Here is a 144,179-nt window from a genome sequence, read left to right on the forward strand (position 1 = left end):
TCCGCACCGCGCCACCAAACCGCATTGTAGGCGTCGTTCACACACCTGCAACTGAGTAGGACCAAGAGGCCAAGACTTGTCGCCCGTACGCACCGCCTCTCCGCTTGTATGGGCGTACCAACCGGGGGGGGGGGGGGGGGGAGGAGAAGGGGGGCAAGGGGCGCTTGACCCCCCCCCCCCCCCCCCCCCGTTCTTCGAGTGGAGGGACAAGGCATTTGTTCTGCCCCCCCCCCCCCCCCCCCCCTGAAACTGCCGCCACTGGGAAGGGTAAACGCATGGCCTCCGAGATCCCGAAGCGTGCGAACGCTTCTCCGGCCGTTCCATCGTGCGGAGAGGTCGTAATCGGAAAAAGAGAACGAGGCGGCGTCTCCCCGTGGGGATTGGAGGGTCATCCCATTCATAAACAGCACGGCGCAAGGCAGAACGGTCCAAGAAAAAGTCTCCTTGTGTCGAGTTACTGCAACTTCTACTTACATATTTTTGTGTATTGTGGTAAAGCGGTGAACAATTGCTCCGGGGTAGTTGATAGACAAATGTTTATGCTTATTTAATTTGGGATAATCCTCTGAGCATGTGGCGGCTATCGCTACAAGCGCGCCTTTTGATATATGTGACTGCAATATGTAGCGCCTATAAAATAAAAAAAAAAGAATTAGCTCCGTACACACACAAAAAAAAAAAAATCGGATTTCCCTAAATAAAAAATTTGTACCGCAGTTTTTTTTTTTTTCATCTATCACGTTGTTTCAGATAGCTCTTTGAGCTTGAGCACGAGGTTTGATATATAATGCAGTCCGTGTTGTCCTTCTTTCTATATTTTAAGTATTTATTACGCAATTTTTGCAGCTCACATTGCGGTGTTTTCTTCAACTAAAAGTACCTTTAAGCGCGAGGCCACACTGCTCATAGATTATACAAGGGCGGATCGGTGGTCGAGTAGGCTAGCGCACACCAGCTCGCAGCACGTGGAGCGAAAGCTCGCGCTGCATAACGGAGGATCCTGGGTTCAATCCCCATCCCTGCCCGTTTCGATCTGGATGAGCATCGTATCGGCGTGCGGTCGTGTATCACTACTGCGTGGTGCGCGTTAAAGAGCCAGGCTAGCGGTTGTACTGCACGTGCTAAATTTCTCATCTACAGCTGGGAGTCTCGTCGCCAGTTGAGGCAGACCAAGTTCTAGGCTGTATAAACATGCACACACAACCCAAATATACATTATACACAAGACAGTCCACAGATATCAGTCACCACGATATGCGTGGTTCAAATGACGCGTGCCAAGTGTCTCCTTGAATTGGTTGCTGTGCGGCATTCCAAGCTCAGATCTCGTGGTGACTCAAGTTTGAATCTGTTTGCAGATTGTCGTTTGTATGATGTATAAGCAGTGTGACCCCGGCTTTAGGGAAAAAACATTATGGGGGTGAAATACGACCACCTCGCAATGATTTCGCCAATTTCTTTTTATAAACTTCGTGATGATTGTCGGTACTGATTGAAAAGGTGGGGCATTATCTTGTAAACGCCTACTTTTTGGCACATGTAGCACAGACCACAGTATCCCCTTATGCATGTTGTGATGTAACATGATATGCAAAAAGACGATGGGATCTCAAGAAAAAGAACTTTGGTTTATTTATAAATTCCAACCTTGTTCCAACCTGGTTTATTTGGTATTCCAACCTGCTATATTTAGATGCCAAGTCTTGAATTTTTATATATCAGACGGGAAGTACTTTGCGATGCAGTGGCTTCAAGTTCAAGCAGTTTATTTCGATACGCTACCCTGTCTGTCATAGTCATTCCTATGTTGACCAGGAATTGCCGTACAAACTTCTCTATTAAAATCCTAGAATTTTTTGTTTCATGGGCATCTCTTGGAGGGCAAATAAAACTCTAGAGAAAAGTTAGCTTCGTACAGAAAAAAAGAAAGCTATACATATACATTTCCCTGAGTAGAAACAACCATGCTGTACATTTTTCTTTTTTCTTCCCTTATCTCCGAAGGGTTTTTGACGTAGCTTTTCGATCCTAAGCACAAGGTTCGATGCTACAAAAGTGCAATCCTCGTGTCATCATTTTTTTATGCAGTTATTATTTATTACGTAAGTTATGCAAATGATATTGTTGATTGCTTGTACGATAAGCACGTTTAGGGCAAACATTATGGCGGTAAGAAACGACCGCCTCGCAATAATGTTACCCTTTTTTTTATAAACTTGGTGATAGTAGGTATACTGATTCTACAGGTAGGTAGTTTTCTGGTAACCGTCTAGTTTTTGGCGCCCATATAGCACAAACCATCACATCCCGTTATGCAGCTGCCACTTTGTGATGGAACTTGCTATGCAGAGACAATGAGATCTAAAAACGATAATTCTCGTGTATTTAGAAACTCTAACCTTATCCCAACAACGTTTCTTGGTTATTCCAAGTTAGTCAACCTGGTTTCCATACAGATACCAAACATTAAATGCCGTAAGCATCTTTTTTCTTTTTGCTGACATTATTAGTTGGACCAATCTGTAGGCCTAGGCAGCTTGTTAAGAAATATCCCCCCGTCGTCCTTTTCTGCGACCAAACCCGCGCGGAAAGAACGGAAAAACAAAAATGACAAACATTCAAACCATGTGTCACAGTTAAAAAGGAAGGGAAGCGTCGCGACGAACTTGGACAGAACACGGACGAAGTTTTAATTTGCCCATTCTCCTCTTCGTACAACCTAAAGAAAAGTATTGCCGTCTTTTGCGCCGATCTGCGAGAAATCGTTCAGGAAAATCACCCCTCAAGAGAACCTCTTCACCCATACACCCATACTGACGATGCAAACACTCGTACATACAGATGGTTAACACCGGCGAGGGTGCGCATTGTGTAGGCGCGTATGTGTGCGTGTTCATGGGCGAAAAGAAACGCCGCGCCGCTAGTCCTCTGGAAGAGCATTCGCTACACACTCACCGAAACGTACAAAACCTACACGCAGACACAATGCTTCAGCATCTGTTCCTCCCCCACTGTAGTTTCTCTCCCAACCCGCCACGGAGACGCTTCCAAAGAACATGTTGCTAAAAAAACAGTAATGGCCGGCTTTGCCCGCTTTGCCCCACCTTGTAGACTTGAATGCAAGGCCCGTACCCGGCCCGGGCCCTTCATGAATGTAGACGTGAAGCCCGAACCCGGCTCGTGGCCCAAGGTCTGGCCCGTACCAGTGCAGATCTCTACCTGCCCCTCAGCCTCGGCACCCCTCAAGGCGCCGTACCTTCCCCGACCATTTTTAACCTCGGTATGAATCCACTCGCGCAAACCTTGTCCACGATCCCAGACCTTCACGCCCTCTTCTACGCGGAAGGCATCACCCTCTGGTGACCCACGGGTCGCCGGGGCAGGTGGAGTCCACCCTCCAAACCGGCCTTGATCTTATTGCACAGTTCCTCTCCCGCTCAGGCCTCCAAGCTGCTCCCGAGAAATCAGAGCTGCTGCTCCTCTGCCACTCACAGTACCAGCGGTCAGTTAACTCGCTTACCTCCCTACACCTAGACGACCACCCTATCCCTTGCACACCCTCTTGTCGGGTCCTGGGCTTTCCTCTTCAAAACTGTACCTATACCAAGGCAATACAGACAACCATAAACACTTGCCATCAGGTAACGCACTTCGTCGGCCGAGTGGTTCAGAGACACGGTGGGGTCGATGAACGCAGAGCCGGCTAATTAGTTACACCTTTTGCCTCGAACCAAGATCCTCTACACTCTCCCTTACTGTGTGCTTACGCAAACGCAGACGAAACGTATACAGTCCGCCATTAATACACTCTATAAAGCAGCTCTGCGCCTCCCTATACACGCATCTTCAGAGAAACTCTACGATACAGGCATTTTTCAACCTCTTCCTACTCTCCTCAGACTTCACAGGGACCGTCAACAGGGTCGCCTGTCTGGCTCTACGCAGGGCCACTGGCTCTTGCAACAAGCTGGCATACGATCTATTGATTTCCCCTTAAACACCCCCCAAAAGCCTCTTCCCGACAAACTTCGATGCGCTCCGCTCCCTGCCCACATGACCCCGGGCCTGCATGATGGACGCCGTCAGGCCCGGGCCTTGCACCACGACCCTTTCCCATCTGATACTACCACATGTTACGTGGACTCTTCACATTTTCCTCCTTTCGGCGCCACAGCATGTGTCACCTTGACGAGCTCCGCCACCCCTCCCATTACGTCCACCGCTAGCCCCTACTCCAACCCAACTTCCACGCTCGTTCTTGAGGTTGCAGCCATAGTGCATGCTACTCAAGAACTTACCTCCGTTTCGCCTGCTCCCCGGTGCCGCATTTGCACTGATTCCATGGAAGCGATTCGGGCGATTCGCGCGTGCCGCCTTCCCGAGGATTTGCGCGACGACCTCTCCTCCGACAACCACTCCGTCTCCTTATTATTATTATCTTACGATACTTTTGGACAGATCAATTCAAAAGAAAAAACGTTGTTCTTCGTACGCTTCGTTTTCAAGAGACTTTCGAGATACCTTTCGCCCGAACAAGATATGGACGTTGTACACGCGAATTTTACGTGCCTGAACTCTTTAATAATCTGCCTTCTGAAATTCTACAAGCGAATTCACTGCGTCAACTAAAGATAATGCTGAGACTTCACCTACTGGGATGAGATGTCGCCTAGCGTGTGCATATTATGTTAGTATCAGTGTGTATGTGCCTAATTACTGATTCAGTTTTGTACATCCTAAAGTTTTTCAGTTTGTTTTACTGATGTGTGTGTGACGAACTTTACACTGCTTTTTCGTGGACATATCATTTTTTTTGTAATTTTTTGGGCGGCATCACACAAGCCATTTGTCGGCTTTGATTGCCCCCGCACTCTTGTATGCTTTCATGAATGTGTCCTGAATACAAGTTTATTATTATTATTATTATTATTATTATTATTATTATTATATAATTTGTATAATATAATAATATTGTGGTACCACCAATCTTCTAGAAACCTTTTCAGACTTCCTTCACTCTTCTTTCGAACACAACATGGATGTGTGTGCACTCTTTATCGATGTCGCTGAAGCGTTTCATACAGTAGACCATGACATCCTCCTAGACAAGCTGTATAGATTGGGCTTTCGTGGCCCATTTCACGCACTGCTAAAATGTTTTCGCACACAGGTTGTAGCGGTAGGCAATGTCCATAGTGCAAAGGCACTCCTAACATATGGAGTCCCTCAGGGTTCGATTTTGTCACCACTGTTATTTAACATATTTGTGAACGACATTTCATCATCCATTACCAATTCAATAATGTTTCAGTACGCTGATGACACTGTTTTGCTTTCTCGCCATCTAGTGTACCAGCGTGCAGTGGAAATGCTCCAACTGGATGTAATTAGAGTCATGGACTGGTTTTCGGTAAACAAGCTTCGAGTAAATGCCTCTAAAACAAAGCTTATATGTTTCTGCAATCCCTTAAAGAATATAAGGTTGACCTATCCGCTATTTCTCCACAACTCCGGTTGCTTGTGTACTCAGTGTGATCCTATAGAATATGTTAGTTCGATCAAATACTTAGGCATTTACTTTGATTGCAATCTTTTTTGGACTTCTCATATGACGCATCTTTGTCAACGGCTGAGGTCAGTGTTTTGTATGCTATACAACATAAAAAAGATTCCTACCTTTCCCCATCAGGAAAAGGGTTGTGCACGCTCTGGCCTACGGTATACTAAGGTACGGGATCACATTTTTTTTAATTGTCCACTCTTCTGGCATTCCAGAATTGACCGAATTCTAAACGCAATCCTCAAGAACGTCACGTATAACACACCATTTTCGTCAAGCGCTAACTTCTTTGGTTCGCTTGAACTGCCCTCATTCCACTCCCTCTTTCTCCAAACGGTGATCTGGCGCCACTTCTGGGAGAGCGAATTTAAGGTCACATCAGATTCGTCGCGGGAACTTAGGGCTATTTCTCGTTTCGACATACAACGAGTGAGAACGCGATATGGTGAAAGTACGCGCGCTTCTTATGTGCCGAAAGTGTTCAATGATTTACCAGACTCAATATTTTCCATTACCTCAAACAAAAAATTAAAGAAAACTCTAAAAACAACATTTTCTGACGTAGCGCGACAGTGACTGCGAGCTTCATATGATATCGGTGAAACGTTGACTATTCTGTTTGCGATATTATTTTCCTTTTCATTTCTCAATTTTGTCCTGAAGTAGATTGTTGTTTTATCTGCATCATCGTGAGGCCCTAAGACCTCTGCGAGTTTGCCCAGTGATTTTTTTTTTTCGTTGGTGCTCTTTTTCTTTTTAGTCCCCTACACTATTTGTAACTATAGCCTTGGTCTGTTCGTCCCGACGTTCTGCTTTGCCTTTCTTCAATACGGACGTACAAGTGTACGTGTGTGTGTGTGTGTGTGTGTGTGTGTGCGCGCGCCGATGAGTGCCGTTCCTTTTATTTAGTGCTCCGACCGATCTGGGGGGATCGGTGGCCGAGTGGGCTGAAGCGCACACCCAGCTCGACGCGCGTGGAGCGAAAGCTCGCGCTGCAGAACCCAGGGATCCTGGGTTCGAGCCCCACCCCTGCCCGTTTCGATCTGGATGAGCATCGTACCGGCGTGCGGTCGTGTATCACTACTGCGTGAGCACGTTAAAGACCCCAGGTTAGCAGTCGTACTACACTGGCCAGATTGCTCATCTACAGTGTAAACCAGTGTCGCCTCATCCTGGCAGACCAACCTTACACTGTATAAACACTAAACGTCCAATTTGATTTGATTTGATTCCGACCGATCTGCTGGCCCAGCGGCTAACTGCGTTCGTCCTGCGGGAGCAATGACAATTTTTTGTGTAATTTTCTTCTCTTCTTTTATTTTTACATACTGTGTGACAATTTGCGAGGTCGCCCTTTGATTCTTCTCTTGCTGGATCTGGTCCCACAAGCCCTTCCCGGCTTTGACCAGGTCCGAAGCTGAACTTGGTAATTCTTCTCTCATGAATAAATATATATATATATATAGATAAAGGAGAAGAAGTTCCCGAAAGCGGCCGTTGCATCTTAACTGCTCTGCAAATTTCAACTGGCAATCACTACATCTCGAGACATATGAACCCAGTGAACGTTCACGGACTCAAGTGAAACGCCAACCTGATCACAAGCAGAAGCCTTGCTCGAAATTCGTTCACTACACCTTGATCGGACGCCGGCTCCATCGGTAAGCCTACTACCCTCAATGAATTCTCTCGGTGACTGTTCGGTGTGTTTGAAACCTGTCCCATCTGACGGTAAATTCATGACGTGCGGTGCCTGCAAGAGTCTTTACCACTTGGGGTCTTGTGCCGGAATAAAAGAATCAACCTTCGGCGCGATGGGCCAAGAAAAAAGAGAGAAGTGGCGCTGCCGGTCTTGCCGTTCTGCCGACTCTGGTTCGACGCAGGGAAGTGTGTCTGAGGAACCTCAAGGCATCTGTGCATCCGAGGAACTTCTCAGCGCGGTCAATATCAAGTTAGACTTATTGGTCTCCCTCGAGGCGAATGTCGACACTCTCCTCACACTCCCTTCTAAGGTCGATGAGCTGCTAACTTTGAAGCCGGCAGTTCAATGCCTGCAAGAAACAGTCAAGACACTTCAACAATCTATTGAGGACCTTTCATTGAAGTATGACTCGGTGCTTGCTAAGGGAACCGAAAACGAAAAGGACACCGAAGCACTGCAGGTCCGGTTGGCTGAGGTGTGCAGTGTTGTGGACGCACAATCGCGTACTATCCAGCGACTGCAGGGAGACTGAACCACTTGGAGCAGCGGAGTCGGTCGACAAACCTGGAAATCCACGGACTGCCATGCGACCAGGATGAAAACTTGGAGCGAGTCATCGCCGATCTTGGAGACAAATTAGATTTGCCTCCACTCCAAGCAGGAGACGTCCTTGCCATCCACCGTCTTGCAACGAAGCCCGGCCCTGTGCCCCCAGTTTTGATAAGGTTTGCGTCCGTGAAGGTGTACGAGGAATGGATGAGCCGTCGCGTACGATTGAGCTCACTTCATAATTCAGGTAAACTGCCGAAGGTTTACTTTAACGAAAACCTGGCTCGAGCATACAGAGATTTATTCTGGATGGCCAGGTCAAAAGCCAAGGAAGTGCTATTTAAATATGTCTGGGTAAAGAGAAGGAAAATTTTTGCGAAAAAAAAAAAAAAAACAAGGTTCAGCGATAGTCAAGGTAAACACAATCAACGACCTTCAGAATATAAGCTAAAGTAATGTCGACAAATTTTCAAGAATGTGGAGATTTCAAGGTTTTCAAACAGAGGCTCAATATAAAGAGCCAACTTTTCTTGGTGTTACACGTGAACATTAGGGGCACAAGGAAATATTGGAGCCTCTTCAACCTTCTTGTTAAAGACGTGACAGCAAACACGGACATTTTCGTATTACCGAGACTAATGTGTGTGAGGATTGGTGGGATCTGTTTAAATTAGCTGGCTATAATTCCTTCTGGTTTTCGCGGTCAAATTGGGGGGGGGGGGGGGGGGGGGGGATTGCGGTTTTCATTAAGGACAAATGGCTGGTTTCTAAACTCGACATCTCTTTTTCTCATGCAGAAACGATTGCGCTTAAAATTGAGAATTTCAGTTTTATTATTTTTATGTTAGCATGTTATAGGCCTCCTTTACAAAGCGTTAGAAGTTTTCTAGAAGAATTGAAAAAAACACTGAATGAAGTGCATAACAGGGGTTTATTTTGCTCGGTTGGTGATATTAACATCGATGTAGCGAAACAGGATCGATCTGATGTGTGTGATTATTTGAACATTCTTGCAAACGAGGGTATTGAAAGCACTATTAAAGCTACAACAAGAGAAGAGGTATTATCAGGTAAACTAGTCACGTCCTGCATCGATCATATCTGCGTTCGAGCTGAGAATACCATTACAATGTCATCGGTTATCACGGAAAAACTGGCCGATCATTATTTTGTAGGATGTCAGTTTGTAAATCCTGGGGAAACAAAGCCTGAAGCCGAGACAAAGCAAATAGAAATTATCGATAATGTAAAACTAGATCGCCTCATTTCGGCATTTGATTGGATCTCGTTTCGTGAGTCCACATCCCAATCTGACCTGTACACGAAGTTCACACAGATCATTAATTCTTTCACAGAGAAATGTAAACGAACAGTTAGAATAAAAAAACGAAGACCGGATCACGCATGCTTGAACACGGAGGTACTTACCGCCATAAAAGCAAAAGAACTCGCTTGGGCACGGAGTTGGCGAGCTCCAGAGAATAATAAACTTCGTTCTGAACTTAGGATCGCGAGGAACAGAGCTAATGCTACGCTTCGATTGGCGAAAAGAAAGCACTTCAAGAACAAGTTTGAAAAGGCGCGCTTTAGCTCTTCAGAGACATGGTCACCTGTTAATACTGTTCGTGGTCATCAGCGAAAGCCATCCGTGGATGACGTTGTAAAAAAACATTTCGGTAACAAATTGAGAGATATTGTTGAACGATTCAATTCCTACTTTTTTAGATCCACTTCTGCTCCAGAAAGAGTTGGTATTTCGAAAGCAGTAATGGAGATGAACGCAACCTCCGCTTTCCTTTATCCCATGAGCTTGGACGATTTACGTTCGATTCTCTTCAGCATTAGGCCTACTAGGTCTCCAGGCGTGGATGGTATAACTTTTGATTGTCTTCAAAGAAACTTCAGATATCTGCAAGATACACTTCTTTTCATGTTAAACGGAGTTATCGAATTGGGCGTGATCCCAAATGGGCTTAAGACTGCTATAGTGCGACCGATTTTCAAAGGCGGGGATCCTAAAAAGGTAAAAAAACTACCGCCCGATTTCGGTTTTGCCCGTGCTGGAACATGTTTTTGAGAAACACATTTTCCATATAATGACCAGTTTCATTGATCAGCGTTCGCTGTTTTCTTCTAGGCAATATGGGTTTATTTCTGGGAGTGGTACGCAGTTACTTTTAGAGGATGTAACTGACGAAATTTACTCTGGTTTTGAGGGCAACATGTTTTCATGTGCCGTTTTTCTAGACGTCAGCAAGGCTTTTGACACGGTAAATCATGAGATATTAGGGAGTTTTAGAATAGCGCACGCTAAAGCTTTAGGCACACAAAGAATAGCGTCGTCAACACTGCGCATGCTCCGAACGCAAACCAGGTTTTGCGCTTTCCGCGCGCAATTTTAGCGTGCGCTATTTCTCGGAAATAGCGTGCGTACGCAAAGAGGCTTTGCGCTTCTCCAAGGAGGATTCGTGATGAGAAGTTGGCTAAAGCCAAGACAAGCAGAGTTGAAAAAAAAAAAAAAAATGGCGGCTTCCTGGAGTATGTTGGCGGCTGCTTTGGCGGCGTCATGAGTGCGACCTCGGCGGCATCCTCGCGACTGCGATTTTCAATACGGGACGACATTGTACTCGGTTTGACAACGATCACCGACAGCTTGATGCTTGTGACGCGTGAACATTTCTCGGCGAGGGTACGATGTGCGAAGGTCAGTACACGAGACCTCTCTTGCCGAGGCGACGCAAGCGGACATGACCGGTCAACCGCTCACGTCGCATTCTCACGTTTAAACAAATCTAAAATAATACTCTGGACCACAAAACTTGTTTTTCCTTAAGTTACAACATTTCGTGTGTGAAATAAGATTGTGACTGTATCTTGGTGGCGTCGCAAGCGCGAGATGCTTGGGCTTTTGCGTCGCGACGGAGAAACGCTATTCTAAAACTCTCTCGCGTTGCGTGCGCTAATACAAGCGCTAAATTTAGCGCTAGCGTGCGCTAAAATTGCGTACGTTATTCTAAAACTCCCTATTAGAGAGTATGAGCTTACCGCCTACCGGGCGACCGGGGGGTTACCGCGACCGTCACTGCAGAACTGCGCATGCGCCAATTATGCCACGCTACTCGGTTTACCGCGTTTACCGTCAATGGCGACTGCCGGGCATCGGCTCCGACGGCCGGCGTAGACTAATCACTTACTGTTTTGGAATGGCGGGGGAGGCGTCTAGAAACAATCGTCGCACCACATAACATGGGAAAGGGCAAGTGAAGCGGCTCTGGTTGGCCTATAAAGGCTTTCGCCTACCCGAGGTCCATAGCAAAAATCCGGGCTTCCATGGCCGCCGGACAGGCCGGTTGAATAGATGGATGGTAACTGCTATGCCCCTTGTTTCGGGCGGCAACCTGAGCCACCTAGCCGACATTAGAGACTGGTGCTGATGGCAATGGAGCTGCGAATGCAAACAAGCAGCGTACAGGATGATGCTGTTTGCTTGCATTCGTGGGAGAACGGTGGCCGAGTGGGCTAACGCACCACAGCTCGGAGCACGTGTAGCGAAAGCTCGCGCTGCAGAACTCAGAGCACTGGGTTCAAATCCCCGTCCCTGCCCGGTTCGATCTGGACGAGCATGAAACATGAAGACGAAATGCGTGAAAAGGAATGCAAAAGACTAGCCAAGGAAGAGGAGAAACCAGTATCCAACAGCTTAGCTGACAAATTAAGTTACTTGGTCGTATACCAAGGAAGTACCACTATAACTACTCGTAATGAGGAAAATATTTTTTAAAAGTGGCTTTTTATGCGGCATTTGTCCAAATAAATGTACCGCTTTAAAAACGAACCACGCCGGTATTCACTATCATCATCATGACTTTTTCCAGCCGTTGGAGAAAGAAGGAACTTCCATAGGCGCGGTCAGGCGCGGTTACGGTATGCTAAAACGTTCTTTACCCGCTACGCTCTCGGTCCGGTACCGGCTCGATGGTCGCGGTCGCGGTAACCCCGGCGGTCGCCCGGTACGCGGTAAGCTAAAACTCTCTATTATTAGAGAAGCTTTGGAGGTTCGGTTTCCGTGGACCTTTTCACTCGCTCTTGACAAATCTGTTAGAAGGTAGGGCCCAGGTGGTTTCTATAGATAAAGTTAATAGCTCAACCCAGTTTCTTGAAACCGGCGTCTCTCAGGGGTCGGTGCTATCCCCATTACTTTTTAATGTTTATGTAACTGACCAAGAAACTGTTATTTCTGGATGTGATATTTTTCAGTATGCCGACGACACCTTGCTTGTTTCACGACACATCAATTTCGAAAAGGCGGTTCACGCTCTGCAGTTAAATGTGCTTAAGGTTATGGACTGGTATCCGGCCAACCGTATAAGAGTTCACCCATTAACAACTAAACTCGTCTGTTTCCGTAATTCCTGAAACCCGGATTCCCTAATGCCCCTTTTCTTCTACACAGTTCTGGTTGCAAACCTTGTTGTTGTAAGCCTGTTCCCTGGGTGGACTATACAAGATATATGCGTCTGATTTTTGAATATGATATGTCGTGTAACAAACAAAGGGCACATGTGTGTTGTGTGCTAAGGAGAGTTGCATGTATGTTGTATACTATGAGATTGTTTGTTCCTTTTAAAGTTATAAAAACGATTGTCCATGCGCTTGCGTACAGTGTCCTGCGATATGGGGTGACGCTACATGCCTATTGCACAACATCTTGGCACTCTAAAATTGACAGCATTTTGAAAGGAATTTTGCGAAGTGTAGCGTATAACTCATGTTTTTCATCCAGTGAGGATTTTTTTAGAGATTTGCAGATGCCAAGATTACGTAGTTTTTATACTGAAACTGTTGTGCTACGCCATTTTTGGAGTGAAAGTTTTAAAACACTTCATACACCATCGCGCCTCCTCAGAACGTCTCCTCGGTATGAAGTACAAAGATGTGTCACCAGATATGGAAAACGAATGCGGTCGTTTTACGTGTCAGACATTTTTAATACCCTTCCTGAAGGCATTTTCAGTGTTACTGGCAAAGGAGAGTTGAAGAAGTGGCTTCGTCATTATGCTTGTGAAAGCTAATTATTGTGCTGTTGTCGTTTTGACTTGAATTGGGATGCTGGTTAGTTGAAGCTCATGATCGGGTGTTTGCTTCTATGTTTGCTTATGTATATTTGTCTTGTGTTTTTTTTTTATTTGACTTGGGAATCTGGTTAGCCGAAGCCTTGTATACGTGTTTGTTTATTCATGTGTTCTTTTTTTCGCATATGCGAATTTGCTGGGTCCAGTCCTACAAGCCATTGTCGGCTTAGACGGACCCGTCATTTGACATACCGAAAGCGTTGTGGGAATAAAAGATTATTATTATTATTATTATTATTATTATTATTATTATTATTATTATTATTATTATTATTATTATTATTATTATTATTATTATTATTATTATTGGTAACTGTGTATTATTTGGTAACTGTGCAGAAATATGGCAATCTAAAATTGACCGCATTCTTGGGAATTCGTTAAGAAGTGTCGGTTATAATTCTGAACTTTTATTAAAAGCTGACTTCTTTCAGGCTCTAAAACTTCTTAACTTCCAATCACTTTTTTTTCAGTGTGTTCTGTTACTTCTGGTGCAGTGAATTTAAACATCCCTTTGTGTTCCGCAGAGATTTACGTACCTCTGATCGTTTTATAATCCCTCGGTGTTTTACAAGGTATGTTAAGCGAGAGCGGTCTTTCTACGGTGCCTTAAATTTTTAACAGACTTCCCCACCACTTCTTTGAAACTACAACTAGGAGAAAACTGAAAAAAACGAACAGTTTTACGTTTTATTTATTGTACAATTTCATTAATGCACTGCTGTGTGAAATTTTGTATCTAATATGTTTGCTGTGATATTGTGAGGTGATCATTTTCTTTTTCTCGTACAGTGCGATACGTGTTCTAATCTGTGCTCTACCATAGCCTCCTCTATACACCAACTCAACTCTCCTACGTCACGCCGCGGTGGTGGCGCGTCGGACGCGCTTCCGGTCTGGGGCGGTGAGCAGAAGTCGCCGTGCGAGACATGCATTCTCGTGTTCTTTTCAAAGTAACCAGACAAAAAACCTGCGTTCTCGTCAAAATGCTGCGACAGGGGCTGTGTCAAAAGAGTCTGGAAAGGTTTGAGATCAGTTTTCATGTGTTTTTGCCCCCTCCGTTTGTCCGAGAACGTGGATAGTAGCCGTGAAAAGGGCAAACCAGACGCCGTCGAACTACGATTGCGTGTGCGGGAAACACTTTGTGGTCGCCAGATGTATTTGCTTTGTTCCAACATGAACGAGAAAGAACCGCCAAGTTGTCCGGACCACCCACGGGTTCACTGCGTCTTCAAATTCATACGGCCGCCTGATCGTTCGAACTTTCGTCTGCTCTTTCAAACTTGTCTGCTTTTTGTCGTCTGCTCGTTCAAACAAAAGCGGCCCGTAGACCAAACTTTGACCCGGCGATTGCAATAAGAAGTAATTGCAGGCCTCAAAAGAGTTAGGTAGGCTCGGTGTAAACAGTACATACAAGATGTTGATCATTGGTACCAGTTGCCATCACCGACTTGTTACGCTTGGTCTGTTTCCGCTTCCGAATTTCAGTATCGACGTCGATCATCGCCGCTACCTTCTACACTTTTGCAGCAGGAGCGACGTCGCGACCGAAAATATCTAGAAGATTCTCATCGTGGTTTTTGCGTCCATTCTGTGGCGTTCACGCGAATGAATCGCCGCACGTCAAATTATTTACGCAAAATTTAGCGGTGTAACGAGCCTTGATAGTTTCGCTCAGGCGATTAAAGTGGTAAGACATTGCTATGGGGACGTAGATTGGACCATTCCAACGCGAAAAAAAGTATGCAGACTCACACAGACGCCGACAACGTGACATTCCAAAGGTTTGTGGACGCGGGACGCGGTGCTTCTTGCCCGCACTCCATTTCGCGTGCGTTCGAACTGTCGTCTGCTCTTTCACACTTGTCTGCTTTTTGTCGTCAGCGCGTTCAAACAACAGCGGCCCGTAAACCAAACGTTGACCCGGTAATTGCGATAAGAACTAAGTGCAGGCCTCAAAACACTTTTGAAGGTTGGCTTGGGTAAGTCAGCTAAGTGTAAACAGTAAATACAAGATGTTGATCATTGTTACCAGTGGCCATTACCGATTTGTAATGCCCGATTCTACTTGCGGTTTTCAGTATTGACGTCCACCATCTCAGCTAGGGTCCACGCTTTTGCAGCCCGAGCGACGTCGCGACTGAAAATAGCGAGCAGAATCTCATCGTGGGAGTCAGGCTTTAGCGCCCATTCTGCGGCGTCCACGTGAAATGAATCGCCGCAAGTCACATTATTCACGCAAAGTTTTGCCTCGTAAATTTTGCTGAAGCCGCTCAAGTAGTCAGACATTGTTAGGAGGACGTAAAATCAACAAATCCAACGCGAAAAAGAGCACGGGGACTCCCACCGACACCGAAAACAACGTAATGCAATGGTTTGTTTATGGGCGACGGCGGGCTTCTTGCCCACCGTCCACCGCGCATGCGCGGCGCCGGTGGCGTCCGCTAGGGGCGCTGCATCGACGGCGGAGCAATAGGGCGCACGGCCGCAGAAAAAGGGAGAGGAGGAACGCACGAAGCGGTGACCAATATGGTAGCGCAAAGCGGTAAGGGCAGAGATAGTCCGCGAGCGCTTGGGTCATGAGCGGCCGCTCCCCGAACCACGTTTGTTTTCGTGTTTTCGTCACCGTCGTTTTCGTGCTCCGGAAGAAACGGCTGCGGCGCAGGGACGGCGAAGGGAAAGGGTTGACGTCGAATTTCTCTTCTCCGCGAGTTCGAAAAAAAAAAAAAAGAAGGAAAAAAAAAAAAGACTGTTTCTGCGTTTGTCCGCTCGCTCTTGTGTGGCGCTGGCAGACAAGCTTCCTTCCGCTCCTGGTTCCCCGCCCTTCCTCTCCTACCTTCGGCGGCCTCTTTTTTTCGCGACGTGCCAGGCTTTCTCCGTATTAGCGGCGAGATGTTTTGGTGGCCCCCTCCTATGGTTCCCCTTTGTGACGCCATTACCTTGCGAACAACAAGTTCGATGGTGTTTGTAATGGGCACGGTGGAAGCCTGAAATCATTGCGCTCTCAAAGGAACACTGCAAACATCGTCGAAATTAAAGTTCTTTCATTCTTCTTATTTCTGTCGATGGTATACCCTTTCCGACGTCATAGTCAGCTTTTGGGCCAATCGTGGAAGGCCGACCACAGCGACGCTTTCGGTCGCGCACGTCGCCAATAGAGGAGGCTATGGCTCTACGGACTTCTTCTGTGCTATCTGTGACATTCCATTTGCTGCGTTCTGTCCTTCAAGCATCTACTGGCTTTCACAGACCTTTTAACTTATAGCATCTTAAATAAATGAAAATGTATTATTATTATTAATTACTTCTACTTGAAACATAGCTTATATTTTATTGTATCCTTTTTTCTTGAGTTCGACAACAACTTTGTGACTGACATTTTTGTGTAGTTTTCACAACTGAAGAGTCCATGTGATGTTTTTCTGATTTTTTTTTCTAAAACTCACTTATTTACCATGTTGGCTTCGACGAACCTGTCTAAAGTCGTTTTGAGTAGATCCTGTGTAAATAAAATTTCTCATTATTATTATTTTTCCTGGGTTTGTAAAAATCTCCGAAATGCTGTTTTCTGCGTGTGTATTTTAGTCTTTAATATTGTTCATATACCTATAGCTCACTTTTGCGAGTTGCCGGGTCCACGTCCCACAACCCATTGTAGGTTTTGACGCACCCGTTAGAACTTTTGTACCATGGGATGGCAATAAAGATAATAATAACAATAATAGTTTATTTGCCGTATACATGTATATATGGTGGGAGCTCGGGAAAAAAGCTTACAAGGAGCTTGACTGGTCCCCAGCCCCCTCACAGGAACACAGCGGGGTCAGAAATTGTACAAAGCAAAAAAGTCCACTAATGCAAAGCAGGAATAAAAAAATAAAATGAAGAAAAGCAAACACTGGGCCGAAAAAGTCAACTAGATATCAGCCATAAACAACAATGAAGAAAATGGACTTGCAAAATACAAAAAGTGAACACGATATTATTTCAAAGAAAATATTCACGAATCTTACGTGAGGTTAAAGATACTATATCAACATTGGAATGCGAGAAAGTGTTGAGAAATGTAGGCAGGGTTCTTCTAATCATCTGAAGGCCGTAGTCAGTACGCGATGTATCTATTATCCAAGGGTCAGGGTGACGAAGGGTACGTGTTTGCGGTTTTTTTCTGAGCGAAGCCAAGTCAAATAAGAAACTTTTACTCTCGGTATATTCTTGTTTATATTTCATGGCAAGTCTATATTTGTAATATTCATGTATTTTCATTATCCCCAGATTAGCAAAAATTAGGTCCGTGTGAAAGTCATGGGGTACACTGCACACAAGTCTTATCGCCCTTTTTTGTAATAAAAATATTCTATAAAGCTTTGTATTATTCGTGGTGCCCCATATTAGATGACAGTAGTTTAAATGTGATACAAATAAAGTGTTATACAAAAGCAACTTAACACTCTGCGGGTGGACGTGCTAGTAAAATGGCAAGAGGAAGAGCTAAAATTCTTTGTATACCGAAAACCGACGCACACTGGACGCTACCTCCAGTCTGAATCCAGCCACCCAGCCAATCATAAGGCGTCGGTAGTCAGGACATAACCAGAACAAAGACCATCTGCTCATCAGAAGAGGACAAAAGAAGGGAGGAGCAAACCGTCATTGCTGACCTTTAAAAACAACGGCTACACAAGCAGCTTCATCCATCGCGTTGCCCGCCGTGTAGGCCGAAACTAACGACACGTGCAGCAACAGTTAAAGGGGCGGTGCAACGATATTCAATTGGAACGTTTTTCACTTTACACGAGCTTAGTGGCACTAGTGGAACTCAAGGATACTCGCACGCAACGGCACTGGCCAAGAAACTCCTTTGTTGCGGTGTACTTTCAAGGACAAGAGCGATTATTTTCGTTCAATCTCTCCTTTGCAAAATTTGGTGACGTAACGTGGGGATCGCAGATCACCCAAGTGACGATATTTGAATGCGGTTCATAGATTGGACCCCGAGCCCTGCGTACGCATTCGATCTGGGCTCGTGACAATCGATGCCTCGACATTGTGGGGATTGTGATCCCTCAACATTCTGTCGCGTCAGCGTTTTGGCGCGCTGTGGCGGCCGCGCTGGCGTAGCGAGAGGTGGCGCTGCTTACCACTGTGAGTGGCTTCCTCCTCTCCCCCCTTGGGGCGATTTCCGTAACGGACCCCCGCACAAAGGAGATCGACGTGTCGCTCCTTGATTGGCCACTTCGCCCCCGCCGTTATCTTAAAACCAGCGGACAGCAGTCTCGCTTGTCTCTTCTTCCTGGGATTCGGCGGCGGCGACAACGGGGACCCTTCCGGCGCACCGGTGAGCGTTTACCCCGTCCTTTGTACATTTGTGAACGACCGTTCGGCCGTGGGCGATCTCCACACCGACGGCGTTCACCAGCTTATAGCCGCTGTGTTGTTGTTATTTTGTTTCATTGTAAATAAACAGTTTATCACCGTTACCAACGTGACTGGTGTCTGTTTGCGCTCAACGAGCAGCATGCCACGCGAGTACGAACCCGCTTCGCGGTAGAGCGTCTCGCCGCGAACGTGGTACTCCCAAAGGCAGTGGCCCTAAGGAGAACCACAATTTGGCGCCCAACAAAAGGGCTGACGACCAGAACCCTGGTACGTCTGTGTGTGGCGACTGCTGCCGAGTGACGAGTCCTCGCGCAACCAGCGCTTACCGTGACGATGCAGACCGACTTCTCGGATTTGCTCACGCTGGCGACCGCGGCCGACGCATTCGCGCGGCCCCCACTTCAACGGGAAGCCGAAATGCCAACCCTCCAACAAGAAGCGCCCTACGGCGCACCCCTGGAGCCGAGCGTAGTTCTGACGCCATTGCGAACGGGCGCCATCGCTCCCGGATCTTCCCTGAACACGCGTGCTCCGCCGCCGGCACAAAGCGAAGCCTATCGGTCTCCCCACGGAGAAACCGCTGCGGCGCCTCATCACACCTTGCTCGAAAACGCGGCACGTGTGATTGAGAGTCTGACAGGTGCATTGCGAACGACAGCACTCGCACCACAGGCCCAACGACCTCCGGTCCGAATTCCCGTCCCGACTTATCGGGGTTACGCAGACAAAGCGAGCGCTACGGACTTCCTTGACGATTTACGGAAGTACCAACGCGCGATGGGAATGTCCGATCGTGAAATACTTGAGCGCATTCTGCCAATCGCGCTCGTCGACGAAGCCGCTCGCTGGTTCCGACTTGTCGGTGACCAACCCGGAACGCTCGATCAGTTCCGAGAGGCGTTCCGCCGCGAATTCCTTCCCGCCGACTACGAGAGAAGGATGCGACGGGAGCTCGAACAGCGAACCCAGCATCCGGACGAGTCCCTGCTGGAGTTCGTACGAGCCATGCAAGAGCTCTTCGAGCTCGCAGAACCCTCAGCTCCCAATGCAGAGCGAGTGGAACGCGTCATACGCCAAAGCCACCCGACTTTCGCTGCGTATCTTCGAGGCAGCCGTTTCCGCGATCTGAACGAGCTCGCCTCCGAGGCCCGGCGCCTTCAGGGAGACATTCTCGCTGCCCGTGCGTACCGGCCTCCGCCTCCAGCGTCAGCGGCCCTCGAACCGCGCTGCGCGTGGAGCGGGGACACGCCATCTCGAGCACCAAGGCGCTACGATTCCGCAAACTATGCGGAAGATCGGGGCCGAGACACGTACGCAATCTCAGATCGTGCGCTCGACCCGTACTCCTACGGTAGACGAACAAGCCGGCCGACGCCGCAGTTCAGAACCACCGACTCGCGCCCTAACGAGGCAGCGAGGCAGGAGGAAACGAGGATCCCTCAATCTCAGCGAGCCAATGCACGCTACGACAGAGCCGGCGAAAACCAAAACGCACGGCGGAACCCCCAGCGAGGCGACGACAGAAGATGTTTTCGGTGCAATCGCCCCGGTCATCTCGCTCGCCAGTGCCCGGAGCGGCCGAACACGGAATCGCACCGTGCGGGAAACGAGCAAAGCCACCGGTAAACGGCCCTTGGACGGACGGACCGGTGGCTAACAAAGAATCAGAGGGTCCCATGGCCACTCTTTTGCCGACCGCCTACAGAATAGGCTTCCCGACCGGCACGCCGGCCCCGTTCATTTCTGTAACGATCGCCGGCAAGGCATTCAAGGCACTCCTCGACACCGGAGCAAGCGCTTCGATGTTCGGCGACGAAGTGTTGACTCACCTCCGACAGAATTCTGTCCGACTCCGAGAATGCAACACTGCCTTTCGCCTAGCCTGCGGAACCGCCCTTTCGGCTGGTACCGCGCGGCTGGTCGCGAGATGGGAGAATCGAGTAAGACGACAACGCTTCGTTCATCTCCCTGGCCTATCGGTGCCCATTATTTTGGGCAGAGACTTCCTTGCCAAAACAGGCATTGTAATCGACGTCAGCAGCGCAGGCTATCGGGAGGGCACGTTTGCACCCCTGAAACCCTTCTGCGAACCCCCGGCCGTACCGCCAACGCCACCATTGGCGCACGCGACGAGCCGTCGAGAGGAAGCGAGGGACTCCCTAAACCGGGTCATTGACCCCAAGACACCGAGTCCAGCGCCGATGGCAGCAAGCGCCGCCCCCATCGGGGAAATGACGCACCCACTGCTCACGCAATCATGCAGCGTGTCAGGGCGAGAAAAAGCCCGACTGTCGTCGTTGTTGCGCCGCTATGACGCAATGTTCACGGACCGACCTGGCTGCACAAATGAAGTGCGACATCGGATTGACACGGGCGACGAACTGCCCAGAAGGCAGAACGCGCGACCCGTAAGCTTGGCTAAACGAAAAGCCATCGACCGTGCCTTGGACGAAATGATCGACACCGGAGTCGTCCGGCGATCTAACAGCCCCTGGGCATTCCCCGTGGTGCTGGTCCCGAAGAAAGACGGCAGCTCACGTCTTTGCGTGGACTACCGCCGTCTCAACGACGTCACACGAAAGGACGCCTACCCGCTACCGAGCATCGACTCGATTCTGTCCAACTTGGGCAGTGCGCGGTACTTCACCACCCTGGACGCTAGCCGAGGCTACCTCCAGGTTCGGATGGAGCCAGGTGACGAGGCAAAAACAGCCTTCTGTTGTCACCGCGGGCTTTTCGAATTCACGCGAATGCCCTTCGGTCTGTGCGGAGCGCCTATGACGTTCCAGCGATTGATCGACCGAGTACTGGGAGAAGCCAAATGGAAACACGCAATGGCCTATCTCGACGACATCGTCGTCTACTCCAACACCTTCGAAGATCACCTACGTCATCTCGAGGACGTACTCGACCGGCTAAAAGCCGCGGGAATGACCCTGAATCCCGAAAAGGCTCAAATAGCCGAAACCCGCATCGCCTTGCTCGGGTTCGAACTGGATCGCGGGCGCCTTGCGCCACATCCCGACAAACTACAGGCAATCCTGGAGTTTCCTGCGCCAACCGACGTGAGCTCCCTCCGTCGCTACCTGGGAATGGTGAACTTCTATCGCCAATTCATCCCAAACTGCGCGACGCTTCAAGCACCACTGACACGCCTTTTGCGAAAGTCCGTGAGTTGGAACTGGGGTCCCGAGCAGGAAGCGGCCTTTCGCCGCACCTCCCGAGCGCTCGCGGACACAGCTGAACTCAAGCTACCCGACTTGAACAAGCCCTTTCTGATCCAAACAGATGCCAGCAATCTTGGCTTGGGCGCGGTCCTGCTCCAACAGCACGAAGGTGTACTCCGACCGGTGGCCTTCGCCAGCCGCTCGTTGACGCCAGCTGAAAGGAACTACAGCACATGCGAACAAGAGTGCTTAGCCATCGTCTTTGCACTCCGGCGCTTCGACATTTATGTCGACGGGACCACTTTCGTGATCGAAACAGATCACCAAAGCCTAATATGGCTCTCCCGACTTCGCGAACCCGCTGGTCGCTTGGCAAGATGGGCTTTGATGCTGCAAAAATACGACTATGTCGTGCGGTACCGGAAAGGCAGCACAAACGTGGTGGCGGACGCATTGTCACGAGCCCCCGTAGACTGCACACAAATTTCCGCAAAGACCCAGGCCGAGCCAACGACATCCACATTGTCAGGCGAAGCCGTGACTCAGTCCCAAAGGGAGGCGGCAGATCTGACCACCCCGGACGAGACGATCAACCACCTAGACGCAGTGAGCGCCGTGGGAATCGAGTTCAGCAAAGAAGAGCTTCTGAAAGCCCAGCAGAATGATCCGTTTTGTCGAAAGGTGATCGACGGACTCGCGGAAGAGTCAGACGCCGTGGAGGCGGGCGGTGCGACCGCCGGGCGCAACACTACTGGTATTGTAGTAGGCGCCGAGTGCCGGGACGCATCTGGTATTGGTGCGGGCACGGAGGATTCATATCTGCTGAGCAATGACGGGCTCTTGCTGAGGTACATACCCTCCGAGAACGACTCCGACGAGGCGTTCAAGGTAGTGGTACCCCGCAGTCTGAGAAACGCAGTTTTGCGCTACTATCACGACTCGCACTTGGCCGGACACGCGAGCGGCTCCAAGACTTACTCTAAGTTATGTCGCATCGCCACCTGGCCGGGCATGAAACGGGACGTTTTCCGTTATGCCCGCACCTGCCACTCTTGCCAAAGCTTCAAACCGAGAGGCGGCAAACCCCCGGGCCTAATGCAACCGATTCCGAGCCAGCAATCATGGTCTCTGGCAGCCTGCGACGTGGTCGGCCCCCTACCGAGGAGTCCTAAAGGACACCAGTATTTGCTGGTTGTAACTGACCACTTCAGCAAATGGACGGAACTTTTTCCACTCCGTAAGCTGACAGCCCGAGCGATCACGGAGAAGCTCATGGAGGTTTTCACCCGTTTTGGGTTCCCCGAAGCTCTTTTGACTGATCGAGCGAGCTACTTCGTCGGGAAGGTATTCGTGGACGCGTGCAAGGCCCTTGGCATAAAGCACAGAACAACCACGCCGTACCACCCGCAGTCGAACATCACGGAGCGATGCAACAGAAACATCAAACCAATGCTGGCCGCCTTCGCGGAAAGGCACCGTGACTGGGACGCATATATCCCCGAGATCGGGTTCGCACTTCGGACCACTCTCAACCGTTCGACGGGCTTCACCCCCGCTTTCCTCACATTCGGGAGAGAGCTTCCGAACCCCATGGACCGTGTCCTAGGGGCGAGAGCCGGGGTGGACAACGCGCAGCCGACGCAAACGGACCACGCGCGGCAGCTACAAACTCGGATGACGGAAGCCTTCTCGGAGGCGCGTCGCAATCTCGGGGTAGCGCGAGCGAAACAAAAAGCTCAGTACGACCGCTCGCATCGAGATCTCCGCTACAAAGTGGGCGATCTCGTCCTCAGACGCAACCATGTTCTGAGTGATGCCAGCAAAGGCTTCTCGGCCGCTTTGGCTCCGAAGTGGTGTGGCCCGTACCGAGTGCAGGAACTTCTCTCCCCACTTGTGTACAAGCTGACAAACTTGCAATCAAGAAAAGTCGGTGGGCCGGTACATGTGTGCGATCTGAAACCCTACCATGAGAGGGAAAACGGGGCCAACGAGCAAACTCAGCCCCCGCAGAAACATGCACACGCAGCGCGAGACGACGCCAGCAGCGAACAACAGTCGTCTCGCTACAATCTGCGGAGACGGAGGAACTATTATCCGAAGTTTTCGTAGAGGCAGCCCCTGTAAGTGGCGAAATGTCACATTAAGGGAAGTGCAACACACAATGCACCTGCTGCCTTCGCGAACGCGCCAGACACTATTGTTACTGGCAAGCAGTGACCTACATACGTCACCTCAGCGTTCGCTCCCGGATGAACCCGTAGGGGAATCCCCCAAACACGGCTTCCGAGGGAAAGGGTACGCGTAACTGCCATTGGTCAGTTATTAGAGTGTTTTAGTAGATCGTTCAGTCACTCCCGCTGTGCTATCCGCTAGCCGCTACGACCTCCACTATATGTAGCTTAGCGGAACTACCATTTTAAGTTTTAGTAGAACGTTCGCAACCCGCTACGGATTACAACGTTACGAGAGCTAACGCAACGCCACTAGCGGCTCTTTCGGACACTAGGGCTCGCGTAAAACAGATTTGTAAAGCAATCCTTCGCAATTGTTTTTATTAACGTCGTTATCTTAATAAAATATTGTTTTCTTTATTGAATAACGTGCTAATCGTTGCTTCTTTTGTAAGTAGGTGACTATTATGTTTAACTGTCGGCCAAGCTGTCCAAGCCAATCCGATATGAGTCAAGTGCCAAAGCCACCGAGAAAAATCTTCAAAAATAAAGGACAACCACTGTAGCTCATCTGTTGCGTCGTTGTTCACCGAAAATGAAGCGCCACAGAAATCCCTCATATCCGCCTGCTCGCTCCGCTTCCTTAGTCGGTTTTGTCTTCACGACAAAGCGGCCGAGCAGGGGGCTGCACCTTTCGCTCACAGCACCACAAAACTGCGAAGCTTTTTCTTTTTTGTTTTTGTTTTTTTTGTTCTCCTTTCCGTGGCCGCGTTTAGTATATCCGCCATGAATCGCTACCTGTTGCAGTCGTGGAACGGCTTTGTCGCGGGTACTTCTCGCAGCAGCAAGGTATAATCCACCCCTTAGAACCACGATCGCGAAACGCACCGACCGAGTAGACGCGGCGTGGCGGCCATCTTGAACAGCGTCCCTCGCTGGGTCTCCCTCATCTCGCCAAGACTCGTTCTCGCGAGAGCTACGCTAGCACGCCGCGCTACGCCCCTCGCTATTTTCGCCCGCTAGCGCGCCTCCGATAGCCTCCGCAGCTCCGCAATGTTTCCGCTAGCAGCGCGCATGCGCAGTAGCGTCGTCACTCTAGCGTATAGCGTAGCGGGAGAGCCAAAACGATCTACTAAAACTCTCTATTGCCACCTACGCTCACGTGTTCCACATGTCAACGCAAGAGCGCGGTGCGAGCGTCGTCACAAGCGGTCGGAGACCAAGTGGTCATTCTACCGCAGCACGCTCCGCACCTACGAAGAGGACCTCCAGCCTTTGCTTCGCGCCGCTCGTGAGCTACTGTCTCCTGGTTACGGCAGTTCAGCGGCGTCCAGGGTCCAGAGCTGCGCGTGATTCATCAGGCTGTCCCGCTACCCCAGCCGGCCGCGGACCAAACCAGCAACCCGTCGTTTTCGTGGGCCGTCGGGTTCGACATCCGGCAAGGGACTGCCCGCTCATCATCTTCGGCACCCGCACCGCGGTCGGAAAGCTTGCCGACCAGGGACCAGCTGTTTCCCGTTCGTCCCGTAACAAGTCCCGAGGGCCCCAAAGACCTGGCGCAGTTCGCCCGGCAGGGCTCGTGGGGCACGCACTACTTCGGTAGCTGAGGGACAACCCACCGGGACCTGGCCGCCCGGAACGTGCTCGTCGACGAACACGGTTGCCACAAGGTCGCCGACTTCGGCCTCTCCAGGAGCACTGGGACCCCGAGAGGGACGTCTACCACCAAAAGGTCAAGGGCGCCCTTCAAGTCCGACGTCTGGGCTGTCGGACTGCTCCTATGGGACATTCGTCAGTTTGGGCTCGACGCCCTACCCCGGCCTGTGCGCTAAGGAGGTGATCCGCCACGTGCGCGGCGGTCACGTGTTGACGCAGCCGATCGACTGCAGCTGGGAGCTGTACCGCTGCTGAGGGACCGTTGGACGAACTTTTGACGCATGAACGTATGAGCCGGGCTGTTGTTACCCGTGTGTTGCAGCCGCTGGCGGCCTTTTTATTTTTTTATTTTTTCAGTCTTGTTGTGTGTTTGTGTTGGTCTACCCGTTTGCGGGTGACTATTGGCTAAGGAGGGGGGAGTGTGGGGATTGTGATCCCTCAACATTCTGTCGCGTCAGCGTTTTGGCGCGCCGTGGCGGCCGCGCTGGCGTAGCGAGAGGTGGCGCTGCTTACCACTGTGAGTGGCTTCCTCCTCTCCCCCCTTGGGGCGATTTCCGTAACGGACCCCCGCACAAAGGAGATCGACGTGTCGCTCCTTGATTGGCCACTTCGCCCCCGCCGTTATCTTAAAACCAGCGGACAGCAGTCTCGCTTGTCTCTTCTTCCTGGGATTCGGCGGCGGCGACAACGGGGACCCTTCCGGCGCACCGGTGAGCGTTTACCCCGTCCTTTGTACATTTGTGAACGACCGTTCGGCCGTGGGCGATCTCCACACCGACGGCGTTCACCAGCTTATAGCCGCTGTGTTGTTGTTATTTTGTTTCATTGTAAATAAACAGTTTATCACCGTTACCAACGTGACTGGTGTCTGTTTGCGCTCAACGAGCAGCATGCCACGCGAGTACGAACCCGCTTCGCGGTAGAGCGTCTCGCCGCGAACGTGGTACTCCCAAAGGCAGTGGCCCTAAGGAGAACCACAACATGCATTAGGGTAGTGGCCCATGCCCAATCGCTGCAACGACGACAATAGCCGAGCAATAACAATGCCTGGAACTCAGCGCGTATCCTGTGTTTTGCCAACCCCAGCGCGTGGCTATGATCAACATTGGCGGCATATAATCGGCTCCAGATCGCGTGGCCGCTTGTTCTGGCTGCGAGTTGAGAGAGTGAACGCTGCTCGTTTTTCTTTAATTTTTTTCTGGGACCTCTATTGCGTGAAGTGAAAAACGAACGCGCGTTTCACAGGTCATTAACGCCAGGGATCTGTTCTAAGCGGAATTTTCGCAACGTACAAAAATTGTTGCATCGCCCCTTTAAGTGCGAATTCCCGCCCAACCTCCCGCACCAGCGTTCTGTACATCAACGGAACAAGCGAGGCACTGGCACGTGTGCTTGCGAAAGAGGGCATCCAACTAGCGCACAAACCTGTGTCTACCCTTGGACGACTCATGCCACGCCCAAAAGATTGCCCTGGTAAAGAAAGGGCCCAAGGCGTTATATACAAGATTCCGTGCGGGGTTTGCGCGGCCTCATACATCGGCGAAACGAAGAACTTTACTGAGAGAATCCGCCAACATAAAAACGACGTGCGCAAGTTTGATCAAGAGCGTAGCGCGGTCGCTGAGGCACTGCGACGTCAAGGACCATCGCATTGACTTCGACACCGCATGCATCTTTGACGTTGAGACAAATCCTCGAAAAAGACTGTTCCTAAAATCATGGCATATTCAAACAACGCCATAGATCATCAATAGATCTCTTGGGGCTTTACCATCCGCCTAACAAACAAATTAGTCGTTAGTTGTTTATACAGCAGGAGTTTAATCTGCCAGAACGTGGCGACATTCTTACCCACTGTAGATAAGCAATTTAACCATGCAGTACGACTGCTATCCTGGGGTCTTTAACGTGCACCACGCAGTAGTGATACACGACCGCACGCCGGTACGATGCTTATCCAGATCGAAACGGGCAGGGGTAGGGATTGAACCCAGGATCCCTGGGTTCTGCAGCGCGAGCTTTCGCTCCACGTGCTCCGAGCTGGTGTGCGCTAGCCCACTCGGCCACCGATCCCTTCTAGCATCCGCCTATGTGAACGGGCTTCGTCACATTATTGAGAAAGGCAGAGCCGTAGGAGAAGAAGACCAGACACACCGGAGAAGAAAAAGAAAAAGACACTGCTCCTCAACGGTCATAACCGTGGTCGCCCCTGAAGAAGAGGCCGGATAGACCCTTTCCGATATTCAGTCTGGCCACTTTGATCACTATCATCATCTGTGGAACGGCATCTGTGCCATACCAATGGCGTCCTTCTAGTGACTGATAAAGGAAGACGTTGAAGATGCTCCTAAGCGGATGATGCGAGGCCTCTACATTCGGGGGGTCAGTACGAAGCGACGTAGGAATGGAACACGAGAGCTACGTAAGCGTTTATTTCTAATAACTCAGACTCCCTCAATCTGTGGCGGCACACAATCGGCTTTAAAGCACTTTGGTGTATAGAATTTTCTCGAGGCATCTGAGTGGGTTGGACCTTTGTTTTGAATATAGGTTCTTGGTCACCATCGAACTGAAAGTGATCGAGAAAGAGCTCACACTGAACAATTCCTCGCGTGTCGTTGACTTGCAAAAGTGACGGTGCCGATACAAGTTAATTTCCGCGATTGGTATGGTAAAATTTAAACTGCTTTACAAACCACCAGATGGCACTGAATTTCGAAAAGGGCCTATTGGCCTTGAAACGTTGGGTCGCTACAGAAGGGCTTGGTTGGTGTTCGAATTTTTTAATATTGATGTCGATATATAGCATGCCGATGACACCAGCTAGTTTTGAAATAATATAATCAGTGTGCTGAGACCAAGACATGTGATTATTATTATTAAGCGTTATAAAAGCTATTCTAATACTCCTGTTACACGGGGACACTTAACCGCGGTTAACTCAGCATTAACTGCGGTTACGTGGCAGCACAGATGCCGCACTATACCCTCGGACAGCTATTTCAAAAGAAGTGGAGAGAGCGCGTGCACTGCTTGGATGGGTGCTCAAGGTGCTCGAGCGCAGGTCCGCCCGTAGCTTTGACTGCATCGCAGCAGAATGTTGTCGGCAAGTATTGTGCGCTATTTGTGGCTTAGCGTAACTGCAGTTAAATGTGCCCGTGTAACAAGGGTATTATACCCTTGTTACACGGGCACATTTAACTGCAGTTACGCTAAGCCACAGATAGCGCACAATACTTGCGGACAACATTCTGCGGCTATGCAGTCAAAGCTACGGGCGGACCTGCGCTCGAGCATCTTGAGCATCTATCGAAGCAGTGCGCGCGCGCTCTTCTCTTCTTCTGAAATAGCTGTCAGAGAGTATAGTGCGGTATCTGTGGTGGCGCGCAACAGCAGTTAAGCTGAGTTAACCGCGGTTAAGTGTGCCCGTGTAATACCCCTGTTACACGGGCACACTTAACCGCGGTTAGGCTAAGCCGCAGTTAGCGCACAATACTTGCCGACAACATTCTGCGGCTATGCAGTCTAAGCTATGGGCGAACGTGCACTTGAGCATCTTGAGCATCAATCAAAGCAGTGCACGCGTGCTCTTCACTTCTTCTGAAATAGCTGTCAGAGAGTATAGTGCGGTAACTGTGGTGCCGCGCAAAAGCAGTTAAGCTGAGTTAACCGCGGTTAAGTGTGTCCGTGTAACAGGGGTATTACAGGGGTATAACAACGGTATAACAAGGGTATAAAAGTGTCAGAGTGCAGCAGTGTGAGCAGTGGAAGTGCAACGAGCGTTTAAACATGCGATCTCCGACGGGTGGAAGAACTGCCAGTGTTCACCTTGGCCGCTTCAATAAACAAAAGCAACAACAACAAAAAAAAAAGCCAAGCTTCCTGTTTGCGCTGTCGCTATTGCAAAAATTACCCAACAACATATTGTTTTTTTTTATTTTCATTTTGTCTAATTTAAAAATTGGTCCCCGAACCTGCGCCTGCATTGAGATAAAACAAAATCAATCATCTTCTGAAATAGTTTTGTGAAGATAAAAAGCTTATAACATCTCAACCTGGAAGTCTTATGCGGGATACCGGGACACGTTGGGCAAAGAAGCTATTATCAATGCGCAAAGAAGCCTAGCTCAAAATTTTGGACTTTTCTAACTGCCCATTCTCCACGCACGCTAAGCCTAATGGCTCGTTTAAGACTTTTTATCTTTGTTTCATCTTTTTGTAAGTGGAAACTTGCATACACCCTGGGAAAGAACGCTTCCCTTCATTTAGAGACGACACCAGATGGTTTTTTTTTTTGGCATTTTTTGTGCTTTTCCTGGGCCCAATGGTCGAGTTCGTGGCGAGTCTCGACTCCCCGATCACAACCCAGCCTAATCCAGTTATCTACCTAACGTCCCCGAATGAAAGCCAACTTTTTTCTGAACAATGTCGCAAGATCGAACACATTCGCAAGATCGAAGTTAGTTTTATACAGAACTGCATGGAAGAACCGGCTTTCCCACGCCGCCACGTATCTCTCATGGCGAAGCTTCTAATGATATATTCACACATCAAAGATTTCTTCCACAGAGTTAAGCAAACGGCATTGCACTTCGAGGTCAAGTGCGCCACATCACGGAAGATTGCTAATCCCCGTACTCCACCAAGTGCTGAGGATTGCCCCATCGTTCACGCAAGAAAAGAAGATTGCGTCGAACGTCGATTTCGATCGCGTGTGCAAAATGCAAGAGGGAACTTGATGTCGTCGCGTTCTCATACCAACGTCGTCAAAGATGATAGTGTCATATTGCCTGGCTTAGTTTCCCCGACGAGGTAGGGGAGACACGCCCTCTTGGCGGGACCTACGAAGTGGCGACGGCGTACGTCGTGGTGACGGCAAACGGGATCCCCGGAAGGAGGCTGGTGCTCGTGACGGCGGGCGATGCAGGTACTCCTTGATGACCGGCGGTCGGTCTCCATTCTTTGGGGGGGGCCGTTTGGTGCGAACCCACGAAGCTCAAGCTGCCGGTGGGCATCGCCGGTACACGTGGTTGGTTTCTCCGCAGCGGTGGTAGCACAGCGGGCGTCGGTCGGCCGTGCGCTACGTGTCCGTCTTCCTAGGCGCCGGGGGTTTGCTTAGGGCGTATAGAGCTTGTTCCTCAGTGCGCCGAGCGTAAATCAACGTAGGGCTTCCCGTCGAGGGGGCACCGGGTGCTAGTACCGGCGGGTTTCTGGCGGTGGTCGTTGGGCCATGCATGACGGCGTAGCTCGGGGTCGGTTCTTCGGTAGCTGGAACGGCGATGGGAGACTCCGGCTGGAAAGCTCGCTGTACTTCCATTCAAACCACCTCGGCAATCGAGAGCGCAACCGGGCGGTTGGGAGCCGACAGTAGCTTTTTGAGCTCGTCCCGGTGGACGTCCAGGATGATCTGTCGCAGGTGCTGGATGCCGACACCCTTGACATCGGAGCGAGGTGTTGAAAAAGCCGAGACCGTTGACACACCGGCGAGTCGGTGAAAATGGACAGCTCTCGCCGACAGCGCTCGCTCGATGTTGGTCGCCTCGGCCACGAAGGCTTCAACCGTTGTCGGGGGGCTGCGGTCAAGACCATCGAAGATTTCGCTCTTGACGCCCCTCATAAGGAAGCTCAACCTGTTCTCCTCGGTGGCTTGCGGGTCGGCGAGTGTACACAGTCGTAGCACGTCTTCAACGAAGCTGTTCAGGCTTTCATTGGGTGCTTGAGTTTGCGTCTGGAGCAGGTCTTCCGCCTTTTGTCGCCGGTGTTAGCTCGAGATAGGTCCGCTTCAGCTCGGTGGCGCAGATGTCCCACAAAGTGAGCGAAGTCTCATGGTTTTTGAACCAGTGCCTCGCGGTGCCTTGCAGCGAGAAGTAGATGTTCTGGAGGTGTTGCTCAGCGTTCCATCCGTTGTGGCTGGCCACGCGCTCGTATTGTAGGGTCCAGTCATCGACATCTTCATAGAGTTCGCCATGGAAGAGCGTCGGCGATCGAGGGGCGACGGGCAGGCAGACGACGGGGGCGGCGGCAGGGGTCTGCGACGATTGTTTGCTCATCGTCGGCTTCGTCGACCGGAGGGTCTTCTTCGGCTATAGCCTGAATTCCGGGTGCAAACCTTGAACACGGTGGCTTCATCGGGTTTCGGTAGTTTCCACGGACGGTCTTCTGGAGCCGGGGACTGGGCTTGCGCTGCGAGGCCTCGGAGGGGTACGTTTCATGAGCTGCGGTACCCCGCACCTCCACCAGAAATATCACGAATGAAGATGACGAGAGGACGAACCGTTAACTGGTGAACTGAAAATAAAGGTTTAATCGGTGAACTTGTACCAAACATAACCAAAGAACGAGCGTCGAAGCAGAAGAAAAGCGGGCGGCGGTTTGGCGGCGTAACAGCAAGCGAGAGCGAGCCTGACTCGAAAAGGTCCCGCTCAGCGTCTGATTTACTGTGCGTGAATATCTCGAAAATTTGGCAAAGCGTCGAGCGTCACGCGCTCGGGCCTAGAATGAACAGGCACTTTGCAGAACAAGAAACTAGGACGAAATGATAAAAGTTACGCCGCAATAAGAATAAACGCGATTCTTCTAGAATACCGGGACCGAGTGCTGCTTGTTCCGCCTTGCGCGCAGCCATATTGCTCTTGGGGTGTACTCACGCGACGTAGATTTTCTCCGCTTAGAGGAATATACGTCACCGTGTTCTAAAATTACGTGGGTCACGTCACCAACACTTGTTAAAGTACGTACTCCGCAGGGAGCCGAGGACAAACTGTTCCTTTACTACAGATTGTCCCATCGATCCGGCGAGAAAGGAAGATTGCGTGGAACATTGAATTCAATTAATTTGTGGATGTTCGTGAAAAGAATGGTGGATGCGTGAAGTCGTTGCATTCTCAACCAACAACATAAAAGTTGACAGACCAACGGTGCTCCGATTTACATCAATGAAAGAAAAAGTAATCCCAAATGTGAGACTGTCAACCTTGTCGCTGTTTGTGCAAGAAGGCGACTTCAAACTTCCACCATGCTTTTTACACACATCGAGCTTTTCATTCGGCGCCATATTATTTTCTCGCCAGAATGGTGGGACAATCCTTATATCTTGGCGGAATGGCGTAGTATCGGATTTGCAGACATTCCTGACGTAGCTCACGTGACTTCAACACTCGATAACGTCTGCTCCTTTCTTTGTAGAAGGCCTTCTTTGTGCGAAAACACCGCAAGTAATTTGTTGTCAGATGTTTAGGCAGTGAAAAGTTAAACTACCCTAAAAGGCGTCTGGTGTCTCCAACGTGGGCAAGAAGATTATACGCGATATGCTCATCCAGATCGAAACGGGCGGCGGCGGGGTTCAAGCCGATGATTCCTTGGGTATGCGGTGCAAATTTTCCCTCCGCGTTATTCTCCTGTCGTATTTAGGTTTGATGCCAAGTGTGCTAATGAACAAGCGCTCGCCTCGTTCAACAGTTGGAAGCACGTGGTTGGAAGAATCATGGCCAAGCTAGTGTGAACAGGCGCGATCTCTTACGGCTTTTGGACGGCGAGTAGTTGCTTCCTGTGGCGGCAGCTCGATGGGGTCGCTGTAATTTTACCCTTCCTACGGCACTTTAATTCCTTCTGAAAGGCGCCTCCTCCTCACCCTGTTTCCCTCTTCGCTTGGGAGTTGAATTGGAGAAGTTTCTAGAGTAATCAGACCCACAGGTTTCGAGAGCGGCTGCCTGCTGGAACTGATGCGGAACACCTCTTTTATTTTTTTGTCTCCTCAAGAAACGAGTTCGTATAGACAAGAATTTCATTATAGTAAGCCTAAACTTATTTCAATCGGCTCACTACAGTTATTTCTAATTTGTATAATGGCACACAATTTCAATTGAAATGGTCGGGAAGCAGTTTAGAATGTTGCGAAATAATCTCAATGTTGCAAAATAATGAATCAATGTTCCGAAACAATATCAAACGAGAGGCTCAGTGCTACCCTGCCGTGTTCTTCTGTGGCTGGGCTAGAGAGCGTTTTTCCTTGCGGCCTCCACTCTCGCCTAGGAGCAATGGGACTTCTTTAGCAATCTGGGGGTGCGACCACATTAAGGGGTATTCACACGAGGGAGAAATCCCGGGGATTTCTTCCCGGCGCGCGCGCAACACGAGACTAAAACGCGAGGCTTTTGCACATCGCAAAGCCTGACGTTTTCTTCGCTGGACGCGCGTGCCGTGGAGAAATCCCCGGGATTTCTCCCTCGTGTGAATTCCCCTGTGGTCCCACCCCCACGTGGCTGAAGAAGTCCCATTACTCCTAGGCGAAAGTAAAGGCCGCAAGGAAAAACGCTTTCTAGCCCAGCCACAGAAGAACACGGCAGGGCAGCACTGAGCATCTCGCTTGATATTATTCGCAACATTGATTTTGGGCACTTGCAAGAACGAAAGAGGAGCGCGAGGAAATTTAACGGGGTGTGACATAGCCTCCTATATACTGAAAAAGCCTGGCAGATCGCTACGAGAAGCGGCTGCCGAAAGGGAAAAGGTGGAGCGGCAGACAGGGGATGAGAAGAGAGCCACGTGACTGGCGCTCCGCTGCGGCAAGACGCCGAAACACACTTCTCCCGAACGAACGAGTGCGTTTCGGGTCCTCGCCGCTGCAAAAGCTGTGCGCTGACGTCCGGGTTCCCCTAAAGCCCTCTATCCTGGGAAAGGTGGCGCGATTCATTGCTGTGGAAATGCTCGAGACACGCGCCGTGCGCCACTTCTGGGCACAACATGGCGTCTGAAACCTAGCTCAGTGCTGTTGCTGTGCTGCCATGATCTTCCCAAGGGCTGCACGTGCCTCGTGCATCGACGCCCCTTGCGCTACTTTTGAAACGTAAAGGGGCCTTTGGTTTCCCCAAAGCCATTTATACTGAGAGAGGTTGGCCTTCACAAGGAGATTGTGACACTCTGGCAACCACAGCAGCGTAGTCAAACAACCGGGGGATGACTACTTCCGTCCGCCATTTTGTGACTCTGACTCACAAGAACTCTTTGCGATTTTTCAGGAATAAAGAAGAGAAAGAACTAACGTCATTTTCCGTTATCGCGAAATTCCCATGGTTTTAGTGGGCAGCTAGCTCCACTCATTGGCCAAACTCTCTCAGTATAAACGGCTCTGGGTTCCCCGAGAAATGGCTCTTTGATGCTTTGTGGTACCAGATACTCGCATTCCAAATCTGCGACCGGGCACTCTATGGCTCCGTCGTTGAACTGCCATGCTTGTGAGTATAAAGGGGGCTATGGTTGTGATCATGGGCCGGCTCGCTAGAACAGCGTCTCAGCTGAAACTGGGTGAAAGGATGCACTGCAAAGGCTGGGGGGCGCGAGCGTCTCGAGACGCGGCTTGAATCCCGCTCTACTCGTGCGCTGGCTTTGGCAGTGCTCTCTTTCCCCTAGTGTTAGCGGAGACTGTTTCTAGCAAGTCGGCCGTGGCTACTAATCATTAGTTGCAAAGGACAAGACTCATGGTGGGTGTAAAGCGCGAAGTGGAAGCTTGGAGTCGTTGCATCATTAAACCAACACCGTGAAAGTTTATCGTCTGACATCAATCTTATTTTAATAAATGAAATAAAAATTCAGAAAACGAAAGATGACCTAGGAAGGGTTTCGCCCATGTGCAGAACTTTTGACAGCACACTTGACGGGAAGGGGGCTTATTATATATGCAGCCGATGCTACAAACACGAGCTCTGGGCTTTCAGCGTCAATGGCAAGCACGCGCGCTTGTGCAGTGCAAGTAACGTTCAGGGCCACATGCTCGCGCTCGTAGCATTGACTGCGTCTCGACTTGAGTTGAAACAAAGAATACACCCTTTTTTTGAGCGTCAGATTTGAGTCCAACGACTCTCTTTTTAGATGCGGAGCATCTTTTGCTCGGGTCTATGTCCCACGGCGTCGTAGTCCGCACTCACACTATACGCATGCGCAACTCTCCTCCTTCCCTCTCTCCAACAGCTGCGCGTTACTCTCTCCGCTCTCTCTCTCTCTACCAGCTTCGTGCACTTCGCGTGCGTTCGTTTCTATTCACACCGCGCGCGCATCCGCAACTCTCCTCCTCTAGTCTCCTCTCCTTCAAGTGTGAATATAAGCAGCGGTAGCGCGCTGCGCCCGTTCAGTTCACCGCTGTTCACTCCACTTCACTCCGTTCTTCCGATGAAGTGTGATGGAAGCAACAGTCCCGTCAGTTAGTGGGTTGGCGCAAGCAAGCGTCAGCACCACCCCACAAACTAACAGCAACGCTACGTCCACTGAAGACAAAGCTGCGCAGCGAAGGGCACGGGACGCTGAGCGCAAACGCTTGAAGCGAGCGGCAGACCCTGAACTACGGCAACGAGAAGCGGCGTCCATCCGTCAACGTTGAGCGGCGGATGCTGAACTACGACAAGGTGAAGCAGCGGCGGTTCAAGAACGTCGAGCAGCAGAACCTGAGGTTCGGGACCGTGAAGTTCAACAACGTTACTAACACCGTTAATAACACCGTTAATAACGATCCGCGATGCTCTGCATCACCCACGGTTCCCCTCGGGAAGATGGTGTAATTTTTTATTACCTTGCCGTAACGCACAGTCACTGCGTTTTGGACATAACGCTCTCCGCGAGTTGTCTACGAGTAGAGTAACTTTGAAACTGAAGATGTCGAATCCCTGGACGATGTCGGACAGAACAGAACCGGCACGGTTCAGAAGCTGGAACCTTTAAAAGTGCCTGTTTGTTTATCTTGGAGTGAATAGAAAGAAATTCAACCTCGTCGTCATCATATGTAGTTCAATATTTGCACCTTTTGTGGTGTCGGAACATGGCAGGTAGCATTGAATAGTGTCATGGGTGGTGACCAGAGTAACAATAAATAAACAGGAAGAAATAAACATTTAATGTGGCGAACTTGTGCCCAACAGAAAAAGGGAATAGAAGATAATAACAAAGCGTCGCGAGCTTCGAAGTCGGCGAGACAGCAGAGTCGAACGCTGGGGCGAAACTGAGTCCGGCTGCCCACGCGGAGCCCGTTTTGTACACGCGTGGGCTTCTTGAACAATCGGCGTAGAAGGTTCGGCGTGTAGAACATTCTAACCTTGAATCAGCCACCACGGTTCTCGAATTTAGCAGAACATTACATTAAAGTAAAAAAAAAAAAATGCGTACCCGCGGCCAGGAACGAATCCTGGCGTTCTGCGTGAAAGGCACGCGTAATAACCCTTAGGCCACGAGCGCGCTGCCTTCTTTGTCAGCTGCGTTCGCGGCAATAGCTTATTTCGCCTTTCTATAGGCACTAGGTAACGTTACTAAAGCGTAAAGTATTTGCTAAAGCCCTCAGCTGGGACACTCACGCTCGAAAACCTGACCGCTCGCGTCCACCGAGACCAAACTAAATACGATGACAGCGCCACCTTTTAGCGACTACTCAAAACATAAAAGTTCACATATATTGGTACTGTGAAATGTCAATGTCAGATGGCGCCACCGGTTCTTGTCCAACTCGACCGTAACCGATACATGCAGACATGCAGTGCCCGGTGTGGCCGTGGGAGAAATGGCGGCGTTGCGATCGCCGTTAGTTCGGTTCCCGGTTACTTTCAAAGCAGGCTCTATGCCAGTTTCCGAACTGTGTTGTTCTAGTAGCGTTGGCACTAGGCGTTTCCGAGAACTTGCTCGTGACTCTTTTAACGTGCTTCTCGTAAATGAAGAGCCACACGAGCCGTTTATCTGTTCATTAAAAAATCAAGAACGCGACTTGGGTGCATTAAAATTCTGGAAACTTGGAATGCGTAGAGGCATCATTTTGAAAATATCAAAATTTAAGCTTTGCGGGCTTTTAACTCCGATTCCCCGAGGCATGACGCATCTCAGCGGCATGGCGCGTTAGGATCCTGCTGGGATTTGGAGCCCAAAGGGTCAGCGCGAGAAACGGAAGGTATCCACAACGTTTTGTTTTTATATTGTGCGTTAAGTTTTCAAAAATGCATGCTACATTCTGCTCTAAGACACTAATGATAAATTGGCTATTTATTTTTAAAACGACCAAAATACATGGCTGGCACACAGACGCGACATTAGCACCGCGAACGTTAGCTCAGCTGCCACCGGTACTATGGTCGGGACTGTGGAACCGCCGCCTTAAGCCAACAGAGAAGCAAACGGAGTTCGTTGAGGAATCACGGGGGTGGTGTCACTCACTCATCTCACGCAGCTTACCACGGCGACCGCCACCGAAACATGTTCACGATTCCCTAGAGAAACCATCGCAAAGAGACGCTCTATACCGCAACGACTTGCGTCAGGAGAGAGGAGCAAGTATACGAAGAGAAGTTATCGGCGCTGACGGCGAGCCTGTTTATTGTAGTCTCGATAGTTGTTGGACCGCCTCTTTGAAACGGGCACACTGAACGCGTCGACGGCGACACATCTCTTGGGTGCTCATGTATTCACGCAAAAAAATACCTAGAAAATCACTGTGATAACATGGCGTGCCTCAGGGTATATGTCGTCCAGCACCGTCACTGCCAAATTAAAAGAAAAAAAAAAAGGATACTGTAAAGCTATTGCCGTCAAGCAAATGAGAGGAACCAGAGGAACATTTTCCGCTGGATTGTTAGCCTGTCATCAACTATAGGTAGAGCAAGAACCTATTAACAAGTCCCTTCTCATTTTGCTGCATGATCCATCGAAATGCTTGCAGTAAACTAACTTGTCCCAAAAAGTTACTGGAAAATTTACCTCAAATAAAGCTCGCAAAATGTAAGAATAAATGCATCCGGGAAACATAACACGCGGAGGAGCAGAGCACTCGGCACCGAAGAGCCATCGGCTATCATGCCCGAACTGGGCGCTAGGGAAGCACGGCCGAAACCGTACTTTCCTTACAGGTCACATGCTATCCAGATAATTGCAACGGTTGCCGGAAGCGTATAGTTGCTTCTTTACAGAGTAAAACCTTGGGGCGAAACCGGGGCCCCTGATTGGTCATAATGGAAGCACGTCTCAAATGCGCGCGCCGCTGAGGGTTAAACGCTCACCAGTGTTTGACGCGTACCCAAATTACGGTGTTCTAGAGGATGTACTGGCATGAGCGGCGCCCGCTTACAATGGGCCGCGTGAAGACGGTCAACGTAGATGCCGCAAGTGGCGCGGGAGTTACGTGCCCTAGGAGAATTTGTGGCGGATGGCAGATGTGCGATGAGCCAAGACGACGACGAAGCTAAGGCGTTACGCTTCTCCCAACGTTACGCTTCTCCCGAATGTAGCACGGTAGCACTTTTCTTTGTTGTGTAGTGATGGGGAGTCTTCCCCGTTCCGTTGCCGTCTCGGTCATAAATTCAAGTAAAAAGACTGACGCACGCACTGCTTCGCGCCGGGATGCAAGTCGGGCCACCCGGTCAACAAGGGCAGCCACCAGCGATCGTAAGCCGTCGCTGCTTCGTGAGCCAAAGGAGGAGTCACGCAGACTACAGAGGGGAAAAAAATCTTAATCGAGAAGACAAACGCCTCGCCAAGACATCAGCGGAGTGCGAGAGACATTTTGAACCGCGCCTTATTCTTCGGGACTATGTGCACGTCGTCAATGGCGAAGAGGTTAGGATTCTATGCCGCAATATACTATGATGACTATTTTGTAGTCTTTTTGCGTACTATGGGGTTGCTGGATATCTGTCATGTGCTTGCTGGGCATGTCGATGAAGTGTATTACAACTTTTGAGAAGTCATAAAGCAGTGAGTATAAAATAACTTTTTTTCTTCATATTAGTGATTGTTGAAGTTTATGTTCATATTGTATTTTAACGCTTCCTGTACTCCCAATCGAGGTATTTTTTTTCATATACTGCCTTCCACAAAAACAATTTGTTATATGTTCGCCAGTTGCAGTGGCACCTTGGCCGTTCCCAAACGCGCTCCGCCTTGCACCTTACACAACGCTGGTCCCCGCATCAGCAACACGATGACAAAAAACAACACACCAGTTTATTGTTCCTCTCACCGTTAAAAAAGTGACAGATTTATTGAGATTTATTTGTCTATTTTTCCTTGTAATATCAGTATCGCGTGGTTTCTTTCGCAGCTATTAAGCGTACAGCCCAAGTGATAGCGTTGGTGAACGCCTTTCAGTACTGGGAAAAGGGGGGGGGGTCGATATTAATCAAATGATCTCCATCAAAAACACGCGAATAATAAAAGTAGAGAATAGCACACACTCTAGAGGCATTAGTGCAAAGGAAAATCTGCAATTTTCCACATTAGCACTTGTTCTGCGTCGCGAGGCCATGTCCGCTGGGCTCTAGACATGAAGCACGTGTGTCACCGGCGCCTCGTTTTTTTTTTATTCAAGCCTCTTGCCACAGTTCCTAGGGCACAGAACAGCAGCGCTACGGTGTCGTCTACGCGCAAAATCTTCACGCGGTGGCCGCCGCTCTTGCCACTACAACTATCTAGAACACTGTACCCAAATGCTGCCTCGGACATTAGCGACGTGCGCGACCAAGAACATCGCTGCGGTTGAACTTCGCGATTGGGCAAAACAATTGCTTTCTGTATTATTATAATGCATGCCCAATTGCCGGTTCACAGCCAGCCGAATTGTGCCAATCAAGGCGAGATAGATGCAAATCCTGCAAATCACGGCGAGGCAAATCCTAGTCGTGATGTCGGGAAAGGAAACCTGAAGAGGGCGCCACCGAACCATCTCGGTGCTAATAGAGATGCCGGGTCTAGAGATCTGCATGCTTGCTGGCTGCTTGCTTGGCTGGGCTTAAGGCCTTATCGGGAACCGACGCCGTTACCTTTGCGTTTTGCTTTTACGCGCTGATTAGGCCCGAGTCTCTTTAGCGCTCCACCAAGCGGTTTTGGGGCTTGTATTTGCCGTCAAAACTAGCCTCTTTCTTTGAACATGGTTAAAATCGCGCACAAAGAGACGTTTGTCCTCGTCTCTTTGTGCGCGATTTTAACCATGTTCAACGTTTACCAACTCGCCCAACTTACTACTCTTCTATAGCCTCTTTCTTACCGCCAAGTAGCTATCGTTAGCAGCGCCATTCGTGTCGCCCTGTAATGTGCCGCCGCAGACTGTCGCCGCGAAGCGGCGTGAACGAGTGGGTTCACACGCGCACCGGGGATACGCCCGCCGTCCCCACTGCACCTCCGAAAAGAAGATCTCACAGCCGTCCTCGGTGACAGCCATATTCTTATCTCAAACAGCAAACAATGAGCGCAAAAGTCTCATTGTCGTCCTCTGCTTGCGAAGGAGCGGGACTTTCATATAGGCCGATCAGGGTGCTGAATTTCTCCGTGGTTTTACACCGTGAGAAACGGCAATACGCTTCCCGGAAGAGACGTCGACGTACTCTTGGGACCCCTATTTGTTTGAGAAAACGAGAGGAAACGAAGGACGCCAGCAACTCAACTCTCCACCCCGATCCAGCTTCAGTTCGTTGGAATCTACAAATTGCTGATTTCCCGATGCCATGTTTCAATGGGTAAAAATGAAGCTATCGAAATTCGAAAATAAAAAACAAAAAAAAAACCTTTTTATTCTTGTGAATAAATTATTGTTGCAGCAAAAGGGCAGTGGCACAAGCACTAGGAATTCATCTACACACACCAAAATATTACAGACGTCCGCAAAGTCTAGATCCCCCGAAATTCTCCAACCACATTCAGCCAAAAAATTTTACATAAGGCGGTTGCGACTCAAGACCCTATGCAAATCTTTTTCTTCTGGATGTACTATCGGGGAAAAATGAAATGCGAACAGAGGAGCGCGTGGCTCGCGGTACAGGCTGCGCCGCCTGGAAGTGAGCCGAGGAGCGAGGGTGCGCGGCCTACTCTGACGTGTTCACGCCCCTCCCTCTGCGCTCTCCTAGCTTCGGCAGTTCGCCTCTCAGTACGCTGCAAGCGTCACCGCTATCTTTGCTGGCTCAGCGCGTGCGGTGCAAAGAAGCTCGCCGCACTCGCCGAGCAGGCAAAGATAGCGGTGACAGCTTTCAGCGCACTGAGAGGCGCACTGCCGAAGCTGGGGGAGCGCCAATCGAGGGGCGTGAACGCATAAAAGTAGGCCACGCACCCTCGCCCCTAGGTTCACTTCCAGGCGGCGCAGCCTGTACCGCGAGCCACGCGCTCCTCTGTTCGCATTTCATTTTTCCCCGATAGTACAGGTGATTTTCAAAGGACATAATGGCAAAACTCGGGTCACAAAGTCAATAATTACATGAATGAGCCGACACTGACACCACGTGCGTTCCTAAAGCAGGTCTCACCATTTTTTATAAATGCAACGCCTAACCGTAAGGAACAGTTTGCCATGGGGAACTGAGCAGGGACTGACTTCAACACATCTGAAAAACCCCCGCTATAACGCCGACCGCCTTCACAAAAGGTCTCGAGTACTACTTCAGAGCTCCGAACTTAAAAGGAGTCTTTAAGGACCAGACCATCCCGGTGACTTTTGAGGTATCCCCCCCCAACCCCCCCCCCCCCCCCCCCCCCCCCCACCACCACCCCACCCCATCCCTTCCTCTGCCATGAGTTTGTTTCAGCCACACTTGCGCTCAGTAGGCAGTCCACTTTATGCGTTTTTGCAATGAAAAACACAACCAGGCTTAGCTTCCTAGATTGTTGAAGCCCCTTTGCCAAGCTTGTCAACTCCAGTCATTAAAATATGTCCTTAGCTTCTCCTTTGATCTGGTTTCGCGAAACTTTATTCACCTTCCTGAAATTCTTAGCAATGGCTGTCTTTGGCATTTCCCCATAAGAGGCCCTCTGGGAGCACCACAATGCCGCCTTCCTTGTCTAAAGTCAGAAACTTGAGCTTGTTGTCCTCGAAGAAAGAAAACCACGGATCCGGTCCTCAACGTCCTGTTTGGCTCCTTCAACTTGTATCTCACGCAACAATTTATAGGGTGATTCTGCATACCTTATATCTGTATACTCCGATAAATAGACCCCCTGTTGTGAGTAATGCGATATTTAGTTTATTTCTGTGAAATCGGGAGTTTTTACACAAGAGGTTGGGCCAATGTTTGTTGACTTATTACGCATATCTATATCTATCTGTCTATATATGTATATATATAAGAAGGCTCCGCTATTTCCCCTGCTGCATCAACATTTTTATTTAAAGAAAGTCATTCGACCTTTAAATTGACTAACGTATTGAGCGTACCAAGTATAATAGTTCTTTCACATTCACATCTTCAGCTGACTCTTTTTGCTGCCTGTAAATTTTTCAATCAACGTATGTTTCGGTTTTTTTACGTAGGCCGTTGAATATACTGAGGAAGTTTATAATGGTTTAGGAAAGACAACAGACACGATTTAGGTCTCAACGACTACGCATATATCTCACCAAAAACAAATTTATTACAAAACATTAGAATATATATTTGCATCTACGGGGGAGATGAACATGCATTGTTCTATAGTGCATTATATAAAATGCTGTAAGCGCCAGTGCAAAGCTTTGTAACTTCTTTTGGTTGGACTAACACACCTATTTAAGGTTATGATCTTACACATTTGGCATTCGCTGTGGTAGCTTTATGTCCTTTACTTATTAGGGGACGAACAATACTGGTTGATAATATCACGTTTATCTCAACAGGCGGGACACAGCGGGTTAATTTGAAGGAATTACCACATTTTAGAAAGGCCAGGCGAAACGCTGTGAACGATATTCATGCATATACTCTACAACAAATCAATAATTAAAGAGAGGAGTTATTATTATTTTCGTGGTCATCTGAAAGAGAAAAGACATAAATAAAATTAATCAATGTATTCGGAATTAGGTTAAAATTACGATAATGTAGTTGGATGGAAACATTTCTGGCGCTCATCATAAAGTTTAAGGGGGCCATGGAGCCACATAATGCCCTATTTTTACGTTTACCAAATATTTATCAAATTATTGAGGCTCGTAACTGAAAAACGGGTCATCATTTTTTAACGTACAACCAGCTGCAGAACAAACTGCTGAAAAATTAGCACCGTTCATTCCTCCACCTCAAAGTCAGAACAAGCCGCTACTTGAACTGGTGAAGATTTATGCCACCAATGCTCATCATAGACGTGTAGAAATTCTAAAACCACACGACACGTTCTGTACTCCAGATGTTGTTATGACTGAATACCACTAGAGCGACAAGTAGAAACAACTGAAAGCGATCAACTTCACGAACGTGTAGTATACCCGCGAAGTATAGAATCACATACCATAAGACCTGAAACACTTCGTGCTTCTTAGGCGTACCCGCCAGTCTTTGAGAGAGATCGGGATGGTCTGAACAAGGAATGAAATGAGAAGTTGAGTTCCCATACTTCAAATTGTTTGACGAATTCGCAGATGATAAAGTTTGGGCCAGCCGCAGCCGCAGATAAAATCAGGGTCAGGTGTTTCAGCTTATATTTTCCGCAGGGCACCCTTGGCACCGACGCGTGCATGCTGAAAGTTCTTGAAACTTGTCCGTGTCGGTTGTTTCTTTTTGTCGCTCCAGTGGGACTAAAGCATTAGAACTCGGTAATTCCTGTCATTGCTGCGATTGGACATGAGTTCCACCATGGCACTGATTGCAGAGGAGCTCAAGTCAAGTGCCCACGCAGATATTGTGGTCCATACATAATCCACATTCTTCTCACGAGGACTCCATTCACACATAGCAATTCTCGAGGCATGCTCACAATCATATCGCAGCGCTAAATTAGCATTTAGAAACAGCGTTAACTGCAGGAGTGACTTCAGCGTAGCTTATCATCGATGCAATGCTGTAACGGTGCTGCATCACTAAAATATTGAGAAGTCAGCACTGCGTCAACAAGGTTAGAGCTATTTCTCGCGCTGAATATAATAGCACTGAGGTAGCATTCTGGGGTCATATCCGACTCAGTTGCGCGCTCTTCTCACCTCGAGGAGGCACCGCCCTAGTGCCGTCTGAAGCCTCTTATACGCCTGGCACGAGGTAGTTTCGGATTGCTGCTAGGCGTGAAGACGGCGCAGCAACGGATGAACAGCGTCACTCCCGCGGCAGTAACCAGCCCCACCAGTATCGAAATGGTCTTGTTTTCCTGTCAAGAGAGTTTTACGTTCTTGCACGCTGATGCAGCCGACACCAGTGTGGGGTTATTACAAAACCTGTAAAAAGCTACACTACACGTGATCGTAAACATACTATCTGTCATTTTGATTGGAACTTTTTTTTTTTTTTTTCAAAAAGGAAGGGAGAGGTACACGAGTGCTGCTTTCACCGTCTATTTATCAGGCTCGACGGACATTATCAGACTCGGCGAATAATTGTCATGCTAAGCTGTCTAATTAAGTAAAAAATTTCATATTTTTAATCATTAGCTATAGGTGCCACATTGGAATTTCAGTGCTGACGGTAAGGACATGTAGAGGACAGGCGAATTTAAAGAGTTTGCGAAATGGTCGGCCACGTCAGCATCTCATCGACGCGTCATCTAAACAGTCTGTTTGCACCTTGTAGTTGAAATTGGCGGCTCATGAATTTTGGTCTATTTAGCTTATCATCGACAAAAAAAAAAACAGTCTTCTGGTGACGGATTACTGGCATCAACGTCAATATCCAGCTCTTCAAAGGAAGCTGGAGCACATGGCACTCCTTGAGTCGGCAGCTGCCGCAGCACACTGAGGAGTCATCTATAGAAGATATTCACTGGACGCCATATTTGGGGGCGATGTTTAGAGCGCACGCTCAGAGCGACCTAACCCTAATAAGCTGCTAGGACCGGCGATCTCGAATGCGCGCAATGCACGTTGCAAAATAAGTGTGGAAGCTCGCCCTCAGCACGTGCTCAGCTGTCGCGCAGCTATCGTGCAGTGTGACGAGACGACTTGAAATATAAACCTGGATTAATGTTTGGTCGTCTCAGGTATACAAAAGCAGATCAAACTGCAATGAAAGGTAAATCAGTGAATCAGTATGGCGCTAATATTATGCAACAGAGAAAATTTATAACCTTTTCTAATGCTTTTCTTTCTGTCAATTTAAGGCATTTTCTTGCGTACTAGCACTCACATAGAGAGTCAAGCTGTGGAGCACGATATGTTTGGGGCGAGCGCATGTACTATAACGAAAGGTCTCGATTTTCAATCTCTTGAAGCATTAACTCTTGTGGACATTCAAATGCAAAAGACATGCTTGGCGTCGCACTTCCACCTGTGATTGATATCGTGAAATCTAACTACGAGCTCTCAACGCGAACAGTGCAAAATAAATGCGTAAACGTGCCTCCTTTGAGAGTATTAAGCAAGGTTTTAATTGCGTGCATAGAGTTGCCCAAACCTCCTTTCACTATGTTTTCAACACCATATTTCTATCTTTAAGTGTCCTGTGGTGGCGTTCTAAGTTAGTTTATAACAAACTGTATAAACCAAGCTTGTGCCGATTTGTCTTTCTTGGCAAACCAGCCATAGTTACAATAATGAGTATGCTTTCATGGGCATGCGGTAACACCCTGCTTAGTTGAAAAAGATAGCTCCTTATTGGTGGTTCTCAGAACTGCTAAAATACTGTTTTTTTTTGCAAGAGAGATTACATGGGAGTGATTAATACAAACAAGGCTATATGACGCGTGAAGCAAGGAATGAAGGACGGTACTTGCGCAGGCATGCAGAACATATAAAAAAAAGAACATTTCAATTTTGCGTCACCGGCGAAAATCATTTAAATTTCGCGCCATAAACAATCGTGACGTCACAATCATAAAGAAATTGCGTCATTTCGTGTTTCTTTTTAATAAAGCGTCACTTCCTGCACGTCACAGGCGAGCATGACTAATGACAATGCCGCGCATCTCACAGATGGCGCTGCGCCCCATGAACCATCATCTTTGCGCCTAGGGGCTTCTATGAAAGCTTCGCTACCATCTATACATGTACCTTGGCGAACCCATGCAGCCTCACGACGGCTTCCGTGACAAAGCATTGCGTTTCCGCGCTCTTCTTTGTGTTTTATCTTTGACGCGCGTCCGCTTTGACCTTGAGCGCACCCTCCGGCTTCCGCGACGAGGCATCTGCGTTCCTGCGTTTTTCCTTGTGTGTTATTGGGAATGGGAATATAGGTGACGTTTTTCTGCTACAGATGGTTACAGACAATGGATACAGATAACGCCGGCTTCTCTCCATGGGACAGTTAATGCTTTCGCATTAATGAGGTGGATGCGATTGGGTCTCCTCAGTGCCTTAAACATAAAACTCGACGCCGTGGCCTTCACAGAGACATGGTTCCGTAATGACTGTGTTAATCTTGAGGGCTATCACTGTAACTTTGTAAATCGACCACAGAAGACTGGTGGCGGCGTTGCCTGATACATGAAGAACAATGTTCGCTATGTTTTAATAGTGATTTTTTGTGACCAGCCGCTATTACGAATGTACTGCTATAATATGCTCAACTGTCCTCGTGTGGTACTTTGTATCGTCCCCCTGGCTCTAATAGAAGTTTTATTTTTCAAACTTTTAACCTGTTTTGCACTGTGTAAACTCCTTTCGGCTTAAAGTTTTTTTTTGCTGACATAAAGATCAGTTTTTTCGTTGAAAATGCAAAAAAAAAAATTAAATTTAGAACGCTTATTCAGTATCTATCATGCCACAATGTAATCCACACACCTACCCGGATAACACCGACTTCACCCTACATTACTAGACAAATGCATAGCAAACGTCCACTCCGAGGACATGCTTTGAGGAACCATATCCGAAAAGACGAGTAATCATATGCCAAGCTTTTGTATTCTTCAAAAACAAAAAAGAGAAAGAAAAAAAGAACATAAAGAAACACTCTTTTTTTGAGCGAATCGCTATATATCTGAAGAAACGTTGAACGCATTTCATGATTCATTATCAGTGCAGAACACCGAAATTGTATTATCAGAAACCAAACAACTCGGAAAAAGCATACAATTTTCGAAAAAAAGATAACGTGTGCCACAATCACCATTTCTACCACAAAAACAAAAACAAAAACAACAACAACAACAACAACAAAAGCAATAGTAAGTCGTGGCTCACGAAGAAATGTTTACGCAGGATAGAATTGAACAATATCTACTTTCAAGTTGTCCAAACTAGAGACACTGCCCTTTTACCTGAATTCAACAATTCGTAACTCAAAACGAAACTTTTTTCAACGCCAACTAGCAGATGTAAGGAATTATCAAAATAAGCCATAGATTACATTCAACTAAAATTTAAAAAAAAATTAAATCTCGTTTACAACTGCTTATTTGATTTAAAAGCAGATAGAAAAGTAGTATCTGGTGTAGACCTGGCTACAAAATGTAACGCTCATTTCCAATCAACCCTAGAAGCAACATGAGTAAATCAATCTCGAGGCTATGATCTATTCTGTTCTATACCCTGGGAATAGTTTTCCAAATAAATAGTTCTATACTTAGTAGCTAATCAAGTAATAATTACGCTTATAATGTCTCTAACAACAAGTCAGCTTGTGGCGTTGATGATCTTAAAGAGAAACCTATTAAATATGTATCAGCGCTTATTGCACTATTTCTTACACGCATATGCAATTTTACAGTTCAAAGTGGTATTTTTTCTGATAAGACGAAATCTCGAAGGTTTCAAGGTTCGGTAAGGTACGTTACTCCAAAAAAACCTAGCTAATTATTTACCCACATCGGTTTTGCCCTTGTTCTCTAAAATATTTGAAAGAATAATTAACGAAACCATTTCGTCGTTTACCCTGAGACTGGGTTTTTCTTTTGAAGAGCAGAAGTAACAGAAAAAACAGACAGGTCTCTGTTACTTCTGCTCTTCAGAAAACCCCCCAGTCTCAGGGTAAACGACGAAATGGTTGACTTTCACCAGCTAGCCTGTACTTTGACTCTTTTCTAATTAACGAAAGTTTTCAAGCGCTTTTTTTTTAAGTACAATATTGCCGCGCGCAGGGCCGAAGAAGCAACAATCGGTCTCGGTCGTCTAAAAGGTTCTCGTTTATTCTTACTCCGGACGTAGCTTCTATCATTCTCCTGCTTTCTTGTTCTAGAAATTTCGTGCTCATTCTCGCCCCAAGCGCACGACACTCCAACCTTTGTTGCCAAATCTTCAAGATTGTGTCGCATTCTAGATAAGAGGCCGCCTGCGACCTTGTCGAGTAAGTCTCGCCCCAAGGTTCAATCATGCTGCTACGCTGCCATCGACGCCCGCGACGTTCTAGTGCTATCCTATATTTCCTTTTTTTGGGAGGCACAAGTTAGCCCCGTTAAACGTTTAGTTCCCTAGTTATTCGCCGCCACATCACTAGTCATTGGTGACATTGTGGTGGAGGTGCGGGGTATTACATTCTATGCCCGTTAAGCGTACCCCTCCAAAGACATCCCGTCCAAGCGACGTGCTCAGCCCCAGAAGGCTACCCTTCGCCAAAGACGCCGAGGCCCGAAGAAGCCATCGTACCAGACGTCAGACCCCGAATTGAGTCTCTTGTTCCGGAACCGGAAGAAGATCCCACCCCGTCCGTCGACGTCCTGCCCGTCGCACCCCGGACTCCGACGCCTTTCCACGGGGAGGTCCAAAAGGATACTGAAGACTGCCTGCGACACTACGAAAGTGTAGCCCGCCACAACGGATGGCCGACTAAGCAGTGCCTCCACAACCTCTATTTCTCGCTTGAAGGCACTGCGAGGCACTGCTTTGAAAACCACAAAGCCTCCTTCACTACATAGGAGTCCTGCGTCGCGGAACTGAATCAGACGTTCATTAACCACCGTCGTCAGCGAGCAGAAGACATTTTTTAAACATGGGTGCAGGGCCCCAACGAGAGCGCGACCAGCTTTGCTGAGGATGTCCTGCGTCTAAGTGCCCGAGCCGATCCGGAGGCCGCCGAGGAACAGAAACTTCGAGTCCTCATGCGTAGCGTCAAGGCAGAAATTTTCGGAGCCCTGGTTCGCAATCCCCTACGATCCTCGATGCTTTTCTGGGTGAAGCCACCAACATCGAGCGCGCACTGACGGCCCGAGCAAGCCACTACTACCGACTCGCCGGCGCGCCTACTGCTCCAACCGTCGCAGCTTCCCTACTGGACCCGATAACCAGCGGTGACGACAGTCTTCGGCAGATCGTCCGGGATGTCGTCCGGGAAGAGCTCCGCAAAATCCTACCTGCTGCAGATCGCCTATTCTCACTTTCACTCGCCGAAGTCGTCCGAAAGGAGGTTCACCGGGCCTTCGAGCCTGAGACTTCCGTCACCGTAGGAGCACACGAGGAGCACTCTGTAAGCTATGCCGCAATGGCGCCCGACGAGCACCACCAGCAAAGCATCCGTACATGGCGCCCCCCCGACGTGAACCTCCAGCGCCGCAGTACCTCTGACGCCAGGAAGATCGTGCGCAGGTCCGCAAAGAATCAGCTGCGGCAAGATAGACCGACGTGTGCCGGACGGCTGACAGGCGACCGCTGTGCTTCCACTGCGGGGAAGCGGACAACACCTACCGCCGATGCCGATACCGACGACTCGGGCTGCGCGGGTTCCACCCGAACGAAGCACGCCCACGTTATGGTGAACGCCCTCGGGAGATCGACGAGTACTTGCGACGACCACCGTCCCCCGAGCCTGCGTCCCGCCGAGAGTTCCGGTCGCCGTCACCGCGACGTCCAGCTTCGCCGATGCACCGATCCCGACGTGAAAGCCTGTCGCCCCTCGCTCCTCGCCGGGGAAACTAGGCGCGGCAACCCCTGGAGGTGGAGTTGCCGAAGACGACCGACGCCGAGATCATCCACGAACGTCGGAGGGCACCCACTCGAACGCCACCAGATACCGAAACAACTCTCCTACAACGGTAAAGAATTACCTAAACGTCGTTGTCGACGGCCACGACGCGTCGGCTTTCGTCGACACCGGAGCAGACTACTCCGACCTGAGTGGTAGGCTCTCTGAACGCCTTTGGAAAGTGACGACATCATGGGATTGCCCGCAAATACGGACCGCCGGTAGGCACCTCATCGCACCAGTCGGAATTTGCACCGCTCGCGTCAAGATCCACGGTGAGACGCGCCCTGTCAAATTCGCCGTTCTGCAAGACTGTTCAAAGGATGTTATTCTCAGAATGGACGTTCTCTGCGAGTGTGGCGCTGTCAGCGACCTTGCAGCAAACCCGTTGACGCTACGAAAACCCGCTCCATCGCCGGAGGAACCCAAAGCGGCGTCATCGGCGATCCGCGTCCTCGCAAACCAGGTGAACTTACCGCCGCGGTCAAGTGTTTTCGTAGCGGTCGGATTCGATGAGGCTTTCTGTGTTGACGTTCTGCTCGAGGGAAGCCTCCGGTTGCTTCTAGGAAAAGGGATCGGCGTTGCAAGAGGCATCGCGGAGCTTTAAGACGGACACACTGTTGCACTCGTAACAAACTTCCGACAGGAGGCTCAGCACCTTACGAAAAGCACCGCCGTGAGTTACGCCGAGGAACTTCCGGACTCAGCCGCAATCGCCGGAATAGCAGAACACCTCTCTTCGTGGCCACACAAGACAATGCCGCCTTCGCAGCTCGGCATCGATCCAACCCTGCCTACCCCACAACGACAGCTCAGTGACCTTCTCGCCGAGTTCAGTGAGTGCTTCTCCAGGTCCCCAAAGGTGCGCCAAACGACGGTTGCGAAACATCGAATTATTACTGATGACGACGCGCTTCCTGTTCATCGGTCGCCGTATCGTGTCTCTGTGAAAGAGAGAGAAGTCATCAAGAAACGGGTCCAAGAAACGCTCGACGACGATATCGTCTAGCCTTCAAACAGTCCGTGGGCTTCACCGGTAGTCCTGGTGAAAAAGAAAGACGGGACTCTTCGGTTCTGCGTGGACTAACGTCGACTGAATGCCGTATAAAAAAAAGGACGCCTATCCGCTGCCACGAATCGCCGACACTCTGGACCGGCTGCGCCACGCCCAATATTTTCGTCGATGGAACTAAAGAGTGGGTACTGGCAGTTCGAGGTTGACGAACGGGATCGTGAGAAAACTGCCTTCGTCACGCCGGACGGACTGTACGAATTTAAAATGATGCCGTTTGGACTGTGGACAGCACCGGCGGCGTTCCGGTGCATAATGGACACCGTTCTTTCCGGCTTGAAATGACAAAGCTGTCTCGTTTATCTCAACGACGTGGAGGTATTCGCAAGCGCCTTCGACGAGCACCTGAGACGTTTGCGAGCCGTGCTACAGGCTATCCAAAATGCTGGACTGACACTAAAGCCGTCAAAATGTCGGTTCGCTTATGGCAATATCAAATTCCTAGGCCATGTCGTAAGTGCTCAGGGTGTAAGCCCTGAGCCTGGAAAGACATCCGCTGTTTGCGAATTTCCGAAGCCATCAGACAAGAAAGCTGTAAGAAGATTTCTTGGGCTGTGCGCTTACTACAGACGTTTCGTTCGCGATTTTGCCAAGATTTCTGCACCTCTCACGCATTTGACGAAGGACGACGTGAACTTCCAGTGGGGGGAGGAGCAAGAAGAAGCGTTCGACGAACTGAAGGAAAGACTCCAGTCGTCCCCTATCCTTGGGCACTTTGATCCATCAGCGGAAACGGAAGTTTACACGGATGCCAGCAACGCCGGACTACGCGCGGTACTCGTCCAAAGACAAGACGGAGAAGAGAGGGTGATCGCTTACGCAAACCGGGCACTGTCCAAGCCAGAGACAAATTACAGAACGACATACAAAGAATGTCTCGTTTTCATCTGGGCGTTAAACAATTACCACCCGTACCTTTACGGGATCCCGCTCCGCGTTGTCACGGACCACCACGCTTTCTGTTGGCTCGCCAACCTCAACGTCCCGACAGGACGACTCGCTCGCTGGAGTATTCGACTGCGAGAATTCAACGTAGCCATCGTGCATAAGTCTGGCCGCAAGCATAACGACGCCAACTGTTTGTCTAGGGCCCCAGTTGAATCTCCTCCCGAAAGCACTGACGGCGACGATGACGCTCGTTTTCTCGGCGCAGTTACAAATACCGACAAGAGAGCACTTCAACGGGACGACCCGGAACTTTGCGCCGTGATCGACCACCTCGAAAGTAAAGGAAGTGCAGTTCCCCAAGTCTGGGCCCGAGGCTTGTCAAGCTTCGTTCTGCGGCGAGGCGTGCTCTCCAAGAAGAACTTCGGAACGAGCAACCCTGCCAGGTTGCTGGTTGTTCCTGCCAGCCCGCGAGAGCAAATCTTTCAAGTATGCCACGATGACCCGACGGCTGGACACCTTGGCTACAGCAGGACGCTCGCCCGGATTCGTGACAACTACTACTTGCCGAGACTCCCGAAAACAGTTCATCTGCACACACGGTCGTGCCATGAGTGCCAACGACTCCTGCAGCCGATATCTACCCGACTACACCCTTCCAGAAGGTCGCAAGGGATTTACTTGGGCCGTTCCCAATATTCACGCAAGGAAACCGGTGGATTATCGTCGCGACCGATTATCTTACATGGTAGGCCGAGACGAAAGCCTTGCCATCAAGAACAGCGGTGGAAGTCGCCAAGTTTTTCGTCCAGTCAATTCTTCTTCGACACGGCGCACCTAAAGTGCTGATCACGGATCGAGGACCATCTTTCATGGCCCAGCTGACTCAAACAGTTCTTCGGCTCAGTCATATTAGCCATCGGTAATCTACCGCTTATCATCCGCAGCCCAACGGGCTAACGGAGCGGCTTAACAAGACGATTGCCGACATGATTTCCATGTACGTTGAGGTAGAGCACAAGACATGGGACGAGGTGTTGCCGTACGGTACGTTTGTGTACAACACAGCTGTTCAAGAATTTACAGGAATGACGCCGATCGAACTGGTACACGGCCGGATGGTTACCCCGATGCTCGACACCATGCTGCGTCACGTGCCAACCGATGATGGAAACGACGACACTCAACTGATGCTTCAACGCGCAGGGGAAGCTCGTCAACTGGCAAGAATCAAGATTCAAAATCAACAGCGAGTCGACGCACGGCGGTGTAACCTTCGTCGCCGGGATGTCCACTTTCAAACCGGAGACCGAGTGTGGGTGCGGACACCGATACGCGCCGCGGTTTCAGCGAGAAGCTTCTGAAACGCTATTCGGACCCTACAAGATCATCCCACGCCTCGCGATCTGACCTACCAAGTTCTTCGTGACGGAACGCGTTCATCTGCAAGACACCAGCCACGACCCGAGGTGGTGCAGGTCGTCCGGCTCAAGCCGTTTTACAAACAACAGAACGTTGGACTCCCGTCAAACAGTGAACTGTGAAGTGTGGCTCGCGATTCTGCAGCCCTTTGTTATGGATTTGCGTTTTCGGTTCGTGCTGCATCGGGACGATGCGCTTATAAAAGGGGGGGGGGGGGGGGGTATAATGCCACGCGCAGAGCTGAGAAAGCAACGCTCGATGACAGACTTCTAGAGGATTCTCGTTTATTCTTGCACTGGAAGTAGCTTCTATCATTCTCTTGCTCTCTTCTTCTAGAAAGTGCGTGTTCTTTCTCGCCCCTAGCACGCGACGCTCAAACCTTCGTTGCCGAATCTTCGAGATTGTGTCGCATTCTACACAAGAGGCCGTCTGCGACCTTGTCGAGTCAGTGTCGCCCTAGAGTTCGATCCTGCTGCTACGCCGCCATCGACGCCCGCGACACTCTAGTGTTCTCTCTGTTTCCTTTTTTGTTTTGGGCGCAAGTTAGCCCCTTTAAACGTTTAGTTCCTTATTTATTCGCCACCTCATCATTTGTCATTCGAAGACCAATATGTATTCCCACAAGAAAAATAAATATGTGAATTCGCACCTTTGCATATTTTTTTGAAAAGATAATTCACAACATTAAAAAGATGCTCTTCACTATTGCTTTGTTTACTAATTTTCGAGGGCTCTTCGGTTCTATCAAACATGACATGCTTTCAAACCTTCAGGTATATTGTATATGGTGAACTGCACATAAACCAATAAAAAATTATCTAACATGCCGTACGCAATACACCATATATAGGAGCACCAAATTACCAACAGATTTGATAAAATATGGCTTTCTTCGAGGCTCAATACTATGTTCTTCGCTGTTCTTATGGATATTCTTGACAGGCCTAACACACCATTCACTGACGACTGAATATCATATACAGACGACACAAATGCATTCTTGTCCGGAGCCAACCTTACCGAGTTATAATCTACTGCGAATAAATATTTGTGTGCACTCTCACTCTGGATGAGAGCGAATGATTTGTTTCTTTTAATACACAAAGTTATGTAGCAACCGGGCTTTCGGACAAAGGAAGAAGAGGTGAACCGGAGACAACGAGCTCCGAGGCCGAGCTCAGAACACCGACAGCTCCCGACCGGACTGGACGTATACACGGTGTTTTTTTTTAAAGCTTAACAGAACTTTTCTTTTAAGCCATGAAAGCTAGATTAATGCGGTCTGTGCAGGTGAGTTATACGGCCAGGAGGGGGACATAATATAGGAGGATAATCGTAACGATCAGTCGGCTAATTAGTTAGAATTCATTTATGAACGTTTTAAGTAATGAAAATAGACATATAGTTCCAATTAGAAACTTGCTCAGCGTCATCGAAAACCATTAGATCAGTAATTTTCAGAAAGACTTTGAGTGCGTGAGAAGCGTAGTAGTGCACCAAAGTTACCACTCGTGAAGCACGTACAAAGCTAGCGGTTGCGGTAAGGCGCCCGCGCACTTTTTCCGTCTCTTATCTAGCCCCAGCCTTGTACCTGCTCCACGAGTGGTAACGTTAGTCACACTACTACGCTTCTCACGCGTTCAAAGTCTTTCTGAAAATGACTGATCTAGTGGTTTCCAATGACGCTGAGCAAGTTTCTAATTAAAACTTTCTGTGTGTTTTCATTATTAAAAAGTTAATTAACGAATATTAACTATTTAGTCGACTGGTCGTTACAATTGGTCCCTTATACTATGTCCCCCTGGCCGTATAACTCACCTGCGTAAACCGCATTAACCTAGCTTTTATGATTTGTTTTTAAAAAAATTGTTAACTTAAAAAAAAAAAAAAAAAAACACCCTCTATATAAACTGTAAATAAAAATAGGCAGGAAGGTTCGTTCCCCACAATTGGTGACCCGGACAAGGACCGCAAGCCACCTCCGCCATAGCAACAGCTGTTGCCATGGCGGAGGTATCACCTTACACCCTTTTGTCCCATATAATACACCCCAAAACTTCATTTCGACGTACAGCACCCTATAGTCGAACAGACGGCACGAAATTTTAACAGGGGCTTGAAAACGGTGCGATATAAGTTATTAAATTGCTAATGTACGTATCAAAGACCAAAAAAAGAAAACACGGAGTTTTTGCAGTAAGGCCAAGAAAAGTCCGATAATCTTTTCTGTAGTCAATAATACGTACATCAGCTATCTTAATAAGTTGTGCCACACGGCTATCAAGCCCCTCGTAATCTTTGGGGACGCCTGTTCGATTATGGGGCGCTGTACGTCGAATTGAAGTTTTTGGGTGTATTATATGGGACAAGGGGTGTAATAATACACTTTTTTTCTGAGAGTGAGATGAGGCAACATCGCTGAACATCTCCGTCGACCGCACGCTCCGGTTTCCCAAATTCTGGACAGCGGACCCAAAACGTTGGTTCGCGCAAGTGGAAAGCCAATATACAACCAGCCACATCACCTCGCAAGCACAGAGGTTTCACCATGTGGTAGCGGCGTTGCCTCCCGAAACTGCCGTTGATATTCGGGACACTATCCTCGAACCACCAACAACTAACCCATACGACACGTTAAACGCTGAGCTCATCAACCGCACCTCGGCATCCGAGCATCGACGGCTCCAGCAGCTACTAACATCTGAAGAGCTGGGCGATCGCACACTATTCCAGCTACTGCGACGTCTTCAACAACTTCTTGGAGAGCGGGCAGTGGCATTCGACCCCGCCCGGTTGAGGGAGCTTCTTCTTGCAAAGACTGCCTAACAACGTAAGAATGGTTCTTACTTCTGCATAGGGACTCGCATTAGTTCAGCTTGCCCAGTTTGCCGACACCGTGATGGAAGTCGCTGCACCGTACTGGTTGATATGCGACGTACTAGTTGATATGCAACGTAAACGCCTCGTAGATGCGACTACAATTCTTGTTAAACATCTCGCATGCAACCCTGCACGACCTCCAGACAGACCTAACTGCTCCAGTCAAAGTTCGCCGTATGAAAGTTTGCTAAGAGAGTTCGTGTCTATCACCCGCCTACAAACTTTCAGCGTCCAGTGAAGCACAATGTTGCCCACCAGATCGTGACTACAGGGCCACCTACTCATGCTCGACCACGTCGGCTTCCACGAGACCGTTTGAAGATCGCGCGAGATGACTTTGATCACATGCTAGAGCTTGGCATCATTCAACCATCATCAAACCCATGGCCGTCTCCACTGCACATGGTTCCCAAAAAAAACCCTAGTGTCTTTAGACCGTATGGTTACTACCGTGCTCTGAGCAACGCCACAGTCCCCGACAGGTACCCGCTGCCATACATCGCGGATTTCACGACCTCCCTCTATAGCTCGAAGGTTTTCTCTAAAATGATATAGTAAAAGCGTAACGCGAGATCCCGGTTGAGCCGAGTGATCTCCCCAAGATGGCCATCATCACACCTTTCGGTTTATTTGAATATCTTCGCCTGCCTTTTGGGTTACGAAATGCAGCTCAAACATTTCTAAGCTTCGTCGACCACGTCATCCGAGGACTTCCCTTCGTTTATGCCCATGTTGGCGACCTGTTAATCTACAGACATGACGACGAAGAACACATTCAGCATCTTCGACTTTTTTCAGCGCTTTGAAGAACATGGCCTCATAATCAACAAGCGAAATTGCGAGTTTGGAGTCACGACGTTGAATTTTTTAGACCATCAAGCAGACCACACAGGGGTCCGCCCACTTCCCGAAAACGTCGCAGCAATTAATGTTTTTCCCCAACCAACAACCATTCATAAACTTAGAGAGTTCCTGGGTCTCATAAATTTCTATCGGCGTTTTATTCCAACTGCGCTTCAACACTCCTGCCGCTCCTGATATGCTCAAAGGCGAACAGAAGGAGTCAACACCGTTAAATTGGAGCGACTCGGCTTTCCGAGCTTTCAGCCGCATAAAAGGAGATATCGCTAACGCGACCCTACTCGTTCACCCCTGCAAAAATCTTCCCGTGAGTGTCATGGTCGACGCCTCCAACATTGCTATTGGCGATGTCCTGCAACAGCTCTCTGAGAAGAACTGGCAGCCCATCGCAATTTACTCCCGAAAACTCAGCGCAACAGAGTCACATTATAGTACATTCGGTAGAGAGTTCCTGGCGATTCATCGAGCCATCAAACACTTTCGGCATTTCCTAGAGGGTCGCCATTTCGTCGCTTTCACCAACCACAAACCCTTAACATACGCACTGAAATCAGGAAGTGACAAATTTACTCCCCGTGAGATCCGTCAAATGTCATACATATCAGAATTCACGACAGACATCTCGGCTGATGCGCTCTGGCGTGTTATCGCCACTCCCTGCGGCAGCATGGTACCCGTAACAATTGACTTTGAAGCCATGGCCTCAGCTCAGCGAGACGACACCGAGCTACAAGTTCGTTCATCCCACTGCAGCCTGAATTTCCGCGAGGTAGTTTTGCCAATCTGTGGTACACCACTCATCTGCGACCACACCACAGGCACACCACGACCTTTAGTACCGCTGCATTTCCATCGTCATCGTCAAGTTTCCGACTCCCTGCACTCCATGGCACACCCTGGAGTTCGAACAACTTAGCGGTTAATCACTTAACACTTCGTACGGCCGGGTGTCAACAAGGACGTACGAGACTGGACTCGCTCTAGTCTGGCCTGCCAGCGGTCTAAAATTCAACGTCATACGTCAGCACCATACGAGGCCTTCCCAACACTGACTGCGCGCTTCGATGCCGTACACCTAGACATTGTGGGTCCTCTCCCAACATCTGTTGGAAACACATATATACGGACATGCATTGATCGCTTGGGGGATCGGTGGCCGAGTGATCTAGCGCACACCAGCTCGGAGCACGTGGAGCGAAAGCTCGCGCTGCAGGACCCAGGGATCCTGGGTTCGAGCCCCACTGCTGCCCGTTTCGATCTGGATGAGCATCGTACCGGCGTGCGGTCGTGTATCACTACTGTGTGGTGCACGCTAAAGACCCCAGGCTAGCGGCTGTACCGCACTGGCTAAATTGCTCATCTACAGCTGGGAGACTCGTCGCCCCTGTGAGGCAGACCAAGTTCTAGGCTGTATAAACACACACACAACCCCCAATGCATTGATCGCTTCGCGCGATGGCCTGAAGAATTTCCCTTTCCGAACATCACCGCCGAAACCACTATACGGACATTCGTCGAAGGCTGGATTGCTCGATTTGGTGTGCCTTCATCGGTTACCACCGACCGAGGGAGACAGTTCGAGTCCGCTTTATTCCGAGAGCTCATGAGACTACTAGGGTGCTCCCGTATTCGGACCACGTCGTACCATCCCATGGCTAACGGCATCGTAGAGCGTTTCCACCGCACGCTCAAGGTTTCTGTAATAGCACGCAATGACCGTGTTCATTAGAGCGTCCACCTCCCATTAGTGCTTTTGGGACTCCGGACCGCTTTCAAAGACGATATCGGTTGTAGTGCTGCCCAGCTCGTGTATGGCGCATCCCTTCGCCTTCCAGGGGAATTGATCATCCCTGCTGATCACGGTGTCAATAGCGATTCCGCCAGCTATGCCACGCAACTCACGACAGCTATGCGGACCCTCCGAGCAACCTCTCCTCGTCCGCAACAGCGGAAACTGACGTACGTTTCGAATGAACTCGCCCACTGCACTCACGTATTCGTCCGCGATGATGCGAGTCGCCAATTTCTACAACATCCGTACGACGACCCATTCAGAGTAATAGAGCGTCGAGATAAATATTTTCTTCTTGATCTAAAGGGACAAAAAGGCACCGTGTTAATCGATCGCCTGAAGCCAGCCTACCTTGACACTCCTGTTGTTTCTAGATCCCTAACAACCTCACTTGAATCAAGTATGCACACCGGGAATTTCGAAGGACATCCACCAACACTTATCCCTACTACTACCGCAAGAATTGTTCGCGATACCAAGCCACAGAGGCATCTTGACTGGCCAAAACCACAACTCGGCGTTCTCAACGGCCTCCTTGTTGGAGGAGGAGTACCTGTAGCACCCGGCTGTTCGGACGAAGGAAAAAGAAGTGGACCGGAGAGAACGAGCGGAGAGACCGAGCTCAGAACACCGGCAGCTCCCGACCGGACTAAACGTGTATATAAACTGTAAATAAAAATAGGCAGGAAACTTCGTTCTCCGCAGTGCCCTTTTTCAGTAAGCCTGGTCATTGAAAATAACGTGTAACTAAAACTTGAGAGCTCCGCGCTTGAGCGCGTAAAGAATCATAAATTTGTCTGAGTATGGTTCGACGAACACGTTGACACCATTTTGTTTATCTTGTTCAAAACAACATTTTTGTTACTGAACATAGGAACAATAAAAATGGAAATCTTCAAATTAATAGGCTAGCTTTTTTTTGTAAACTCTTTATTACCGGAATAGCTAGAGTATTGACTTTAGCACGCAGTAATAAACTTAAAGGCATAGTTTCTTTTCTCTGGTCGAGGAAAGAAAACAAAGCTATCCCACCTACACCTACTACAAATAAATATGTCAGCCTAATAACTAATGCTGACTATGACGCGCAATCATCTACCCTTTTCGAGCAATATAAAATATTGAGCCTTTATCAACTATACAATAAAACTTGCAACCTGCATTTATTAAGGTATAAATATTATTTCTCACACTCACCAATCCCTCTGCATTTGACACGACCATCATAATAACACTCGTCAAGATAGGCATATACTCCTGAAAATCAGGACAAGTATGGCCAACTATTAGTGTATCAAAATCCTAAATATTTTAACACGTGCCTCTCCATTCACACATCGATCACATCTATTCTTTCATCAAGCAAATCTGAGTATTTGTTAAGGCGGCAAATTTATAGGCCCAACTACGCTCAAGGTGGCGTAATCAAAATCACGAAATTCCCGTGGTTTGAAGTGCTTGTGGCTGAGATGCTGGTGGCTGAAGAGCTGGTGGGTGAAGAGCTGGTGGCTGAAGAGCTGGTGCCTGAAGCGTATGTGGCTGAAGCGCCGATGGCTGAAGCGCCCTTGGCTGAAGCGCCGGTCGCGCAAGGCCGTAAGTGCCGGTCGCGTGAGCGCCGTTTGCGTACGGTCCGTTAGTGTGAGGGGCGGTCGCGTAAGCTCGTCAGCGCCGGTAACTGAAGCGACGTGACCTCTGGTAGCTGAAGCTGACGTGACCCGAGGACGTTGTCGTCCTTGGTGCCGTCCTAGACGTCGTCCTAGAGATCATCCTGAACATCGTTCATGACTTCGTCCTTGAAGTCGTTTTCGACGTTGTCCTTCAGGTCGCTCTAGAGCTCGTTCTAGACGTCGTTCTTGACTTCGTCCACTAGGACATCGTTCTAGACGCCGTCCTATTTCATCGCCGTACCATTTCCTTTCCAAATTGTTTTTTGTCACTAACGATGTTCCTGTAAAGCTACCGCATTTCAACGCGTTTGGTCGAATGAACAAAGCTAAAACATCTTTTTAAAGAAAGTTTTGATAAAAGGAAATCGAGGTAAAGAGAAAACAAATAAATATGTAACATATCACGTTAATACAGCGGCTAGCAATAGGAGCTAGAATGCGCAAACGGCGACCAGGCAGTGCAAACCTCGCTGTAGCACGACCACTCTGCGTGCGTCAGGAGCGGGGACGTCCCGAGCGTGGCACGTAAGTAGACACGCTTAAACACCTCCTCTACTGTTGTGACTCTCCACTCGAAGCCTGCTAGACCTCGTAATCTGTACTGCCTGGTCGCCGTCTAGGTGATATCGCTAGCCTTTGTACACTCGTACTGCTGTTATGATATTTCTTTTTTGAAATACAGTTTTTCTAACATTGATCTTGTACTTAACTGGAGTGTTTTATTGTATGTTTTGTTAGGCTGGCGAGAGTAACATCGAGGCTTCGCCAGACCTACTGGCCTTTTGCCTTGATGCACCCTCTAATCAAACTGAAATAAACGAAAACTTTTTTTTTAGATATTAATCGATATATTTTCGCCTTTTTTTTGGCTTGATTTAAATATTGCGTTTACAAATGGCGCATCAAGCGCTGAGCACAATGAAGCCTGGAAGAGTGGCGTAGTCGTTTAGGTGACGTCGTCACTTCGTCGTCGGCCCACCGGTGTAGGGCATGCTTTTCGAGCGAGTGGCAACATGATTGAAACGGCCCCGTATTTCTTCCAAGCGTCATTATGGGCCGACTTGCACATGTTACTAAAACAAAGTTAGGAATTACATTTACAATTACCCAAGGCTAAAGTTAACTTATTGCCGTTTCATAAAAATAAGCGACCATTACTTTAACAAGTAATCCGTCACTTTGCGGCGTTAATTTAACTTTACGCCCTAAGGTAAACAAAAAATACAATGCCAATGTGCAGTCCGAAACGCGTGTAGTATACGGATCGGCCGTAGCACAACTGAGTGCTTCTTTAGCTAGATGGAAGGTGAAGCAAAGGCAGAGCAACGCTCCTCCACTGTGACTGTCAACGACTGTCAAGTCAGGAATCAATTATTAAAGCGTTAGCATTAGTAGCCACATGACAGGGAAACACTGACGGTGTCCGCCTGTGGACAAAACAGCGGAACGGGAATCACTCCCCGTAGAGAGGAGGAGAGTAGGGAAGAACAAGGGCGAGAGGGGGGCGACGTCACGAGGCGGAAGCCAATGGGCGAGCGGCGCGGCGAGGAGAGAGGCAAGCAACGTCACGGGGCGGAAGCCAATGCGCGCGCGGATGCTAGGGCGAGTTTGAACTTGCAGGTGTAGATAGCGCGTATGCCTTAATTTGTGCTACAAAACGGAATGTGAACCAAGTATACTAGCGCTGGTCCAAGTAGGCTGCAAAAAAATTAGAAAGATCCATTGGTGGATCCTTAGGGAAGGCTTTAACATGACCTTTCGCAAACGCCACACGCGTCGCCCTTTGGTAGATGCTAACGGTGACACCGCAGCGAAGCCGAAAAGTGAGAGCCAAAAATAGAGAAAGTAAAAGAAAAAGGCAAAACAGGAAAGTGACGGAGTCAGCGTTAGCATTTCCGAAGGTTCATCTGACAGATTCGCTGAGTATCCACCGATGGCTATCTTTAAGATTGTTGCTAAAAAACTGAAAAAAAAGAACTGACGTCAGCTATTATATTTTCTTGGTAGGATACTAAAAAAAAACGCAATAGGTTCCTCGTCAAAATACGCATTCTACCGACGACGTGCCATGATATTGCATAAAAAACTCTCCAATTAACATTACAATTTTTATCTAGGTCACAAAAAGCTGACGCACGAAACGTGTGACAGAAATTTGGGCTACCTGGAGCCTTTCGAATAGTTGAAAAAAAAATTAAATAAACGTTCATATTTCCAAAAGAAGGTAAGTGTTGCAATACTTTGTAGGTTTAGAAAGAGTTATATACGTAAAAACAGGGGACGTATATAACTCTTTCTAAACCTACATCATTACCAACGCGCTCACTAAGAAGTTTTGCAATACTTCTTTTTATAGTTTTATTTTGAGCAGCATGGCAGTTATTGTCACATTGTTTTCAGTCGATTCCCCTGTTGAACTTTATTTCAGCGGAAGGCTGAGCCGTTCGCACCTTTTATGGCATTGTACAAACTGTCGTAGTCATTATAGCCGAAAAGGGCGATGTTAAATGTCTCGAACTTGCGTGCAATTCAAGAGGTAATTATTATTCTTTTTAGAAGTAAGTATTTAGATATTGCGAGTTCGCCTAATATTGTTTGCACCAAGATTCCCTTTTTTATATCAGTTTGCTTTCCCCTTCGTTGCGGGCGAGCCAGGTGCAGTTTGCAAACAACCAAATTACAATATAAAAAATAAAAACAATGAATTGATAAGTTAGGCGACGTGACGAAAGGCTTTGAGAATCTCAAGATTGCTATGCCCTGCGGTTTGTAACAATGGGTAACAATGTTTCCTAGTAAAACTCTTATTACACAAAAAGAAAAGGAATGAGTTGTTTGTGTGTTTAGAAATACCGCTTTCTTTTTTCGTGAATGAAAACAAATAAGTTAGCTTATTGTAATCATTTCATTACCTCAATAAATAATTAAATTACTTTACAGTTACATTTTGAAAGAATCGCGATATTCCCTTACATGCTTACAGAAAAAGGTAATGAATTATAAGTAATTCCGTTACGTGTAACAAACTACGGGCACGTTTTATTTGTGGGCAGGGCCTGCGACGCTCTTTTCCAACGCAAATATCAAATCTGGCAAAAAAAAATAGTGCCAAATTTTATCAATATCTTAAAGCTAGGCGTGTCCGAAAATTAATTTTTTCGAATACGAATCGAATAGGAATAGTTAGCTTCGAATATCGAATCGAATATCGAATAGTCGAAGGCAGGTGCATTTATTCTCAGCATTGTTTATTTTCACACGTCGGAACTGCAGTTGATTTTTTTTTAAATTTTTGATGGTTTGTTTTTTGAACTGCACAACAGCAGTTGATTTTATCTGCATCACAACTTGTAATCTTCCCTACAACTAACATTTTCGTACTGGTGTTAACGGGAATAAAAACACAAAAACGAAAATTCTAGTTGTAGGGAAGATCGCAAGTTGGCATGCAGAAGATTCAACTGCTGCACATGGTCAGGTAGGTGGCGCTCTCTTCGAGCGGAAACTACACCTCCAGCCACAAAAATAAACTCTGTCACTTGGCGCTGAAGCAGCAGGTATTGACAGATATTTGATGCAAGGCTTCGCCAGACTCGGATATCTTAAGCATCCGGCAATTCGACACCACTCACACGAATCTCTCTCTCTCTCTTTAGCGGTACCTCCTCCACATACGCTACAATTTCCCATTCTGAAGCTGAAACCACTTTGCTTTCCGTCGCACTTTTGGCTAAGTAATCAAATGCTTGCCAAACATTGGTGACGGCGTTGAGCCTTGCTCTTTTGACTGTGTTGCAGCTTCCGGCTGGGTTTCTTCAGTTACATCACATGGGACTAGCTCTTGCAGCCACCAGTGCTTTTAGCCATAATAATTTTTTCGTTTCAGCTTAAGAAATAGTTGATTTGAAGCGTGGGTCCAAGAACATAGCAAGGCATGCTTCCTTGTCATCCTTCTACACAGTGAACCTTGCCTTGATGAATCTTATCAGTTCTGCGGCAAATTCTGATGCCCCGGCACAGCTACACAGTGGAGCACACCAAAAATCATAAAAACTTGGGAGGACAAGGACGGATACTTCTCAGCACTGGCAATAGCAATGGCATCAAACAATGTCTTCAATGCTTGTACACACTGAGAAGCATCTCTCCAGTCTGATGAACCAATTCCATCGATGTCACAGTCCGAGGTAGCAAGCTCCACCGTGACTGCTTCTTTGGGTTGCAGAAGGCGAGACGACATTAGATACTGGCTATTCCATCTCATCTTCAAGTCTTGCACCAGACGTAGTGTGTCCTTTCCCATCTTCTTTTGGCACTCCTCAAGCCTTTTCTGAGCTGATGACGTCCCACAGTATGCCTCACTTTCTTGCACGTGCGATCAATGGCCGGCGAACGGGATCTCGTGTCATTAATCGCCAGTTGAAGCGTATGCGCGAAGCACGCTCTTTCAGTCCACGGAAGTCTCGTTACTGCAGCACGGGTGTTGCGCCCGTTATCCGTTACGATGGGCTTCACACATTCATCGGGTATCTCCCAGTCACCGCACATTTCGTCCAGCATACACTGTAAAAAAAGGGTATCACCTTACATCCTTTTGTCTCATATAATACACCCCAAAACTTCTTCTCGACCGTACAGCGCCCTATATATAAATATAGAGTCGAACCGGCGACCCCACATTTTACGAGAGGCTTGATAATGGTGCAATATAACTCATTAAATAGGTAAAGTACGTTTCAAAGACAACAGAAAGAACACCGAGGTTTTGCACTAGGGCCAAGAAAACTCCGATTATTTTTTTTTGTACTCAGTAAAACGTGCATTACCTATTTTAATAAGTTGTACCACACGGCTATTCAGCCCCGCGTAAAATTTGGGGCCGTTTGTTCGAATATAGGGCGCTGTACGGTTGAATTGATTGCAGTTTTGGGGTGTATTATATGGGACAAAGGGTGGAACAATGCACTCTTTTACACCTTTTGTTTTTAGAGTGTAGTGGCAATTTTCACAGCACTGTGACTGGCAGCCATGTGTCGACTGTTCAATGTGAACCACTTCATCGTGAATTTCGGAGTGAGAAGATGGCAAGTGAAGCTCCCGTAACTTTCGTTAGAGCGCTATGCCCACATGTCACCTGTAAAGGAAACAGCGGTAGTGCCGCCTTCAAAGACACACTTAAACTCTGCTTTCACTTATTTCGGGTGTCGTCATACATACATCTGTGGCACAAACACGCACGAGAATGTAGAGCGGAATGTTAGGTGATAGTGGGGAACGGCATCTGTCAGAAGTTCTTTGAAGCCGCGGTCTTCCACAATGCTGCAAGGCTGTAAATCAAGCGCCGCCATTGCGACCACCTTGTTATTTAGCGCTCGCACCCTCTTTTCTGGCGGGGGCTCCGTGCGGCGCGCGAAGTCCGTCAGCGTCGGTTGATCTTTTCCTGGCGTACCCGCGGTAATCCCACGATACTCTTTCATCAACGCAGGCTCTGCTTTGAGGTGGTTTACAAGAGGCGTTGTCGTACCTGCGGACACTTTAAGCATTGACTCGCATGCCGCAGATTGCGCCATTGATGCCGTCACCCTCGTAAAATATTTTAAAATAGTGCTCCTCTCTCTTTGTTTTGGTGCCGTTTCCCGTTCGTTTCTCCGCTTCGCAGACGGTTCCCCGCATACACCTCCATCCGCCATAACACGGGTGGGCGAACGCGAAAGTGAGCAGTTTAAAACGTCAGGAGTAACAAGGGAAAATAAACTTGGAGATAACCGCTAGGGAGGCTCAAGTACGGGTGAGTGCAACTACTAGATTGCGGATCACGGGATATGGACTCCATTTAATTGCTAAAATTTGCTTGGAGTCTACGGGGCAAAGGTTCGTTTTATTTCCTAACAGGTCTAAAGAGCCCTTTAAAGGGATACTACAACGAAATTTCGGCGCTCATTTTTTAGTCTATATGTGTTCAAAAAAGCAGTATCACATCGAAAATACCGGTATCTTGTTCAAAAGGTCACGAAAAGGAATTTTAAAACGAATTAAACGATTAGGAAAGAGCACCTGGTGGATGCCGCTAACGCCTCGCTTGTAATGCCCGTCTAGGAACCTTGACAGCTAGTGATGGAGGTTGTCTCGCCTCCGGCCACGACGGGGAAACAATGAGAGGAACAAAATGGCGCTGGACGAGGGTCTTTGAAAGGGAGACAGGCAGTTGGCATCACCCTATGCGAAGCGCACATGAAGGCACCCTAGGCAGGAGGAACTCCCCTCTTCCCGAGAATGCCTTTTGTGTGTCGCAGAAGTCGCTATTGTCCCCCTACAACATTACAGAAGATTAACCCGCTACTCAAAATTCGTACACTGTTAGCAAAAATAACACGCCCAGACGTGTAAACCGTTGTCCCATAGCGGACACGTCGAAACGTGTTCGTTTAACCACGAGGCCATCTGTGTTTTTCGTCTACACATGAGTTGCTGTGTTAACTTAACACGCTACACCGTGTCTGCCTTCCGAAAAACCGTTTCGAGCGTGTTCTTTATGAAGCATGGCGGCCAGCGGCCGAGAACAGGCGAGAGACGAGCCCAGCGAGCCGCGCGCCTTTCAGCCGAATTGAAAGCACACAGGGCGCGTTAGTTCTCGTTCGATGTCTTTTATACACAGTAAAGTCTCCAAGCGGCGGACGTAGCTACTTGCAAAGGTACGTACTTGTGTTGTCGGCGGTCGGCGGCGTCAATAGCTTCAACGAGCCGCTAGACAAAAAAAGAAAAAAACAATGCCGAACTCACATGGATAAATAACTTGAGCAAACTATTTAGAATCGGGCGGTAATTTGCGCCACATATCGAGATTTCTAGCAGCCTGTTTTTAAAAAAAAGACGAGTCTGTTAACACTGGGAACGACCACGGCCACACAGCAACCCTACATACAACGCAGACAACACAGCACACAGCTACACGGCACCGACATATACACAAACACAACAACCGACACAACGCCCGACACAACGCCCGACACTTCCTACTCGATATCCATTTCTCTCCGCGGCGCATATAAGCTTGACATGTGCGGGTGAGCTCCTTGGTCACTGACCATTACAGATTTATAGAAGAATACACAAAACACGGCGCAATGGACAGCCGTGTGTTAGAACTGTTTGCATTTAAAAAGTATGGAGGCAAAATCTATAATGCTAGTCCGTTGCAATAAATAATGTTATGTTAACAATAAATCTTAAACCGGTTATGAAAAAGTTCAAATTTTTGTTATTTTCTTGCTTGACCAGTGTTATGAGCAGTCCGACTAGCATGAATCAGATAGAAAAACAAATTATTGGGATTTTGTCATTACGTATACAATAATAAATGAAAATGATCCTTGCGCAAAGCATTTTTTATATATTTTTGTGAAGGACATCCGGACATCCGCCCAACACTTCACTTCCGCTAGTTGCAGCAGTTGCAGTACGGGAGCAGACGCCTTCACTTTTGGGGCGTTTTGATGCAGTTTGTTGTCGTATGTCGTGTCGGTGTCGAGAAGAGCGGTGGGGCTTGGGAGTTTGTGACCGGTGTTATTCGTGAACACTGGTGTGGGGCGCTGATGCGTCTTTTTTTTATACTGCCACCACCCCGAACTTTGAAGATACACGGGCCCGTAGCAGTGTATTATGCTGAATCGCGAGCTCCTTCTCTGTTGACGTCGCTTTCCTGGTACCACTCGTGGATACTGCAATCGTTTAAACAGTGTGCACCGTCTCGCCTACATCCCCGGTGACGTACTCGACCTGTTGAAACTTATTGCTTCCGTCATTTTAGAGTACGCAAGGCAGTTATCTCGTTGTTCTGGTTTCGGTTATAAAAGCAACGCAAAACGCTCGTAGTTCCCGCCCTCAGTACACGTTGGACATCTTCCACACTTTTACACCGCATAACTGAATGAACGAAGATTTACATTCACTTCCGAGGTTACTCTCGCCGCTTCCTCACCGTTGAGCAGCAGGATGAGCTGGCGACAAGCCGCGGATGAAAGGCTGGAGCATCAACAGCCCAAGCGCACTCGGTGCCGATGCGGGCGACGCGGGTTTCTGTCAACCGGGAGGCCAGCACAAACCGTGACCATTCCAGCTCTTCGTCATGACACGGTGTTGCAGAGAGCAGGGTAAAATACAGCTACACGGATCACCGAAGCAAACGACTGCTATCTTAAATCTTGGCTTGTGATTGCGCCTTTGTAGTAGATCATCTTATTCGTTTTGCTGGAGAGACGCAAACGACGGGCGTAACAAAATCGCTTGCATATTCCGCATATCTCACAAAAGCATTTACCCTGTCACCTTGCGAAAAGCGCGAAACACGGAGTCCGCACCGTCCTAAGCTTCCCGTTTTTTACCTGCTTTAGAGAAGTTTGTACGTGCTAGTAGATATGCCTACTGAAACTGAAACAGGGCAGTGCCAGAGAGAAAGAGACAAAGTTGAGAAAGCTTGCTCGCTCTCTAATTTCTCAACTCTCAAGTGATTGTACCATAATAAATGCACCAACGCGTCTTCCAAAATAAAGAAAGAGCACTACGTTCACAACATAAAAAATGGTCTCAGTACATGCATCTGTGGGCAGGTAGGAAACCTTGCCCTTATTTATTCACGCCGCATGATTGCCGCAACAAACTCGTTGCAGGACCGAATCATACTCGAGCGGTGTGCGTCGCTATGCAAACGCAGTCCAACACGAAGCATAAAAAACGGCAGATTTAAGACAACAATCCGGAGTCCATTATTCAATTAAAACAACGTAATTTTGTTGAAAACGCCCGCTGCTTCTTACTCACGGTATGTGTCGGGATACTTCCACAGTTCGAAACAGAACGAGGGAAGATTTACTTCTAAAAACGCTCGCTGCGTCCTCCCGGACCAGCTGGACCGGATCAGCTGACGACGACGGGACTGTACCCGTTGAATCTCCACCACGCAACAAACAATTTGCGCTCCGTGTTAAAAGCGTGGTTCAAACAGACCCGGAATACAAAGCACCGCACCACACACGACGAATGTTTCAGCTCTTTTTCGCATCGCCGGGTTGCACCAAACAGAACGAGATCGCCGAAGTCAACGCCGCGCTGTCGTGAACCTTGGCTTGTGGTTGCGAACTCGTGGACCCTGTGACTCCCTTCGCTTTCAAAGCACATACGACGATTACGAATGCTACTTTCCGTCTTCCAGGAACATCACAGGGGCACTTCTCCGGTCACGTCTTCACTATATGCTCGCAAACTCCGAAGCACTATGCGAAGCTTCTCGCGTCCCGTCAAACCAAAACAGTAGCGACGCCATGCGTACTTGCCAGATTTTCTCCGGTCAAACAAAAACAACGAAAGCCAACCGGCGCTTGCTTCCAGCGTACATCGGCGTTGCGCTTGCGCCGTGGCCAGATCGCCAGATCGCTTGCAGTTGAAGGTTGAAGCAAAAACGAAACCAACTGCAATGTCACGTGTTCACATCGAGGATACGCTTTTTATATCCATTTTAACTGTTTGGAACGAATAATTAGACCCATAACTTTATTTGTGGTGTCTAAGAAACTGTTATCAGGACCCAAATACAAACATAGGCGACATGAAGCGAGCCGCATTGCCATCGACCAGAAGATGGCGGCGACGGCGGCGAGCCCGGTAAGTGTGGGTTTCGCCAACGTCCTGCGACATGGCGCAATTGCTTTTGGTGCATATCTGTCTCCGAGACATGTTTCTTTCCGCGGCATTTGTCTCGACGGTCCTTTCTAAGTGTGTCCCCAAGCATTCCGGTGCTTCGATAGCCGGCAATGCCGCGGTCGTCGCCGGGGGCGATGCGTGTTTTCGAGGTCCGCTAGGCGGCTATGCGTGTATAACCGAACCATAACACGTTTTTTACAACCTCGCATGATTTCTGAACAAATTATCCGTTACTCATCGTGTAAATTTATGGTAATTTGTGTAAATGGCGTGTTTTTCACCCCAAATATTCGCCAAATACACGGGACTTGCTAACAGTGTACAAAGGCAGCCGCTTCGGTGGCTGGAACGACTAGGCCATCCTTTCGACGTCCGCTTTGCTTCGAGCAGTTGATAGACCCTTTTCTACCCGTGCGCAAGCTTCGTCAACTAATGCCTCCTAAGACCCCCGCACCAGCGACTCGACAATCCGACGATGACGACGACATTCCTGCCATTATTAATGAGGCCATTGCTGATCACACCAGAAATCTCCGGCAAGCTATGCAGGATGATCGCACTTCGATGCTACAAGCTCTACGGCAAGAGCGGACAGCGATGCAGGAGTCCCTTGTCGTGGCACTCTAGCAACTGTTCCCCCGAACAGCCACGACAGTCCCCTCCCACCCGGACACCGCCCAAGGACTTTCCGCAGCTGGCCGTAGCTTTGCTCGTCTTAAGACGACCTAGGTCACGATTGCGTTGGATGTCACGTGGTCTCCGCTGGGCCTTCTCCGACCGCTTGCCAGAGTGGGCCGTCTATAACGAAAAATACAGCCACAAGGCTCATTATGCAAACGTGCGATTGTCATTTTTGGATATTGTGGATCATATTCAACCTATTTTAAAACACGGCGGGAATATTTCAAATTTTGTTGAAGTATCCCTTTAATGTGCTCGAATAATTCACGCAAGGTATAAATGACTAGTTTTCCATAGCCACCAGTCTTGTTCCGATAGGTTAAGTATTTGTTTAATGCGAAAAATGGTAAATTCCGCCATCTTGGACGCTCCTGCTTGTCTGGCAACCCTGCTTCCTCCTTTCGAAGTTTGGAATTTTCTGAGCGAGAAGGAAGCGAGAAAGGCTACGCCAAGGCGTTCGTTGCTTGCTATGGAAGGCGAGAGAAGGAAAGGCGCATGGAGCAACAGAGTTCCAACAGAGCGGGCGTCTGCTCTCGAGCAGGCAACATTGGCGCGTATCCTTTCCCAATCCTCTCCCTCAGGCGCTGCCCTTAAACTCCAAACGCTCTCCAGGTTTTGAGTTACGCCCACCCTCACTGGAACCTCCCTAATTACCGCTACGACACCGACGCCACCAGTTTAGGTTGAAGCCTCCATGCAGCTATGTCGTTACCTACCGAAACTGAATCCAAAAGCAAAACTTCCGCTTGCGAAAACGTTCTCGAATATTTGATTACTTTAGAATATTCCTGTTACGTTAAATATTCGAAAAATACCAAAGACTTAGTTTACGAATCGAATACGAATATTAAATGTATAATATTCGATTCGTATTCGAAATTTCGAATATTCGCCCACCCCTACTTCAAACACATTACATTTTTCCAAAGGCTTTAAATTGGTCTGGTCTCTAATACAAGTTGCCGTCAATCCTGCCTTTTCAACGTTACCTCTAAGGTCAGTAATAAAGACGTTAATTAACATATATTAGTTAATTAGTCACCTTACCGTGATGATTATTTCCTCATCTAATGTCCACCGAGCCTGGTAAATACACAGGGAAGACAGAACAGGTCTAGCTCTCAAATGCTACCTAAAAAAATTATGTGGAAATTAAAACTGAATACCCTGTATATAGGCCACTCGATATACTCAACATTCTTCACGCTTCTCAGCTAGGCGTCGTCGCGTTTTGAGACAGCTCAGCGGCTACTGTTGAAACTTACGGCCCAGGGCTATGTGAGCCCCAACGCATGGGTATTCCCTCGCGCAGGTATTTCAAACCATCACATATATGTGCAAACCCAAAACTGCGGTCGAGTCTTGCACGTGGCAGCGTCATCGGTTAAATAATGAAGACGTGGGAGCCCCATTGGGTAATCGAGAATTAAATGGTGACTCAGAATTCGTTCCTGGATTTCTGGTGACAACGTCGATCATCTTCATTGTCCAAGATATCTGTAAATTACCCAGTCTCAGCCATTTCCCCCGCATTTCTGATTTGGTTCGCTAGTCGTGCAAACGTAAGATTTGAGAGAAAAGCTTTAAATCAAACGGCTGAATTCTATTAATGATATATGCGGAAAAAAAATAGCCCACGAACTTTGCCCGACACGGCAGGCAGTCTCCTGACGCCTCACGAAGATCGAATACCACAGGAAAAAAATTCGTCGCATATTCACCTCTTATTCGCTTTGTAAAGTCTGGCTTGAAAAGAACCGGGGGTTTTTGTTTCCGCCAAATTTCATCTCGATCAAACTAAAAAAAAAAAAAATGCGTAAAATGTGCGTGCTGCGCATCTCCCCAATCTACGCGCCTGAATGAAAAAGATAACGACATATCTCTCTTTTCTTCCGACGCGCACTTTTTTTTTTTTTTGTTCTTTTATTGAGTTGGCCCTTTTTTTGCTTTCGTGCGTGCAGCCGTTTTTTTGGGGGGTTGGTCGTCGTTTGACTGGTTTCATAAGGCCTATGCGTGGTTCCCGCCGTGCTCTTTCGCTCCATTAATTCACTTGTTACGTCAACGTTCCCTCTTACAATAGGGAAAGGGTCTTCTGGCGCACTTCCAATGACGCGCCGCGGGAGCGGGAGAGGAGGGGATCGAGCGGCCGTGGCAGTGGCACAACGCGCAGCGACGACGCGACCACAGGCGCCTGGGAGAACAGACTGGCTCCCTGAACACAACAGTGAGCGAATCGCCACGAGGGGCTGGAATTCTCATCCTTCGCCGACGGGGAACCCCTGCGCTAAATGCTAAACCATTTCGTTGAGAATCAGCGTAACGACAAGAGCAATTTCATATTTTTAGAGCGCAGCTCTTAGGCGCCCGTTTCCGGCTTGAGCGGCGTCGCAGGCGCCGTCGGTGTCGCCGGCGCCGTCGGCGTAACCGCGCAGTGCATTATGGGTAAATTTTTCCGAAGGGACCCGAGGTCCTCCCGAAGGAACCCGAAGTCGTCCCGAAGGAACCCGATGTCCTTCGGGAGGACCTCGGGTCCCTTCGGGGGGACCTCAGGAGGACCTCGGGTTTCTTCGGTAGGACCTCGGGAGGACCTCGGGTTCCTTCGGGAGTTGCATCCAACAGGTTGCATGCAACCTGCTACACAGCTGGCGTGTAACCTGGGTTGCATGCAACCTGTTGCATGCCACCGGCGTACAAGTTGTATGCAACCTGTTGCATGCAATTCAGGTTGCACGCAACCTGGTGACGTCATTGATATCCGCATCGTCATCGTCATCATCACTGATGATATCATCAGATCGTCATCGTCAAGGTCACGTGACCCCCGAGATCACGTAACCCCCCGAGGTCACATGACCCCCACTTTCAGTACCCTTCCCTCCTCCTCCTCAAGAGCTGCGCTCTAATTCGGCGTGTCAGGGAATGTAACGGCTTTCATTTTTTTTTGCTTCAATTGTTTTTGTTTTCGTTTTAGAGACCCCAATGAAAGTCCCGAGATAGTAGGCGGCATTTCTACACTTGGTGTAATCGCAAGCCAAAGTTCGGTCGGAAGCCAAAAAAGACTCGCAAATATGCCGAAAGTTCAAACCTTGAGTTTCTCAGATTCTTTTTTTTAGGAACATCGGTTTGTTGCTTCCTCTGCGCTTGGAAGGAACACCAGCTAGAATAATGAAGTCTGCGGACGTCCTTCTTTTCTTCGATTGAACGTCATCACAGTCAAATGGCGCCAACTCAGCACTTGAACCCGAGGCCGAGCACTCTTCGACGCGTTGATTGGACACGAAGCACAATCGAACGATGACGCAACACTCGTGTCTAATCTGTGTATTTTCTCAATCTCTCTGTGACGATATAAACATTCTGGTGCACAGGCTATGTTTATTTTAGGTGGTGCTATCTGCAGGCCATGTGCATTCCCCTCCCTCCACTCAATCATCCTCGTCCACCGCGCACGCTCGTTTACATTTTTTTTTTTGCACACTCGCCTGCCATTATGATTATTCCGGGATACCAAGCTGCGCTCACCAAAGGGATGTCGTTACTTTCCCTTGTAGAGGGGCACCCGAATGGCCTAACCTTGAGCCAGCGTAATATGGTGTCTGTTCCCAGGAGCAGGTCGTGCAGCCTGGTCAGGGGTCCTTGTTCGTCGATAATGCGGCAGCGTGTGTACTCGTCGCAGTAGCCCAGGTTGTCGTAGCAGGCAGCACCGCGCTCCATGGTCCTTTTGCACAGTGCCAGCAGGCTCTGTTCCTTGCACGGGTCCAGGCAGGGGCTCCCTGTGGCTGCAAACCAGACAAAGGAGATCTCCATTCTTCCAAAGGCGTTGGTTAATGCTTTGCACCTGGTTGTATACCGTTATAGTTACATGTTTAATCCTGCTAAAGCACCTCCGTACTTTTTAAGTGTTTTTACAGTATCAGCCTCTCGGACTCTCTCCCATTGGTAAAAGAGAACCAGGACATTGCGTCGCCGCATCGCCAGGATAGCACCGTTAAAGATGCATACGTCGACAGCATTTTTATGATATAGCACGATGCAGTTAGAATGCTATCCGGCGAATACAAACATACGATGCAAGTGAACAGTGTCTCACGTGTACAACAGAGAACCAAGAAAGCGAGTAACCCTTGAAATATCAGAATTATTTAGTCTAAAAATTGATATAACGGTACATTACAGGAGGTGCAGCAAAGCTTGAGTAGAGATCATTTTGTAAGTAATTTTAGCGAATGTTTTAAGCCGAAAGTAGCTTATGGTAAAACTGAAAGTGTGAAACACCATTAGACGCTCTCTGCCTTCATATATTTCTTTTTCGAAGTTGGCAACGAGGCTACTCGTTTTGTTGTATACAGAAAGCCTTCTCTTATCGGGTATTAGTAGCCCCACTCGTTGTTCACTATCGTCTCGACAGCTTATGAAAAGTATCGATCACCATTATAAGTAGGTGATATATTGCACATCCCCACAGCAAGCGCCTCTTACCATTGGCCCTGCAGTGAATGAGGCACATTTGTTGCGGTGTGTAGTCCTTTCCGGTACCTTGGCAGCCTACAAAACCGAACTGGAGGCAGATGGATCCCTGGCAGTTGCCCCCTAGGCACACCTGTGTGCCGTTGTTGCACAGTGTGAGGTCAGGCTTCTGTGGTGGCTTTGGGCACTTGGCCGCTACGCCAGTGGATCGGACGAGGCAGTTAAGGTCTCGATGAATTCGAATAAAGATTATGCCACGAACGTGCAAAGTCTGTCGTCATGGCGCTCGTCGCTTTTCTGCGTAAGCTGCCACCGGCTAAACCAAACACGCAAAGAAAATGCGCCGAGATCCTGAGCTGGTTATGGGCTTGGGTTCCATGGATTCCTCGTGTGCGTCAACAAAAACGCAGGTCCCGAATTGGATGCAAAATCGCTTCATTCTCTGCAAAAGCTTATGAGTCTCATCACTTACATATAACGTTTTAGTATATTAGTTACCAATAACCAACGATTTTTCTGCTCGCTAGACCCTCAAGTAGATAATAAAGGTTTCTCAAAGATCTGCCGCTGTGCGACCCGCGTTGGCCATGTCTACGCTTGAGTCCTCTACGCCCTCTCTTGTCGTCGCTCCAGCGCTTGCGTGCCTAGTTTCCTTTCCTTCCGCCGGATGGCGGTCCCGTCGCGCACGTCTAGTTTCTTCCGACTCCACGGGGCAGATCTGCCACGTGCTAAACAGCTTCGCTGGTCATCCACGTTCACAGAGTACAATGCCTCATAATTTTGTTTTTCATTTCTATGCGCGATTGATTACACCGGCGATAGCCATCGCAGACTGAACGACGAGCTTCATGACGATGCACTTTTGATGGTGCCTGATTGGCTCCACCGGATCGCAAGTACGGCAGCGGTCAAACCTAATGCGAAACGTTTTTTTATTATTCTTTTGTGGATTGAAGAGATTGGTTCGCTGGCAAACGATAGTCTAATAAAGGCAGGCGTGGATTAACATGTTCACACTCGTTGCTCCGTGATCGGCCCTTCGGCGTTCTTATTATTTAACGCCAAAGTGCGATTGGCTGGACCGATAATAAGATGCTCGGGAATAGCCACGCCCCGCGTTTCTTAAACATAAAATAAAGTAGTGACTGAATTCGAAAAAAAATGAACGCAGTTTACAACTCCCTGCAACCCTCAATTAGAGCGCAGCTCTTGAGGAGGAGGAGGAAAGGGTACTGAGAGGACCGTATACCACTCCTCCCTCCTCCTCACCTCCTCATCCTGCCTTCTCCTTTCCCCTCCGAGCGGCGTCGGCATCGCTGTCGCTGTCGGCGTAACCGCGAGGTCCCGTGGCCCTCGTGACGTCACCTGGCCTTCGTGACCTCACGGGTGTCACGTGACCTCTCCGGGGTCAAGGGACCTCACGGGTTCATGTGACGTCACCGGGGTCACGTGACCTCACAGGGGCCACGTAACCTCACGTGGGTCACATAACGTCACCGTGGTCACGTGACCTCACAGGGGCCACGTGGCTTTACGGTTACGCCGACGGCGACGCCGACGCCGCTCAAGTCGGAAACAGGCGCCTAAGAGCTGGGCTCTAACAAATAAACTAAGATTTTTTATGCAGGCGCTTAAACGATTTTGTTTCAAGTTTTCTTTTGTAGTAGGAGCGTCATAGTCGCCAATTAAAATTCTGACGTAGCCTCTGCCCGTTGCGTCGAACACAGGAGAGCGCGACACAAAAACTTAAATCTGACTTTTTAGATCGCAGCTCTTGGCCGCTCCTTCCCGTGCTCGCGGCGTAGCCGTCGGCGTAACCACGCGCGTTGCATTATGGGACGTCAGAGACTTATAGACATATTCAGTTTCCCGCTAAATTTAGCGGCGAAAATGACGTCACATAATTTCGTGTCGCGTCACCTATAAGAAATTCAGTTTCCCCGCTAAATGTAGCGGGGAATTGGTGTTGAAGTCACATGACATCAATTTTCCTGCTAAATCTAGACCAGAAACTGAATTTGTTCATAGGTGACGTGACACGAAGCCAAGTGACATCATTTTTCCCGCTAAATTTAGCGGAGAATTGAATTGCATGCTGAGGTCACGTGGCGTCAATTTTCCAGCTAGATTTAGCGGGGAACTGTGGGAGGAGGGGAGATTATGAAGGAGGAGGAGCAGGACGACGAGAAGGGCAGGGGGAGGGGAGTAAGAGGAGGAGAGGAGTAGGAGGGGAGAGGGAGAAGGGGAGGAGGATAGGAGAGAGGAGGACACTAACGAGGAGCAGGGGACGATACGGAGAGAAAAAACGGGAGGGTACGCAGGAGGAGGAGGGGAGGGTGTGGAGTAGCTCCCCTTTTCCTCCTTCACACCCGTTCTTCCGTATCCTCCCTCCTCCTCCCCAAGAGCTGTGCTCTAGTTTTGCATTACAGGAAGTCGGAAACGCTTTTCAATTTTTTTTTAAGAGCTTCGGCTTCTATTTTAAGCTGCCAGTCAGTGATCAGGGACGTGACGGTGAACCGGCTGGCTTTCATATTGAGTTAAGTCTTATAGGAACGCTTCGTTGAGTCCTCAAATTTCGCTTAAAGGATATCTGCAGTACGCCACCTGACGGCACTCGCTTTCGGGCGCACAACTGCGCGTTGTGTTGACGAAGCGGCAGGACTTGTCACAGCAACTCCCCGCAGAGGGACTGCAACAATCGTAAAACACAAAACGATGAAAAAAATAGAACATAAAGAAGAAACTGAGAAGTCTAAGCAAAGTAAGTAATATTATGCACACGACTCTCCACCTGTTTTCTCATGCAAGTACAAGACTCGTTCAATGAGAATACGCCGGTGTATATATATATATATATATATATATATATATATATATATATATATATATATATATATATATAACTGAGAAGAAAAAAACCCTTAGTGAAAACAGCAACAGCGGACGATTTAATCTTCGACGTTTCGGCCGGAGTCCGGCCTTCGTCAGGCGCATGTAGAAAGCGGGGGCCCCATCTGCGGAGTCCGGCCTTCGTCTTCCTGACGAAGGCCGGACTCCGGCCGAAACGTCGAAGATTAAATCGTCCGCTGTTGCTGTTTTCACTAAGGGTTTTTTTCTTCTCAGTTTTATACCCACGCCTTCAGCCTCCCGCCACCATGCCCGTTGTTTATATATATATATATATATATATATATATATATATATATATATATAGAGAGAGAGAGAGAGAGAGAGAGAGAGAGGTAGATATAGATATTTGTGACCAAAATGAAACAGTACGCCGGTGAACTTTTCGCACCCGTGGCAACAAAGCATATGCATTGATCGTAAAGTTTCCATTTTTGGTCTGGGTGCCATGCAGCATAATCATTGGCAGATACTTAAGCTTGGATCTTAATTTGGTCAAAAACATTCTAATTATGACAAAAACGTGCAACAAATAAAGCAAGCCCTACGATTAAGACAGAAGCTCACAGCCGGCACTCATCGGGCTCAATTTTATATTATAAATCGAATAACAAATACTACAATGTTTGGATCTTAGTACAAGAATTTCTCTACGACAATCTTCTCCTTAGCATTGTCAACATAATTTTATAATGAACCTATATTTCCGTTGCTTAAAAGGAAAGAAAGAAGCACTCTTTGAGAACCTCCTGTACCTTAGAAAATTTTGTGATTAAGAAGCGCCAGGTTAAGGGGAGGTCTACTTTTTTAAAGTACCTCATAGATTGCGCTGAAACTTGCATATCATACTAACAACGCTAACTTGGGCGGGTTGGCCAAATGTCACCAAACCAAAATATATTTCTGTAAAGTTACAGTACAGCCTATCTGAAAAGGAAGACTATGAGTAGCACCGTTTAAAAAAATAATATCATTTTAAAATACAGAAAACTTGCATTTTTTTGCTATGGATGAAATTATAAGCAAGGAGTGTTCACAATAAGGCGTCTACAAATACTTTCTCATGACTAAAGCTCTCTTTTATTACTTTCACAAAAATATAACTTGTTGACAATGAACACAAAAAATAATAAAAACCAAGTGCCTTATTCAAATATCTTATAACTTTTACAACCAAAGCATATTACTTCAGGATTTTAGACACATGAACTAAAAACATTTAGAATTTTAAAACAACAATATGCTCAAAACGCTAAATCTACTGAGAAACGCATTTGAAAGTTCAAAGAACCTTCTTCTCAATACGGTGGACGCCCTATCACCTAACACGCTCCAGGAGCAGAAGTAAGTACTTTCTGTTCACGGTCGACCACATTGCGGACACAGTAGATCTCTTACCGAATTCTTGACGCACAAGACGTTGAGGAAACCTGTGTGCTCATCGAGGTCGCAGCTGTCAGCTAGGGCTAGCGGCGGCTTTTCGGGTGCACTTCTCGCTTCAACGTCGATATCAACCTGTTCTCATTCCGGATATCAGTGACAGCCAAAGATCACACAAGCTTCTATGGTCCCGCGCGGTCTGTATCCCCGAGCGCGTGATGCGATGGGAGTCGGGGACACCAAGTGACTCGGAGACGGCGGTGCGATGTTTTTGCCAAGTTGACTATCTCCAACAACTCTTGGTTTCCCATGCTTCCTACCGTCAACCACCGACCTCGTAGCTAGTGGCCTCGAGGTCGACCTAAAGGTGGCACTACTGTCGCGCTGTCACCATCATCATCGAAGTGCGGATAAAAGTATGGCCACCCCATAGGCTACACGCGCTCGCAGGCGAGACGCTGTAGATCTGTGCGTCTATTTTCTCGCATGATATCCGTAGGAAACCAATTATAGCGGGAAATGGTGTAGTACCGTTCGGTGCTTCAGTGAAGTTCGAATTGTGCTACTAGCGTACGGCCCGACTTTAAATAATCGCTTGTTAGGATGCATCGCCGGCTCTCGGCTGACGTTGGGAAGCATTGATCCCCACGAGGGATGCCTGTTTCCGGGTGAACTTCTCTATTTATGTTAAATATATTTTCTTTGAAAATAGATATATCGGTTCACTAGCGTTTAAATGTTACAGAAGTGATTGCAAGCCGGATACTTAGATAATACTGGCACTGTGGGCTGTGCAATCGCAGGTTCTCTGCTTTCGCGTAACTTTTAGCTTCCGCAGTAGTATAAAAATGAAAGACGTTTACAACTCTCTGTAATTCTGAATTAGAGCGCAGCTCTTGAGGAGAAGGGGGGGGGGGGGGGGTACGGGGGGAGAGAATGCCCCTCTTTCCCCTCCTCCCATCCCCTCCTCCTATCTTGCTCCCTTATCATTTAGCGGAAATTTTCGCGACATGTCCCGTTAAATTCAGCGGAAAAAATTACCTGCTAAAGTTGGCGGAAAATGTTTTCCGCTAAATATAGCAGGAAAATGTTTTCGCTAAATTTACCAGAACAACGTTTCCGGTACATTTAGCGAGAATTTTTTCCGCTCAATTTAATGGGGAGACTCTTCCGCCAAATTTAGGGGAGAATTTTTTCCGTTAAATTTCGTGGGGAAATTTTTCCGCTAAATTTAGCGTGGAAATTTTTGCGCTAAGTTTGCAAGGAATTTTTTTCCGCTAAAGTTAGCGGAATATATTTTCTGCTAAATTTCGCGGTGAATTTTTTCCGTAAAAGTGAGGGGGAAATGTTTTCGCTAAATTTAGCCTGGAATTCTTCTGCTAAATTTAGCGGGTAAAATTTTCCGCTAAATTAAGCGGGGAATTTTTCCGGTAAACTTTGCGGGAAATTTTTTCCGCTAAATTTAGCGGAAAACATTTTCTCCTCCACCACCTCCTCCTCCTTCCTCCTGGCCTTCGTGACGTCACTCGTGACCCTCATGACGCCACACGTTACGTCACGTGTGATGTCATTATGGGAAACGTCCCATGATGCAACGCGCGGTTACGCCGACGCCGACGCCGCTTAAGCCGGAAACGGGCGCCGAAGAGCTGCGCTCTAATATTGAGCACTGAGAGAAGCTAGTGTTCTATTGGAAATTTCCGCGATACTGCTAGGTTTTATGAGTGCCATGGTGTGGTAAGTTTAACCTAAACGGAACAATTCTACTATGTTACGATAAGGAGAGAGTGTTTCTTCTAGTTACGATCCGCGAACTGTTCGTTGGGATGACAGCTGGAACAAATGAAGCAAACTGTTCTGATATTCCTGCGGTGAGTGGAATAAACGAGTGCGATCAAGCAACGTGAGCATTGTTTGATGTTCTCCTCGGCCAGTGTGGGTTCTTCCGATTCAAAATTCTCGCGGAGGGCCGCGGATGGCAAGAGGCTAATATTATAAACTTATGACTAAGGCATCTTCTAATGAAACCTAATAGACTCCGCGAGTCCATCAAATGACCCGCAACATAACAAAGTGAGCATCGGCCGTAGCGAAACTCTTTTACTGATGAGCGCTGGCTATACTCAACAGACTTTCGGATAACCCAACGCTCTAATTTTACGCATATAACGGCCGGGCAATCAATCAGTTACTCTTCAGATCATTCGAGTGATGCTTTAATTCCGCTAAAAACTTTTAGCCGTTTAGTCGGAGTCTTGTGCTGTAGAAAGTTAGAAACAAAAACTAAAAAATGCCGGCTTTGATATTTTTGACGCCTTTATATTATTTTAGTACCCAGGCATCCACAGTAAACTACTTCTGCATACTCGTGATTATCACCGAGGGTGCTTACAGTGTTTAAATAATAACTTAAAAAAACAGCTTCAGTTTTAAAGGCTTCAAATGTTTATATTTTTGCAGGCGTCACAACGTGACGTTTTAAAGGAGACAGCAAAATGTAATTTATAACATAGTAAAAATAGTATGCAAACGTGTGGTTATATTGTCTTTTGTGAAATATGACTGGAGAAAATCAGCTGAGTAATTTATCGATTAGTCCTGTCAGTCGGGTTTAATTTTTTATTTACATCCTGCCCCAACCAGCATTCAATGTTTTACGAAACTTATAAATTGTGCTTGATAAAAAAAAAATACATATATGTAGGACCAGCGGTTCTTTAAACCACAGCACTAAGATGAATTTTGACGCGTGAAAAACGACACGGCACAGCATTTAGTAAGAAGAAATAAAAACAAAGAAAAAACAACAAGCATTTAATTAGGAAGCTACAGCTCAGCCGAAATAAAGACTTGCGTCGTCGACAGTGATGTTCCCGAAAGTGCGACTGTAGCTGACGACGCACCGCGGATTTCACATGTTTACAATTTCGGCCGCATGGTGACGCCACGGTTCGATCTCGAGGCGAATCGAGGCAAAAAATGTACGGAGAGTTTCCGAGAAAAAAGAGCGGTGTTTTTAGGCCCGGGTAGATAAATTACGCGTCGCAGAAAACTCAAACTTCGTGAAGATATGACACTAGCTGGTGGGATAAAACGCAAAAGTATGTGCACATGACGTTACCTGGATGAAAAGATTCTTGAGAAAAACGGAATTTTTCTATAAGTCGACGTCCACCTATGCCTAATATTGTCAAAACGAGAAATCACATTGTGGGCGCCTGTAGCACCTATTTCAGTGGAAAAAAAAATATATATCAAGAAGACAAAATATCACCTTTCTTGCTAACTTTCCACGGATATAAATCCCACAAGCATCCTCAATCTGCAGTTCCGTTTTGGCAGCATTAGGCATAGGTGAACGTCGGCTCATAGATAATTTTTATTTCCCTAAATTAAGGTTTGATTGAGGTAACGTCTTGTTCTCAAACTTTCACGTTCTGTCCCAAACACTAGCGTCATCTTCTCACGGAGTTTGAGGGTCGAAAAACACCCTTCTCGTTTCTGGACTCCGTCGCTCTGGTTGTCGAGATATTAATATGATCTTAGAACTGCGGAAGTCTACAAGGAGTGACTATAGAATGAGCGAAACCACATGAAGCAATTGGAAACCAAAATACAAACTAACGTGTGCGTTATTTTTTTTTTCTTACGTACGGGATTCGCTAGAGCGAATCGGGGCCGCTGTTTCAGCGGGTTGCCTATTAGGAGTGCGTGCAGTTTTTTACCTGCTTTAAAATTGATTTTTTTTTTTGCGAGGTTTTGTCAGTTGGAGGCACGACGTAGAATGACCAACTATAGAAAACGAATGAAGAAAGGTTCTTTCCAAAGAGCAGTCTCGGTACGCAGTACGCCTAACTAACGAGGACCGAGCCACTAATCTCTAGAGCATTAGGCTGGATCGTGAATCGGGAGCCCGTTTGGAGCACTACCGGCGGCCATTTCTTAATACATTTAAGTCTATAAGAGAAACACAGAAAAGTGAGATATTGAAGCTTCTAGTTGTACGCGGGGATAGAAGGCACGTATGTTATGACGTGGTGCGATAATTATTTTGGGTGTATGGAGATCGAATCGGTATTTGTGAGCGTTCGAACGCCAATTAAGAAAATAAAAAAAAAAATGCCAGAGCACCACCGACTGTGCCGCGCAGCGGTATAGCTTGTTTCAATTGCTAAATAAATGGCACATTCAACAGATGAACGACACGCTCCAAGATCCCATTCATCACAGAAGCCCTTACTGCAGTTCTAAACAAAAGCTTGCACCAGAAGTGCTTTGTACAAGCGCTTGAAACGATGCGTATATCCCCAGTAAAGGCCTTTTAACTTGTCCTCTCCTAAGCTTTGGTGACTTCGAGATCACGAACGACTCCACACCGACATATTCCGGCAACCGTTGTCTCATTGAACCGTACCACATTTTACGCCCAACAAAGCCGCAACCCTCAGCCCTCAACCATAAAACATTTATACATAAAAATAAATGATTCATATTCTAGCTGTTTTCATATTTCCGCTCAGAATATTAACTGTCAATCCCTGAAAACACATTAAAAGTGAGCACGTTTTATAAATGTGCAGTGAGCCCGCTTTAAAAATGGCAAACGCACGGGTCTGCCCGCATTTGTGGCATCGAAAATAATTTCTTCCCGGATAAAATGTTTTGCATATGAAAATATAACTTTGTAAGAACATTCTATATCATTTGTAAAAAGTATTACAAAAAAGGTTTCAATTTTTTTAGTTCATCGTTTTTGGTTCGTGCCTAGAAATTGCATAAGGCGGTGTTTTGCCCATACAAACTGATATCTGAAACGAAATCTTCAGGGGTAGGTCTATCGGGTTAGACGCCAAAAACAGAGACAGATCTGAACCCGATGTACGACTCGGCACAATAGCGGTGAGAGGGTATCACCTGCACATGACGTTGGGAGTGAGCGTGCAGCCTTTCGCCTTGTGCGGATTTGAAGGCGAGAAGCAGCACTTGTTCCGACACTCGTCCTCCGTGAAGCCGCAGTCGCACTCCTCGTCTCCCTCGCGAATGGTGTTGCCGCAGATGGGGCCCCCGCTTTCTACATGCGCCACAAAAAAGGAACCGGCTCACTTCTCTAGACCAATACCCTGTTCACAAAGATACCAGCGTTTGCCGGCACTAACCCCTCATTCACACTGGAAGCGGATCCGCGTTCGCAAAGCGGTTGCGAACGCGGCTGTATGACGATCCAGTACTCGCGCACTCGATGACATCAAGTGCGCGAGCAATTATGCTGGATCTTTATACAACCGCGTTCGCAACCGCTTTGCGACCGCGGATCCGCTTCCAGTGGGAATGAGCGGTAAATGAGGCGCATTGCGCTTGCGTAGAAATTCCATTGGCGTCAGGAGGGGCGTCTGCGCACGCACCTTGACCACAGCAGCGCCGCCGTAATTGTGTGACGTCACAGCTGCGCGTTAATGTATAAATCCAATATAGGTTCCAGCCCCGAATGAAGTACGCGTGCGCGACCTAAACTTTTAACACCTTGTGATTCCAAATTCTTTACTAGGGCGATACCACTGATTTCTATGTATATTTGCTGGATCGCGTTTGACCAGCTCCGCCTATGGACGGGAGTGCGGCTACGGTCGGCCACCTTTTTGGTAGAGTTATATTATCTCTAGCCATCATAATCATATCGCGGACAGCGCTATGGCGGCAGGCTGCCATAAAATAGCCATAGATCTAGTACACTGTACCGTGGGTGATATTTCGTGCTTGATTGAAGTTGTTCGACGGAGCAGATTCTTGAAACCCGGCGTGAGCGGTAGCCTCATCTTTGAGGTCCCGGCCAAAGTTCTACGAAAACGCAGCACCGGCGGAAAGCAGCGCAGCTCGCATCGAAAGCAGCGCAGCTCGCATCGAAAGCAGACTCCGTACCGCCGTCTGCTTTCGATGCTTCGTTTGATGAAAAAAAAAAAAAAAATTGGGTTGTGTGTATGTTTATACAGCCTAGAACTTGGTCTGCCTCACAGAGGCGACGAGTCTCCCAGCTGTAGGTGAGAAATTTAGCCAGTGCAGTACAACCGCTAGCCTGGGGTCTTTAACGTGCACCACGCGATTTTTCGATGCGTACTGTGCTGCTTTTCCCCGGTGCTGCGATTTCGAGAAACTTTCACCAGGTCCTCAAAGATCGGGCTACCCTTCACGCCGAGTTTCAAAAATATGTTTCATCAAACAATTTCAATCAAGCACGAAATATCACCCACGCTATTTTGATGGCAGCCTGCCACCACAACTGCCACAACGCTGTCTGCCATGGATGGATGATAGTGGCTGCAGCAGCTGTACCTTGGCTAGAGGTAATATAACTCTACCAAAAAGATGGCCACCAGTGGCCGCATTCGCGGAGTGGGCAAACGCGATCCAGCAATTGTAATAGAGATCAGTGGGCGATACATATCCCACCCGAGAAAATGCCTTGGCGCGGACATGTTTCGCGTAGTTGGAACGGCTGGATACGCCGCAGCCTTGGGGTTTCCCTCTGAATTGGGAGGGGCGGCTGCCACCATCTATTATCGTAGATACTCAAGCGCAGTCTGTATCTGTATGCGCCGGTGGCAGCCCTCCCCTAAGAGGAAGATTTAGTACTATGGATGCACTGTCGAACGTAAGCGAGCGGAGCGGAATGTATTCTATTTTTAATTAGTAAAATATTTAGAGATTTGATAGAACATGTTCCTAATTCCCCAATTTTGTGTTGGCACGCAAAGTATTCGGTTAATTCATTTCTCAGTAGGTTTCGCGAGGTACTCAGAAAAAAAGCTAACCGAGGACGTGTGAGGTTCATAAAAAATAATTCAAACAAATGTCAATTCAACTAGAACTTTATCGACCGGCAGGCTGTTTACAAACAATTTGCCCGCACCAGGTGTGCGCACTGCGCGTGCGCAGAAACCGAAACCGCGCCGCCGCAGCTGCGTGACGCCAGGGCCGCGTGTTGGGATAGAAAAATGACTTTTTATTGAAAACGTGTTGACTTCTTTTTGACTCTGATTATTTTCTTTTGATTTTGACTTTCTGTTTACATGGTCATCAGAAAGTTCGTTGTTTTGGTGTTGAAAGTTTTTTGATGATTCTCTTCAGCGTGAGTCAAAAGAAAAGCGGTTGACTTTCTACTGAATTTACGTTGATTTGTTTCTGCTGACTTCATGTTGACAGTGTCATCAGAGTGACTGCAGACTTTCTGTTTACTTCGTGTTGAAGATAATAAGTTAATTCTCCGTAACCAGTGTCAATAGAAAAGCTACAGACTTCATGTTGACTTTTATCGAATATAGTAAGCCTCGACTAAATGTCAAAAGTCACTAAGTTCATTTATAGTCTCAGACAAGGTGAGAACGGTGGGGAGCATCTTTAGTTGTCCCGCCTTTAGCGCGAGCCTACTACCTTTAACAACGCTTCGGTGTTCGTGTACCTCGAGCGCGCACGTGCAGTCAAAGCACGACGGTAGGCCTGGGGCACGCGCTGGAAGCAAGGCGTTCCCAAGACACGACCTGCCGTTCTCACTTTGTAATTGACTATACCGACTTTAGTGACATATAAAACTAGTGAACTAGTAGAAAAGCAAAATATATATTCTAAAGTTGAGAAACTGCTTTCACTTGCTTCGTCCCGACTGGTGCTATGCAGAGAAGCAATAACATTTCTTCTAGGAGCAGTTTTTGTGGATGTTCTTTGTGCGACTGCGCCGAATTGTTATTAGATGTACGAATGCTTTTTAGTAATAAATATTGTCCACGAACTTCGAAACAGTGTTTTCCCATTGACTGACTCTTGAAGAGAAGATCGAATACTTGGAACCATAATAAGTGCAGAGGTGGTCACCGGTCAAATGATTACCTCCAATATGTAGGCTGTATAAGGCTCTGAGCAGTCAACGGGACTGTGCTCTGTGCATTATGATGTTTGTGTTTGTTTCCAATGCGTAGTTGTGAGATGATGCAGTTCTTTCAAATACCACAGGGGCATTGTTCCCTAACTAAATCAAAAATAAAATAAAAACTAAAAGATATTTGCCTTTTTTACGTTATTTTGTCGCAGTCCATTTTGAACAGAGTGGAAAGCCGCAGTAAGCTTCCAAAACATTATTGAATGAATAGGTAAGCTGTGAATAATTTTTAGAGCGCAGCTCTTAGGCGCCCGTTTCCGGCTTGAGCGGCGTCAATCAAGGTCACCCCAAAGTCACTCAAGGTCACGTGGCCCCTCCCAAGGTCACACAAGGTCACGTGACCCCTCCCAAGGGCACCCAAGGTCACGTGAACCCGAGGTCACGTGAATCCTACCAAGGTCACGTGACCCCTTCCAAGGTCACCTCAAGGTCACGTGCCGCCAAGGTGACCCCCACGTGACCCCCAAGGTCACCCTAAGGTCACGTGACCCCCTCCAAGGTCACCCTAAGGTCACGTGACCCCTCCCAAGGTCACGTGACCCCTTCCAAGGTCACCTCAAGGTCACGTAACCCCCAGGTCACGTGACCCCCCGTCACGTGGCCCCCTCCCCCCCCGAAGTCACGCGACCCCCCCCCCCCGCGAGGTCAGGTGAACCCCCGGAGCATATTAAAGAATGAGGGGAGGAGGAGGGGTCTACCCTCCCCTCAGTACCCTTCCCTCCTCCTCCTCAAGAGTTGCGCTCCGATTCGGCGTTACAGGGAGTTGTAAACGGCTTTCACGTTTTTTTTAAACGGCTGTAGTTTTTCGATTGAAAAGCTACAAAAAAACATCTTGGTGGCGACAGAAAGTCTCTTGACTTTTTTTTGTCAAAAAGTGGGTAACTATTCGAAAGAGCGGCAACGGAAAACCATAAGAAAGTCAGATGAAATGCTATTTACATTTTATATCCTGTAATGACTTTTTCAAAAGTCTTTCAATAGAAAAGCACCACAGTGTTTTGTAAGGGCAGCTCGCTGCACACGATGCGCCGCTGTGTTTATGCATGAAACCGATAGGAACGCTGTCAGACTGCATAGGCCTAAAGCGGTATTCAATTACTTACCAAAACCGCTGCTACGTCAGCGTTAAACGAGCTGCGTTCTACCATAGTGCCCTATACTCGGCGTCAACTATATTAGGGAGTTGTAGTAGATTGTTTTTCTCCTCCGCTACGGTATCCCCGAAGAAAACGCCCCAGCTGCGCATGCGCGCCGCCAGCCTTCTCTGCATAGTTGAAGGTCTTGTGGCGGATTACGGAGCGCTATCCGGGTGCTTAGCGGGCTGCGGAAACGGTCTACTACAATTCCCTATTGTTCGACATTGCGGTTAGCGTAGCTCTCACAACGCCGCTTTGTCCTACAGCGTCTCATTTACATTGGTGTGTTGCAGAAGCCGCACTAGCCGTGGCAACGTAGCACAAAAGGCCGACGCTAGTAGGGGGTATTCACTGGAGGCCATATTTGCGGGCGATGTTTAGCGCATGCTCGGAACGATCTTATATTATTAGGTTGCTAAGACCCCCAATATTGATGGTGCGGAATGCACGTTGCAAAAGAACTGTGGAAGCTCGTCGTGAGCACGCGCTCAGCAGTCGCGCACACAGCTATGGCCGCCAGTGAATATTTCCCATACACCGTTTTAATATTTTTAAGTTCTCAGCCCAACGTGCGATCTCCTCAGCCCAGGCGCTGTACTATGAACACCTGACAAAAAGGTCGGCGAGAAATTCGACCGCAGCGCTTGGCTGGCACCAAGAAGTGCGGACCCGCCCAATCAAGGCCGCCATATTCTACGCCGACAGTTTCGCCAAGTGTCCACATTAGAGCCCTAGCACGCGCAGGTCCGTCGCTTCGGAAAGCGAGCGACCCACGCGCCATACTCACGAACACTGAGAATGGAAGCGACCAAGAGCCCTTTCTTTGAGAAGGTCTACTGAAGGGCAACTGTGCTGACATTTTGTTGTCAAGGACCGCACGGATGTTTGTTTTGTCATAGCTCCTGTACATTCCGCAAATGCGTGTGTTTCACTCTTATCTTATACGTAACAAAACTATTTGGTCGAATCAGTTGTAAACAAATATACAGGTGGGCAGGTTGGTAAAATTTAAAATTTAGAAATACAAGAAAAAAGTAACAAGGACAACCGGAAGAATTAGAAGAAACAAGCCTGTACTGTCATGTAATATTTTAGAGCGCAGCTCTTAGGGGCCCGTTCCCGGCTTGAGCGGCGTCGGCGTAACCAAGGTCATCCCATGGTCACGTGACCCCTCCCAAGGTCATCTCAAGGTCACGAGACCCCACATGACCCCCTGAAGGTCACGTGACCCCCAAGGTCACGTGACCTCAGGGGTCACGTGGGGTCATCTTGGGGTCACGTGACCCCCAAGGTCACGAGACCCCTCCAGGTCACGTGACCCCTCCCAAGGTCATCTCAAGGTCACGTGACCCCAAGATGACCCCACGTGACCCTTTGAAGGTCCCGTGACCCCTCTGAGGTCACGTGTCCCATCTGAGGTCACGTGACCCCCGAGGTCACGTGGTCTCCTCCCCAAGGTCACGTGACCCCTCCCAAGTTCATTTCAAGGTCACATGACCCCAACGTGACCCCCACGTGACCCCCAGGTCACGTGACCTCCTAAGGAGGAGGAGGGGTCACGTGACCCCTCTAAGGTCACGTGACCCCCGAGGTCACGTGGTCTCTTCCCCAAGGTCACGTGACCCCCGAGGTCACGTGACCCCTCTAGGTCACGCGACCCCCAAGGTCACGTGGGGGTCACCTTGGGGGTCACGTGACCTTGAGGTGACCCCCACGTGACACCCAAGGTCACGTGACCCCCAGGTCACGCCTCCCTGAGGTCACGTGACCCCCTCCCCGAAGTCACGTAACATTTCCCAAGGTCACGTGACCCCCGGAGCATTTAAAGAATGAGGGGAGGAGGAGGAGAAGGAGGAGGGGTCTACCCTCCCCTCAGTACCCTTCACTCCTCCTCCTCAAGAGCTGCGCTCCAATTCGGCGTTACAGGGATTTGTAAACGGCTTTTACTTTTTTTTTAATGAAATTGTTCATTTTTTTAGTAAAAACTCAGTTATCAGTAGCGCATCATTTCGTCCAATTCTTCCTGCTGTCCTCGCTTTTTTGCGCCGTTCGGATATAAGAATCAGTTGTGTTTGAAGCACACGTCTTCATTGCGTTAATTTGAACGATACCGTCCAACTTCCGGATAGATTACGCTGTGCCGACTCTCTCGATCAGCCAAGAGTTGCGCATAATTAGCAAGGGGATCTATGCTGAACACTCGGCGAGAAAGTCGCCGATTCTTGCCGGATATTCAATTTGGAGCTCAATGTTTTTGATTTCCATGCACGTATGTGTAGCTTGCTCTTCCTTGTTCGGTTGCTCGTCAACCGAAGATGGGTCTTACCGATCAAGCAATTTTCCCTGCTGCCCTGGTTGCTGAGCATATCGTGGAGGATGGCCGAAATGAAATCGACGCTGCAAGGTGAAAACTTGCGGTTGTTGGGTTCACTTCCACTCGAGGCGCTGCTGAACATCAAGTAGTTACCCTCGCTGCCTCCTGGAATGCATTGGGGTCCCACGTCGTGCTGGCATAAAAATGTCATCTTTAAGCAGTTAGAGCCTGCCTTAAAGGAGCCATAAAACAAGTTTTCTACTTCCGTGAAATGCAACTTAAGATCATCCCCTAACGTTAATAGCTGAATAAACTTGCCTTAGGTTTTTTGTCTGCACTGGCAGCCGTAAAACAAAATTCGAGAAGTATTCGGATTGTTCATACCCTTAGTACAATGTTCCCTCAGCTCGGAGCCAGAATAATCGGCCACGTGGCCTTGTGCCTATCTTATGCCGCCAACGCTTATCATAGCCACGCGCTGGGCTTGGCAAAGTAGAAAACGCGTGCTGAGCTCCAGGCAATGTTAGAGTACGGCTATTCTTAACATCGCAGTGGTTGGACACGAGCCACTACCCGAGTGTCCTCCGTGGCATTGATTTTTGCGAGCCGAAGTCGAGTGCTCACGCAGCTCTTCTGTCTAATTTATGAGCTGCGCTCGACTCCGTCAGGCGGGTGGTTTCGATTCCACAATTTCGTCATCAAGCTTTGCGAAGGCAAGCATGAAATAAATAGTCCCTTTTTTTTCTCGAAATTTCATCGCGACAAAGAAGCTTCTGAATCAGTGGCGGACTGTGCGAGGATACACCAACTCATGTTTTAAAATAGAGTGCCTTCATACACACACGCGCTTTTGCTTGAGTGGTGACATCTCAGCCATTTTTCCTCCCAATCGTTTTTTTATGAATTTTTAAGTGCGCGCAGTCCGGTGTCGCTCAGCTCGAGCGCGTAGCTTTGGCTAATAGATAGATGCCATTTTACCGCGCAAGTCACGCACCGAGTGCGCGAGAGCGTTACGCGCTGGCACATTCAGGGCAACAATGGATGTCTTCACCCTGAGACAGATAGACATGTAGGCACCCTATTTTAAAACGAACCGGAGCGCCCCTAGCTGACGCCACCGGCGCCGCGTATGCGCGATGGAGTGTTTGCAAGAAACTCGCCGCCGCCTGTCGCCCGTGTGAGTACCCCTGCTTGTCTTCAAGTTTGAAATTTGCAAAACCAACTACGGTGGAGCAGTGTTAAAATATGCAGTTCCTCGTCTGCTTAATTTTCTTGTTACTCACAACAGTGATCTTCCGACAACATCTGTAAAAAATCTCCGAGCATTTTTTTCTTTTCCAAATGTGATTGCTTAGTTGTCATGTTTCATAACCTAAATTTTTGCTGAATTGAATAATTGCTGTGCTTGCATGTGCTTTGATTTTGTTTGCCTCTTATATAGGCGGAGCTTTTTTTATAATATTGTCCTGTTCTTATCTCTGAAATCGTTATCTTTTCTCTAATTTTCTTTTTGGATTACTTGTGCCACTGCAGCCATGTGTAAGGAGGGGGGGGGGGGGGGGGGAGGCGAGGGCCCGTCAAGCTGCATGATGCAGCTTATTCCTCGCTCTCCCTCCGTCATTTGTGTTTTGACGGAAATAAACATTATTATTATTATTCTAATTGTTGATTCTACGTCTTCCTGGCAATGTCTGACTACTTGAGCGGCCTCAGCGAAATTACCGAGGCTCGTTACACCGCACAACTACGCGTGAATAATGTGAAATGCGGCGATTCATTCCGCGTGGACGCCGCAGATTGGACGCTAAAGCCTGATTCGCATGATGAAATTTCACTCGCAATTTTCAGTCCCGACGTCGCTCGGGCTGCAAAAGCGTGAACCGTAGCTGAGATGGTCGACGTCGATACTAAAACTCGCAAGCAGAATCGGACCAAGTGAATCAGGCATAACAAGTCGTTGACGGCGACTTCTAACAATGATAACATCTCCCTGTATCCACTGTTTTACATCGAGCCTGCTTACCAACCCTCAAACGTAAGTCTTTTGAGGCCTGCACTTATTTCTTATTACAAGTGCAGGGCAAACATTTGGCCTACGGATCGCTGTCGTCTAAAAGAGCAGACGACAAGCAGAAACGTTTGGAAGAGCAGACGAAATTTCGAACGATCAGACGGCCGTTTGAACTTGAAGACGCACTGAACGTAGTCCGCAGGTGGTCCGTACAACTTGACGGTTTTCCGGCGTTCTTGTTGGAACGAAGCAAATAAATGTGTTGACCACAAGTATCCGTAAATTGAACCCAAAGTGTTTCCCGCTCAAGCAATCGTGGTCTGACGGCGTCTGGTTTTCTCTTTTCACGGCACATATCCAAGTTCTCGGACGAGCCGAGCACATAAAAACTGACCTTTAAACCTTTCTCGACTCTTTTAGTACAGTACCAGTCACGGCTTTTGACGAGAAGGCAGGTTTTTGTTTGGTTCCTTTCAAAATAACGCTGGAATATACACGTCTCAGATGAGGACTTCCGCCCACAGCCTCAGACCGGAAGTGCCCCCGACGCGCCACCACCGCGCCGTGACATAATAACAGAGATAAGTTCGTGTATACTTGGACCAGACTCCGACCAGTACGCCTGTGCAAAGTCATAAGCATTCCAACCGAAAATGTTTCGCGACCCTTTTAAGGTGTGTCCTTAAAGGGATACTCAACCAAAGAATTGAGTGCCCATAATAAGTGGCGCACGTTCTTTCCACAAGCCAGCAGCTGCCAGTGTGCGCGAGCACACGCAACGAAAATGACGTCAAAGACCTCCATTCGCGCTTAAGAGGCCAGTGAAATGCATCGGCTTCGGGCCAAAGGAGAATAAAGACAGGCTTTTCATCTTTACAATTGAAAGCTACGGCTTGTTAGACCAATTATTATCTTACCTTTTACACCACATACCACTGTGTAGATGAAAAACTTGTCTTTATTCTCCTTCGGCCCGAAGCTCCATACATTTCATTCTCACCTTAACCGCGAATGGAGGTCTTTGACGTCATTTTTGTTGCGTGTGCTCGCACACACCGGCAGCTGCTGGCTCGTGGAAAGAACGTACGCCACTTATTATGGACACTGAATTCCTTGGTTCAGAACTTTAAAGCATAATTCCGCTTCCTAATGGTTACGAAGTTTACTTACGCTTACGTCGAGATAAGACCGCAAGTCACCACCTTATCCGTGCTTCGTATTCCGCGTGCCAACTTCCTGGTGCATCTTATAGACGATTCACTCTAATTCACTCAACGGACCCGATCGCAATTTTTGTCCGCGGACCTTGTACCACGTGACTGTCACGTCACCGATTCCTGCCATCCACGCCTCGTCCGCGGACGTGCGGACTGATTAAGTCGAGAACCGTTTTACTTGCGGATTTTTGTCGGGAGATTGTCGTGAAAAGCATTTTACCTGGCAAAGGTATAATGTTTTTTTCTTTGTTTTGCGACGAATAAAGCAAAAATAGATATCATCGTGTTTTGTGAACTCGCTGGTTCATTTTGTCGCGCGATTCTTGACGCGAGTCTTGGCGTGAAAGAAACTCTAGAAAACTTTGTCCAGCTGACGTGACGCAGGTTCCGGCATTCCTTTGAGTCCATGTCAAGAAGCTTTAATCGAAACTCGTCTAACACGGCGCGATAATTCTTGTACGTCCAGTCAGCCTCTCACCGTGCAAAAACTCTCTTGTGGCTGTGATGTACGCAAGTTTTGTGCACGAGCGCGGAGTACGTTAAGGCATCTCCAAACGCCCCTCCGCGAGCCCAGAACTTGGTCCCTTCTACACCGAAGCCTTCTCGACCAGAACCATGCTTGTGTCACTGCCATGCCTTGGGTTAGTAAATCCAGTGGCGCTTCGCGCGAAGCCTATCACGGTGTTCTGTCTCGATCTGAATGTAACAGCGGCGTACGATTATTTGTCGCGGTAGCAAACGTCGATTTCTCTCTTGGACAACTGTGCCACGGTCCGATCTTGGAGTTTCGCGGCACTGTATTGTGACGAACAGGTTCGGTCCGTCCTTGCTGGCGTCTGCTCGTCGTCTCCCTCGTGTGGATGCGCTTGGAAGACGGACGAACCGCGGACATGTCGTCACGTGATCAATCCGTCCGCGGATTAGTACGTCGTCTGAATCGGCCATTAAGGCTGGTTCACACACTTGCGTGAGTTCGAGCAAGTGCAACTGCAACGGCTTGCGACGTTAATCTTTTTACGGATTGCTATGGCAACGGGGTTGTTGTGAGCGACTTAAGACCTTGTCGTCATTGCAACCCGTAAAAAGAATCAGCGTCGCAGCCGTTGCAGCCGCACTCGATCGAGCTCATACAAGTGAGTGAATCACCCTTTAAACAGGCTGGCTCAAATGTGCCGTTGACCTGCGGTCGTATCTGGACGTAAGAGTGCGTAAGCTTCGTAACGTGAGAAAACGGTACTGTATGAACCAACATTCACAGTAACTAGGAGCACTTGTAATGGGAAAATATTTCTCAAATCTCCATATTTCTTCCTGGATAATCGTTTATACTTGACACTGCGGGAGAAGTTCTTAAAATAATCCTTAACCGAAACTTGACATACTCGCCAGACGTTCAGGAATAAGTCGAATAGGATCAAGTGCCTGTAAATGACAATCACTTGTTTGTATTTTGAGCGGATGGCTATATGTTTGCCGAGCGCTTCAAAGACAGCCATCGAAAAACGCACGATGCGTCTCGCGAGATCCGGCGCGGCCGTGACCTCATCGTGTCTTGCAGGGCCAAGCGTAGCATAGTTGCGAGCTTTGCCAATTGGTGGCTTCAACGCGTTACAACCTCGCTTTGTCGAGGTACACGAGGAGAGAACGACCGCATGACCGCACCATCTCAACTTCCAAGGACTCGACCCGTCCGCGGAGTGCTGGCGCTGCAAGCTGCCTGCAGTTGTGTGTATAAAATACCACGTCAACACGATGATTACTTCTACACTCGCAGGAATAGGGTGTGCAGTACTTACAGCCTCTGTCCCATATAATACACCCGAAAACTTCAGTTCGACGTACACCACGCTGACGTCGAACCGAAGGTACACACTTTCACGAGCGGCTTGATAGCCGAGTGCTGCAACTTATTAAAATAGCTCATGTACGTGTCACTGTCTAGAAATATTTAATCGGAGATTTCTTGGCACTATTGCAAAACATCGTTCTTTTTTTTTTAGCCTTTGATACGCATTTTGATTGTTTATTAAGTTATGTCGCACCGTTATCAAGCCCCCCCGTAAAAGTGTGCGCCGTCAGTTCGAAGGCAGTGTGCTCTACGTCTAACTTAAAGGAGCTGTGCAACGATTGTAAGGTTGAAATAATTGGCATGTTCACCTTGTCACAAATGACAGAAAACACACCTTTTATCGAAATGTTGCGTTTCCGCCACGTAATAACGAGGCGAATCTTAGAATATTCCCCGACCTGCAACCGCGAGCGGTGGCCATGAGAAACACGTGGCATGACGTCAATGGGGTTCTGGTAGAAAGATAGCAAGTTGTACCAATATCTGCTCGATAAAAGATAACTTTTCTATAAATCTTGTCGTTCCAATATAAATATAAATGCGTCAGAAACCTGGTATCATCGGCAAAACTTTTATTATACGAAGTTTTAGTGGCGCCATCTATCCGAGGTCAACCAAACCGTCAGCTCTATCTGCTACCGCGAACAGCCGCCAGAAGCCGGAGGTGGAGGGGGACAGGGCCGGACGGGTATGGCCGGACCCGGAAGAAACTTTCCTCCTTTCACCATATTGTTCGCGCTGTCGCCACCATCACATGGTGACGCAGTCGCGAGCGGATGAGTTCTCGCTGCTCACTGATGGCTCTAGCGAGAGAACTTTACCAGAACCCCGCACTACCCCATCGACGTCGCTGCGCACGTGACCCGAAACACGATATGCCAGTTGAGAGGTGGCAAAAACCTGGATCTTTTTCATTTTTTAAAAATAAAAACTAGGGTATCCAGGCAAAATCTGTTTTCTGTAGTTCACTTCACAAGTGTCAGGCATCAACTTCCACAATTATTTAAGCAAGCCCTGAAATTGTTGCACACCTCCTTTAAGTTTTGGGGTGCATTATATGAAACAAATGGGTGTAAGACTACACGTTTTTTTTAGAGTGTACGATGGCATCGGTCAGCTGCGCCGGCTCGCCGGCAGCGAGATCGCAGCGGAACGATGCGTTTATTGGGTCAAGTCATGCTGTTGTTTGTTCCTCAAACTTTTTAGCTAGTTTGCTCTACCTTCGTAGCGTAACCTAAAGTCCTTAGTACAAAAATGGTTATCGTACAAGCTTTGGACACGACGGACAAGCGATAGGGACAGCTTCGGTAGTTCCTCCTCGTTGCTGGTGGACTTGTGCACCGGCGTTTTGTGGTTGTCGATAGGTCACACTGCTGCCTAAGCCTTCTGCCGCACGATAGCACGGCGCTTCGCTGTAAACGAACATAATAATTGAATGCATTTGATACGTCAAACAAAACGTATAGCCGCCCTGCCGTCAACATTGTTTACGCGGAAACAGATCCACGAAGCTTTCCGACGCAGCCCAGCGTGGACTAGTAGTGGCATTCTCCGTCAATCTCTCGTGCTCAATGTACAAGCCATGCCTCGACATTTCTCACTGATGGCTGCAATCGCCCATGCTCATTCACACTCATCACCATATATAAGGTAAACTTGAGTGGGGCTGCGAGTCAGAAAATTCTAAGTTTCAGCGTGAGTTTTGAGAACTTCTGACTAGGAGTGGGAGGGCAAGTTCTGGGGAACTAACGACTCTGCGTGCGAGTTTCAAGCACTCATGAGCGTGACTGTGATGGTCATTATGAGCTGTAAGTGTGATGAGCGCGATGAGCTGAGATTGGGATCACCATGATGCGCTATGTGAGTGGCGATCATGATGAGCTGTGAGACTGATGACCGTAATGAGTTGTGAGTGTGATGAACTTGATGCGCTGTGGGTGTGATGATGACGGTGATGGGAAGTAATTGAGGTGATCGTGATGAGCTGAGAGTGGGATGATGGTGGTGAACTGCGACTGTGAAGACCGTGGTGACCTGCGAGCGTGATGACCTGTGATCCTGACGATCTGTGAGCGAGATGACCGTGATGACCTGTGAGCGTGTAGACCGTAATAATGAGGGTGAGTGATCTTTAGTTTCATGTTTAATCGTGAAGGTGAGTGTGTGTGATGGCTTTGTTTAGAATAAATTGTGACAGTGAGTAGGAGGGAGTTTTAGTTTCACGGTGATTTGTGATAATGAGTGTCTGTGATCACCCTGTTTTGGATAAATCGGGATTGTGAGTGTAAGTTTTAATGAGGGAGACTCGAGTGATCATGGATGTGAGTGAGGTCGGCTCAAAACGCCGAACTATGCCTAACAGACATTGTTTGAAACAAACGCCCCATGCGCTTAAAAGCAGCTGATGGATTTTATTGTGAAGTGTTAATACCAGGGTCGCTAAACTCGTCAAGCACAACTTTGTGTCCGAAAGTTGCGGAACGCGCTAATTGGACTCTCGCGCCGCTGACGTCGCGCCGAGCGAGGTGTCAATCATTCGAAGCAAAGTTCATTGAGGCACGCGTGCGGCGCGTGAGGGGCGCGAGGAGCCCGCTGATTGAACGGCTTCGCCGATGACGTAGCGCCCATTTGTCCCTACGTCCCTACGCCAAGCTAAAATCAATGCTTTGCAGATTGTCCCTAGGCGACCTGCTGACGCTCAAACTCCCTCCGAAGTTTGTGTTAACAAGAAACCTCGTTTGTCGAAGTTGTCGCTGACGTCAAAGTGACGTTTCCGAACTTTGCGAGAGCCGCGGTTTGAGCTCGAGATCTTCGCTTCGGATCGAGGCGAAGTTAAACTTTGTCAACATGGCGGTGCCGTACGCTGCGGCCGAGCTTATCTTCCGCCACCGTCGGCGTCGCTACTGAGACCACTGGGGACGCCTTTCAACTCCCCGACGACGACTTTCGGCGACAGTACCGGCTATCCAAAGCCGTTGTGCGTTTACTCTGCGACGAGCTTCGTTCGCCGCCTCGGACCGTGGAACAAGTTCTCTGCGCGCTCCGGTTCTTCGGAACCGGTAGCTTTCAAGGCATGGTGGCGACTGACGAGCACCTGTCAGTCTCCCACATGACTGTGAACCGGGCTGTCAGAGTTTTTGCGGCTACCATCGCTTTTTTTTATTTTATTTTTTTCTGTAATATCCGAAGAGGTACTAATAAGCTGGTATACAATTCAGAATGTTGGAAAACAAACAAAAACCGGGGTAATTCTTGGGTAGGGTCGAGTCTCCCGGCAGCCGGCAGAATTATTTTCCCGAAATTCTACTGGCAGTCGTCACTCATTGGCGGTCAAATCAGTTCATCGAACGACGTGTCATCGACAGATCGTTTCATCGGCACGCGATGTAATCACATGAAAGAGATTGTCTTCCGTTAGAGGTATATACGCATTAAGCATTTTCACACCTTTAAACATGTAAGTGGGGTGTGCCATAACTAACACCCTAATAAGTGTAGCGATGAACCTTATAAAAAAATGTAAACTTCACACCTTTAAAAATGAGTGATTTTTTAAACACGTTTCTTAAAACGTATGATAATGCCTACACCTTTTTATAAAGATGTAAAACTACAATACCCCTTCTCGTCAGGCACGCAGCCAAGGGGAGGGGGGGGGGACATAAAGCCTGGCCTTCCCGCCCCCCCCCCCCCCTCCGAAATGTTCCATTTTGCTGGGGCCTCCTCTCCTCCCTCCCCCTCATAGAGCACTTTGTCATCGGCGCCCCCCCCCCCCCTTTAACCGAAAATCTGGCTACGTGCCTGCTTCTCCTCAAGGTGTAATTACCACAGTACATTTCTTTTTTGGGGTGTACACAGTGGCCCGGGACCCATTAATATGACTGAACAAATAAATTGCACAAACGAGTCGCCGAAACAGCACGTTGCTTCTTGGCGAGTGTCGAGGCAATATTGTCCGAAAACCGGCTTCAATATTGGCCGGATGTACGGTTTTGCGCCTCGTCCCTACATCCGGCAGGTATGGGAGTACCGATGCAAATAAACGATTTATGTCTAACAGCAGTGGCACCACTGATTTCTTAGGAGGCTAGATCGTGGATAGAGGCCTGTATTGCTGGGGTCTAGCGGCACCACCGGCAGTCTTCGCTTGACACAACTCAATTTTATTACGTTAGTAAATTGTTCTCTACCATGAAACTTCTATCATGTTTCCGCAAATAACAGTTAATATTGCGGGCAAGAATATTAAACGCGTTAGATTACCAATCTTGTTTAACTAAATGTTGTGTGGTTGAGGGTCCAGGGCTACTTTGTTGGGCGTTAACTGTTATGTGTTTAATGAGACAAGGGCTACCGAGAGTTATAGTGGAGTCATCCGTGATTTCGGAGTCATCAAAGCTCTGCAAACGATAAGTTAGAATGCCTTTACTGGGGATTTTCGCATCGTTTTGACCGCTTGTACATAGTGCTTCATGGTGAAAGCTTTTTCTTTGAACTCCTGTGAGGGCTTCCGTGACAAACTGAAACTCGGAGCGTGCCGTTCAGTCGCTCGACGTGCCATTTATTTAGCAACCGAAGCAAGCGACGTCGGTAAAGTCAATCGTGCTCCGGCCAATTTTTTTTTTAATCGATGTTCAAACGCTTGACGAATGTCTATTTGATCTCCAAGAACCCGACATAATCATCGCAGCACGTCATAAAATGCTCGCCCTCGAGCACCGCGTACAAGCTTCCAATTTTTGCATGTTTCTTCCTTAGACTTGCGTGTATTGCCTCATGATGTAAAAGGCCAAAGCAACAAGGACGAAAACGAAGGGAGAACTAGACAGGACGCGGCATATTGCCTGTCGTCAAGCAATGGCCGCCGGTGAGGCCAGTGACGGGCTCCCAATTCGCGATACAGATTTGCACTGTGAGAGTTCTAATGCATTACACCCGCCGAGTGCTGCACGGAGAACAGGCCCCGAACGAACTTGCCGAATGCACCCAGTGCAGACTGATGCTGTCGCCATAGATGTTGTAGAAAAGTACCAACCTCAAACCGAAATTAGCGCCTTTTTGTTCGACGTGATGGGTGGGAATGCGAGAGTGCAGTCGCTGCCATCATTTAAACGTTGGTTGCTGCAACGTGGGACTTACATTTGCGATGACTTCCACTTAAGCAACTCGGCAGTCAGAGATATCTACAGACGGCGTAAGTTTCCGAAACCAGTTGACTACAAAACAGCATACGCTTGAGGAAATTGATTGCACTGTACGCGCAAGAGCTTGCTTCGTTTTAAGCCTAATGTTATGAGTGAATAACTAAAAGGATACGGCTTAAATCTAGTTCTTTGGAACAGCTAGCAATATGTTTCGTAAGACTTTTTATTTCCCTGGCATTGAGAACGAGAGCTTTCTCAAAACAAAATATGACGGGGCGAGATAGCTGCCGTTCAAATATGACTTTGCTTGAGTCTCGGGCAACGTCTCCATGTTTAGCCTTCCCGGACGCTGAGTGAATCCGTCGCAGGTTTTTTCTGTGGGAGCTTTGTCGAAAAATGTTGCACTTTTCACCCATACACACATGATGCTAGATCTCGCGGCCCCTGTGGTTGTCCTGGGCCTTTCATTACACACTGGTAGGTTTCAGCGTCTGTACGGCTACAAAACGACTCAAATTTCGCAAATAAAAGACGGGCCGTCGATTCCTTTCTTCGTGAAATGTCAGAGGCTTACAATTCAAGCTCGCGTTTGAGTTTCTGGCCCGCGGGACGCGATTTCGCGCAGAAAACCAACTTTTTCTTTCAGTTCCGCTGTGCGAATGCCTCATCGTAGCAGACGAACTCTCGTCGTCTGCTCTCGCTCCTCGCCTGGGCGAGGCATGACGGGATTGTCGGCGCTAGAGAGCCCAAAGACGACGTACAGCGAGCGGCGTGAACGCTCGCCTCCCCGCGCTGTCTCGTGCTCTCGTGCACCGCCTAGGGATCGCGGGGATTTTTCGTCAAAAGTTGCGAAGTTGAGCGCGCGCAGGAAGGAGGAAACTTTGCGGCGTTCTTTTGGTCACTCCCCCCGCTACGTCAAAAAGCGAAGAATGTTTTGCTCCACGAGTTTAGCTACCCAGGTAGATGTGCATAAAATAAAAGTGGCCATGTGATGACTCGCAGTTGGGCTGTCAGTTCCTTTACCTCTGTCTGACAACTTTTGCACTTATTATGGATATTATTTTCTGAATTTATGCCTGACAATTGCATTTACCAAAGTATAATTTATACTTTGTTAAGTTCAACTGCAACACATAAAAAGGATAGAATTGCAGCCAAGATCGGCGCAAAAGCTGCCACAAACAAAAGGAAAAGGAACTTGTAGCACAACTACCACGCCCCGTCCACCATTAAAGGGGCACTGACACATCAAAATCATTTTTTTATTATTTTCTGAAACAAATGAAAACGATGCCGGGACATTACCCTCAAAATTCGAAACTTTGGAATCTAGTATTTGTGAAGTAAAACATCAATTTCCAAATGACGAATTCGAAGTTCCCGCGCGATCCGCGCCGGTGCGTTGACGTCAAATATTTCGGAGTCCTGAGAGTCCACTTTCTTTCACGACTCCCTGCTGTTGCCATGGCGACCCAAAGCGAGGAGGAAAGGATCGAGCGCCGGCATACCGGTTTTGATCGTTGTCGCCTATTTTCCGTGGGAGGATACAAATCCAGGAGGCGGCACCACAACGAACTCCGATTTTTGGTATTTCAAAAAGAAGGGCCGTAGTGCGTTCGCAATTGCGTTAAAAAACATGTTTTTCGATTGACGTTATTAAATGTTATAGAAATGTCGCCTACAAAGCTTCCAATTTTTGTCAGCCGCCTCGGTGGCTCCGAGGCAACAGCACCGGCCTACGGATCCCAGGTGGCGGGTTCGAATCCCGACCGAGGTGCCCGCAATATGACGGAGGCTTATTGCGGAGAAGGCGCCGAGTAACTGAGCTTTCGGTTGCACGTCAAAAAAATCCCCAGGTGATCGAAATTAATCTTCAGACCTCCGCTGGGGCGTGCCAGATGCCCGTCGTAGGTTTGGCACTTAAAACCCCCAAATTTTTCCAATTTTTGTCATTTTTGACGTCACCAATCAAAAGGAGCGAGGAGGCGAAAAGCGGGAGAGGAAAACGCCAAAAATAAAAAGCGCGCGCGCGCGTCGAAAATTTTTTTTCGCGATGCGTATCTTTTTTTTTTTTGCGTGTCTATGACTACAACGTGCATCATTTTAGACAATGCAAAGAATACAACCCTTGGAGTGTCAGTGCCCTTTTAGACTGAGACTAGAACATCCGTCTCAGTGCGAGCTCGCGGTCTTCTGCAGAGCTTTGGTTGCACGTGCCTGCGCATTCACACTTGTGTTCGCAAGGGCAGAAAACTCGCGCTGAAAGCAGAGCTTCTAGCTTCAGCTTAAGGGTGAACAGAGTACAATAATCGCATGGCCCCTTTTACTTTAGCAGCTATACTCGGTACTTGCACTTCGCAATGAAACACATATCCCTATTGAAAGATCTAATTTGTATGAGAACTTTTTGTGGTCAATAAACATATATGAGCCATACAAGATATATAAGAACACATAAGAACCATATAAGAACCATATAAGCTTTAAAAGAACGTAAAGAAGAACTATAATTTATATAAGAACAAATAAAAACCACATAAGAAACTAGTGAGTATTTTCTTATAAGCTTCTTATCTGGTTCTTATGTGTTCTTATATACCTTATATAGTTCTTATATAGTTCTTATATGGTCTTATATATCTTGTACGATTCATTTCTGTTTATTGAACATAAGAAAGTTCTCATACAAACGGCTTTTTCACTAGGGCAGCTGCTGTTTAGCACATCTGGTGCTTGTCTCTGTTTTGTTCGGTGCTCACTTTCCATTTTAACAATAACTCACACACCTACCTAGCTCATAGTTTTGGTTATAAGCATGAGTTAAAAAATACCAGAAGTAAAGAATGCAAGACTTTATATACAGATCTCTACATTCTGCTCTATGCGATACGTTTTCTTGCCATGTAGCAAGAATTTCTGAGATGGGCTTAGACTTCTGCTCTGCTTTTCAGACCTTGTCCAATATTTCGTCACTTATCTTTTGGATGCATTTTTTTATTGCAAGGCAGCCAACTAGTAGTCATTTCAAATTCATGATAGAAGAAATACTCGCAAAACTGTCATGCCAGGCACGCGTCTTCAAGTTCGTCCACTTTTTATTTTTTTTTTTATTTTCCCATAACATTCTAGAAATTCTTGTTCCATGGGCATTGTTTTTTTATATATAAAGTCATATATAGATGTAAATTACTACTGAGTTTCCTGTCTATAACCTAATTTAATTTTATCTGGTCCTTCAATGAACCATTCAAAGCGTTTTATCACATGATTTATTATTTATTTAGCCGCTGCTTCGAGCTTCAATAGCTTTGTCAGCTACATATAGAATGAACACATGCAGCCGACATTGTTCATGGTATCGCAATTTTTGCCTGTAAACCAGATGTTTTAGTTTTCTTAAATAGCACTTCGACACGACCAGATCATCACCATTTTTTGTTGCTTGCACCGATTGTTTGTGTGCAATTTTAAAATGTCATTATAAATATCACAAACACCATGGAGGTTTTAAGGATATCACTTCTACACTACTTAGTGCTGTTGCGGCATTTACTCTCTTCGAGCTCGTCACAAAAACGAAGGAACTCCTCATGATGTCTATAGGTTAATGCTTGTATGAAAAATTTAAAATGGCATACTATATTGTACACCTGGTTATTGCCACCAGAGGTCCGTAGTTGTACTGTCTCACTTGGATTTGTCGCAATAACACTGATCAATGGAAGTCGTGAATCCAGTTGGTTTAATTCTGTGTACTGCGAATTCAATTTATTTCGACCGTGGAGGCTGTGCTAACAGAAACTTGTAAACCATTCTCTATCGTCGGTGACAGGTTAAGAGCTCAGGGGAAGCTCCTGCCACCTCCTCACTTTAGCTGAGAGAACACTGGGCAGCAGGTGACCCCTTCTTCAGCATTCCCTTTGCTAAAGTGTGAAGGACTCACCTTGATTCCTTAATCTGTCATCGACTAGAGAAAGTGGAGGCTGTCGGGGCAAAGCATTTCTGTTAGTACAGCCTACTGGGTCACAATAAATCGGAACTCACAGTACATCACACAATAAAGCAACAGAATTCACGACTTATTGATTAGTAATATTAAAACAAACCCAAATGACACATTACCAATATAGACCTTTGGGAGCAATAACAAGGTGTAAAATATAGTACGTCATTGAATTTATCATACAAACATTAATCAATAGACATCATGAGGAGTTTACTTCATTTGTGGGAAAAGCTTGAACAAAGTAAATTCCACAGCAGCACAAACCAGTATGGCTTGAAAAAAAAATATTAGAGACAACGTTTTGGAGAGTTCCTGACCTGCTTTATATGATACAATATTCCAGATACATCCAGTCATTTTGCCTGGAACCATGTCTTAGATGCAGACATGTGGAACACCCTTTCGCATAACGTTCTAGAAAATGTACGCTGAACAGCTTTCCAGATGCCAATATGTGGAACATTGTTTTATGTACTACCGTGTAAATTATCTGGAACACTCTTCTGTATAAACTACGAAATATATAGAACATGGTATTACTTCCTTAAGCGAAACGTTTTTACAAAGACGTTCCATTTACTAACATAACCTAAGTGGAACGAGATTTAGAGTGCGTGCTCACGCGCGTCTTTGTTATCTGCTGGCTTGCTCTTTTGCTCGCTTCAACGCGACGTCCTCCTGTCTGCTTCAGACTGCGACAGACGCCGCTCCGGCAGCTATGATTCTGCAATCTTCTCTCATTGTAATCTCTCTTTGGACTTCTTGATTCACGGGTGAGGAGAAAAAAGGAAGCTAAACAAGCTTTATCTGACTAGGCCACACCACCCTTGTATATCGCTCAGCAGTGCAGTGTAATAGGAAACACAAAAAGAAAAAAAATATTAACACTTGAACAGGCACATAGACATTTAAACAAGAATTAACTCTTAAACAGGCACATAGATTAGAAAGACATAAACAGAAAACAAAAGCGGTTTAACCAGGCACATAGATATTCTAGAGACCACTCTCCTTACGCAAGATAGCCGTAGTGAGTGAGATCACTGCAGGGTTGGGCAGAAATACTCAAAAATGTATTTGGAAATACAAATACTGGGATACATTAAAATAGTAGCTAATATACTGATACTGAAATTTACATGTAAAAGTGTATCGCGATACGTATCGGAAATACATATTAAATAGAGGCAAAAAGTCTTCGGAAATGCAAATACAGGAATACATTTTAGGGAGGACAGAAATACAAATACAAAAAAAAAGTTTCGGACGACGAGGAGTCTTCAATGGGCTCAAAAAAAAAAGTTTCATCAAAGACTGACCACGGTTTCTTCCCTGACATCCTGTCTGTCTGACGAGGGATGCGAAAAGACTTCGACCTCTAAATAAATCCTGTGCCACCCTAAATCCCGTGAAAACGTCAGTACGTCCCTGTCCAATAGGGAAGCCCCTGTGAACATTGATCACATGACGCCAAGGTGGAAAGAACTGGTGTTCTTTAGCTGCAGGTGTGGACTTGAACATGGAACTTTACCACGCTGCCGTATTAAAGGACAATACGTACTTTCGTTGTAGGTTACCTCGTGGAAGATCGTGCCGGCATTGTCATTTAAAATTTTCGAGAAAAGTGGGCTACCTGAAGCATCTCCGAACGCATGTCTTATCTTCTGTTATGGTTGAAAAAAACGATACGGTGGCATCCCTGTTGTGAAGGTCCTTCCTGCCGACCCTCCGCCACCGACGCATAGATTGCAGTCGAAGTTTCGCATAGCATCATCCAAACAGAGACCTCGTGGATTGCGACCTGATATTGCCGGCACAGGTGCGAGCAGCGCGCTCGAGACGAGTCGCATGTGTACGAAGCCTGAGTCGGCACAGCCAGCTCAGGTTTGGACTCCTTCCTGGGTTTCAAATCACCAGAGCAACGGGTCACGCTCACGTCGGCTGCAGACGGATTCGAATATGTGTTGAACTTCACTGCGTGAGTCATCCTCTTATTTTAAGTCAACCACCGCCAAGCTCGTGCTGCAACGGACTGTGACTCAGCTTTGCAGGCTGGGTGTACTGTATACGCTAAGGCAAGATAGGTGTTTATAAGCCGACATTGGATGCCAGCAAACGATGACTCAAGAAATCCCTCTAAGGACCTGCGGCAGAAGATGCCCTGACTCCACTCCTGGCACGCCACCTGGTTCGAGTCCCCGATTAAGCAACACTCTTTATAAGAGAGAGAAGGACGCATAGAAAAATAGTATGGAGAATCAGAAGTAACCTTGGTCCCCATAGTAACAATGCCCCAGCATCTTCTTGACCCTGGTGCCCTAAAAAGAAAAAAAAATGCGTTGAAATTTTTTTTTTTACGGGGGGGGGGGGGGGGGGGATATTTTTCCGGGGGTGGGTATTTCCCAAGAAATGTAACAAAATATATTTCATCCTGATTGTATCGCGATATACAGAAACATTCCAAATGTATTTCGACACAGGATGATAGGTACTGGTCAAATAAATGTATCGCGATACAGAAATACAGATACGAAATGTATTTCTGAAATACTGTCGCGATACATTTGTATCGCGATACTGCCCAACCCTGGATCAATTACACCAAATAACGGTCGGTACTCTCATACAGAAGGATTTGAAACCTAAAACACATAATTAATATTATTCTTAAACATAATAATATAAATTCTCATCGAAATAAAATTAGACGAACAATGCAAAAAAAGGAAACAGGCGCCGGTGCACTTTATCCAGAGCCGCGCGGCGACTCTGGACAGCGGCTGAGCGGTCGAGCTCGCGTGCTCTGCGGCGCGGCCAATTCATGTGACTCTCTCGCGCGAATCGGCGAAGCGTTAAAAAGAATCGGACGCGATTCCGCACATGCGCCTTGGAGATGACGGTGCCGGGCTACCGCTCATTTTCCTTGAACTCCAAAGAAAATGGCTTTCGCTTCTTGCGCATCCGACATCGTGATGCGGCAGTAGACGGTGGACGTTTTTTTCTCCTGAGGCCGTAGTTCTACGGAAATTTATGCGGCATAGTGAAACTATGCAGCGGTTAATGTTTCTTTTTATTACTGAGAGGAGGTAATTAAAACCACTATATACGCAGCCGATATTTTTGTCCTTCGCTGTCAACGCCAGTGTAGTTTCGATAGCGCTGCTGCATCGCACTGCTAGGAGAGCAGGTGGTTTTGTCGTGAACCTTATAGTTTCAAAGAACCTTTATTTGCGTAAAAAGTAGCATGAGTAACGTATCCTTTTTTGCTAACACAGGATGTGTTATATGGGTCGCACCTAGCCAATCAGGTTAGCTGCCAGCAACGGAGGTAGGCAGATCGACTGCTAGCCGCGAACGCGGGCGCAGCGCCCGTTTCCTGACCTATTGGACACCAGTGCTAGCCGAACCTTTTCCTGGAGTGCCTGGGTGTTTACTCCTTGCAGAGGAGCAACACCCATGCACGTGTTCGGACATTAGGCTCTGCGTCATGAAATGAGGGCGCTCCGGGCTTCCAAACAAAAAGAACGCGAAAAAAACAAAAAAACGAGAAAAGCCCAGAAAAAAAAAAAAAAACTGCTGACTGCTTTGCGGCAAAGAATTGAGGTATTCGGTTCTTTTTTGCCGCGAGTTTCTGCCGGGGCCCTGCTCGGCGCTGCCACCCTTCAAAAGACTGAGACCGATCTCAGCAAGCATTAAACGCAAGCTTGACGCCGTCGTCACTTTAGTGAAGAGCAGGCGAGTTTGACAACAGGCAGGCGGCGGTGACATAAGACGGCCCCTGGGGTCTCGTGCCCCGGACGCGCAGAGCTCCAGAGAGGTTGTCGCACATGCAGAAATACCGAAGTTTCCTCGATGCATCGCGGCATCGGTAGCGTAGCCAAACTGAATGGTCATATCGGTACATTATTCAGTTTTCCGCACGCTCCGTCTAGTGCGTCTCACACTCCAACAGGCTATGAAAAAGTCGCGTTTTCATTGCAACCTCCAAGGATGGCACCCGCAAGTAAGACATCCGCCGAGCGCTCACGCGTTTCCCTTGCACGACACACGGCCGCTCCGCGCCATCCTGTACCCCCATGTGTACAGACAATAACGCGTCACATTCTGTGCTATGACTGCGTTTCCCACTTTATAGGCACGGCAAAGGGGCGACTTTTTTTTTTAATGACTGACTTTAGTACTGCTAACATCTAAACTAAAAGCAGAGCACGTGGTATTAAGCTGGCGAGTGATATATGCTATTGTAATCTTGTCTTGCCATCTAGATTTCGTTTCCCTCAAAATTGAACTCAAAATTTCGTATAAAAGTTGAACGCCGGGCCTACCTCAGAGCCAAAATTGTGGCCCATCTCGTGGGCGAAAGTGACCTCGCTGACTCCGGCTGGCACCTGCCTTCTGTGGTTAAGGAAGGTGATGATGCCCGTGTTTAGGGCCATTTTTACGAGGCCTTCCTTTGACCTCCTCCACTTGAGCTTGTCGCATAGGCCACCGGAACCTGTGGTCGACGACGGTACTGGTTCGGACACTTTCAAAACAGTCGACAGCAGAAGTCTCGGTTCATCCCTAAGCTGACAGCGATTGCGATAAAGGTTCAGTGATCGTTGGATCTCACTAGTATTTAGAGCGCTTGTTCCATACACAACACCCCCACAGCTACAATTCGACGTTCAGTGCACTGACGTCGAACCGATCCAGAAATTGCAAAACTGCTATCAAAAAGTAATTCAATTATGTTACTTATTACTTTTCAGAAAACTGCAAAAATTTAACTGAATTACATTACACATTACCGCAAACTAAAAGTAATGACATTTCATTACAATTACAATCTAAAAGTAGTGAAATTACTTTGGCATTACTTTTAATACTTCGAGGCAGAAATGTGTGCTAATTATATTTACAGTATATCTAACAAAAGTCAGCTCTTCCTGTTTACACCGCAACATCCTTATGCGCCTCAACGTGAGCCATACCTAAAAACAGTTGTTTTGCAGGCGCGCACTACATAAATGTTAAACATGATTAGCAGTTTCTTCTTTAGATGTGACTCAGAGAGTCGACTCATCGGTTTCGCTGTTCATTCAATGGTGAAGATCCTTAGTTAAAAAAAAAGGACAGTTTCAATTTTTTTTTTTTTAAGAAGTTATATGGAGGAAAGGAAACGGGAAACGTTTCCCTTTCGCCTCGGACACAATCCAATCCTATTCTCCCAAGAGCACTAGTTGACGTATTCCCGGCCATCCTTTTCAAGAAGTATTGTTCGCAAACATTCGAAGAGCCCAAGCTATTCTGCGCTGTCCCACAAGGGGGCTGGATGTTTGCCAGGCAGAAGCGTCGGCAGTTGAGGAAGAGGCGGCGCGAATTTTCTAAAATGTCTAATTTCCCAACCGACGGGTGGCGATATCGGCTCGTAGGCTTATTCCTTAATAAACTTCCCAAGGAAAGGCAGCGAGGCCTATCACAAAAGGCATCTGCTTTGCTGAGTTCTCGTCTTTTCCGACTACAAAAATCATTTTTACTGTCAAGGATACACATGAAACATACTGGGCCCTTGACAAGGCATTTGGTATTAACAGTTCATTCCAGTCGTTTGTTGTTCACAATAGTCGAAGCTTACGGTTTGATCTTGCTTAACGAAAGAGCAAGAAAACTGGGTATCTGTTTGTCTTGACCTCTCAGGTTTTAAAATGTGCTGACCACACTGGTGATGTGATCTGCGTGTTGTAGTAGCCTATAAACCAGTCTCCCTAAGCTGACATTGCGGTAGCAGCTACGTGCTCGTTGGAACAGTCACACATCTATCTTTCGCCGCGTAACCACGCTCTCGTTTATACCCACGCGCAGAGAAAGGGACGGGTCAGGGGATGCAAGGAATGTGGTTGACTGGCTCTGGTGAGCTCGTAGCTTCTACCACACTGACAGCTTAGTGGCGAACGAAGTATAGTATCGTCACGATGACGTGAATATCCCTTGCCTGGAGTTAGTGCCCTCGAGCAGTGAATTTACACTTGAGCTTTTCTCCTTCGCCTTTTCAGCCCAATTTTGTGCGTCTGTCAAGTTCTTCGTACGAGGATTTGCGCTCAAATAGCCGTCCTTTATTTGATCTGATGTCTCTTTGACGACATTTCACCATCCAAAATATTTTTTCTCTAAAACTGGCAAACCAACATTTTCATTTGGCACAAAATTAATTATAAAAGCGATGAGTAATTTTCTCGAAACTGCCTGAAAGTAGTTCATTACATTACTAAGTTACCATCCTAGAGAAGTAATGCATTACATTACTCATTACAACGAAATATAATTTAATTGCGTAATTTCATTACAGTAAGGTCATTACGGCCATCCCTGAGTCACCGATCATACCAACTTTCACGAGCAGTTGATAGTCGAGTGATACAACTTATTAAATAGCTAATGTAGACATCAAATACTACAAGAAAACAGTAAAGTTTTTTTTTCTCTACATTTCGGTACGTACGTACATTAGCTGTTTGGTGTGTTAAATCACACAGCTAACAACCCGCTCGTAAAAGTTGGTATCGTGAGTTGTACGTCAGTAGACTAAGTACTAAACTCCCTATTTCTGAGTATTGATAAGTCGACCATCCACCGCGTGATCACACCCTCGTCCATACCCCCGCACAGAGAGCAGGGTCGAGTAATGAAAGGGAGGCGGATGGTCGGCCCGGCGAGCTCGTAGCTCCCACCGCATTTTCAGGTTTGGGGTGACTCTCCGCCGAAACGCTGCAGGGAGCACTGCTTGTTCTGCCGCAATTAGCACAGAGGTCAGTGTTCCGATTTGTCGATTTCCCGCATGGACACGAACCAAGCTCTAACCTTGGTTTTGCAAGAATACGTGAGCTTATTGTGCAACATGTGTGAAGGCGCTCATTCAAGGGCCTATTGAACAAAGTGGACATGCAAACAGAAAATGGGGTGCACTCTACGAGAGCTTGGAATTAATGAGATGAGACATTTTCTCTACGAAAATTCGGAAAAAAACCTGTGAAGGCCTTTTTGGTGCATGAAAGCTTGACTAAAGGAGTACTCCGGCGATTTTATCTACCCCAACTATATTCTCTGAATCTTCAGCCTTTGCCCTTTCCGGTATGGTACTTAGTATCGCGAAGTTTATAATAGTTATTGTGAAATCTGCAAATGAAAATAAGAAGGAAACCATACTGACCCAACCATTTTTTTTTCGTGGTGGCGGACGGGTATTGAGGCAAGCTTCTAAAACATTAATTAGACACTACAAAACTGCTTGGAATCAGTTGGGAACAAATTATACAGTCCAAAGAACCAACCCTTGTCTTCTGCTGGCGTCATTTTTTGGTTGATGATAATGTAGTGATTGCGCAGGCGAGCTGGTAGATGCTAACAATTTTGTTCTTAGCCCGAGACTGAGGCAGGAGAATAGGAAAGTTTAAAAGTAGAAGAAAAACGAACAGTCGAGGTCACGTCCCTAACACAGATTATTATGTATGCGGATAACACCAGCGTATTTTTTGCAGACTCATCCAAAGCCCACTTAGAACTATTGACAAAAAGCTATCTGGCTGTGTTAGAGACGTGTCCTCGACTGTTAATTTTTCTTCTACTTTGAAACTTTCCTCTTTTCCTGCCTCAGTCTCGGGCTAAGAACAAATAGATTTTTTGGTTGTGGTCAGTAAAGATTTTCAGTTTGAAAAACACGACGAGGACCAAAAGTGTAAATTTAATAACTTGGCGAAAACGTAAATATTTTGACCTAATATTTCGCATGCTATTTCAGCGATGTTTCTTGGAGTGTTTAGCAAATTTTTACTACGCCGCAGTCCGCTCCTAATCACTGGACATTTTAGTAAAGTTTCTAGTGTCAATTTAGTAAAGGTTCTAGTATCAAGTTTTGGCTCTCATAAAAAATTATCTTGAAAATCGATTTCAATTTGTTAAAATGAATAACATTGTCTCAAGTACAATGGAAATCAAATGCGGAGTCCCACAAGGTTCGATCTTAGGTCCCCTTCTGTTTCTTCTACATATATACGACATTACAGCAATCACGGGATCTCATGAGCTTATTATGTATGCGGATGACACCTGCGTATTTTTCGCAGACTCATCCAAAGCCCAGTTAGAACTATTGACAAAAAGCTATCTTGCCGATCTAGCTACATGGCTTCAAGCAAACAAGCTGAATTTAAATACAAAAAAACGAAGTATATACTATTTGCACCTAAAAACAAACGCGACAATACCTACTTAGTTATACATTTTTAAGACGAAATTATAGAACAAGTCCACGAACAAAACGTTTTGGGAGTTTGGATTAATCAAGAGCTAAGTTGGAACACACACGTGAATAAATTAAGTACCGAGCTTTCACGGTCGGTTGGATGTCTATATAAAATAGGGAACCTTATAGCAACATGGCAAAAGAAAAACTTATATTATTTGCTCTTTTACTCTAGGCTCTGTTATTGTCTTCTAGTGTGGGGCACGACATCAACCACAAACTATAACTCGTTGCTCACACTGCAGAAAAAGATGCTGCGTTATTTGAAAATTATTAGGGTAAAATACAAGACCTGTGCACTGCACCACCTTTTAAAAAAACACGGAATTCTTAAGGTCAATCAGATATGTTATTTTCAATTATTACAACTGATTCACAGACAAAAATTATATGTGACGGGTTTAAGTGACGTAACGCATGCATACCCTCTTGGACACGCATGGCCCCCTCAGACCCGTATAAATTATGGAACACAAACAATGGAATATCAAGTCAGTAAAGCTCTGAATAACATTAAAGACCACATAGATTTTATTAACAATTTTAGTGAATTTAAAAGGGATCTCAGGACACTCAAGGTGGGCAAAGATAACCCCTTATTATTTGATTTTGTATTTAATAACTAGTTGTTTTTCTGGTATATTCAAAAAATTAATATAATGTTTATTACTAAGCGTTAACTTTGTAATCTGTGTGCTGCTGGAAAGCGCTGCTTTGGGGACAGAGATTTTTGTCAGGCTTCGAGCCTTTAGTCCCTCTCTCCATTTCGGTTGATTCCGGAAAAAATAAACATTCATTCATGCATTCATTCATTCATTACCTATCCCCCCCCCCCCCAAAAAAAAATGGATTGTAGATCTGTAACTTTTTTTAGCGACTTCGGTTCACTGAGTTTCCCAAGTATTATTTATATCTGGAACTTCAAACTCAAACTTTTCTATTTTTGATACTCCTAACGAACCCGCACAAACGTGGGGGTTTGAATTTATTGGTATCAATTTAACCAATTATGAAAGCCGTTTACAAATCCCTGTAACGCCGAATTGGAGCGCAGCTCTTGAGGAGGAGTACGGAAGGGTACTGAGGGGGGTTACGTCACCTGAGAATAGTCACGTGACCCCGGAGGGGGGGGGGGGTCACGTGATCTCGGGGGAGGGGTCACGTGACCTGGGGGATCACGTGATCTCGGGGGGGAGGGGGGTCACGTGACCTTGGGGGTCACGTGACAATGCTGATGACGTCATCAGCGACGTCACTGATGACGTCATCAGTGATGATGACGATGACGATGCGGATGCCGGTGATGATGACGATGACGATGCGGATGCCAGTGACGTCAACCGTGACGTCACTGATGACGTCATCAGTGGCGATGACGTCGATGGGGTCACGTGACCTTAGGAGGGGGTCACGTGACCTGGGTAACCATCGTGACTCTCGTGAGGGTAACCCTAGTAACCCTCGTGAGGGTAACTCTCGTGACCTTCGTGAGGGTAACTCTCGTGACCCTCGTGAGGGTAACTCTCATAACCCTCGTGAGGGTACCTCTCGTAACTCTCGTGACCCTCGTGAGGGTAACCCTTTTGAGGGTACGAGGTTACGAGGGTTTGAGGTTACGAGGGTTACGAGGGTAACCCTCGTGAGAGTAACCCTTGTAACCCTCGCATCCCTCACGAGGGTTACGAGGGTTGCTCGTGGTTACGGCGACGCCGACGGCGACGGCGACGGCGACGCCGCTCAAGCCGGGAACGGGCGCCTAAGAGCTGCGCTCTAAAATGAAGTTTACACACATCTTTGTAACGCAAACTTCGGGCGCAGCCCTTCAGGTGGAGGAGGGAAGAGTACGGAGGGGAGGGTATGCCCCTCCTCCTTCTCCGTACCCTCTCCTCCTCGCGTCCTCCTCCCCTTTTCCTCTGCTTCTCGTCCTCCCATCCTCCTCTCCTCCTCCCCTCCTCCTTCTATCCTCCTCCTTTGTTCCTCATTCTCCTCCTTATTTCTTCCTCCCCTCTTCTTCCCATCCTCCTTTTCTCGTCCTCCTCCGTACCCTCCCCTCCACCTCCTCCGCACGCGATGTCAATTGTCCCGCCAAATCTAGCGGGGAAACTGAATTTGTTCATTCGTGACGTGACACCAGGTCATTGGACGTCATATTCCCCGCTAAATTTAGCCGGGCTGTTGAACTGCTGTTGAGGTCACGTGACGTCAATTTTCTTGCTAAATCTAGAGCAGAAACTGAATTCGTTCATATATGTGACGTGACACCAAGTTATATGACGTCATTTTCCCCGCTAAACTTTGCGAGCAAACTGAATTGCTGTTGATGTCACGTGACGTCGAATTTCTGGCTAAATTTAGCTTGATTTGAAATGCTGCTGTGGTCACGTGACGTTTAATTTCACAGCTAAATTTAGAGAGGAATTGAATTGCTGTTGAGGTCACGTGACATCAAAAGTGAAATAAAATAAATCCACTGAGAGAGCTAGTTTTTGCATAATGTCAGGTGGAAATATTTATATCACATATGCGCGACCAACACAAACGTGTTGGGGGTTATTTCAAACGTGCTTAGCAGATCCGTGGGATATTAATCTGTTGCTTCTTCGAGGACCCAATGTTCTGCGCGCCGAACCTTCTAACCCGATTGCAGAAGCCCACGCGTGTACATAAGGGTCTCCGCGTGTCGAGCCGGCGTCACTCTTTCGACTGCTCTCAATTCTGCAGCTACGCCGTCATCGACGCCTGCGACGCCTCTTTTTGGCCATACGTTCTTATTTTGCTTTGGCGCTAGTTTGCCACATTAGACGTGCAGTTTCTCCAGTTATTCGCCGCCTCATTATTTGTCATTCGTGACAATAAAGAGGATTGCAAGCGAGGCCGCTGGATGCCGTCATGTCTCTGCTCGTGCGGCCCAGCCCGAGAAATTGCAAGCCTGCCAAAGCTTTGTTCAAGCCAAAGCTGCACGTGCTTGCTCTCATAGGGCACCTGTAGACCTTTGAGGGCGATGTTTAGGGCGCATGCTCAGAACGAGCTTACACTAATAGCCTGCTAAGACCGGCAATCTTGATGGTGCGGAATGCGCGTTGCAAAAGAACTGTGGAAGCTCGCCGTCAGCACGCGCTCAGCAACCACGCACACAGATATGGCCGCCAGTGAATACTTTCTATATTATCCAAGCATCAAGGAGAATGCAGGGATTGGTGTTCCACGCGCGACACGTGCACGGCTTTCCCGTATAAAAGTTTCGAAGTAAATAACCAAAATAAAGCGTTAACGAACGCGCGAGCAAGATGCCAGTTTGCTTTAGGCATTTGGTTTAGAAAAGTTACTACTGATGAGGCCAGCACGTGCGGCGCGTGGAACACCAATCTTTGCATTCTCTTTGATGCTTGGGTAATATAGTAAAAGGTCTGTTGGGACACAATGTTTTCAGTTGTCCACAGACGCTTTACAACAGCTGTGCATGAGCTCAGCCATAACTGACTTTCACTTTTTTAGAGCACAGCTCTTCGGCCCGTTTACGGCTCGAGCGGCGTCAGCGTCGCCGTCGGCGTAACCGCGCGTTGCATTATGGGACGTTTCCTCTAATGACGTCACACGTGACGTCACGTGTGATGTCACGAGGGTCACGAGCAATGTTACGAGAGTTACGAGTGGCGTCACTCGCGACCCTCGCGTTGTATTATGGGACTTTTCCCATAATGCAACGTGCAGAGAAGGAGGGAAGGAGGAGTAGGGGAGGAGGAGCCAAGGAGGGGAGGAGTAGGGGGAGGTGGATGAGGGAGGAGGGGAGAAGAATATGAGGAGAAGGAGGGAGGAGGAGATGATGACGAGGGGAGGAAGAGGAGGGGAATATCTTCCTCTCCGTACTTTCGCCTCCTCCTCAAGAGCGGGAAATTTACCAAAATTTCCGGCTAAATGGCAAGGGATCATGCACAAAGATGTAAGAAACAAATACGCCGCTCAACTCTCTTTTGCTCGGACAGAGTGTAACCGCTGGGACGGCAGATTCCCCGCCCTCGGTGCTTGGCGTACGGATTATGTCGATCGTACCGCTAGTCGCACTCTTCCACCATGATTTTGGATGACCGTGATTGAAACATCACGTGCACCATATTTTCAGTCACCGAGAGTTACTCCGACGCACTTATCAAGTTTGCTTCTCGCGACTGCCGCCAGGGTATTATATCCGGCTTCTGGTTGGCCACATTCGAGTTTTGAAGACGCCCTGAAACACGTCCGGCCCGCTTTCGGCCACTGGCGCCTCCTCATCCGTCCCCTATACTTCCCAACGAATGGCCAAACTCTCTACATATACGGCTCTGGTTCCTCCTTGAAGGTTTCAGAGAGCCTCTATCGGTGTCGGGAGCGGGTACGAGACCTGTTTTGGTGCGACGTTCGCAGTACTACGATGGTCCGCAGAGTCTCACGAATCCATCTTTTCTTCGTGACGACTCCGACTGGCGTTGTCCATGTGAAGTGTTGAACTGACTCTATGATGCCTTGCTTCTGCAACGCCAGCAGTGTGCATTCAACAGCTGGGCGCAGAGCAAATGGCACTTGGCGAACGTTAAGAAGCCTCAAGGTCCCTGTTTTCTTTAGCTGCAGGTTCACCGGTGGACCAAGATAACCTATCATCTCCGGCTTAAACACCTTTTCATGCGGTTCGAGAACCGCTTTGATGGACGTATCTTACCCAAGTAAGTTCATTGCATCAATTCGAATCTAAAGCACTGAGAACCAATTTGGTCCCATTCGACTGCATCCTGCTCATGTCGTGACCAGCAAACGACAGCATGAAGTACCGAGATTTATGCCTGTCGTGCACTTGCTCTGAACAGAGAACTTCAAGTTTTTCACCAGTTCATGCCTGAAGCGTAATGTCCTCTTGCTGTAAAGGAGGTGGCTTGTTCTGCTATGTCTGTCTGTATGTTATCTTAGCTGATGACAGGTAATGCTGCTTCCGGGTTCATTTCAAATTCCTGTGCTTACTCTCGCTCTCTCTAGCTTGAATGCTACTAGGTTTAGGCACTGGGACGTAAGTACAGACAGCATTTAGCTCTTGCATGCCAACACCACTCACCGGTGGCTCTATAATATCTTCTCTCTTGTCGCAACGCAGACCACCAAGTTGGTTGAGCGTTGTTGAGCCAAAGTCTATGCCTTCTATCGACGTGCCTTCTCCCTCTTTGTAACCTGCCTTCTTACAAAGTGGGCACGATGTTTTGCGAAATGGACAGACTCCTGCGTTATCTTGAATGTCGCATCGGCAACATTCTCTTACCGGTTGGTCTGAGTCGATGCTGCATCTGCATGGTGTTAGATGACCGATTCACAGATGCCAACATTCTAAGGAGATCGGTCCTTGAAAGTTTCAGCTCCTCCTGATGTTGCTTTGCACTCTCAAGTCTTATGACGATATCATAAGCCTGATAGAACGTGAGTTTTGGTTCAGCAAACAGACGTCGTTTCATCCGTTCATCTTGAACTCCGCAGACCAACCGGAACCGTAGTATTACGTCTAGTGAGAGCATCGTTGGATTTGAAGGATTTGAAGAGTTGGATTCGAAGAGCATCGTTGGATTTGTTGTGTCGATGACCGTACTGCTGTCGCTGCTTTCTCGCTGTTGCTGTTGCTGGCATTGCAGTCGTTATCAACATGGTGAAGTTAAAATCAGCCGCCATTTTTTTAGCGCTACCACGTAGGAAGCTTTTGACTTTTGATTACGCCTTTGGAAGTTTGCTTCGACAGAGGAGCTCGGATGGCTTTGATTTGCAATGGTCCCCTAGTAGAAACATAATAGCCTCGAAACAGACTTCTCCCGACTTGCGAGGTGCAACTAGCGCTCCTACCGTGTTATAGGTTCCTACGCCGCATAGGGTCATTAGTAGCGCCCTTTTCTTTCCGGCTTCCTGCGCGTCGTTTTCTTGGAACAGAAAATCCAAGTGTCCGATCAAGGCCATCTACGCTGTATTTTCGAATTCTTCAAGCTTGCCTTGGAGTGAGGCCATCGTTGAGACGGTGCTTGACTTTCCACCTGCAGTCCTGGTCTACCTTCGTCGACATGTTAAGTCGTGGGTAATTACTAATCAGGAGCCGATTACCTAACAATAATATTGGACGTTTATTATGGCTGGGCCATGGCGGCCGATCTGAATCGGAGCGTGCCGAATCAGCGTGTGTTGGCCCCGGCATGGCATTGTACAGCAAAGAAGTGAAGAGGACGAAGCCCCAAGTCTGCTGAGTGTCATGTGGAACATCAGATAAATATGAAAACAATGCATTCTAACCAAACATTGACAGTTTCGTTGTAAATATTCTAGAAAATCTGCATGCCAAATATAGTTCTGAGAACTATATTAAAAACAAAACTTTTTTGTGCGTTATATGTGAAGACTCCCCGAAATCACATAAAAAAGAAAACGAGTTCAAATATTCCCATAGATGTAAAGCAACACATTTTCACGGCAAAAAAAAAAAGAATAAAAAATTACGTATTTTGTGAGAAATTTAAGCTACAAATGACTGCAATGGAGAGGTGATGGGTAAGCCTACTTCATAACATAAATGTGATGGCGGGAGAGGAAACAATTTAACAAACCGCGCAAACAGAAAAGGTTCAGAAATATGCTGTTCTGAGTTGCCGAGAGTTCCGGACGCCTTAACGATCAATACCATGAAAACAACACAAACTTTGCCAATCTTGCCATTTCCGCTTTTTCATTTCAAGGATAGATCTAAAATTACATATTCTTGGTCAAAAAATATGTTTCACCCCAAAACCCTGCCCGAATTGAGATGTAAACGCAGATATATTTTGACACTTTGATAGCAATATCTTATGCATGAGCGAAGACGCAGAGAAGTATTCAGTATAGTTGTCAGAACTGTCAAAAAGATCTGCTCAAACTACCCAACTTAGTCGGCATCTAAGGAAATGCCGTTCTCTGTAGGCACAGCTTTTATGGTGGCTAAGCATTATGCAGCGCCTTGCATGCAAAACGGTATTTTGTATCATTTATTTGCTTTTAACTTGTCATCATACTGGTCAAATAAATAGATAGCCAAGCGTCGCGAGCTCTCGAGCAGACATCCTTGTCAACCCCTGTCTAGAAAAAGAGGGCCTGTTGCATATACGTTTATGTCGAACAATTATGTAATATTAATTCACAAAACATCAGCAATCCGAGTCGTAAAATCTTTTTCTCACTGAAGTTATGTTTTGCACAAAACCATGTTGAAATCCTTGCATTGCTGATCAGAAGCTCATATTAGAGAAAAAAAGCAACCCAGCTTGGCATCCTCCGATAGATAGCTGGCTGGGCTAAATGGGCCTTTTTAGCCACCGAGAAACTGGGCAGCGCTGACAGCGCCTGACGCAGGCGATGGCACGCGGTGAACGTGGAGCATGCGCAGGGGACTAGCAGGAACATCGGTGCCAAGAGCCATGCCACAGTTCCTCGGCCACACAGGTAGGTGTCACCATCTAGAGCTTGAATATGAAACTTCTTCAAGATGACCACCGTGGGGCTTCAGCTTTCAGCTCAGCTAGCATAGTGTTACTAATCAGAGAAGGCTACTCAATGTTGATACAGTCATGTCTCGTTAATACGGACCCTTTTAATATACCGGGTAATTCAAGGAGACGGCAGGCTCTTTAAATCGACCGGAAAATTCGGTTTCCTAACCTATCGCGCTACGACTTTGTGCAGCGTTGCCCACACATGGTGCATTTTTTTTGTGTGTAAAATTTGCAAAGAGCGAACTTACCTAGGAAAGAGTAAATAAAGAAAAAGGCTTAGCTCCTATGGGAACGCAGCGACGGCACCGGTCTTCACAACACGGCGCTGTTTCGCACGGGACACAAGAGATGGCGCAACGAACGCCTCCAACGAACGAGCATACGGCACCGAGAGCCAGCGTCTTTAGCAGACAATCTTCTCGACTCAAAAGCGGAGCGCGTTCCGCGGGCGGCGACAGTTGCAGAAACAAAAACAGGCGCGGTAACAACAAGGAACTGCAGTTCCTTGTCTGCTAAAAACGCCGGCTCTCGGCGTCGTCTGCTCGTTCGTTGGCGGCAGTTTGCGTGGCGACCGCTTGCGCCATCTCTTGTCTCCCGTGCCAAACGGCGCCGTGTTGTTTGAAGACCGGTGGCGTCGCTGCGTTTCCATAAGAGCTAAGCCTTTTTCTTTCTTTGCTTTTTCCTCAGGTAAGTTCGCTTTGCAAATTTTACAAAAAAAAAAGTACACCATTTCTGGGCAACGCTGCACAATGTAGTAGCGCGATAGGTTATGAAACCGAATTTTCCGGTCGATTTAAAGAGCCTGCCAACTCCTTGAATTACCCGGTAAATACCCCCTTATATGGACATTATTTTCGGGGACAAACTGAGAAAATACATGCACTTTTGTCTCGTTAATTTGAAAAACTCCCATTATGGACGATCTTTTGGGGGATCGGAGGTGTCCATATTAACGAGACATCACTGTACCACGACATCCCAACCGTGCACGATGAAATGCGGATTAACTGTCTTTATCATCTCGCCAACTAGATGCGGAAACACCGGCCACATTTCCGAGGCGATGAATTCTGAAGGTTTCCAGTGGCGATTATTTCTATGTTTCTTCCTATAATCGCTGAGGGCTCAGGAAAGGCGGGGCGCGGCGAGACCCGGGCACCTTATTATCGCGAAACTTGTTGTTGGGCTAGTTTGTCAACGGTTCTGGGCAAACTTGTATGCATCAACACAGAAGACAAGCACAAAGGAGAGGACAAGGACAAGCGCCCATCGCTCTGTCGCCAATGAGATTGGTGCCTTAGCCGCAGAAAATGCCGAAGAACGACTTGCAGTGGAAGATGCGTGAACGTTATATTGTTCACGTATAATATTTCCTTGCGTTTATGAGGCTTTCAGCGGCAATAGTGACTTTGTCTTAAAAACATTGGACGAACAAACAGTTCTGTACTACACGGAACAGGGGAAGCCTGTTTCCAGTCTCCCTCAGAAATTAGCAAGCAGCAATCGAACCACGGACTTCATCAAACACGCACAAGGGTGGCGCAACTCCGCCCCATCTAAGGTGTGTACCGTCGGGGTGAGCCACGTATGCGACGCCAAGCAGGCCTCCCGAGAAGTCACGGTTGGTCCAGATGTAGGACAGACAGTAGTCGTCGTGGTTCTCCTCTGAAAACCACGTTAGCATGACGGGCCCGTCGATGTCGCTCGAACAGTACGGATTGCTGCCCCGACAGTTGCTCGAGTCGTTGATCTGCACAGAAAGATGGCGTTTAGCTTCTCGGCTTCTTCGTGTTTTGGAGCCCTTTCTACTGATTTCGGGCTCAACTGAAGCAGTTTAATAAATCCAACAGGTTGAATACTTCTCGAACTGTTAGTGATCTCACCCGTTTTTGAAAGGGCTATACACCTCGCTGCTTCGAATTTCACGTGCAGTTTGAAGTTTGCGATGGCTATCGCCACTTAGCTTCGCTAGCTATATCTCCTCTCATGCTGTAAGCTGTTTCACGGTGGGCGCTATGAGCCGACCAGCCAATCCAGCATTTAGAGCATGTCATGTGACCATAAGCTGCACGCAGTATTGTTCATGCGGTCCTTAACACGAGCAAAAGCTTGTATCTCGTTTCCCTTCAACCGTGGAACGAGTTTCCGTTGCAGGTTGCAGTGGTTCAAAACACGCGTTCCCGTTATATATCTTGAAGAAATGGTTGTTACTTTCACGTTACATTTGCGTATATTAATTAAAAATACCATTAACTAATTCATAAATAAAATAAAGCAAGGTAGTGTAAATATTCGCTTGAGAACTATGTGGAGAGCAAGTCGTCTGCTTCTTGCGCAAGGGTTGCAGTGACGTCAGGTAGGCACCGAGCTGGGATAGGCTCTGATCAAAACATACTGGGTAGACATCAAAGAAAGCTGCCTTGCGGTCTCGCGGTCTTGCATTCAGAACCAATCGGAGCTCGGTGTTCTGGCGTCACCACAACCCCACAACCCCTGCAAAAGAAGCAGACGATTTTGCGATCCGTGTACGTCGTGTCGTCACGATCACATTCGTTGCAGTTCTTTCTTTTTTTACTTTCCTTGAAGTAGTATGTTGAAACAGTCACTAATAAAATGCCTAAATTCTTACGAAATTCAGGTGAAACTGTCAAAAGTAACGGCATTCTTCCTGCCGTTCCCCCGCAAACGTGACGACTCGCCGTTCCATCGACGCAAAATGAATTGGCGGCGGTCTTTCTTTCCTCCGGAACAGTGATGGGCAGTATTTCAAATACAAGCATTTGAAATACGTATTTTAAATACTTTGTGTATTTTGCATTTGTATTTAATTACAAATTGGGTAATGTATTTGACGTGTGTATTTAAATACTAAAACATGGGTATTTCAAATACAATTGTAATTAAATACAATTTTGTGGGCGAAAATACATCCCTCAAATTTATTGTCACTGTCCAGAGCAGGAAGAAAACTACGTTCTGCACCGAATGCAGTGTCTCTCAATCAAGCACAAGCGTTTAGTGACTTTGTGATTACGGTGCTAGTCCAGGGTGTTGTATTTTGTGTATGTGTTGCTTTCAGAGTCTGCATGCGCATTTGTTCCGTCTTGTGCTTGTGTTTCTCGGAACAACGGTCTCCCCTCGAGTGCTCCGGAAATTTATGACCCGGAGGGAGCATTCCACCGAGCCACCCGCGAACGCGAACGGGCAGGCGACCACGGACCCCTGGGTAAACAGCGCAGCAGCTGCGCCTTGGACGGGCGGCTTCTGGTCACTCGGCACCGTGTACCCTCTTTCCCCTTCTCTCGCGTCTTTCTTCCCGTTACATTGTTCTGAAAAAAACAGTTCTTCTTGAGAGTTGAAAAGTTTCGCTTCGTGTCTGTCTCTGGAACAGCAGCTGGCTGATTCCGAACCACAGTGTAATGAAGTTAGCCGGCATTTAGTAACATCTCTTTACTACTACTACAACACAGGGTAAGAATAGTGACGAAATCGACGTTCCCAGGCAGACTGGCTAAATAAGTGCCTGTGACAACTTGTGATGCTTTCCAACCTGATTTCCCTCCATATTTTTGCCTGGAACATTCTAAATGCGCGGGTCGTCCAGATTTGTGTAACTGGTGCGAGTTGCAACAATAAAAAATTCTCTAGCTAGTGCTGCGCGTCTTGGTCATCTCGGTTCTTTTGTTGGTCTCTATACCAAAATGTAATTGACAAAAAAAGCTGCTTGAAGCTCTGTACTTCTTTCACGTATTACGTCCAAGCTGATTACATTTTTTTTTGTGATTACATTTCTATTACTTTGCTAGAGCCTCGCACACTAACTCCCGAGTGTGCGATGCAAAATCAAAATGAGATACCCGGAAACCCGTTGCAGGTGCCCTGAAGTCACTGACGCAAATTTTTAGGAATGTATTTGGAAAAGTATTTGAAGGAGACCAAATACATTTGGTTGTATTTGTATCTTATTTAAATGTTTTTTTGGAAATGTAATTAGGTTTGTAATTAAATACATTTTTGACGAAGTATTTTGTATTTGTATTTCGATACATATTTGCATTTAGTTTGCCCATCCCGGCTCCGGAACGAAGTGAGTTCAGGAACGTCGTTTTGAAACGCCGTTTTCGATACAAGACTTGCTATGGCAGCGTTCAACCTCGAGGTCATGCGGTGCCCTTCTGAGACTGCACTGACTCTGGCGACCCCGCAGCGTCCCTTGGCTCCGCTTTTGTTTCTGCATTCTTTTGCCCTTCTGCACCACGTTATTTCCGACATGGCTGACTGATGCCGAGTGGTTCTGAGCGGATTCATGATGGCAAGGACTAAGTTAAGACTTGCCCTGAGAATGTGGAGAGCAAAGCGGATGCCGACGACGCCTTTGAAGTTCGTGCTCATGTAGATGTCAGAGGCGGCTGCCACGTGTGTCGCCACAGAAGACACGATTGCCTCTCGCGCCGATGCGTCGTCCGAGTTTTTCAGGTACATCTCGTACAGTGTGTGATCCACGACTATCTGGAAACGCAACAAAAAAGAGGCATTCTTCAAGCTCGGATTACCCGAGGCGAGAATGGCAAACACTGCACGCGCTGAAATCCCCCGTGACTTCTCAGTACTCAAATAATCAATCATGCTCGATGAGTTAGCCGATTTCCTATAGTCGATGACAGCTTAAATGAACGCGGCGCATATCTCATAATATTCGCGCGTCTTGCTTTGGGGTTCGTTCATCCACGTTCTTCCGGGGTAACGCTGCGATATCAATGGCTACGATAATAAGGAGTTGAAACGTACTGCGTTTCTTAGGAAGTTAATGACTATGGGGGCAGATACTGAGGGAGAGGGGGAACTAAAGGGAGCGGGAACGTCAGAACGTCGAGCTCTGGTAAGAATGACTAACGGGTAGAGGCGAAGACGGCTGCATTTGTCTCCTGTGCACTCGTCGAACGCGCTTGAACAGGAACGCTAAACGCCGGACGTCGGCGCGCTGCGATCTGTGCAGTGGTGGAAACAGTGCATTGGAGACAGAAGCCGCCTTTTTCTCTACTGAAATAGAATACGTTCGAAAAACGCGGAAAGCCGCCGTCCGGCGCCTGATGCGTTGGCGTTCTAATGCGTTTGACGAGCGCAGTGAAGGGAAAAGCAGCTGGCTTTGCGTCTATACATACGAATCATTCCAGCCAGAGCTCGACGTTCTCACATGCCCGCGTGCTCTCGGCTCCTCCTCCCCATCAGTTTCGACGCGTTGACGCAGCGCAGAGCGCTGCGCCAACGCTCCGCTTACCCTTTCCCTAGAAAGCTCGTCTGCTTCACGGTGTGAACTGTTACCAGAGGGTGGAGAAAGCACGTGCGCAGTGTATACGGAGGCAAGTTTCGATAATGTTAGGCACCGCTTTGATATTATAGCGTGTTTTCATGCGTGACATAGCCTATGCAAGAAAGGAATCGACCGGGCAGCACTGTGCTGTAATTGATTGTACAAACGACCAAAAAAAGAAAAACGTAAAATAAACGGCGATTCAGTGTGCGAGACCAACGCTGTCAAACGGGATGAATGTGGGTGCGGCATGTTTATGCTGCACCGGTTCCCCGCTGCTCCAGACATACAACGCCGGTGGCTGGCGAATTTAAACAGGAAAGACGTTTTGCCATCGAAGAACAGTCGTGTGTGTTCCGACCATTTCTTGGACGGTCGGCGAACAGCGGAGAACCCCGAGCCGTTCCTTCACCTAGGCTACGACCGAAAGGTAAGCGGAGGGCGGCTTGGACATTGAAAAAAGAAAACAGTTGCGTGACTCCTGGCCTACTGATTTAATAACTCTATTTTTCTTCAGGTGGTAATTGGCAGGCGTCGCCCGGTGCGCAACGAAAATGAGCCGCCGAATTTGAAGCGTGGGGTATATGTAATTCGATCGTTTTAGGGGTTATATATATATATAACACAGCCGCGTGCAGTACACGCCGTGACACAGTTTGCGCACAAATAATTCTCACGCGAGGCGACTACAGAGGGGCACATCAATGTGCCAATATTGTGACAGTGGATTAAAAATCAGAAAAAAAAACAGGAATCCGTCGCACTTGCTATTTGTACTCGGTATTTATATATCGATTCATATTTAAATGCGAGGTTTCTACTATTTCAATTAAAGTAGACATGGCAGCGCAGGTCTTAGCCGGTAACCGCGCATCTAGTTCGAATGTTCCCGGCGCCTCCAAGCTGCGACAACTCGAGTTCAGCGCAAATTCACGTGTCGTAATTCGTACCGTCCTTGCTTCGTTCAATCCTCACTTTCATTAGCGGCCCTAAAATTCACAAGCGACCTCTAATGTCGCTAGCGATCAAAACGCCGAGTTCGGTTTGGGAACGACCACTGCCCCAAAACCGCGCTAAAAAATACCCACAAAAAGATGCCAGGAAAGCAGGATGCACTTTTCCCTATAAGTGACATACCGATTAGGATAGTCCTTTCGTCCATAGACGAAGACAATGAGCCGAGGGCGCCGCATACGGCAGTCGTGCCGGCAGAAGCAGCTGGGATTGGTGTGACCCTAGGTGAGCAGGGTAACACTTCAGTAATGCGGTCGGTCATTCGGACGGGGTTCAGAGTCTCCCAAATGCCCGGATGAGGGTAGACGGCGCTACACTCGTTAAAATGGCGCCGCCCAGGAAGCCCGACTTGGAACGGTGTATACTCACAAAGCCTGGCAGTTCGACGACGGAACCATAGAGTGCCCGGTCGCGGATTTCGAGCGCGAGAATCTGGTAGCACAGAGCATCAAAGAGCCATTTCTTGGGGAACCTGGACGTCAGCGCACAGCTTTTGCAGCGGCGAGGACCCGAAACTGACCTGTTTGCTCGGGACAAGTGGGGCTCGGCGTCTCGCCGTAGCGGGGCGCTAGTCACGTGGCTCTCTTCACATCCGTTGTCTGCCTATCCGCCTTTTCAATTTTGGCGGCCGCTTCTGGTGGCGATCTGCCAGGCTTTGTCAGTATATAGGAGGCTATGCTTCAATCATCCCTCCTCCAGCGCGATCTCCCTCCCTTCGATTACGCTTCGGTGGGACACCTCGACCACGCCCTCGCGCGCAGCAAAACCACGGCGGAAAGCAGAGCGCGAGCTGGAGGCCGACGGTCGAAAGACACGCCCTGCCGTTCTCTTTTTATCAGCGACTACAGCTTAAGATCCGCATTTTCGCTGGCGTACATAAAAGGAGCGCCGTGGATAGCGCGGGTAAAAACATTTTAACTCATGCTTGCACATCAAGAAATGTTCACGCGTTCCAAGTTTCCGAAAGATTACGCAGAAAATCTGTTACCGTAATTTGCGGAGGGTTTTTGGCTAATGAGAAGGTCGAAAAAATATTTTGTCCTATGAATCGAGTCTGGGATGTAATATATGTCTTGAAAATCACGTGCAGATAATCAATAGACCCCTTTCGAAATTCCCGTGCCGATTATTCGAAGGTCGGAACCCCTGCACAATGGCGGAACAACACATATTGTGACACGTGAAAGTCATTCCATAAGATAGCGAACGTCAGAGCGCAGTCAATGCTAAGAGCCGACGAGCCAATCAAACAGCGTCGAAAGTGCAACGTCACTGCGCTCATCGCTTTTTTTCTGTGGGTCTGTTTTTTCTTCTGCTTCAACCAAACGCATAAAGTGTGCGTGACGTTGCGGCTTTTGTTCGCCATTGTGCAGGGATTCCATAGCTGCCAACAGAGGGCAGTATTTCGAAAGGGGTCTATAGGTCGGAACCACTGCACAATGGCGGAACAAACTGACATCTCGGAACGCGCAAGTCATTCCATAAGATAGCGAACACCGAGGGCGGCCAGCACCAGGAACCGACGAGCCAATCAAACATTGTCGAAAGTGCAACGTCACTGCGCTTATCACCTTTTTCTGTGGGGTTTTCTGCCTTCTACTCCGACCAAACGCATAAGTGAGTGAGCGAGTCTCTGATCTCTCGTGCGAAAAAAGGAGCCAAAAACGAAAGAAGAAAAAAGCTCAAAGGACGAGAAGACGGCTGCGAAAGCCTGTAATTGCGAGTATTAAACGTTATGTTTGTTTTCTTATTAATCAAGAAGAAGCAGTGCGATTTAAATAGCTAAAACGATAGCTAACAAGTGTATCGTGGCACTGCGGTTTAAGTTCGCCATTGTGCAGGGATTCCACAGCTTTCGAAAGGGGTCTATACCGGGCAGGAAATTAGAATATTAAGCTTTGTGATCATTGTCGCATCATTGGCGACTCCAGCAAAATGAACGGCCCCTGGTGAAAAAACCCCGAACTGGTCGGAACAGGTCTTTTCGCGATTTTTGCTTGTCTCTTCTGGCTTCCGTGTTTACATGTTGTCGGTGGTTTGCTCGATAGGACAGTTGTCACGGTGACTCTGTCGTAACTGGAGCATCAGCTAGTTCCGAGGTCGCTCTGCACGCAACCTACAGAACCACATGAACCAGGCATTCCGGTTTATCAACGCTTCTCACTACCGTGGAAGTACCGTAGGCAGTCCTTTCATCGCTCTCCCAAAAAACGTCAAGTCTCTGGAAGCTCGTTTACACCATCACATCGCCGCAGGTTCGAAACGTGGAAGATAAAAAGCGGGGAAAACCATTTTGAGCCCAATGCTTGCTTGCTGATGCCCCATCGTTGGGCGGTGAGCTGGCACATGGTACGGCACGACCTGTATTAGACCGCCATGTTTGCCCGATTGTGGCGTCCCCTATAGGCCGCTGGAGTCGCATATAGCAAGCTTCATATATCTGATAAAATCGCCAACTTTTATTGCGTAATTCTGGTACTAAGAGGCGGGCGGACGAGCTATATAACTTTTGTGAGGCGTTTCGCGCATGCGTAGAACATACGTTGATATCTTTCGAAGGAACCGACGCATGCCGCTCGCCTTCGGAACAAGTGCCATGGACTGACATATTTAGCCTGCATACATTTCAAGGAACAGACAAGCACGAAACTTTGAGGCTTGTGTTTATCCGCACTTTTTTTCCCCTTGCTCGAGGGTTACTGTGTCAGTCTTAAACAAGGGAGCCTGTAATCTCACTTAGTTTCAAACTGCCGTGGCATCAACCTGCTCGTCATTTTCAGGTCTAAACTTGTCCGAGGTTCGTTGAAGACTTGGCCCAAGCCCAGTCATAGAACATCGGTCGATAAAATATTTGCAGTTGTATTTCAATATAGTGTTCGATCCATCATATGCAGAATTGGATTTTCCGAGGAACGCGGCGGTGGAAGACGTCCAGTCTTGGCTTTCCTGGTACGCGCCGCCGTGTCTTTCAAAAGCGTCGTCTTATCCTCATTTTCCCTAGCTCCCTATTTTTCCTACTCTCAAACTTCTTGGCAACTGGCCAAGTCTTCTCGAAGCGTAAATGCGTCCTTGTTCTGTAAGCAGAGAGGGACCCTAGACGTAGTCTGGTTCGTCAGACTATTTATAAAACACTGACTATGTCAGTGCGCCCGCACTCGCATGCATGGGGGGGGGGGGGGGGGGGGGGGGGGGGTCCTCGTCTTTATTGTACAGTCCTCTCCTTAGTTTCTTCTGTTGTGTTGTGTTGTTGTTTTATGAAAGCTTTTCACAGCTGGTCGACTTTACAGTCAGTGACAGGTAAAGAGTTCGGGGGAAGCTCTTCCAACCTCTTTCCACTTCAGCAGAGCGAACGTGGAGGAGGTGGTTGTCTACCGTTCGCTCTGCCAAAATAAACAGAAGTGGTTGGAGGTTCCCCTGAATTTGCCACGAGGGGCGCGCATCAGACGCTCACGAAATCTAAGGTAGCCTCCATACAAATTCCATTCTACAATAATTCTCCATTTATTAGTATGTCACATATGAAAGCACAGCTACCCAGAACACAATTTTTAGCTCGAAATCCGTTTTCTTTCCGCCCGAAAACCGCCGATCGAGAACTGGCCGGTTTGAGTCGCGCTGACTCTCTTCTCAGTGGTCACGTGCGGTTCTCTATGGTTTAGACACAACCATCAAATATGATCAAAGTTGTGGGTCATCGAAAACACACACGCAATATTAAAAATGAAAAAAAAAATACGAGACCCATTTTTGTTTCGTGGCTTCTAAAAAAACTGCAATTACACTGATTAAAGAAAAAGTGAAAGCCGTTTACAACTTCCTGTAACGCCGAATTGGAGCGCAGCTCTTGAGGAGGAGGAGTGGAGGGTATATTCCTCCTCCTCCCTCGTGATCATGCCTGCTAGTCCTCCTCCCCTCCTGCTCCCCCTCCCTCTCCTTTACCACCTCCTCGTCCTTCAAGCTCCTCCCCTCCCCTCTCCTCCGCCTCCTTGTCTCTGGGGGGGAGGGGAGGGGAGGGGGTAGTCACGTGACCCTCCCGAGGCCACGTGACCCCCCGCTGAAGTCATGTGACCCCCTCCCCCCGAGGTCACGTGACCCCCCCGGATCATACTAGACAATGAGGGGAGGAGGAGGAGGGGGAGGAGGAGGAGGGAAGAGGTCCGGGGGGTCACGTGACCTCGAGGGGACGGGATCACATGACCTTGGGCGGGCCGTCACGTGACCGGCGGGGGGAGGGGAGTCGCCCCCCGGGGTCACGTGACCTTGGCGGGGGAGGAGGGGGGAGGAGGAGGAGCGGAGGGGAGGAGGAGGAGGGGGAGGGGCGACGCCGACGCCGACGCCGCACAGGCTGGAAACGGGTCATGTGACCCCCTCCCCCCGAGGTCACGTGACCCGCCCGGACCATACTACACAATGAGGGGCGGAGGAGGAGAAGGAGGGGGAGGAGGAGGAGGGGAGGAGGAGGGGGAGGAGAAGGAGAGGGAGGGGCGCGGTTACGCCGACGGCGACGGCGACGCCGACGGCGACGCCGATGCCGCTCAAGCTGGAAACGGGCCCCTAAGAGCTGCGCTCTAAAAAAAGAAGTTGCACTGCCACGTGACTTCTGATAACTCTCTCCTCCTATATATTTCTTCTCCCTTCCCAGTCAAATATTAGTTTTGATTTCAATCAGTTTTTTATTACCTTATTCAACATATACATGACGCTGAAGCAAAATATATGATTGCATAGTCTTCTGACACCATAATAAATCGCCCAGCAAAAAAAGAAAAAAAAAGTGAAAGCCGTTTACAAATCCCTGTAATGCCGAATTGAAGCGCAGCTCTTGAGGAGGAGGAGTGAAGGGTACTCAGGGGAGGGTAGACCCCTCCTCCTTCTCCTCCTCCTCCCCTCATTCTTTAATATGCTCCGGGGGTGGGGTCACGTGACCTCGGGGGGGTGTCACGTGACTTCGGGGAGGGGGGTTACGTGACCTCGGGGAGGCGTGACCTGGGGGTCACGTGACCTTGGGTGTCACATGGGGGTCACCTCAAGGTCACGTGACCCCCAAGGTGACCCCCACGTGACCTCAGGGGGTCACGTGACTTTGGGGGTCACGTGACCTCAGAGGGGTCAGGTGACCTGGGGGGTCACGTGGGGGTCACGTGACCTTGAAATGACCTTGGGAGGGGTCACGTGACTTGGGGGTCACGTGACCTCGGGGGTCACGTGACCTTCAAAGGGTCACGTGGGATCTTGGGGTCACGTGACCTTGAGATGACCTTGGGAGGGGTCACGTGACCTCGAGGGGTCACATGACCTTGGGGGTCACGTGACCTTGGGATGACCCCACGTGACCTTGAGATGACCTTGGGAGGGGTCACCTGACCTTGGGATGACCTTGGTTACGCCGACGCCGCTCAAGCCGGGAACGGGCCCCTAAGAGCTGCGCTCTAAAACGCTTTTTGGTGAGTGTCAATGTCTCTTTAAGGCTGCTTCATACCGTCACTGGATCCTCCTGGAAAAGTAGAGTCAAGTTGTCCCTTATGATCCCAATTTTAGTTTATGAAATGGGCAATTTCTCCTTGTTATCTTCCATTTTAGAACGCAGCTCTTAGGGGCCCGTTCCCGGCTTGAGCGGCGTCGCCGTCGGCGTAACCGCGCGGTGCATTATGGGTAAATTTCCCCGCTAAATCTAGCGGAAAAAATTTCCCCGCTAAATCTAGCGGAAAAATTTCCCCGCTAAATCTAGCGGAAAAAATTTCCCCGCTAAATCTAGCGGAACAAATTTCCCCGCTAAATCTAGCGGAAAAATTTCCCCGTCAAATCTAGCGGAAAAAATTTTCCCGCTAAATCTAGCGGAAAACTTTCCCCGCTAAATCTAGCGGAAAAAATTTCCCCGCTAAATCTAGCGGAAAAATTTCCCCGCTAAATCTAGCGGGAAAATTTCCCCGTCAAATCTAGCGGAAAAAATTTTCCCGCTAAATCTAGTGGAAAACTTTCCCCGCTAAATCCTAGCGGAAAACTTTCCCCACTAAATCTAGCGGAAAAAATTTCCCCGCTAAATCTAGCGGGAAAATTTCCCTGCTAAATCTAGCGGAAAAAATTTCCCCGCTAAATCTAGCGGAAAACTTTCCCCGCTAAATCTTGCGGAAAAAATTTCCCCGCTAAATCTAGCGGAAAAATTTTGGTCACGTGACCCGGGGGTCACGTGACCTGGGGAGTCACGTGACCCCCTCCCGAGGTCACGTGACCTCTGAGGGGGCACGTGACCCCCGAGGTCACGTGACCCCCCCCCCCCCCCCGAGAACACGTGGCCCTCAGTACCCTCCCCTCCTCCTCCTCAAGACCTGCGCTCCAATTCGGCGTTACAGGGAGTGGTAAACGGCTTTCACTTTTTTATGAGCCTATCAAGATTCGATGGAACGGGTAGCTTTATATCGACATTTCTTGAATACCGAGATTTTGTTATCTACATGCACGTGAAACAAGCACACGTCTTCACACCGCCACCAAATGCGGTGCTTACCGGTATTGAAACAATAATTTTCCTGTCTTTAAATATGCAAGAACAACACTACCATTCTAAGAGATATGTAGAGATAAGCCTCATTTTTTTGTAGATTGCACGTGCAAAGACGCTTATATTGGCAAGGAACGCTTTTAGCTGAATCAGTACGATGATGATCAGTTGCGATCTTGGTCTGACTGGTTTAGAACGACCCTTTCGAAACTTCAAATATTTTGAACAGACAGAAATTGCGTTCGCAATGACAACTCAAACCGATCAGCCCTTTACCTTGCGATGTTTGGCAGCCTTTACGTAAGCATCTGTCTGTGCCCGGATAACAGGCAGGGAAAGCAATGGCGCAACTTTTCCAGGAGCCAGTGACCGAACACAGCACCGATTTTTGACGTCACGTATGAGCGACCGAAACATTTGTGTTTTGAGTGCCGAGTGTCAGGCTATCTCATTGCACTGGTAGCCATGCTTAATATGAAGCACAGATGTCACGGTGACTTGTATCTAAGCTTTCGTAACATAACGTAAGAAAACGGGGCTGTGTATGAACCACGGTGTAAGATACACTCTTTAGGTGAGGAACGGCGGGGCTGAATGCGCGGCGCGAGGAATCAGATAGTGTTCGTTCGACGGGCATCCGAAAGGCTGCATCATTCCGCGGCCACCGTGCCCGCGGCCAGTGCCGCCGGCGGATAAACGGCGAAACTGTGTGAGAGCGAAAAAAATTATCTCGTTGCCATGATACCCCGGTACAACGTGGTCTTTCAGCACGTGCGACAACCTCAGCGGAGCTCTGCGCACGTGGAGCATGACGTGGCACGAGCCGTCTTGTGTACTTCTGCCTGCCTCCTGCCTTTTACACCGTGCCAACGTTACTAAAACGCTCAGTTGGGAAACTCGCCGTCGAAACCTGGGCCGCTGGCGTCCACCGAGACCGAGCTAAATGCGACAACAGCGCCACTCTTTATCATTTGTCTGTACTGTGGTCACCTTGAGCTTTTTGAAAGCCTGTTTTTGCGTAAAAACAAACGAAAAAGACTCTTTTTGTATGAAATTGATTGGAGTTTAGTACCAAAAGAGGGGTGCGTTATGTTTTTAAAATCTTTAGTTTGCAGGGTTTTGCGGCACAATTAATATTGTTTTTATACAACCATGCCTCAGCGGGCCTTTCAGGTAGCACGTCTCGCCCTAGGTGCATTTTAACTTCAGTAGCTCAGCGCGGCGCGTCCGCCGGGGAGACGGGGGTTGGCTTGTCGTCGGGTTGCGGTCGCTCGTTCGTGTGAAGCGTCTCTAGTTTTGCACGCGCCCAGGGACCTCAATTTATTTGTGGTCCCCGGGGTTCGAAGCCTCCGCCATGTCGACGCCTACGAAGGCACAGTGTTTCTCCTTTAATGTTCCGGCGGACACTCCGGTAGATGCCATCATGGACAGCATTCAAGCCGTCGCCGGCGGGGATGGTCTGTCGTACCTGCAACACCACGGTGGGGCAAGGTTCATGGCAGCGGTCAGCACCATGGCCGCCGCACAACGACTTGTAGCGCAAGGTTTCTTGTCGCTGGGTAACGTGGAAGTCCCCCTGGAGCCAGTGGGAGCCCATATTGTATTTGTCTCGGTGTACCGCCTTCCCCCGTACGTGTCGGAGGAGGCACTGGTGCAAGTCCTCGCACAGTACGGCAAGGTGAAGGCAATCAACCACGTCACGTTTCGAGACCGCCCGGACGTCAGGACCGGCACCCGGGTGGTCAAGATGGAGATGTCGAAGCCGGTCCCCAACTTCGTCCACATCCAGGGACACCGGGTGATGGTGGACTACCGTGGTCTGCGACGCGTCTGCAGCCGGTGCGGGCTGGAAGGCCACATCGGACCCGCCTGCAAGACCCCACGTTGCGACAGATGTGGCGTTTTTGGGCATGCGACGGCAGGTTGCACGGCTCCTTGCCAGCGGTGCGGCCACGGCCACGCGACCACGGACTGCGTCCAGCGAAAGTCGTATGCCGCCGCCGCCAAGCAACCCAGGGAGGACCGTCCACGCACTTTGCAGCGAGTTGTCGACACCGTCTCCGACCCAGCCCCCCAGCTTTCCGGTGACGACTCGGACCCGTCCATCCGCCCGCGGACCCCACCACCTCCCCCTGTTGTCTCGGATTCCGACGCTTTGTCGAACGCCGGAGTTTCCGACAGCCAAGCTTCGGGCGCTCCATCGAACGCGGCCGGCCCTACCGACGACCAAACTTCGGACATTCCGTGGAACGCGGACGCCAACCCCGGCAGCCAAGCGTCGCGCGTTTCATCGAACGCGGCCAGCAGCCAAGCCTCGCGCGTTCCATCGAACGCGGCCGCTAAACCCGACTGCCAAACCTCAGACGCTTCGTCGAATGCGGCCACCATCCTCGAATCTCAAAGCATTGATTCCGAAGATCTGAGCGACGATTCCGACCGCCTTTTCATCGCTGAGGAAGGCGACGTGACCCCATGCCAGGGACATCCGCCACCCACGCCAGAGGTTTCGACGACAACGACGTCACGTGAGTCGTCCGCAGAGTCGGCATCTCCCGACGCCGACATGCCGGACGACCGCTCCGATGCCAAACGCGTTTTCTCGCCTGCTAGCGGCGGCTCGGACGCGTCTCCCGCCTCGTCAGCTAAAAAGAAGCGGCTCGGCGCGGACAATTTTGACTACGCGGAATCGCTGGAATTCTAATCGACTGTCCGCCATGTTTTTCTTTTACTTTTTTTTCATGGGCCTACACATTCTGACGTTAAATATGCAGGGTTTTCGGAATCCGAACAAGCAGCGCGAGGTGATACACTTTGCCCAGTCTAATCACTGCGATCTGCTCTTTTTGCAAGAAACTAATTTTTTTTCTGCCCGGGATGTGGCAGAATTTAAGGCCCGTTTTTCGATTCCTTGTTATTTTTCTCTCGCACCTTCTTGCGCGCGTGGTGTTGGCGTTTTAATATTCCGCACTTCGTTTTTGCGAGGTGCTTTTTCACTGTGCGACCCCGACGGTCGCATCCTTGTGTACAGTTTTTTTATCGGTCATGCCAAGTTTCGGGCTATAAGCGTTTACGCTCCAGTTCGTGGCGGCCACACGCCGGCGAGGGATTTTTTTAGAAGCCTTCTGCAGTATGTGCCCGAGGAGGGTTTTTTCTTCCTCTGCGGGGACTTCAACTGTGTAATAGACTCCTCTCGAGACGTTCGCGGGCCTGGTCGCGGGCGGAATACCTCTGACGCTCAGGAGCTGGTTCGGCTTCTCGGGCTGCACGACCTGCGCGATGCCTGGGTCGAACTACACGGCGCTGCGTACGACTCCACGTGGTCGCGGGGCACGTCGTCGAGCCGGCTGGACCGCGTCTATGTCCAGAAACATCTTGCATCGCGTCTCCTCAGCTGTGAGGTGCTTTCCTTTCCATCAGCTGCAGGCTATGTTTCAGATCATCGCCCGGTTTCAGCGGTTTTTGATGTGACGGGTTTTTTGTACCCACGCGGCGACACATGGCGCCTAGATATCTCGCTACTGCGGGACGAACCGTCCATCTCTAGCTTACGACAATCGATTCGGGCGTCACTGACGGCCGTTGCCTTGTCCCCCGCCCAGTGGGACGCGCTGAAGTCTGACTGCCGGTTTTTCGCGACGGCAGCTGGGAAGTCGCTTCGGCGCCGCACGACGGAGGCCCTCAATGAGGTTGTCCGTCGCATTCGCATTGTGCAGCGTGGTGTTGTGCGCACCTCCTTGATGTTTGAGTACCTCACGGTTCTTCGCGATCGCCATCAACGTCTGTTGAGCATGTCCTCTCGAAGTGCTGTGGCGCAGCGGCTGCGTGACCAGCCGGTGGAAGACCCGGAGGTGCTCCGGTGCCTCCGTGCCACACGCGCCGGTGGGGTCGGGTACTCGTACGTTCCCAGTGTACATCTCGCGGACGGTAGCCTTTTGGAGGACCCCCGTGAAATTGGCGCGGTGTTCCGAAATTTCTTTTCGTCCCTATTTTGCTCGAACCCCGCCGTAAACATCTCGAATTTCGCCGAGCGGGTTCGCCTTTTTTGCGGAGATCTCCCGGCCTGCCCTGATGATCTCGGCTCCTCTCTGTTCCGTCCTACAACACGCGAGGAACTCTTTGACGTCCTCCGGGCTATGAAAGTCGGGTCTGCCCCAGGCCCCGACGGCTTACCAGCCGAATTTTATGTCACTTTTTGGGATGTCCTCGCGAATCCCCTAGTCCAGCTTGTGAACGGCTTTCTGGAGACAGGCGAAGTTCCACCATCCTCCAGAAGAGGTCGCGTCATCCTCCTCCCAAAGGAGGGTGGCTCTTCATCGGATCCTGCGGCTTGGCGACCTATCACTTTGTTAAACGCAGACTATAAGATAGTAGCGTCTCTACTCGTCTCGCGCCTCCGTACGGTCATGCCCCATGTGGTGAGCCCAGTTCAAAGGTGTTCGGTGCCTGGGAGAAACATTTTTCCGTCCCTGTCACTCACACGAGACCTCTTTTCGTACGCGAATTTTACCCATCTGTCGGGGGCCTGTGTCTCCCTCGATCAAGCGAAAGCGTTTGATAGGGTTGAGCATAGTTATCTGTTCGAGGTCCTGAGAGCCTTTCGCTTCCCCGAGACTTTCATTTCGTTACTTCAGTCCCTATACAGCGGACTGACTGGTTATTTGCAAGTCAACGGGTGTCTTCTTCCACCTTTTCCAGTAAGTAGGGGAGTACGACAGGGCTGCCCGTTGTCTCCCTTACTCTACGTTCTTACCGCCGAATTCAGAAACCTCACTCAAACTATACTCAAACTGAAGGGTCCCTTCACTTCCTCGAGGAAGGCGCGAGGGCCGGCGCTGGCCAATCGCGACGGCGGATCCGTCCTCGCGATTGGCCAGCGCCGGCCATCGCGCCTTCCTCGAGGAAGTGAAGGGGCCCTTCAGTTTGAGTGTAGTTTGAGTGAGGTTTCTGAATTCGGCGGTTAGTCTTGATCCGCTTCTCCGACGTCTTGCATCCTGCTCCCGGATTTGTGGCTTTCCGCTGCCCGGCCGGGACTCAGTCGTGGTTAGCGCCTACGCAGACGACGTCAGTTTGTTTGTCCGCAACTCTGACAGTTTTGAGGCTGCTGGACAGCTGTTCTTGGAGTATGGCGCACTCTCTGGGGCTTGTTTAAACACTACCAAGAGCCAGGCTTTGGAGTTTGGAGGCTCCCCTCCCGCTCTACCTGCGGATATCCAGATTGTGAACGAGCTCCGAGTTCTCGGGGTGTTTTTTGACTCTCGTGGAGTGGCACCCCGCACGTGGGAGGTTGTAGCATCCGCCGTTGAACGTCAGGTGGCTGTTGCAGGGACCTTTACGCTCTCCCTCCGCGACAGAGCTTACCTAGTAAGAGCTTTTTTTTGTGGGCAACTTTTCTATGTTGCCCACATTGCACTTCCCCCTTCTCGATTCGCTAGCCGCATCACCTCATGTGTTTTTCGGTTTTACTGGAGCAGGGGCACTGAGCTAGTGACAAGGTCGGTGCTCCGCCTTCCCACGTCACTGGGCGGAAGGGGCATGCCCTGCGTCAGCACGGTGTGCCGCCTGCTCTCCCTCGGCACTGTTCTAGGGGTGTTAGATGACACGGATCACCCGGCACGGTCCCTGGCTCTTTATTTTCTAGGGCCCTCGCGCCGAGTGCTTGTTCCTCGCGCGTTGGGCAACCTTCACCCGAGCGCAGAAGCAACGCCACCGTTTTACCAAGCGGTGGTGGCTTGCCAAGAAGAGTTGAGGCGGGCGTTACCAGACCTCGAAGTGCGCGAAGTGCCACCGGCTCGCGTCGTCGAAGAGCTCTGCGTGACCCGGATCACTCGTGAGCAGAGGGATCGGGCGAACGCCTTTCCGTGGACCTGGTTGGTTTCTCGCCGCCTTCCCGGACCTGTGGAGGATTTTGAGTGGCGTCGGGGCTGGGGTGTCCTTCCAACAAGACAACGACTCCACCGCTGGGGCATTGTTCCCGACCCTAAGTGCCCCAACTGTGGACAGGTAGAAACAAACACCCATGTTTTCTTTGATTGTCCCGTTGCGCGCTCATTTTGGCGTTTGGTGCACCATGGCTTCCGGGGTATCGGCATCTGGAACTTTGTGTCAGGCGGTAGGTGCCCCCGCGGGGGCTTCGCCCTGCTCCTGTTGGCAGTCGGCCAACTGGTCCTCTGGCAGAATCGTTGTGCGGCGGTTGGCCAGCAACGACGATCTCGTGCAATGTGGCCAGTCCTCTCTCGACTGCGGGGTACCCTGCTCCGTCACCTAGACTCCGAACTCTTTTGGTTGGGCGAGGAAGAGTTCCTCAGGCGGTGGTCTTGCCGCTACGTCCGGCTGGTCGGTGGTCACATCCACTTGCTTTTCGCGCCTCTCGCACAGGTGTGAGAGGCGTGGGGTGGGGTGAAAGGGGGGGGGGGGGGGGGATATGACGTTAGCCAGCCGAACGCTACGCCTGGCTTACACTGACATTTCTTAGGTAAAGGAGAGAACCCTCCTCGTGTGTGCTGATGAGATGTAAACAGCGGCCCTATTTGGTTCGCTAAGTTATGTTTTTTCGTTACCTCCGTCCCTGGATCTTTGTAGCGTACATGTTCCTATTGTATACCGGTGTGATTTACGTCTTGCAGTTTACAGTGTCAATAAACTTTTCTTTAAACCCTGTAACCTCTACCGCTGTACCTGTTCTTAAAGCCAAAATAGAAGTCACGTGCAGTTCCTCGAGTGGCCGCTGCGGGAGAAATGGTGGCGTTGTGTTCGTCATTAGCTCGGTGCTCGGAGACAGTTTGGGGCCGCTCTTTCAAAGCTGTCCCTATGGGAGTTTCCCAACTGAGTGTTTTAGTAACGTTGCACCGTGCCCACGGGTCGAGGAGTCATCTGCCGGCGCCACTTGAAACCACAGTAACCGCTCATTCACACTGGGAGCGGATCCGCGTTCGCGAAGCGGTTGCGAACGCGGTTGTATAAAGATCCAGTGCAATTGCACACGCACTCGATGACATCAAGTGCGCGTGCAATTGCACTGGATCTTTATACAACCGCGTTCGCAACCGCTTTGCGAACGCGGATCCGCTTCCAGTGTGAATGAGCGGTAAGAGAGAGAAGGAGAGAGAGATAAAAGCGAACTTTATCGGCACTTTGCGAGGAGCGCTGTCCTCACCTAAAGAATATTATCTTACACCGTGGTATGAACCAGCCTTTCAACCTTGGGTATGGGTATATGTTCAGTTTATGGCCGCGTTCTCTCTGCTAGGTCATCGTGCGAGGTCATCGTGAAGAGAGAATCATACCCAGCAGAAAAGGAGAATCTCATTTCCGGCAGCCTGTTCTGTTTGACGGTTTCTTTTTTAAAAAGAGTAGTCGTTTAATGTGTTCTTTTTCTTTTTTGTTTTTTTGCATTCTTTCATTTTTCACCTCCCCCCTCCCCAACCCCTCACACGCAAACAAAAATATTATTAATTGTAAATGTAGCTGAGAAATTCTGACCCTCTTAAAAATTTTGCGTTTATCGGTTAGCACGTGTGACTATTTGTTCCAAAGTGACGCACAAAAGCATGCTTCCCTTACACGCAGACAGATGGAATGCTCTCTACTTAATAGACCCTCATTTGTTCCATAACGCTATGGAAGTTTCGTCTGGTGTGTTAATTTGTTTAATACGAGAAGCCTATGAATGAATCTATGGGGCACGCTCCTACCTTTACCGTTCGTTCAGTCCATCTGCTCCGAAAGGACATCTTAGCGGCCCTGACGTCACACCTCATCTGTTGCTGTGTTGCACCTTGCAAGTTGCGTAAGTGTTAACAATTTCTTTTTTGTGGCAAGCTACGGGACTTGGCTTGTTTGTTTTTCGTGACCAATTGCGCTCTTGATTCATTTGCTAAGGCTTTGGAGGTAGTGATAGTCTATTCGGCGATACTGCACTTTGTAGTCACCATGTTCATTGCATTGGTTTGCAAGATTGCAAGGTTCCAAGTTTGAAAGCACATATTGGTGTTGACCGTCTTGCATGTTTGATTGTTTTTATCATTTTGGCACTTTATAAGGACTGAGCAATTTTAGTTAAAACAAAATCGTGTTCCGGTTAAGTTTACTATATGAATTTTATTGCCTTGTGAGTCATAAAACATCGGTTGTAGCCTAGTAAATATTAAAAAAAATTCAAAGTCCTATTAGTCGTTCGGCTGAGAGTTTTTATTCTGAAATTCGCCTATGAGATGTACTGTCACGAATAAACAGGCGAGGAAACATAGAATAACTGGGGAAACTGGAATGTGTAATGGGGCGAACTTGAGCCCAAAAAAGATCGAGGTACACGTAAGCATTTCTTATGAGTTGTGAATCGAAAGCCTGCAAGCCGCTCCTCCGCTGCTTTTTTCGTCTGCTGCGTACTTTTCGTCGCTGGTCAGCGCGTGTGCTCCCGGGGGCACCGTGACCTTGGACGCTCCGTGTTCGGGGGACCAACGGCACGCTGATGGACACGCAGCGTTATGGGGTGAGCGGTCATAGAAAATTAGAAACCGACGAGCGCAGTGGCTGATGGGAGCCCCGTCGACGCAAGCCAGCCAATGGAACCGAGGGAAACCAAGTGCCGTTTTCGCGCTTCAAACTGATGACGTGAGCTCGCTCCATGAGACAGTTAATGCGTTCTTATTAAAATGATAAGGAAACAGAAGAAAACAGCAGTACGTCGCGGGCGTCGAAGTCGGCGTAGCAGCAGAGCCGAACGCTGGGTGAGACTGACTCCGATCGCCATGCGGAGTCCCTTATGCACCCTCGTGAGTTTCTGGAACAATCCGCGTAGAAATGTCGATGCGTACAACATTCGAAACTCGATTAGACGAGAATGTTTTCAAAATTATGAGAACACCAAGTCACAAAGAATAAATAAAAGAACATTCCACTGACTGGAATCGAACCTAGACCTTTCGCGGTAACCACTCGGTCACGCACGCGCTCGCGCGCAGACGCGCGTGGCAATACACCGACGCACGGGATTGACGTCACTGAGTTACAGCGGGGCTGCAATCGCGCCGGATCGACCAGCCGTGCCATGTATGGGCGCAACAGCGGGCGCTTTGCATGTGCGACGCAGCATTTCGGCATGCCGCAACAAAGCTGCGTGGCAGCTGATTGTGCCGAAAGGTACTGAAAGAGTAGTGGAATAAGCTTGCACGAGTTCCCGGTGGACGCTGATAGACGCAGAAAATGTATTATCTGCCTGGATCGCAGAATAAATGGTCGTCCAGCTCGCACGGACGACCGCCTGTATGGCAAGCCTTCATTCAAGGTAAGTGCGCAGCTTTCACTGCAATCTTCGTTCCCAGCACTGAGGCACACTTTTGCGTAAGGAAACCGTTATCCTATCCAGATCGCCCGAACCCCGTCCCTACGGTGTTTTGCACACAAGTTGCCACTTTCCTCCCTTGCTCGCTACACCTATAGCATCGTGGGGTATAACAGCTGCACTCTGTGACGGTATCACCTTGGCTCGGAAGAAGCACAACGCGGCGCCTTGAGGCGTCGAGCTTGCAGTCTCGTACCGAGCCCGTGGCGTAAAAAAAACGTGCAGTTAAATTCCCGACACGAACGACTCCCGATATATTTGCACGCATAGCGCTCATCCAGTTCTTTCCAGCCTTGAAGTAGTTGTAGGCTTCGAGAAACTTGTACGCTTGCACCCTGTCGGCCGTAAATGAGCTTGATCAAAAGAACTGCTCCGACTTTACTCAACAAGATTAACAATTTAATCAAACGTTTCGTCTCCCATGCAGGAAACATCGTCAGTGAAACCTACAAGCAGGAATGAGGGAAAAACTTCAACAGTCCTATTTAAGCAAGTCCGCGTACACATCGGGGAGGGGGCCGCGGTTGGTATTGCAAGCTGATGAGTCACTTCGGATGAACCATGATTCCACGAACCTGCGTGGACCCCACCTTTGTTCGCGCGCCAGAGTGGACGCATTCTCAAAGTCGAAACAGTGACCCGTATTCCAACAATGGTCTACGAGTTCCGTCTTCGCTCTTGTCGCATGCGTGGCCTTCGCCACGTCCCTTTTGTGTTCGTAGCTTGAGCTTGCCGAATGAAGACGTAGACGACAACGTGCGCCATCGAGACTGGCGGCAACAACTTGTCCGACTTGTCGCCGGAGCGGTAGCACTCTTTTATCACGACGTAGGGATTCTTGAAGGCAACG

General features: G+C 48.3%; 2 protein-coding genes across 2 annotated transcripts; both read right to left on the bottom strand.

Moving 5' to 3' along the window:
* Nucleotides 1-44,228: 44,228 nt before the first annotated feature.
* LOC8039386 (disintegrin and metalloproteinase domain-containing protein 10-like) lies at nt 44,229-75,714 on the bottom strand. Its single transcript, XM_040221816.2, has 3 exons — nt 75,486-75,714; nt 74,580-74,785; nt 44,229-44,372 (listed from the first exon to the last, which is right to left on the bottom strand). The coding sequence occupies exons 1-3, from the start codon at nt 75,511-75,513 to the stop codon at nt 44,229-44,231; spliced, it is 378 nt and encodes a 125-aa protein (XP_040077750.1). The 5' UTR covers nt 75,514-75,714.
* Nucleotides 75,715-84,670: 8,956 nt separating this feature from the next.
* Nucleotides 84,671-109,800, bottom strand: LOC120836106 (disintegrin and metalloproteinase domain-containing protein 10-like). Its single transcript, XM_040221810.2, has 3 exons — nt 109,690-109,800; nt 91,150-91,330; nt 84,671-84,831 (listed from the first exon to the last, which is right to left on the bottom strand). Exons 1-3 carry the CDS (start codon nt 109,798-109,800, stop codon nt 84,671-84,673), a joined length of 453 nt encoding a protein of 150 aa, XP_040077744.2.
* Between the last annotated feature and the right edge of the window lie 34,379 nt (nt 109,801-144,179).

Source organism: Ixodes scapularis, unplaced genomic scaffold (assembly GCF_016920785.2).
Source record: "Ixodes scapularis isolate PalLabHiFi unplaced genomic scaffold, ASM1692078v2 PGA_scaffold0__279_contigs__length_252992795, whole genome shotgun sequence".
Classification (NCBI taxonomy): domain Eukaryota; kingdom Metazoa; phylum Arthropoda; class Arachnida; order Ixodida; family Ixodidae; genus Ixodes; species Ixodes scapularis.

Coding starts and splice junctions, on each gene's coding strand:
- LOC8039386 (XM_040221816.2), bottom strand. CDS start 75,513: ATGTGCCTCATTCACTGCAGGGCCAATG. Junction 74,786..75,485: donor CATTCACTGCAGGGCCAATG/GTAAGAGGCGCT, acceptor TCTGGTTTGCAG/CCACAGGGAGCCCCTGCCTG. Junction 44,373..74,579: donor CCATATTACGCTGGCTCAAG/GTTAGGCCATTC, acceptor CTCTCTTGACAG/GAAAACAAGACCATTTCGAT.
- LOC120836106 (XM_040221810.2), bottom strand. CDS start 109,800: ATGGCCCTAAACACGGGCATCATCACCTTCCTTAACCACAGAAGGCAG. Junction 91,331..109,689: donor GCCACAATTTTGGCTCTGAG/GTAGGCCCGGCG, acceptor TTTTTATGCCAG/CACGACGTGGGACCCCAATG. Junction 84,832..91,149: donor CAGGGAAAATTGCTTGATCG/GTAAGACCCATC, acceptor TGGCGCATGTAG/AAAGCGGGGGCCCCATCTGC.